General features: G+C 63.9%; 5 protein-coding genes and 4 long non-coding RNA genes across 20 annotated transcripts; 5 read left to right on the top strand and 4 right to left on the bottom strand.

Moving 5' to 3' along the window:
• The first annotated feature begins 31979 nt into the window (after positions 1 to 31979).
• ONECUT3 (one cut homeobox 3) lies at positions 31980 to 49332 on the top strand. The gene is made up of 2 exons (XM_025458395.2): positions 31980 to 33162; positions 48851 to 49332. Exons 1-2 carry the CDS (start codon positions 31980 to 31982, stop codon positions 49138 to 49140), a joined length of 1473 nt encoding a protein of 490 aa, XP_025314180.1. The 3' UTR covers positions 49141 to 49332.
• Positions 49333 to 53435: 4103 nt separating this feature from the next.
• On the bottom strand, positions 53436 to 69457 carry ATP8B3 (ATPase phospholipid transporting 8B3). Of its 3 annotated transcripts, none has more exons than XM_049097549.1 (28): positions 69385 to 69457; positions 68003 to 68061; positions 67466 to 67557; positions 66958 to 67071; positions 65887 to 65985; positions 65726 to 65787; positions 65538 to 65610; positions 65401 to 65471; positions 65188 to 65270; positions 64047 to 64205; positions 63866 to 63954; positions 62957 to 63147; positions 62682 to 62890; positions 61916 to 61947; positions 61675 to 61831; positions 61256 to 61444; positions 61067 to 61179; positions 59700 to 59864; positions 59513 to 59624; positions 58885 to 58960; positions 58680 to 58803; positions 58152 to 58536; positions 57860 to 58083; positions 55899 to 55982; positions 55513 to 55752; positions 55201 to 55339; positions 54881 to 55008; positions 53436 to 53990 (listed from the first exon to the last, which is right to left on the bottom strand). In XM_049097549.1, exons 2-28 carry the CDS (start codon positions 68049 to 68051, stop codon positions 53451 to 53453), a joined length of 3999 nt encoding a protein of 1332 aa, XP_048953506.1. In that variant the 5' UTR covers positions 68052 to 68061; positions 69385 to 69457; the 3' UTR covers positions 53436 to 53450. The 3 variants fall into 3 exon arrangements, with proteins under 3 accessions (XP_048953506.1, XP_048953505.1, XP_048953507.1); XM_049097548.1 differs by lacking the exon at positions 69385 to 69457 and adding an exon at positions 69169 to 69320; XM_049097550.1 differs by lacking the exon at positions 69385 to 69457 and adding an exon at positions 68802 to 68867.
• Positions 69458 to 69870: 413 nt separating this feature from the next.
• LOC125753081 (uncharacterized) lies at positions 69871 to 72531 on the top strand. Its single transcript, XR_007404060.1, has 2 exons — positions 69871 to 70139; positions 70410 to 72531. It is a non-coding gene; the product is annotated as an uncharacterized LOC125753081 (long non-coding RNA).
• REXO1 (RNA exonuclease 1 homolog) lies at positions 71998 to 95641 on the bottom strand. Of its 3 annotated transcripts, XM_049097551.1 has the most exons (18): positions 94129 to 94891; positions 93692 to 93762; positions 93295 to 93349; positions 81098 to 82821; positions 80196 to 80300; positions 79170 to 79380; positions 76966 to 77129; positions 76498 to 76629; positions 76264 to 76387; positions 75465 to 75578; positions 75231 to 75368; positions 74998 to 75111; positions 74402 to 74475; positions 74082 to 74192; positions 73519 to 73634; positions 73280 to 73418; positions 73015 to 73135; positions 71998 to 72923 (listed from the first exon to the last, which is right to left on the bottom strand). In XM_049097551.1, exons 1-18 carry the CDS (start codon positions 94190 to 94192, stop codon positions 72835 to 72837), a joined length of 3666 nt encoding a protein of 1221 aa, XP_048953508.1. In that variant the 5' UTR covers positions 94193 to 94891; the 3' UTR covers positions 71998 to 72834. The 3 variants fall into 3 exon arrangements, with proteins under 3 accessions (XP_048953508.1, XP_025312557.1, XP_048953509.1); XM_025456772.3 differs by lacking the exons at positions 93295 to 93349; positions 93692 to 93762; positions 94129 to 94891 and adding an exon at positions 95395 to 95641; XM_049097552.1 differs by lacking the exons at positions 93295 to 93349; positions 93692 to 93762 and having other exon boundaries at positions 94129 to 94888.
• Positions 77591 to 92190, top strand: LOC112666207 (uncharacterized). 7 transcript variants are annotated; one of them, XR_004807315.2, is made up of 7 exons: positions 77591 to 77981; positions 80297 to 80520; positions 83035 to 83287; positions 83481 to 83565; positions 84708 to 88912; positions 89109 to 89439; positions 89593 to 92190. It is a non-coding gene; the product is annotated as an uncharacterized LOC112666207 (long non-coding RNA). The 7 variants fall into 7 exon arrangements; XR_007404059.1 differs by having other exon boundaries at positions 84708 to 89439; positions 89593 to 90022; positions 91747 to 91762; XR_003140778.3 differs by having other exon boundaries at positions 83035 to 83190; positions 84708 to 89439.
• A 5954-nt stretch (positions 95642 to 101595) lies between the features above and the next one.
• KLF16 (KLF transcription factor 16) lies at positions 101596 to 111594 on the bottom strand. 2 transcript variants are annotated; one of them, XM_025456775.3, is made up of 2 exons: positions 110969 to 111594; positions 101596 to 103751 (listed from the first exon to the last, which is right to left on the bottom strand). In XM_025456775.3, the coding sequence occupies exons 1-2, from the start codon at positions 111432 to 111434 to the stop codon at positions 103450 to 103452; spliced, it is 768 nt and encodes a 255-aa protein (XP_025312560.1). In that variant the 5' UTR covers positions 111435 to 111594; the 3' UTR covers positions 101596 to 103449. The 2 variants fall into 2 exon arrangements, with proteins under 2 accessions (XP_025312560.1, XP_048953622.1); XM_049097665.1 differs by lacking the exon at positions 110969 to 111594 and adding an exon at positions 105361 to 106731.
• A 7973-nt stretch (positions 111595 to 119567) lies between these two features.
• Positions 119568 to 120405, top strand: LOC125753096 (uncharacterized). The gene is made up of 2 exons (XR_007404113.1): positions 119568 to 119849; positions 120260 to 120405. It is a non-coding gene; the product is annotated as an uncharacterized LOC125753096 (long non-coding RNA).
• ABHD17A (abhydrolase domain containing 17A, depalmitoylase) lies at positions 120387 to 129077 on the bottom strand. Its single transcript, XM_025456776.3, has 5 exons — positions 128937 to 129077; positions 125081 to 125617; positions 123650 to 123844; positions 120960 to 121139; positions 120387 to 120861 (listed from the first exon to the last, which is right to left on the bottom strand). Exons 2-5 carry the CDS (start codon positions 125410 to 125412, stop codon positions 120636 to 120638), a joined length of 933 nt encoding a protein of 310 aa, XP_025312561.1. The 5' UTR covers positions 125413 to 125617; positions 128937 to 129077; the 3' UTR covers positions 120387 to 120635.
• Positions 129078 to 130481: 1404 nt separating this feature from the next.
• On the top strand, positions 130482 to 133034 carry LOC125753132 (uncharacterized). Its single transcript, XR_007404202.1, has 3 exons — positions 130482 to 131761; positions 132446 to 132682; positions 132872 to 133034. It is a non-coding gene; the product is annotated as an uncharacterized LOC125753132 (long non-coding RNA).
• The last annotated feature ends 2414 nt before the right edge of the window (positions 133035 to 135448 follow it).

Genomic DNA, 135448 nt, shown 5'->3' with positions numbered 1-135448 from the left:
AGTGTCGGGGGGACTTGTTTCCGCGGAAAAGAAAAAGCAAGGGGGAAAGGATTGTGAAATTAGAATAATCAAGGAGTTACAATAATCACGAAGCTCCCCTGTCAGTGGCCTGAGAAGCACATGTCTCGCTAGTGTCGCGAGGATCGAGGTGTCTTCACTTGCAGTCGGGGGCTGCTGTTGGCCCAGCAGGTAGAGTGAGGGGGCTGCTTCCTTCGTGACTCGTGACTCGGAAGAAAACCCGCTCCCGAGGGCCTGGAATCTCTCCCAACCGCAGAGATCGTTGTAGGATGATCTTTGCAGCATATTCTTTGACTCATTTTTTTTTCTTTTATTGGAAAGAATATAAATGTCTGCATCAATCAGGGTCTCCACCACAGCAGATTGATCGCAAAACAGGCTCAATCTTCAGACTTTCTTTCGAGAGCTCTGCCTCGGCGGGGAGGGCCAGCCCCCCCCCTCCCCCCATGCCAGCTGCGCTGGGAGGTCGTGAGCCCAGCGGCTGCATCAGCCTTAGCGTCGCGGGGGGACGGTGTCGTCACTGTGCTTGGGTGTGTGAGGAGGCCACCCCCACGCAACGGAGGACAGCGGCATGAGGGCCCCAGACGACCCCCACCGGGGACCTCGCAGTTTCCTGGGTGGGATTCTGGGCCCCGCCAGAGCTGCAGTGGCCTGGTCACCCGGCCGCGCTCCTTCTGCAGCCCAGAGGCTTCCTCCAGGCCCCTGCTTGTTGGCAGGCGCCAGATCCTCACGGCGGGGGCTGCGGGGGCCGTGGGCTTCCTCAAACCAGCAACCGGGACAGGGACAGTCCCAGCCGCAGGACTGGCCATAAGGAACACCCGGCCCCCTTTGCATGAGGGCCCCGGATTAGGTGAGGCCCACCCCGGGTCACCTCCTGGTCACAGGTAACGGGCCAGGTGGGTGTTCAATGGGAGGGGTCTAGACGAGGCTGTGACTCCTGGGGGGGTCACCGCTGGTCTCCGGAGGGCGCTGCACGCCCCGAGTCACCCCGGCCATCCCGTCAGCCTCGGCAGCGCAGACAAGACCGGCAAACCCACCGTCCTGACCGAGTCAGCGGCGCGCCGGCCCGTGTGTCGGTGTAAGTGCAGGTGTCGTGCAGCATCTCTGAGACGCCTGGGGACTGACAGACCCGCCGAGGAGCCTGTGCCGGGGAGAGACGGCGCATGCACACGAGGAAACTGAGGCACGTCGCTACCCACCACCGTGGTTCAGTTTTCATGTCTGCTTTTACGGAGGCTGGACGACTTGGGAAGCCACGGGGACGGTGCCTCCCTGCGCGTCTCCTCGCCCCTCCCATCGCCCGCGAGAGCTCCTTGGTGGCCGAGCCCAGATGGGAACCAGGCAGCACAAAGCCCCGGGGGCCGGCCTCCCAGGGCGCCGAGCAGGCTGGCGAGGGGTCCCCGAGCGGGGAGACAGGTTTGTCCAGTGTGACGTCCGTCATACAGCAGTGGCTGCGTCCCCGACAAGGCCTGCACACGCACACGCAGGCACGCGGGACGGTATGGGGCCGCGGAGCCAGATGGCGCTGCCTCCCTACCTACACAGGACGGACGCACCTGCCCAGCATCTCCCGCGAAGGGACGAAGCCGGGGACGTGAGGCGGGCGGTGTGTGTGTGAGGCTCCTGCTTGTATGAAGTCACACACACCCACATCCTCTCCTTATCTGGGGGGTAGGAGTGAACGTGGACGGACGGACAGCCGGCCTGGGGTCAAAGCCGGGCCCACCGCGGGCCAGCTGTGTGACCTTCAGCAGGTGGCTTGAGCTCTCTGTGCCTCGGCTTCCCAACCGGGATGCTGGCTAGTGAGCCCAGGCCACGGGTTCCTGTGAGGATTGCGCGTCCCTCTGAGTGAGCACTCGGGGCAGCCGCGGCACCGAAGCGAGCACTGCGGGAGCACGGGTCTCCCTCCTACTGAGGGCACTTCTGCGCTGTTTGGGCTCCTTTGTGAGGAACATGCAAGACCATGAAAGGGGATAGATCCCCATAACTAAGGACAGTACGTCCAGCCACACTGAAGGAGGCGTGGCGATCTGGGGATAATTGAAAGTCCATACCTCGGGGGTGGAGGGAGACTTTTACAGCGAGAGACCCCAAGGCAGATGGTATAAGGCAGAAAATGGTAAGTCCTGTGACAGAACATTTAGGCAAAAATGGCAGCAAATGATAAACCTACGAAAGTGTTTAAGAGTGAACGTCAGGGGCGCCTGGCAGGCTCTGTCGGTGAGGCATCTGCCTACGGGTCAAGTCATGATCTCGGGGTCCTGGGATTGAGTCCCGTGTCAGGATCCCCACTTGGCAGCGAGTCTGCTCCTTCCTGTCCTGCCCCCCCTGCTTGTGCTCTCTCTGTCAAATTAATTTTAAAAAATCTTAAAACTGAATGGCAAAGTTAATGTCCTCAATTTACAAAGAGATTCTCTACATTGTTAAGAAAAAAATATAGGCTCCCCGAATGAAAAATGGGCAAAACATCAGAACAAGCAACTCACAAAGGCAGTGACAATGGCCAGAACCGGACGAGACGATGAAGATAAGATCAGCAGAACTGAACAGAGTGACAATCCCTACTGTCCCGGTGGAGGTGGGTGTCACCGGCGCTCTGGTGAGAGCGTGGGGCGCACAGCCCTTCACAGGCCCATGTAGCGATCGTGCTCAGAAGACCTCCTCTCACTCGGCGGCACTTCAGTTTGCGAGGCCATCAGAGAAGATGCAGCACAAGGATGCTCATCACGGTATCACAGCGCTGCTCTTAATGAGAGAAAACTGTAGAGGCTCAAATGATAGGTGGCTGAGGAAGTGAACCATAGGGTCACCGTCTGACCCTCCAAGCCCACGCAGAGGTGTAGACCCCAAGAAATTGAAAACAGGTGCCCAAGCATGTATGCGTACACACGGGCCCACAGGAGCAGGACTCACAAGTCGAAAAGTGGAAATGAGCCAAGTTCCCATGCACACCTGGATGGATACACACGATGTGGTCCATGTGCCCACAGGGGTGTCCCTGGGCCACCAACCGGAGTAAGGCCCCCACGTGCCACCCCTGGGGATGGACCCCAAGCCCACGATGGTCGGGGAGGGAACTAGACACAGGAGGCCCCGCGGGGTGTGAGTCCACGTGTGTGACACGTCCAGGACGGGCTCGTCCACACGTAAGGAGGGGGCTGGGGGCCTGGGGGAAGGGAAGGGTGGGAGGTGATTATTGATGGGGATGGGGCTTCTTTCTGGAGTTTGATAGCAGACGTGATTGCATGACTGTCACTATGATAGAAACCATTTAATCGTACACTTTAAGATGTTTAATTTTATGATATGTGAATTTCACCTCAATCTTTAGAAGAAGGAAAAGGGAGATAAATAAACTCGGTTATATTGGCAGACACGATACAGCTACCGAAAGCTGTGAAAAAGATGTTTATCTACTGGCCGAAAAATGTTCACAATATTACACTAATTGGGAAAAAAAAAAAAAAAAAAGAAGTCGCAAAGCAGCGTTTCGATTGCCTATTTATAAGACAGGTGTATTCACATCCCTGAGTATATCTGCGTGAGAAAAGCCCTAATGAACATGGATCAAAACGCGATGTGGAATCCTACACGGGATTCTGAAAAACCTGGCAAAATCCGAGTCAAGTCCGAAAGCTGTAACACGGAGCTCGCTTCTCACTCGTAACACACACACGGTGGGAGTGTAAGATGCTCCCGCGGGGGGAAGCTGGGGCCGCGGGGGCTGTCTTATCTTTGCAACTTCTCTGTGCATCTAAAATTATTGCAAAATATAAATAAAGTTCATTAAAAAAACAGAAAAAAAATCAGAAAAAAATAAAAAAATAAAAAAACAGAACAAACTGAATTTAAATTTTTAAAATGTAAAACTAAAGAAAGAAAAAAGGGAAAAAATAACATAAATTTTAAAAAACAGAAACAGCAGTTCTCAGAAATGAAATTATCAATGATCACGTTTCCTCCATGAAATTTATAGCATTTGCCAATCGTTTGTGACCCTGGTGACATGTTTTTTTTTTTTTTATCAGGAAGAACGGCTAACCTCTTGGTCGCGACGTTTGAAGCCATATTTGTAAACTACTTTAATATTCAAGTACGATTATTTTTACACAAACACGTATAGGGTTGTGTCTGAGAAGTCTCAAGGTTTCTCCCCGGAATGGCAGCACAGCTCTTTTTTCACGGTGGTGGATGCTTCTCGTCATTTTACTACAATTGTGCCACCGTACACAGGCGGTGTTTATGTAATAAAAACTAATAACGAGATTTATTTTTTTTCTACCCCTGAAACTTCCCCCATGGCCTCGTGGGAATTTGCCCAATGACCTTTCCCGATACCCGCAATAATTGATCCTTAATCAAATATTCAAATGGGTGCTTCGGGGAAAGACACAGTGATTCGGCAACTTTGATGATAAATACTATTTCCCTGCCTTGCTCCCCGCCCCGCCCCCGCCACTCGCTCCCCCAGCCCCCACCCCGAAGTCTGGCCCCAATGTTGCCCCCCGCCCCACTGGAGTCCTGCAAATATCTTTTGGTTTTAAGAGTTCCCCGGGGAAGCCTTGTTCTAAATGAGGTGTAAAAATCTAAGCGGCACAAAAAAAATAGCGCGAGGTTGGAATCAATATTCTCTTCACAGCTCCATCGATTAACAACCATATTCTTCATTTATTAATTATGAAGGGGGTTTCAGAGCCGCTGCCTCCTTCTTTCGCTGTGACATGGCAGCTTTCCCCATCCCTGCTCCCTGCGGCTGCCTCCCCGGCTCCGGGCCGCGGTGCTGGGGGTTCAGCCTCCCCAGGGCCCGGAGAGGCAGGCAGGCACCCGTCCCCAGGGCCCGGCCAGCCACGAGCGGAGGGCTTTGGAATCAGCCTCGCAGCAAATGATTCTGCTTCTTTGCTGGTTTTTGTTCCGTTTTGTTTTTTTTTTTTTTTACTCTGTCTCCCCAAGTAAAACATAAGCTCCATGTGGGGCCTCACCTGCTTCCCCCACCTCCTGTTGTGTTTCAGTAAAGATTTCGGGGCGGGGGGTGCAGGCGGAGAGAGAAGAGGGACAGCAGCCCCGGGTGAGGGCAGCCAGGAGGAGCAGAGTCAGAGAGCGAGCTTCAGCCATGGTCAATTCTTGTGGGGTGGCCACAGAAGTCCCGCTCTGACCGCCACAAAGGCGACAGCTGGCCGCCCCTCTCCCCAACTGTGCAGGTTTCAATTTGCTCTTTTGTACAACAGCACCTCCTTCACATGAGGGGATACCTCACGTCAGCCCTTGTCTGGGCTGGACCTAGTTCTTCGTGCGTGGGTGCCATGTCCTTGGTCTTGGACTCATGGCATAGAACCCGGGCGGACTCACCCTTATCCCCAGACTGCAGCATCAGGATGGCCCAGAAATGACCACAGAAAATGCATGTGGTAGACATGAGGGGACAAGTCGATTGGTAAATCAATGAGTGGGTAGGTGGGTAGATGGGCGAGTGGATAGGCAAGTGGATGGACAGGTGGACAAGAGGGTGCATGAATCATTGGATGTATAAGACGGTGGTTGAATGGGTGGTTGAGTGGAAGGGATGATAAGTAAGTGCGTGTGTAGGTGAGTGGGTACATAGGTAGGTACGTGAATGTGTAGAAGGGTGGATGGATGGGAGAAAGGATGGTGGACGAATGAGTGAATGGTGGATGAATTGGCGAATGCATGGCTCAGTGGGTGAGTGGTTTGGTGGATGGATGGATGCAGGGATGAACCATTGGGTGTGTTGGTGAACATATGGCTTGTTGACTGTGTGGGTAGACGGCTAGAAGGATCACTATACGGATGCATGAATGGACGGATGAGTTGGTGAACGCAAGGGTAGCTAGATGAGTGGTTTGGTGGTGGGTGGGTGGATGGTTGGCTAGACGGCTGAGTGGATCGGCGGATGAATGAACAGGTGCGTGAGTGTGGAAGACTGGACGTACAAATTGGTGAGCGTGTGGGTGGGTGGACGGATGGATGGTTAAAAGGATAGATAAATGAATGGATGATGGGCAGGAGGATGGATGGGCGAATCGGTGAGTGGGTGAGTGATGGACGGAAGGGCGAGCCGCCGGTACAGTGGTGAGTGTGCGCTTTGTTGGCTTGCGTGGGCGGATGGTGGCTGGTTAAATAGATGCACCTTGGTGAAAAGGCAGGTGCACAGGTGGGCTGGTGAGTGAATCAGTGGGCAGGTGGATGCTCGAACACATGCGTGGGCATGCTGGGAAGGGGGTGGACGAGTGGGCATATAGATGGATGAACAAAGCCGCTTTAGTGGGATTGTTTTGCGCAGGTTACCTGTGCAGCCTCTGTGCTTTGTGGGAATCCCTTGCTAAGTATTAGGTGCCGTGGGAGCAAATCTCATGCTGGCTCAGGAGCGACCAGCGTGGTCTGTGGAGCACGACACCCGGGCCCCGGGGGAAGGGGGGATCTGTAGGGAGCAGCCCAAGAAGCAGACACAGCCACTGAGTTAGGAGCTGGGATCCGGCCTAGGCCCGGGGACAGGCAGCAGGAGATGGCTGGAGCGCAGGAGCCTAGAGCCCCAGCCTCTGCCCTCCCCCCTGCCCGGCCTCCTTCCCGGGGGAGCTTCTAACACCCCGCGGCCACTCCCCCCGCCCCCGCCTTCCAGGGCTCCGGTGGCCTCTCCCCCTGCAGGCGGACACCTCCTCCCCGTGGCCTGTCTGTGCCCCCCACCCCCAGTCCTTCATCCGGGCAGGGTGCTGGGGCGCAGAGCCAGGCAGCAGGAGCTGTCAGCGCCGGATCGTGGGGAGGGGCGCCTCCGCCCGAGGTCGATGGGAGCGGGGGCCCAGGCTGCGGTTTACACTGAATCCACGAAAATCACCGAAGCTTGAAAAGTGCTCAATACGCCATCGATCGCTCTCTGCTGATCGGCGCCGCAGCGAGCTGGGAGGGAGGGCGGGCGGCCCCTGGCAGCCCCACGCGGGACCGCGGCCACGCACCTGCCCCGCACAGCCTGGGCTCCGGCCCCACTGTGCGCCCGCAGAACCCGGCTGGCTCCAGCTCCCGGGGTGGCTGCAGGTGTGCGGACCAGGCCCAGCGCCCCCTCCCGCTGCCCTCAGACCGCTCCCACCCGCGCCCTGGCCGGCCCAGGGAGCTGTGTGGCCTCGTCACCAAACGCTTCTCTAGGGGTTTTGGGTGACATGGAAGTGACACAGAAAGCCTGACTCCTCCACTGCCTGGCTGTGTGACTTCCAGGGCGTTTCTCGACCTCTCTGGGCCTCAGTGGCGTTCTCTGTAAAATGGGTATTGCGGCACATGCTCCGTGGGGAATTCGGGCTTCCCCAGGGTTGACGGTTCTGCATCTCCCTCATCTTTCCGGGGCGAGCGTCCCCTTTCCCTCCCGTCCCTCTGAGCCGCGGGAAAGGTTTTCAGGCAGAGGCAAAGGGCAGAGGCTGGCAGGCTGGACACGATCTGGGGCCCTCGGGAGACCCAGAGGCCGCGGGGCCTGACCTGTCCTGGGAAGGAGGGTGAGTGGGAGCAAGGTTGGTGCAGTGTTGGGTGCAGCTCCGGTTTTCGGTCCCCAGGTGGGGGTGGGGGTGGGGGGACAGCGAGCCTCGGGATTCTGAGGGACAGGAGCAGGTCAGCATCTTTCCCTCCCAGCTCTGCCCGGTCCAGGCCCGACCTGGCCTCCTCTGCCCCAGCGACAGCGCCCACTGGCCCTTCCTCCTCAGGACTCCCTCCCCGGCTGATGCCACCCTGGCTCCCCAGGGACCTTTCTTTCTCTTTCCCCCCCCGGGACCTTTCGAGTCCAATCTGGACCACCTCTCCGCTGCTGAGTCCTCCCATATCTCCCCATGTCCCACAGCCCATCGAGCTGCACATCTAGCCACCGCCAGCCGCCCGGCTGAGCTCTGCCCATGCTCTAGCACAGCCCAGCTGTTCTCACTGGTGCAGTCACCCCAGCTGGACTTTGTCCTCCTGCCTGATTTCTGTCCCCACCCAACACACCGGAACCCCTCCCAGCCCCCAAGCTTCTGCCCCCCAGGGCCCTCCAGGGCACAGTCTCCCGGAGACTCCAGCGCTGGGGCTCCTTCAGGCTGTGTGGGTGTGTGTCCCCCAGGCCAGGACTGGGGGCTCCCAGGGGCCTGGGCACGTCAGCTGCGGCTGGTGAAGGAGAAGGTAGGAGGTGGAAGAGTGAGACATTGTGGCAGAGACTTGGGGGGGGCACGTTCTAGGGGACACAGAGCCAGAGCCTGCCTCCCACGGGTGGGAGATTAAAGCCCAGCTTGGGGGTCCTGGCCCCCAACCCCTCATACCTTGGTGCCCAGCCCTCATCCAGCCTGACCTGCACCCACAGCCGCCCCTGAGAGGGAGGGAGAAAAGGGAAATAGGCCAGTGGCTTCCCTCTCCAACTGGCTTCATCAGGCCCCCTCTCCAGACTCCCAACTCCTGGGACTCCTCCCTCACCCGCCCTGGTGTCTCAGCCCTCGCCCCAGAACCCCCACGGGGCCTCTGCTGGCGCAGGGGCCGCCCCCTCCCCACCCCCGTGTCCTTCTCCCCAAAGGTCAGGGAGCTAATTTCATTCCTCTGTATCTCTCACACCTCGATGATTAATAATTGAAGAAAATGTATTTCTTCGGGGGCCCGGGATAAATCAGAAATAACTACAGCATTCGTATGCCGCTGGCGGGCTGGGGATGCCCGGGAGGGGGGAGAGCCGGGAGAGGGGCTGGCGGCTTCTGAGGGGCTGGCGGTCGGAATACCACAGGAGAATCATTTCAAAACCATCATAATAGCCGCAGCAAGAATCATTCGCTGAGGACTTGCTCTGAGTGGCCGAGGCACTGTGCTGAGGCTTTTGTGGTAAAGGATCTCACTGCTTCCATTTTACGGATGAGGAAACTGAGGCCCAGATCAAGGGAACTGATCTGCCCAAGGCCATGGGGCTGGGATTCAGACTCGGGGGGTCCCGCCCCACACCTAGGACTCTGCCCAGGACCCCTCTTGGCATCTTCCCTGTAGTTGGGACCTCCAGGCTCAGTCTTGTGTGGGGTGGGGTGGTGGCCCCGCATGGGACCTGTTCACTGCCCCAGGTCCTGATAAGATCACAAGTCACTGAGGCACATCCATGTTCACAGCAGCAGGCTCCACATGGCTAAGTGGTGAAAACACCCCAAGCGTCCATCAGTGGTTGAAGGATACACACAGGGTGGTCCGTCCACACCCAGATATGACCCAGCCCCAGGAAGGAAGGGACCCTGGCACCTGTCCCCACGTGGACAGGACCCCGAGGACACCGGGCTCAGGGAGGGGACCCAGACCCAGAAGGACACCTCCTATAGGTCCCCACTCCCAGGAGGTCCCCAGAGGAGGCCCGTCCACAGAGACAGAGAGGAGGTGGTGGGAGCTGGGGGTGGGGCAGGGAGCGGGGTGTGGGGATATGGAAGGTTCTAGAAACGGTGGTGGGGGTGGGTGTGCTTCATGCCGCTGAGCTGTGTACCTAGAGACAGTCACAATGGTGAATTTTATATATATCTTACCACAATTAAAAAATAAATTCTTTTTTAAAAGATTTTATTTTTAAGTAATCTCCACATTCAGTGTGGGGCTCGAACCCGCAACCCTGAGATCCATCGACTGAGCCAGCCAGGTGCTCCCAAAGGGATGCATTTCTGACACGTGCCACGACGTGGACGAACCATGAAAACACGGACGTTCGGGGAAGGAACCAGGCACATGAGGCCACGTAGCGTGTGATTCCCTGTGTGTGAAATGTCCAGAACCGGCTCCTCCTGGCAGAAAGTGGGGCAGTGATGCCAGAGGCCGGGGCCCAGTGGTGGGGAGCGGCTCGTGCGGGGACAGTGTTCCGTTCTGGGGAGATGGAAACGTTGGGAAGTAGGTAATGAGGGACAGTGGCGCCCTGTGAACATCCTAAGCCCCTCTGAATGGTACCTTTTAAAATGTCAAATTTTATGTGCTATGTTTTTGCCTGAACTAAAAAAAATAGACAAGGCTGAAGCAGCACATCCTCCTCACGGGGAGCCTGCCTGGTTTGGGGGTGCTGGCTCCCGATGGGGCAACACGCTTCAATTACTTTGGCTCCAGTTCGAGGTGCACAGATGCGGGCTCTCTAGTCCCCACAAGCTCATCCCTAAGTGATGCCATCCTGCTCCACTCCCCAGACACCATTTTGCTGTTTCCCAGAATGAAGCGCGCTGGGACCAGCCCTGCTGCCCCAGTGGGGGGGTGGGGGGTGACAGGCAGCCACGCCTCTTCCGTGGGTGGGATGCTGGGTGCCTATTTTTTTTTTAATTTATTTATGATAGTCACACACAGAGAGAGAGAGAGAGAGAGAGAGGCAGAGACATAGGCAGAGGGAGAAGCAGGCTCCATGCACCGGGAGCCCGACGTGGGACTCGATCCCAGGTCTCCAGGATCGCGCCCTGGGCCAAAGGCAGGCACTAAACCGCTGCGCCATCCAGGGATCCCGCTGGGTGCCTATTAAAGGTGATGGGGGAGGAGAAAATTCAAAGACATGAGAATATGCTCACACGATAAAGTGAAAGACCCAGACCACGTGACAGCTGGAGGTCACACGAACCATCTTGTCAAAGCCTCAGGCCTCTGTCCACATCTTCTCAGGGTCCAAGCCCAGAGCCAGTTGTACCCGACAATTCCTGGGACCCTGGAGAAGACCTCTGTGCCCACCTGTAGCGAATTGAATAGTGTCCCCACCCCCCCGAATCACATCCACCCAGAACCTCGGAATATGGATTTCTTTGGAAACATAGTCTGCACGTGTAATCCAGTTAGGATGAGGTCACCCTGCATCACGGTGACCCCTAAGTCCCATGACTGGTGTCATTATAAGAAGAGGAGAGACCTACAAAGACACAGAGACAGTCACGGGATGATAAAGGGATCTGGGCGATGCATCTACAAGCCAAGGGATGCTAAGAGCTGCTAAGGGCCCCCAGAAGCCGGAAGAGGCTGGAAGGACCCTTTCCTGGAGCCTCTGGGGGGAGCACAGCCCCGGGACCCCTTGGTCTCGGAGTTCAGGCTCCAGAACAAGAGACTGTAAATCTGTTGGTTAAGCCACTCCGTTTGCGATACCGCATCGCAGCTGCCCCCCAGAAAACACCACCAGTCCTTGGGCAGGGTGGAGGAGGGCAGGGAGGTGCAGGCGGACACCGTGGCCTGCTGGCTGCTGGGTGCGCGGGGCTCTGTTCCCCATGTTCGTGCCTCCCGCGACTCTTCGTTCCCACACACCCACTGGCTCTGCTTATAAAGAGGGAGGACAAACGGTGGTTTGGAAGGGACAGGCCAGCAGCTGGAAGCCACACAGCAGGGCTGTGGGCCAGGTTGGAGGGCCCCTGTCATGGGAGGGGACGGCGAGGGGTGGCTCCAGGCGCCCCAGCTGACCCTGTGCTCCTCCCCGGCCGCGGCCCTCACCCATGTGGGGCTAAGCAGAGGCTGGCCCGGGACTCAAAGACCTTTCTCACGTCAGCACCCAGAGAACCTCTGGGCTTTAAAACCAAAGACCTCAGAGGATGAGGAGGTGAAGGGGTGGGGGGGAGGGGTGCAGTGAGGAGGGAAAGGCGGAGAAGAGGAGACAGTGGAGGAGGACGTGAAAGGAAGGGGACCACAGGGGCCTCGTGTAGGGACGCTCTGGCTTTGCTTTTCCTGTTTCCTCATCTGCTAAGCGGAGACACCTTGTCCAGCGCCCGGGATCTGCCGGAACCGATGCCTTCCACCCGCGAAGCACTTAGCACAGTGCCCGGCTCCCTGCGATGCTCAGTGACTATTATGCAGGAGACGAATCCCAGGCCCCCAGGCCGAGGGGAGGCAGGAGGCTGGGGAGAGGCTGTGCTGTGGCCTCGCCGTGCCTGAGCCGGGGTCTTCCCTCCCCGGGCCTCGGCCTCCCACCTGATGCCCACCGAGAAACAAAAGAAAGCGCTGCAAGTCACAGCTCCGAGTCCCCACGCCCCCTCCTCCGCAGGCACCGTCTTTACCCCCAGGTTACAGGTGTGACCCGCTGGAGGGGTGGGGAGCGGGGGCGGGGAACAGGATGCGAGCTCGGGCGGTCCGGCCCAACGCACACCTCCCACCTCCGGGACGAAGCCGGGCGCCGAGCGACCCCTTGACGGGATGCGGGGGGACGCCGGGCGCGGTGGTCCAGCAGGCGGGAGGCGCTGGAGGAGGGCGGGCCGCCCTTGCTGTTGTTGTTATTATTACCGACGGGAGCGGGAGGGCAGGCGGCGGCGGGGGCGGGGGGGGGCTCCCGGGCCCCTCCCTGAAGCCCTTCTCCGAGCTTATTAAGCGCCTCGGGCCGCGGCGATCGATGGCCACTGGGCGCCGGCTGCAGCATCCCTCCCGGCCGCGGGCGGCGCATGCGCGCGGGCGCCCGATTGATCGCGGCCGCCTCGGCTCCCCGGCCGCGCCGGCCCCGCCCCTCCTCCCGCCGCGTTGCCCGGCAACCGCGGCTCGGCGCGCTCCCATTGGCCGGCGGCGCGCGGGGCTCGGGGCCGCGTGGTCAGTCGGTCAGCGCGGCGGGCGCGTGGCCGGGGGCCGGGCTGCGGGCGCGGGTCGATGCCGCCTCCCGTCTGACCTTTCCCGGCGCGCGGAGGGGGCTGCGGGCGGGAAGGGGCCGGGAGGATGCAGCGGCCCGGGCCGCCTCGGAAAAAAGTTTATTGACCCGTTTCTTATCTCGGGGCCGCACGGCTTCCCGCGGTGGGGGCGGCGGCGAGGACCCCGGCCCGGCCCTCCCCGCGCCCCCAGCCCGCCCGGGGCCCGGTCCCCGCTCGCTGCCCGGAGCTGCGAAGAGCCAGACGACCCAGGGGTTCGCCCCGGGTCACCCCGGGTCACGGGGACAAGGGGCCGGAGGTGGCCCAGGGGCTTGGGGGGGCCCCCCCGCTCCTCCCCCCCCCCCAGCAAGGAGGCCAACACTGCATCCACTGCTCCCACTGCTCGGGGCTCTGGCCCCCACACCCTCACCGCCCCTCGCCCACCGCCCTGCAAGGAGGCACCGCGGACCTAAAGTGAAATGTGATGTTGCACAGGGCCGGGATGCTGTGTGACCTGGGGCCTGAGCAGCAGCCCCTCTCTCTCACGGAGGGCCAGGGAGGGCCAGGCCCTGGCTCAAGGCTGCAGACCTCACAACAGACACTGGTTATTGGGGGTGGGGGTGGGGGTGGGGGTGTGTGTGCCCTAAACCTTCCAGCGCAGTGAGAAAACAAAATCCCAAAGTCGCCGACAACTAACTGTGTTTGTTCAAATGAACAAGTGGAAATAAATAAAATTAAAAATAAATAAATAAATAAATAAAAGGGCAGCCCGGGTGGCTCAGCGGTTTAAGCACCGCCTTCCGCCCAGGGTGGGATCCTGGAGACCCAGGATGGAGTCCCGCGTTGGGCTCCCAGCATGGAGCCTGCCTCTCCCTCTGCCTGTGTCTGTGCCTCTCTCTCTCTCTCTCTGGGTCTCTTCGTGAATAAATAAATAAAATTTAAAAAAATATAAAAGTTTAAAAAAATGAACAAGTGGATTTGGTCAAAGGAAACTTTATTGTAAAGATAAAGATGCTGTTTATAACATGCTAGGGTTCCCTGGATGGGGGCAAAAAAAAAAAAAAAACATTTCTTCCTTCTTCAGGGGGTGAAAAACAAGACTGGATCGCTAGCTGGGAATGGGTGGGTTTTTTCTTAATTTAGTGTACACAACGGTTTTGATATGCATGGCGTGCCAGGTCCGGTGCTGAGAGGTTTGTTTAAATGATCCCAGTTAACTCCCACCCCCACACCGGCTGTATCAGTGTGGTTTTACCAACGGGGAAACTCTGAATGCATTGCTAGTACCGCTTTGGAGGAAGTGGAAGAGGACAGATCTGTTGGCCACTACCTCGCCCACCTAAAATCAGCTGCGGTCACTTTGCGGGGTGGGGGGCCTGGCTGGTGCCGCTCACAGACATACCGTACAGGGCTGCTGGCTTGATGTTGCCCCCACCTACAGTTTGCATTTATGTTATTTTATTTTTCACATAATGCTGCACCTGAGGAGTGTCCAGCCCCTTCCGCGGCCTTTGCATTTCTAATTCTTAACAGCTGAGGAAGGCTGCATTGACCGGTGGATTGTGTGGGGGTTATTTTTGAAAGCAGATGCTGGAATTCAATTTTTATTTTAACCTGGTTATTGAGTGGGGAGGGGGAGGGAGGCGGCGGTTAGCCAATTCGTGTGCAAGATGAAAAAGCTGGATTTTATCAAAGGATGAGCTGTTTTGAAAATGGCTGCTTGGGTCTATAACACGTGAATGGCTCAACAGCAGCTCTGAACGAGTGTGTGTGAGTGTGTCCGAGTGGGAGTGCGAGTGTGACTCCATGTGCCTTTTAGTGTAGGATCGTGCAAGCAGATGTGCAAGAGTGGGGTTGTGTGTGTGTGCATGCATGAGTGTGAGCAGGTGCCTGTGCATGCCTGTGTCAAGGGGCACGAGTGGGTGTGTGTGCACTGCATGAGGGAGGGCAGGAAGGAAGGGAAGTGGAAGCTGTATGCAAACATGTGTGTGCCTGTGTGTGTGTAAGTGTGCACATTCATAAGTGTAAGGGGTGAGTGGGTGCGTGTGTGTGGTGTGGGTGCCTGAGTGCATTTGAGTGTATGGGTGCCTACATATGAGTGCATGCCAGTGTATAACTGTGTGAGCGTGTATGCATGTGAGGTGTGGGGGTTGATTGTAGGTTACTTGTGAGTGTGCATACGCACGTGCCTGTGTACATGCATGTGCATGTGAGGGTGTGTGCAATATGGGAGAACCTGTGTGTGTGTCTGCATGTGTCGGGGGCGTGTGGGAGCACGTAGGTGGTGTGCACGTTGGTGTGTGTGTGTAGGCGTGTGTGAGTGTGCCTTGGCCCTCCCCCCCCACCTCCCCCCCCCCCCCCCCCCCCCCCCGCTTTCTGCAGCTGCTCGCCCCTGCCTGGCTCTGCCTTCTCTCCTGCTGTCCCCACCTCAGGGTCTCTGGTCTGTCCCCGCCCTCTGCTCACCTGCTCATCCTCCCTCCTGGGTCCGCCAGCCCCAGGTGCCTTGCCCGGGGAACCTTCCACGGTTCTACTTACGGGCTCATTTGGTAAATGCTGGCGCTCTCTGAGGGCGGGGGCCTGCACTGGAGCCCAGGACGGGCCGGCTGGACAGTCATCGCTGGGCCACGACACTGCCGGCCCTGGCTGTGCGCGCCCAGCACCCGGCACCACCGCCAGGGTGGGGGCCCCCTTGATAGTGGAGAAGCTGAGGCCCAGACAGCAGGTCTCCCACCCCAGGGGGTGCCTCCTGGCCCACCCACATGCCAGGCCTGACGGGTGTCGGCTCCTAGAATGCTGTCCCCGTTGGACATGCCCGGGCGCATGGATTTCCGAAGTCATCTCCCCATCTGGCTGCTTTATTAACCCAATTCGACTGATCGAATGATTGACATGTTTGCTGATTGGCTTCTCCCGCCCCTCCAGGGACCTGGGCCAGGTGCCCCCTACCTCCATCTCCACGAGTCCAGGAGGAAAGGGGAGGGAACCAGGACCCCCTCCCAGCCCTGTGTCACACACACACTCACAATTACGATGATACACGTCTGGTGATTGGGTCAATGTATGTGATCTTTCTGGAAGGCAATGCGCCAACATCTAACAAAATTAAAGGGGCAAATTCAAGGTGCAAGGGTGGTGAGGACAAGAACGTTTATCCATCATGTTCCCTGCTGGGTCCTGTAGGTGCTCCCTAACAGGTAACTGAATTTCCCCGGCCCGCGTGTTCCACTAGAAATTCGTCCCATGGTACAGGCACAGACGTGTGCCAGGATTGACGGAAGGGTATGCCCCCCGCGGCCCTCCCCGTGCCAGCGCCAGTGTGGAGCCGGCAGCAGGTGGCTGGTGGGAAGCAGCACAGGGCGCTCCTCGGCTGCACCCAAAGGACGGTGCTGACTTGGCGAAAGGCCGCCCCGCCCCGGAGGGGTTGGCAGCTCACGTCCACGCAAAAACCTGCACGCGGACGCTCACAGCGGCTTGGTAGTTCGCCCAGGCTCGGGCGGACAGGACGCTGCCACGAGGGTGGACACGCAGACCGTGCTCCACGCAGATGTGGGAACATCGTTCAGCCCCGAAAGAAGCGAGCCGTGGAGCCAGGCGGAGCGCAGACCAGAAGCCCCACACGCGTGGCTCCAGGTCTACGACCTTCTGGAAACAGCGACGGGATCCGCGGCGGCCGGGGTGGGGGCGCAGGGGGATGAACGCAGCCCGGGTCCCGAGGGCGGTGAAACCCTCCCTGCGAGGCCCTAACGGCGGGCGCGGCGTCACGTGCAATGAAAACCGTGGGAAAAAATAAAAGAAAACCGTGGAAAGTACGAGGAGGGGTGGGGACCCTAATGTTCCACGTTAGTTCACGTGCGAGCCTTCCTGTGGCGGCCCTAACACAGCCGTGACTTAGGCAACAGACATTTTTTTTAATTTTTTAAAAATTTGTATTTATTTATGATAGTCACACAGAGAGAGCGAGAGGCAGAGACACAGGCAGAGGGAGAAGCAGGCTCCATGCACCGGGAGCCCGATGTGGGACTCGATCCCGGGTCTCCAGGATCGCGCCCTGGGCCAAAGGCAGGCGCTAAACCGCTGCGCCAGCCAGGGATCCCCAGACATTTTTTTAAAAGATTTTATTTATTTATTTGACAGAGAGAAGGAGAAGGGGCGAAGCAGACTCTCCACTGAGCAGGGAGCCCGGCGCGGGGCTCGATCCCAGGACCCCGGGATCACGACCCTCCCACCGCCGCAGCTCCGGGCGCCCCTAAGCAACAGGAAGGTATTGTCCCTGAGCCCCGGAGGCCATAGCGCAAGGGGGGCTCTGGCGGTTGGGGGGGATCTGGTGCTTGGAGTCCCTCGGCCTGTGGAAGCCTCGCCCCACCTCCGCCCTCACGTCCACCTGGCTTCTCCCCGTGTGTGTCTGTGTCCAAACGTCCCCTTCTGACACGGACACCCGTCCTGCCGATGAGGACCCACCGCGGGCCCCCTCTCCACCTGCCCCCCGAGCGAGCCCCCGCGCCTCAGTGAGGCCACGTGCACAGGCCCTGGCGGTTAGGACGTCCCCACCTTCTGCGGGGGCCACGATTGAAGCCACGGCCATTCCTAATGATGTGGAATATCGCTTCGTTAATTATGACACGCGCGGCCCGCGGTTGACAGCGGAGGAAAGGGGGTGGGGTGTGAGGCCCCGCACGCGCTGCTCAGCTCTTCTGCAAATCTTTTTTTTTTTTAATATTTTATTTATTTATTCATGATAGTCACACAGAGAGAGACAGAGAGGCAGAGACACAGGCAGAAGGAGAAGCAGGCTCCATGCACCGGGAGCCCGATATGGGATTCGATCCCGGGTCTCCAGGATCACGCCCTGGGCCAAAGGCAGGCGCCAAATAACCTTTTTTTTTTTTTTCTCTTCTGCAAATCTAAAGCTATTCTGGGGGCGCCTGGGCCGCTCGGTCGGTGAAGCTCCTCGGGCTCAGGTCACGATCCCGGGGTCCTGCGTGGGGCTCCCCGCTCAGCGGGAGCTCTGCTTCTCCATCCGCCCCCCTCCTCAAATGAATAAATAAAATCTTTCTTTAAAAACATTTTTTAAGGGGCGGCCCGGGTGGCACAGCGGTTTAGCGCCGCCTTCAGCCCAGGGCGCCATCCTGGAGACCCGGGATCGTGTCCCACGTCGGGCTCCCTGCACGGAGCCTGCTTCTCCCTCTGCCTGGGTCTCTGCTTCTCCCTCTCTCTGTGTCTCTCATGAATAAATAATAAATAAAATCTTAAAATAAAATAAAAACATTTTTTAAGAAAGAAAGAAAGAAAGAAAGAAAGAAAGAAAGAAAGAAAGAAAGAAAGAAGAAAGAAAGAAAGAAAATGTAGCAAAAAAACGTGAAGATCCCTCAGGCCCCTCTGCTCTTCAGGCGACTCTATGGGAGGCTGTCTTGTGCCCTGAGACCCCTGAGACCCCCGAGACCGCCCCTCTGTCCTCCTAGCTCAAGAGCTTTGAGTGGGAAGGGGGCGCAGCGCGTATCTATGACTCCGTTGCTCTTCTATACACGAAGATAACGTCGCCAGCCTAACTGAAAACAGCGCTTATTGTCACTAAGAAAATAATAGTAACTGAACCCCATCCCACCCCGTCTTCAGCCCCTGTCCCGGCAGCCCCTCATTCTCAGGGCAGGGATGCACCCCTCATAACCCCAAGCTCCTCCGACTCCTGGGCCTTAGCATACGCTGTTCCCACCGCCGGGAAGGCTGTTCCCGTTTGTCTTCTGAATTAATGCCCGCTCGGCCTACGGCTCTCAGGGCAAACAGTTCCCTTCTCAAGAAGCCTCCGGGGCCCCTGCCCGGCCCCCTGTCCGGCCCCCAGCCCCTGCCCTCAGCCCCTGTTGTGCTGTAAGATCTGCACGCCCCCCCCCCAGGAGCTCCCCAGCTCCCTGCGCGCACAGTAGGTGCAGGAAAGATGCTTCCAGCAATCACAGGCCAGATGAAGCGAAGCAGAGAACCCGTGGCTGCAGGCAGGGCCCTTCACAGCCGTCTGGAGCCCCCTCCCTGAGCCCCCAAGCCCAGGGGAGGGGGAGCAGAGGCCCCTTTAAGGGCCCAGCGCCACCTTCTTTTCTCAGCCCCAGGCACCCACCCACCTGAGCGAGCCTCAAGCAGCCCATTAAGCGATTTTTTTCCTCCACTTACAGCTACCGGCATCGACAGGGATACTCAATATCTGAGGGGCCGCTGGCCTTGGAAGAGAGATCGCAGCCGCCTCGATAAAATATTCTCTCTTGTCAGTGGCTCCCCCACCCCCGCGACGCCGCGTGCCTCATCCCCTCCTCTAATGAGCTCCGCTCTCCCCTCTCTCCCTCCCCGGCCCCTCCTCAGCCCTCCAAGCTCAGCTCCACGCTTGGGGGGTGGCGGTGCGGTGGAAGGAGAATCATTCCCACTTCCTACCTGTCCAGGTCCTGGTGGGACCACTTTCCCCAGGAAGTCCTCCGGGATCGCTGCAGCCCAGGCTCCAATGCCCGCAGCCCTGATGATCTCAGGCTGTGAGGTTGCGGGGGCGGCGGGTACACAGAGTGACTGGGGTCCACGTCGGGTCGCACAGAGGGTCCAGGTGCTGAGATCCTCCCCTGTCCATTGGCCCAAGAGGGAGAGGCAGAGGTGGGCTCCGGGGATTCCCAGCCCTGGGGGGCCAGGGCTGAGCCCAGGCAGAGCCAGGCAGGAGAGGGTGAGGGCGGGGGGGGGGGGGGGGGGTGGCGGCCGAGACTGCATGCAGGGGGCAGCAGTGATGACCTGGGGGGGCAGACAGGCCCAGTAATAGGGGTGAGCCATCCACCTGCCAGGGATGGGGAGGGGACCGTGGGGCCTGAGCCCCGGGGCAGTGGGGGACTCAGACGGCAGCCCCTCCCAGGTCCCCCTCCCCAGGCCCGAGCCACCCGTTCAGCTTCAGCACCAAGAACAGCTCCTATACCCCGCCCCACCCCCTGCCCGGAGGGCCCCTCACCGCACGACCCCTAGATGGACCCCACTGCCTCCTGGCCGGTCTGCGGGGCCTCCAGGGACCCCCTTGGGCCTCAGTGTCCTCATTAAAGTCAAAACAGTGCCTCGTCCTCAGGAAGCAGGGAGGATGGGGGCAGCAGGGGTCAGCATTGTTCGCAAACTAGGGTTCCTGGTTGCGGGCCGTGGTTTTCCTCAGCACCTAGAGCACCCAAAAGTCTTCACAGGGAAGGGACTCAGCGCACATGAATGTCTCCAGGATTTCTTTTCTTTTTTTAAGATTTTATTTATTTATTCATGAGACACACAGAGAGGGGCAGAGACCCAGGCAGAGGGAGAACCAGGCTCCATGCAGGGAGCCCAATGCGGGACTCGATCCTGGGTCTCCAGGATCACGCCCTGGGCCGAAGGCAGCGCTAAACTGCTGAGCCACCCGGGCTGCCGGTCTCCAGGATTTCAAATCGGATCCCGACCCCTTGTTTATAAAAGGGGAAACTGAGAGTGCTGAAGGATGGGGCTCAGCCCCTCCTTCCCGGCCAGATCCCAGAATCTTCTCTCCAGGCCTACAGGCCTACTGCACAGGGGGAGATGGGGAGGGACAGAGGCCTCTGGGGGGTGGGTGGGAGCACTGTCACCCAAGTACTGATCCAACATGTGGGGCGATGCCAAGGTTCCCGAGGGCCAGCTCCAGCCCTGCTCTCAGGAAGCACGCAGGCCTGGCGGGAGCCAGAGGGAAAGCTCCAGGGTGGGGGGGCTCGGGGGGGGCATGAACCCCGCTGGGGCTGGGGTTCTACCTGGGAAGGGAGCGGAAGGTGGAGAGAGGAGGAGACATTGGAGCTGGGCTCTGCAGGTAGAGTAGGAGTTTCCTAGGGCAAGCAGAGGGACAAGGGAAGAGCACGAGGCTGGGCAGGAAGGTGGGAGGACACGGCCCACTGGGGAGGAGTCGGGGGGAGCTTCCCGCTCCTGGGGAGGACGGAGGTGGACTGAGGGCCGGGCTTGCAGCTGAAGCCTGCAGGGGCTCAGCCTAGAGGAGGAGGAGCTGGGGGGTGGCGGGGGGCGGGGGGCTGGGGTCGAGCTGCACGGAGGGACCCAGGCACCCACGGGGGCTGGGGGTGGGGGGAGACGGGACCAAAGCCTCACTCTCCCGCCATTCACCAGACATCAAACCCAGCGTCTCCCCCTTCCAGGATATTAATTTTTCAGAGAAGAAAATGCTTTTTATATTTTTTTCGAGGCAAAATATTGATAATGGGCTTAATGTGCCTTTCCTGCTTTTGTGTGTTGAGAGGGCTTTTCCGTCCTGGTTGCTACAGAGGCTGCACACCGTGCCCCCCCGCCCCGCCCCAGCCCCCATCCGCAGCCCCTCACTTGGCCGCCCGTGTCGGGGAGGGGGTGTCGATCGCTGCTGAAGGCTGGCGCAGCCGCCTCCCGCCCCGAGCCCCCCACCTCCGCCTCCACAAAGCCAGACACTCGCCGCCCCACGGTGGGTCGATGCGCCCCGCCAGGGGAGCTGGTGTTTCTGGCGGCTCCAGGCTGAGATACATTTCAGGTTGTTTGAAATCGGCCTTCCTTTCTCTCGTGGCCACGGGGAAGCAGGAAGGTGGGGAGGTCCATTCATCCACGCACCCCCTCGGCCATCACCCCTCACCGTGCACCTACTGTGTACCGGCCGGGTGTGGGGCCACAGCCAGCACTTGGGCAGACCCCAGCCCCTGGCTCCCTGGAGGTGGAGTCTGGGAGGGACAGGAGGGCGCTAAGCAAAACATTCCAGGAAAAAAAAAGAAAAAAAAACACTAAATCATAACAAGACCCTTGTAAGAGAGACATGAAGTGTGAGATCATGAAACGGCAAGGGGCTGATTTGAGTTTGGGGCCCGGAGGCCTTTCCTAAGGGGGGGTGACACTAAGTGGGACCTTGAAGAGCAGGAAGAGTGGCCCCTGCTAAGCAGGACGGTGAGGAGCTCAGCCTTCCTCTGCAGGGAGCAGCCTGTGCCAAGGTCCTGAGGCGTGAGATAGCAGAATCTGCTCCCTCAGTGGTTCTCAAGCGTAAGCATGCACCAGGATCCCCCGGGAGGCCCCCCGAAGCCCAGCCAGCCAGCCCCCCACACCTGGGGATACCCTACAAGTAATTCAGCAGGTGGGATCCTCAGCCGCTGCACCAGTGGAAGAGCACCAGTAGCTTATGAGACGCAGGCCTCAGCCAAACCCCGGGGTGGGCCAAGGGGGCCCTGGAGCCAAACGACCTCTGTGTGTGTGTGTGCTCTGGGGGGTGCTCACGGAAGCCTCCCGGCCTCCACCTCTCCATCCCCAAAATGAACACCATGAGCACCCCAGTTCCCTGCAACCGGAGGAAGGACGGACCAAGAAGCTTGGTGCAGAGCCCGGCACACAGCACGTGCTCAATTAACGTAAGTGCCAGCAACGAATGTCTGTGTGATTTTTTTTTTAAGATTTTATTTATTTATTCATGAGAGACACAGAGAGAGAGAGATACAGGCAGAGGGAGAAGCAGGCTCCCTGCGGGGGGCCCGATGCGGGACTTGATCCCGGGACCCCAGGGTCACGCCCCGGGCCGAAGGCGGCACCAAACCGCTGAGCCACTGAGGCTTCCCTGTCTGTGATTGACGACGGAGCAGGAGGCCTTTGCTGAGCCAGGTGCCCGCTCAGGATGCAGGAAGCAAGAGCATGTCACCCACGTACTCGGTAGCCATTGCTGCGTAATAAAGACGCAGGACCCCCAGCGCCAAGCGAGGCGCATCTATTACGTCTCGGGTTGCAGGCATCACCAGGCTGTGCGTGGCTTAACTGGGCCCACAGGCAACACTCAGAATTCAAGTCCTTGTGGCTGTAGGACTGGCGTCCGTGGTTGCTTCCGGGCTGTTGTCTGGGAGCTGGGCTGCTCTGAGTGACCAGAGTCCGTCTCCCGACACGTGGCTCCCTCTGCGGACCCCAAATAACATGGCAGCTCGTTTCTTCGAGGCCAGCAGGAGAGTGTCTGCTAGCACGGGGTCCTGTATCACATGACACGGTCACGGGAGAGAGATCCATCACCTCTGCCCTATTTCACTGGCTCTAAGCACGTCAAGGTAAGGGGTGGGGGCTCTGCAGGAGGCCACACCAGTCGGTGGAGGTGACAGGGACCGAGCCAGCTTGCTGCTCACCGCCCAGGGCCCCGGCCATGCCTCCCGGTGGCCACAAAACTATGAATGGCCATAGATACGGGCCTCTGTGCAAGTGCTTCTCTTTTTGCGTCGCCTGCTGGGGAGCTCAGAGCCAACCCTGAGGCCCGCCAGGGGCAAGAGAACCCCCTGACGCGGGTTTAGTGAATGAATTTGTCTTCCAGCTATAGCTTCTCTCAATGACATGTCTGATCCCCCTACACCCGGCTGCCTTGGCCGACTGCCACCCCTCCACCTCAACTTTCTGGACCCCGAGCGGACCCCTAAGGACGGCATTTGGGCCCTGATGTCTCAGCTCAGTCATGCAGCCCCCCTCCCTGGTGCAATGCTGCGCAGGGCAGTGTGAGAAGCGGCCCGAGAGCCCAGCAAGGAAGTGGGTTAGGGAATCGGGACAGAAGCGGGGTCGGTTCTGGGGCGTCAGGTCTGAGAGCTGGGGCTTCGGGCACCACACGCCTTCAGTCAGAAAGTGCACAGAGACGAAGGGACCTCCGGCAGGTTGGAACAACCAGGAGGGTGACGGCTCGGCAGCGACCTCCTGCCCGGGTCCTGCACCCAGGCCTGGGATGGGGGGCGGGGGCTGCCCTCGGCATAATCACGTACCCGCGTGCCTGCACCCACACGTCATGCATCTGCCGGCAGGAGAGTCAGGCCGCCTCAGGGACACATGGCGGCTGGGGACCCACACCAGGCCTGCCCAGGACCCCTCTAGCCACCGAGCCCCCCAGATGGGGGGGGAGGGCCCAGCACCGTGGTGTGTGCTTCCTCACGCTGAGTGTTCAGCTGCCCTCGTGAACTGGACAAGCCCTGACCCCACACTCCGGGTGCAGTAGGGCCGACCCCCCACCCCATGCACATGCTCCTAGTGTGTGCCACATGGCCTGAGCAGGGCCCGGGACACCAGGGCTCTCTGCGTGCCTTCCCAGGACTCCCAGGCTGGGGAAAGAGACAACAGGCAACGGGCAGGGGGCCCGGCGGTGCGGGGAGCAGAGGAGATCCCACAGGACAGGGTGGGATCAGCTTAGGGCCCCTGTGAGGTGCTGTCTTCGGAAATCCTTCCCCTCCCCAGCCATCCTCTTCCTTGAGCCACCTGCCTCTTTTCTGCCTGGCCTGGCCCGCCCCCCCCCACCCGAACCCAGGGCCAAGTCTGCATGAGGACCACGGCTAATGCGGGTGAGCGCTTCCCACGCACCAGGGCCTGCTCCGACGCGCACCTAACTTGTATCAACTCACTACAATTCAATGTGATCCCGTTTTCCAGATGCGGAAACCGAGGCACAACACATTGGGCGCCTCACTCAGAGTTCGTGAGCAGGGCCCTGAGTCCGCACCGCAGTTCTGGAACTGTCAGGTAGCCAGAGAGCCGAGGCGTGAAACGGGACCCATTGCCCTGGCCTTGCCCACCTGCCGGGGGCGGGGGGGCACCTAAACTGAGGCTGACGGACTCTCCAATGGTGCCCAGGGATGCTGAATCCAGGACCGCCGCCCCACTCTGAGCGACCCCCAGGACACCCGACTCTGGCCTCTGGCCTGCTTGCCCCACTCTCAGCCCCCTCATCTGCGCCCCAGCGAGAGGAGTCGGACGACGAGGGGGGTTTGTGCACAGAACACACCCGTGAGGCGAAGGCGGGTCAGCCTGAGGCCGCCTGCCCCACTTGCTGCGGCCCTGCTGCTGCCCAGGGGGGTCCCCTGCTGTCCCGTGGGGGTCCCCACGGGCTGTGGCTCGGCCGCACAGACTGGAGGGACAAGGAGCAGCCCCCCTGCCTGCCCAGCCCCTCCCCACCCCCCACCCTCTTCTCCTCCCTCCTCCCAGGCCCAGCTGGAAGCCCAGGCTCGGGCCCTGGTCCTCTGGGTCCCTCTGGCCTCACCGCCCACCTGTTTTCGCTCCCTGAGCCTGGGGCAAGGACACAGCTGGGTGGCCGCACCTGCCACGCGCGGTTTCTGAGCCTCTGCCAGGTGCACTCGAGTTTGCCCTGCGTGTGTGGTTTGTGTCCATTCCACGGCTAAGCCAGCGATGGGGGTGAGGGGGTGCTGGGCTGGCCCCGGATCGTGCGTGGGCACCAGAAGGCCCTCAGTCATGTTCCCCATCATCGCTGGGCACCACGGCACCCACGGGACGATGGCACCCCACACGCTAGGGCTCAGTTGCCCCACAAAGCAGCCAGGGTGGGACTCAGTCTCTCCACGCAGGAAATGGGTGAGTGCAGGAAGCCGCCCCTGGGGGGCTGAATCAGCCACAGCCCCACGTAGCGAGGTGGGGGGCTAGGGGCTGGGCCTACACACACCTGCCTGCACCCCATCTTCCTTTCTGCATCTGGGGTCCTCAGGTCTTTGATCTTCCCAGGCAGCTGAGAGGTACCTGCTCTGGGAGGTGGTCTCACCTGGGACACAAGCAGGGGTGGACCAGGTGACCCTCCATCCTTCTGACCCCTCCCGACAGGGGGCCCTCCCCACCAGCCTGTGCCCTATGGACGCCCCCACTGTCTGTGTCTCCCCAGCTCCAGGCAGGGGTGAGGGGAGGCAGGGGCTCGAGGACACCAAGTCGCCCAGCCAAGTCCCAGGAGAGGCCCCGAGAGGGGCCGGCCCCAGCCTCCCAGGCGCAGGGACTTCAATAATAGAAATGTGTTGTTTGTTTTTTAAAAAATGAGGGAGGAAGAGAGGGAAGCCCAGCGATTCCTCTCGCAGTCGCAGAAGTGCAGGGATTTATTACGGAGGCAATGACAGAGGGAACGTGGGGATGTGGGGGCTGCTCCGAGGGGCTGGGTGGGGTGCTCGGGAGGGAGGTGGGCTAACCCGCAGTTACAGCGTTAGCGGCGGGTGGGGGGAAGGGGGGAGGACAGAGGAGGGAGGAGGCCTGAGAGGAAGAGAGTGGGGGAGGGGAGGGGCAAGAGCGGGGTGAGAGGAGCCGCAGGACTCCCCTTCCTTATGCGGCGGGGAAACCGAGGTGGCCCTCAGCGCCCCAGGTCCCAGGGCTCTGCTTCTCCGCCGCCTAGGCTTCCCCAAGGGTCAGCTCCTGCGGTCCAGGTGGGGCGGCCGTGTCCTTCTGGGGGGAGCCCGTTGACCCTTCCCCTCTGGGTCCCTCTCATGTTTAACCGGCTGCTGGGCTGCGTGGGAGGGTCCAGGAGCACCCCCACCCTCGTCCAGGCTGTGAGCAGCCCAGCACCCGGCTGCTGGTTCCCAGGCCCCAGATGTGGGCGGTGGGCGGGCTGTCTCTCCCCGTCCCTCCCACAAACCTGCAGTGGGGAGGGGGCATGGGTCCCTGGGATTGTCACATGACTGGTCAGAGGAACGTTCTGTGCACCTGAAACCCCTGCCTCCCAAGGTCACCGGGACACAGCGCTGCCAGCTGGACACACCCACGTGTCCACGCAACACGTGCAGACTGCAAGTCCCTGAGGGCGCGGAGCCAGGCCACCCAGCCCTGCAGGCCCGGCGGTCGCAGGCCGCCAACCTACCTCCCGGTGCCTGTTTCCTCATCTAGAAGGGGGTATAACCAGAGCGGCTGCCCCGCGGTCCCACCTCCAGCAGCTCACAGGAGGCACGCGGGGGAGGGGCAGGCAGTAGAAGGGGGGCTCTGCTGGGCGTCTGACTCCCCGGGGGAATCTGGGACCCCTCACCCCTGGGCAGGGCGGAGTGACGCAGGGGAACAGCGCCCACCCCCCAGCAGGGACTCACCTGCCAGGCTCAGCTAAAATCTCTGCCCCCCACACACATGTGCCATGGGCTCGGTCCGTCCCCACCACATCCGTCCTGAGCCCCACTCCTGCACACCGAGTCTGGGAACAGTTGTTCTAGAGGCTGCCTGGCCTTCTCCCTCTTGGCATCGGGACTGGCACTCAAGGCTTGGCCCTGACACCGCCCCCACTCGGTCCGCTTTATCTCATTGACTCATTCAACATGTATTTCCTTAATGAAGGCCTGTGAGGAGCCCAGGGACCCGAACGACAATCTCTGGGGCCCTGGCCCTCCCCTGCCCCTGCCCCCGCCCCCCTCCCCGATCCTAAGGGGTCTTTCATCCCTTGCACCCACCCCATGCAACTCCTACACATCCCACAGGACTCAGCCTCAAGGTCCTCTGCAGGGAAGGCCCCTGCCCTGCCCCTGGTCCTTACCAGGAGGAAGAAGGACCAGAAGGACGGTGTCCATCCCTCCTCCCCCTCATCCCTCCTCCCCCAGCCCAGGAGCCCCGGGAGGGGCAGAGAGGCCTCAGCTCTGGGGAGGGGCTGCACGGGGAGCTTTGCTCAAATCCAGGGAGCGGCCCAGTCTCGCCCCCCCACCTGTAGGGCCTGCACCCGGACCCCAGCGCCCCTCCGAGAGGGCCCCCCACACCCAGGGAGGCAGCGAGGGGGTGGGGGCCGTCTGCCCTGCGGGATGGACGCGGAGTCTCTGCCTCCCCCTACTTCCTGGCCGGGCGGAAAGGGTGCCATGTGTTCAGATAAATGGCGCGTTAATGGGGCGCCAGGTCGGGGCGAGGCTGCGCAGCCGGATGCGCCCGGTTACCTGGCGCGGGGCGCCCGACCCTCCCCGAGCAGGAGCGCGGCGTCCTCCGCCCGGCTGGGGCCTCGGGCTCCCGGGCCTGTGCCCCCCGCCTCGGCGCGGCGCCCCGGGGTCCTTGGCCCTGCGCTCGGGGTGTCCCAGCCGGGGGGCCGGGCTCCGCAGGCCAGCGCCGCGCCCCGGGAGAGGCGCCCCGACAGCGCCCAGGGCCGCCGGCCTCCGCAAGGCCCCGCCGCGCCCCCGCGCCCGCTCCGGGGGTGCGCGCCCCTTTCCGCCCGGCGCGGAGCTCCCCGGATTAGATAGAGACGTTTACGTGTTTAATTGTTGCAGGAACCTGCCTTCCGGGAAGGGCGGGGGCGCTCGGGCTGCGCGGGGGCGGGGGTCTCGCTGGGCCGCGGGGGCCGCAGCTCCGCGGGGGGCGGCGGGGGCGCGGGGGCGGCGGGGGCCCCTCCGGAGCCGCGCGCCTGACGCGGGTTTCGCTGCGCCCGGGAACCTCCGCCCTCCGCGCCCGGCCCCCAGCGGCGAGCGGAGCTGGGCAGTGGGGCGGCTCCAGCGGCTCCCGCCCCCTCCCTCAACCCCAGGAGCCCGCGACCCGCGTCCGGCCGACCTGGCCTCAGTTTCCCCGACTGCTCGCCGCTGGGCAGACTCGTAGTGTCCTCTCCAGCTCGCGAAGGAGGAGGGGTGCTCTCGACCAAGCCCAGACGAGACGGTCGGGGCCTGGCGAGGGGGGGACGATCGTGCCCCCGGGCCGCTGGCTGCGCCTCCCCCACCCCACCGGGCCTCACCTTTCACTACCTGGGCGTCGCAGGCTCGCCCCGCCCGGCTCCGGACCGCGCCGCGCTGGCCTGGCGCAGAGGAAGGGGAAGCAGGTGGAGGAGGAGGGAGGAGAGGGAGCCGACCTCGGGCGCCCCGGGGGGTCACTCTCCAGATGGGGAGACTGAGGCAGGGACGGGGGGGGGGGTGTCCGGGCGCCCTCCCCTTCCTCCGGCCTCCACCGCCCTCCCCGGAGGACAGAGGGGCGCGGCGGGGGAGGGATCCCCTCTAACTGCGTCCCTGCCACTCCCGGCCTGCGGGGCCGCGTCGCCAGGAAGGGGACAGCACCCGGGGCCCCAGGGTCACACACAACCCCGCGCCCCGCAGACGCCCGGCCCCGGTGCCCCCGCGCAAACAAGAGCCGTGTTTGCCGAGAGCGCGACGGGCGGCGCGGCCCGGGAGCGATGAGGATTCGATGGAGCCACGCGGCGGGGGCAACGGAGCCCGGGCGGGCGCGGGGATCGATCGGGCGCAGCTGTCGCCGACCCGCCCGCGGGAGCATCCGCCCCAGGCCCAGCGCCCCCGGGCACGGCGGACAGCGGGCGGGCAGCTTCGGTCTCCAGCCCGCCAGGGGCGAAGCCCCAATGTCGTGGCGCCCCAGGTCCGGCCCTCGGGCGGTACCCCGCCCAGCCTCCGAGGTGGAACCTCTGCGCGCCCAGCCCAGCCCGGCCCGACCAGGATCCCCACGGGGCCTGAAAAGCCTCGCACCCTCCCCCCAAATCTGAATCAAGTCCTCCGACCCCGCCTGAACGAAGGCGCAGAAGTCTGGCGGGAGGCTGAGGGCCTACCGAGCCCCGGCCAGGATTTGGGGGCGTGGGCAGGTTCCGGGGACTGGAAGTGGGCCGGTGCGAGGCCAGGCTGCGGGGCAGCTGGAAGGGGACACCCACCCGCACTATTTATTAAAACCTTCCTCTAATAAAGACCCGGGTGCACAGAGGCCGGTGACTTTCATTTCGGTGGGGAAGAATCGAATCACAAAATCAGCCACGGGGGCGGAGGGACCTGGGGGAGGCCCCAAAGGGAAAACCTGGGGTCTGTCCCCCTACTCTGCTCAGCTGCGCCACCGCAGGGGCCAGAACCAGACGGGAGGGGCTGGACCGCAGTTGGTTACGGAGAGTTTCCAGCTTGGGAGGGAGACCAGCTTGAAGCCCCGGAGGCGGCTGGGCTCCCGGGGTGGGGAGGAGGCCGGAGCCGGGCACAGAGAGGGTGGGCGGCAGCCCGAGGCAGCCCAGCGCGCACTGACACGGCCCGGAGTTAAACTCGTTTTCCTGTGGGGGATACTGAGGCTGGAGAGCTTCGGCGAGGTGGCCAAGGTCCCCCTAGGAGGGAGGATGGGGGTTTCCCTGCCCCCATCCAGCCCACCCCCCACCGCAATTTGCCTAATGACCTAAGATCGATCAGGGCCCGAGCCTCCCGCCTGCCCCGGAGCCGGCTCAATTCTATTTTACTAATTACTAAAAGGCCGCTGGTGGGGGAAGCCGGTTCAGGGGTTCCAGGGGCCTCCTTCCTCGCTGGATGCTGGCAAATTTTTGTTCAACCTCCCAGTGGGAGCGCAGCCCCTCTGGGGAGCAAGATCCCTGTTCCCCGAGGGAGTCCCAGGCCAGGCCGGCGGCGGGGTGGGGGCCTGCTGGCGGGGGGCCAGCCGCCCTGCGCTGCGGGTCTCGGCCCAGGTGGGGGGGGCCTGAGGCCGGGGGCTCCGCCTCCAAGCCACTGGCTGGCATCTTTTTTTTCTCAAAATGGACGCTTTCTTCTTGAGAAGAGCCCTACACGCTTGTGATATAAATGAAGTGATAATGGAGCTGGGGGAAATACATAAAGAAGGAAGCAAAAGCCTGCATGATGTGGGCCCCCGTGGGGCACCCTGAGTCCGCACTTGGGGGTACTTTCTTCCGCCTTGGTTTTCCCGCCCCGGCTCCTCCACCCTGCCTGAGCTGCACTTCCTGGGCCTGGGATGTGATCATTTTATGGAGCCTGATTGATTTTTAGATCCCACGATTATTTTTAATTATCTGTGATTGTTGGAGGGTAGAAATGGGGGGCTCAGGCTGGGGCTCAGCACTATCGAACCCGCCTCCCAGACCCAGTCTGCATGGGGAGGGGGATAGTCAGTGATCTGGACTCCCGCTCTCCATCTCTGTCTTCCCACCTGGAAAATGGGTGTAAGAATGGAAAATGTGGAATCACATACAATCCCCAGAATGGAAAAGCCCGGGGGCCGGACCTGGGCAGTGTGAACACTTGGACAGAACCCAGGGACCAAGGGGAAGGCCAGCCCTGGCACCACCAGGACTGAGGCGGCGAATGGTGGCTTGACCCCTTCTTGGGACTACGTGAGGAGAGGGTGCGTGGCTGGAAAACAGGAGGCAGCTACTAAAAGCTGAGTCGTGAGCATGAGGCACCGACCCACTGACCGGTCTGCTTTAGCCCTATCCTCCCCAGGACTTGGACCAGGCTGTTCTCCTGTGTGATCCCTCCAAGCAGGAGTCCTGCTCATCCAGGCCCCCCAACTCCCTTGTGCTTAGAGACAGCACCCCTCCCCCAGCTGGCTCAAAGGTAGCGGGCAGGAAAGCAGCCCCCCCATCATGGAGGGGAAGGCAGACTCAGAACGGGCCCTGGCACAGGGGCCAAGCTCAGCCCTGTTCCACATCCACAGGGGAGGGGAGAGGTGGTGAAGGGGGGTGGAGGGGGGTGAGGGGTTTGCATGGAGTGGGGGCTGGCTCCCTGCCAGGGTCTTCCATCCCCCCACATTCCCCCCACCCCCCAGCAGCAGCTTACAGCCCAGGTCGTCCCTGCTGAGATGGGCCTGCCTGGGGGGGGTGGGGGCTCCAGCAGAGGCCTCACTGGCTTTCCCCCCAAAGGTTAAAGGGTGGGGTTGATTTGGGGATGCCCTCCCCACTCTGGCCTTGAGACAGAGGCAGTCTTTGGTGGCAGGCCTGGTCACGGGGGTTTCCCCTCTGTGATCCGCCTCTTACCCCACTGGAGGGATCCCGGAAGGGGTCGTCTTTCTGAGGGCAGGAGCCTCCCTGTGTCTCCCAGTTCTCAGGTGTCCCTGGGCCTCAACTGTCTCCAGGTGGGGAAAGGAGCACCTTCACTCCCCCACCCAAAAGAGCAACCTTGGCCTTGGACACGGAGGCTTCTTAGGAAGGAGAGAAGACATGTTCTCTGCCCCACTGCGCTGGAAAAGGACAGGGGCCTTTAAGGGTCACCCCGAGCTGCTCCCACGCTGGAGATGGAGGAAACTAGGAGAGCTTGTACGTGGGAGGTGCCTTCGGCACCCTGGAGGTCCGGTGCTGCAGTGTACAGCTAGGGAGACTGAGGCCCAGGAGCAGCTCCAGACACTTGGGGCAGAGAGCCCCTGAGGACCCGGCTTTTCAGCAGCACCCCCTGGAGAGGTGGGAGGGGCAGGGACTCCCTGTCGAGTGCCGGTTAGGAGGACCCTGCCTCCCCGGCCTGTGTGCGCCCCTGGAAGCGGGGGACGGCTGGATGGCGGCCCCCACCCAGCCACATTGCTGCGCACTCCCTGGAGGCGGACCTGGGGGGCGTCGGGCGGGACGTAGCCCCCTGACCCTCTGCGAAGAGGCGCAGACAAGAGCGCCGCAGCCGCACCTGGGGCACAGTGCGCCCTGGGAACCCCTCCCCAGGTGCGCGGTCCGGCCGCCCCCGGGGCGCGGCGGGCGCAGGCCGGGGACCCCGGAGCCCGAGCCTGGCCCGGTCGGCGCGCCCGGCGCTCGAGGGGGCCGGGGCGGGCGGAGAGCGAGGCGGGAGGCGGCGGCCGGGGAGCGGTGGGCGGGGGTGCTGACGTCAGACCCGGGCCCGGGCGCCGGCGGCCGCTCCCCCGCCACATCCTGGTGGCCGCGCTCGCAGCCGGGCCGGGCGGTGCGCCGCGCAGCCGGGCAGCCTCGCGCAGCCACCGGGGAGCGGGCGGGGGCCATGCGGCGGCCTTGAGCGCGCCGGCCGGCGCCGAGGAGCGCGCGGCGGGCGGCGGCCGAGCATGGAGCTGAGCCTGGAGAGCCTGGGGGGCCTGCACGGCGTGGCCCACGCGCAGGCGGGCGAGCTGCTGAGCCCGGGCCACGCGCGCTCGGCGGCGGCGCAGCACCGCGGCCTGGTGGCGCCCGGGCGCCCGGGCCTGGTGGCCGGCATGGCGAGCCTGCTGGACGGCGGGGGCGGCGGCGGGGGCGCCGGGGGCGCGGGCGGCGCGGGCGGCGCGAGCGGCGGCGCCGACTTCCGCGGGGAGCTGGCGGGCCCGCTGCACCCCGCCATGGGCATGGCCTGCGAGGCGCCCGGCCTGGGCGGCACCTACACGACGCTCACGCCCCTGCAGCACCTGCCGCCGCTCGCGGCCGTGGCCGACAAGTTCCACCAGCACGCGGCGGCCGCGGCGGTGGCCGGGGCGCACGGCGGCCACCCGCACGCACACCCGCACCCCGCGGCCGCGCCGCCCCCGCCGCCCCCGCCGCAGCGCCTGGCGGCCAGCGTGAGCGGCAGCTTCACCCTCATGCGCGACGAGCGCGCGGCGCTGGCCTCCGTGGGCCACCTCTACGGGCCCTACGGCAAGGAGCTGCCCGCCATGGGGTCGCCGCTGTCGCCCCTGCCCAACGCGCTGCCGCCCGCGCTGCACGGCGCCCCGCAGCCCCCGCCGCCGCCGCCGCCGCCGCCCCTGGCCGCCTACGGCGCGCCGGGCCACCTGGCCGGGGACAAGCTGCTGCCGCCCGCCGCCTTCGAGCCGCACGCCGCGCTGCTGGGGCGCGCCGAGGACGCGCTGGCTCGCGGGCTGCCCGGAGGCGGCGGCGGCGGCGGCGGCGGCGCGGGCGGCGGGGGCACCGCGGGGCTGCTGGCGCCGCTGGGCGGGCTGGCGGCCGCCGGGGCGCACGGGTCCCACGCGGGCGGCGGCGGCCCGGGCGCGGGCGGCGGCGGCCCCGGGGCGGGCGCGGCGGCCGAGGAGATCAACACCAAGGAGGTGGCGCAGCGCATCACCGCGGAGCTGAAGCGCTACAGCATCCCGCAGGCCATCTTCGCGCAGCGCATCCTGTGCCGCTCGCAGGGCACGCTCTCCGACCTGCTGCGCAACCCCAAGCCCTGGAGCAAGCTCAAGTCGGGCCGGGAGACCTTCCGCAGGATGTGGAAGTGGCTGCAGGAGCCCGAGTTCCAGCGCATGTCGGCGCTGCGCCTGGCAGGTAGGAGCGCGGCGCGCCCCGGCGGGGCTGGCTCGGCCTCCCCAGCACCGAGCAGGGTGGCCCGGGGCACCCCAGCCCCTTCTCCCGCGGGCCCAGGACTCCCCGGCAGGAGGCCGGAGTGCGATCTGTCCCCTGCCCGTCCGTACTGTCGCCGCCGAAAGGGAGAAAGGGCTTGCGCCGCCTCGCCCCGCGGCAGCCCGGCGGCCCTCCCGGCTGGGGAGGGGTCCCCGGCTCCCTCCACGCTGTGGGGAGGGTCCCCGAGGCCGCCTGCAGGGTGGCCCATTGTGTGTGTGCTGTGTGCAGGGGGCGGCTGGAGGCGCCGCCGCAGCCCCGCGGCCACTCCCCTCCTCCCGCAAGGCCCGGCTGCGCTTCCCGCTCGGGGAGAGCCGGACCCCACCGGCCGCGGCGCCAGGAGGCCAGGCCCGCCCGCGCTCAGCCCTCGGCCCAGAGCGCGCTTCTTTGTAGCTCGGCCTGGGCGATCGATAGCCCCCTCCCCCTCTCCGGCCGCTGGCAAAGGTCACCGGAGCGGCGGGGGAGGGGCGGCCCCGGGGACCCTCGCCCGGAGGCCCGGAGGCCCGGAGGCCTTCACACCCCGGCCGCCTGCCCCCCGAGCGCGGGTGCCAGGGCTGGGGTGCGCGCCCCCGCGGCCGGCTTTCCCCTTGTTTCCCTCATCTCCACCTCTGTCGGGGCAAACCGGCGTCTATTTATTTTTCACTTGCTCTGGCTGTGCTCCCGCTCCTCGTCCGTCTCCCACTCTCCGTCCCCTCTCGGTCCCTCTCTCTGGCTGACTCTCAGCCCCCGGCCCTTGGGGACCAAGCTCCCTCCCCCCTCCCAGCTGGCAGCAGCTGTGTCCACACCTGCCCCTGGCGAGGCGGCCTGGCCGGGCTCCCTTCTCCTGGGTGCCTGTGGGGTGCAGGAGAGCCCCTGCCACTGTCACCAGGATGGGCCTGCCCCGGAGGGGGTGTCTATCCTTGGCGGCAGGGGGAGGGGGCTGCGGCCGCCCCTGCCTTGGGGACAATAGCCGGCTCGGGCTCTGGATCGATCGCTTCTCTGCACACAGGGGCAAGTGGCGCTGGAGTGGCTGCCTCTCAAACTAGGCGCCCCTGTAGCAGGGAGGGGGGAAGGATTTGTGTCGCGAGTCCACCCGGCGAGGGAGGGGGCTTGGAGGGGGGCGTAGGTTGAGGGATGGAGAGGGGTCTGTGTTCGTTCCCCCCCTCCCCCGGCATACTGGGCAACCCCAGGGAGCCTGCACTCACACCCGGCCTCAGTTTCCCCTTCTGCGGAGTGAGGTGACAAGCTGAGCCTCCCATAGGCTTCTTAGATTCTCCACTTGAGGGAACGGGAAAATAAATTCTCCTTCCTCTGTGGCAGGTGACCCAGCGTGCAGGGAGGTCGCTGTGACATGTTAGAAATGGCGTTAGGAACCTAGGCGGGTTTTGTGGAAGGGCAAAGCCTGCTCCCCGTCACCCGTGCAAGGACGTGGGTGTGCTCACGGAGCACACTAGTCACACCAACACACAGCCACAGCCTGCTGTGCCACGGAGGTGACAGTGGTAGCCTAAAGGACACCCGCATGCCCCACAGGGCTCTAAGGTGTTAGACACTAAGTGACATCCTCCAGACCTGGCCGACCGGGGCATTGGATGTGTGGCCATGGCAGCCACCTTCTACCTCCCCCCCTCCCAGCGCATGTATTTTGGGGGACATGGTGTCTGGCTTGGGTGCACCCCCAAAGAATGGAGGTCACTTTCCATTTTTCTCACAGACACGTATGGGGCCACACAATTCAGGGCTCCCCGGAAGGTGCGCCAGGGTCCCCCAAGCCACAGACCCACAGATCGCGGGTCGGGCGACCCCGCAGAGGCCCATGTGCACTTGGGGCATCCTTTCCGGCTGCTGTTAGCACTGCAAGAGGGGAAACTGAGTCCTTGTTGGCGTCCTGGCCGGGTCTCCTGGGCTCTTGTGGCTGTGGCAGCAGGCTCACCTCCGCGCCTCAGTTTCCCCTTCTAAAGAAGGAAAATCGAATCCGTGGTGGGGTCAGGAGCGCCTGAGGGGTGAGGGGGAGCGCAGGGGTCGCGCCCGGGGCGGGGTGCTCGGCCTGGGACTCTGCTCCTCCCGCCGCTGCCCACGCGGTGACTGCACCCACCCGCGGGCTCGCAACCCGCACGCTCCGACCCGTCTACACTGCGGGGCTCGGCCTGCCTGCGAGTTAGAGGTGGCGGCGGCCCAGGGCGAGGGGTAATTAGGCGCCGGCGGCTCAGAGGCCTTTAGTTCCGGTCGCTGCGCAAATGAAAAGCGGTTAAGTGGCGGCAAATCGCCCCGGTTAGGGGGAGGCAGCGGGGCGTCCCCTCCCCGGCCCGCGCCCGGCTCCCGGCCTGGAGGGCTCTTGCCCGCGCCTCCCCCTGCACACTCCCCGCCCCCGCCCCCTGCACACTCCCGGGCCCCCCTCACCCCCTGCACACTCCTGGGCCCCCCTCACCCCCCTGCACACTCCCTGCCCCCACCACCACCCTGCACACTCCCAGGCCCCCCACCACCCTGAACACTCCCGGGCCCCCCTCATCCCCCTGCACACTCCGCCCCTCCAACACTCCCGGCCCCCCCACCCCCCTGCACACTCCTCCCCCCCACCCCCCTGCACACTCCCGCCCCCCACCCCCAGGACTCGCAGCCCCACGGCCCAGCCCGGTGCTCAGCTCTCCTGCCTCCGGCGGGGCCACTCGGTGGCCGTGGGCACAGGCACAGGGGCCACGAGACAGACAGGGCCCACGAGGGAGGAGGACACCTGCGGAGAGATGGACTCGCGGAGGCAGAGACGGGTCGGGAGAGACAGAGACAAAACAGAGAGAGAGAGAAGATAAAACTGGAGAGACGGAGAGACGGAGAAGCAGAAACAAAGATGGGGACGGAAGAGAAACCGACGCAGAAAGAGAAAGACAAAGAGAAAGGGAGAGAGACAGAGGCAGAGACGGGAAAGCTCCGAGGAGGGGGGGCCGCAAGGGCGGTCGCGCGGGGCCCCCCCAGCCCCGTGGGTCCCCACCGCCCCCCAGCTTCCCACCTCCCTCCTTCCCAGATCTGGGCCCCGGGCAAAGGGCTGGTGGCTTTGCTTCTGTAAGGCACCTGAGGAATCCGGCCAGGGGGCCTCAGGGCCCCCCTGCTCTGTGCGCCTCAGTCTACCCATCTGTAAAATGTGTGTGCGGGGGCAGGGGCGGGGGCGGGGGAGCCAGGTTCTGGGTCCGAGATTCTGGGACGGGACCTCGAGTCCGGAAGGCCCATCCTGCAGCCCCCTAACCGCTGGGGGCCTCATCTGCCCACCCCACCCCAGGGTCCTCACAGAAGCCTCCCTGGCTCCAGCTCAAGCAGTGATTCTGGGGGGGCCTGGGGGAGGGGGCTCTCGGCTCTCGGGGCGGGGTGGTCGATGAATTCGAATTACCGTCTCTAATTCATCACCGCCGCGGGTCGATAGCTTTGGCCGTCTTCAAATATTGTTTAAATTGCAACTCTGGAGGAAAAGTATGTTTTGTAACTGATCAGAAAAAATATATATAAAATAAATATCGGATGGAGGCGATTGGCCTCCTTCTTTCCTCGCTGGTGAGTCAGGTGCCCACAGCCCTGAGGGGTGGTGGAGACCAGCAAGGGGAAACTGAGGCAGGGAGGGGACCATGTCTGGAACCAAGTTCCTGAGGGGGGGTGGCGGCGTGGGGCCGGGCTGCGGGTCTGGGGGGGAGGGTAATGGACAGGAAAAGGCAAAGGGGCTCCTCCACCAGGGTAAGGCCGCAGTGCCCCCCAGCCTCCCCCTGCACCCACCCAGCTTCCACTCTGCAGCTCTACCCAGACTGAGGGGCGGGGGTGTCTTGAACAAGAAGGGACCCAGCCCACAAAGTCCAACAGCGTCCCCCTGGGGGGGCTGGCTGTGCAGCCTCCGTGAGCACCCCCAGGACCCTATACCTCTGTAAAAACCTCCGCGTGAGCAGCACGGGGTCTACGCCTCTTACACATCCCGCCAGACCTCCCAGCGGGGGCCTTGAAAACCTGGGACCCCTGGGCTCCCTCACTGACAGGTGGGGTGAGGGTCCGAGGCTCAGTTTCCTCATCTGAGAAGTGGATGGAATAAGATGCCACCTCGTGGGTGCTTGTTGAGGTTTTTCTCCCTGTGACGGCCCTGGGGGTGCCCCCACAGGCTCTGCACCCTGAGGTCACCTTGCTTAACTGCTCCCCACACGCACAGGTCTCCTCATCTTCAGGGGGGCCCAGGGCAGCCCGGGATCTGGAGATGCAGAGAGTGGACAGGGAGATGGGTCTGCAGGGGACCCCTCGAGCCCCCACAGGGGTGCATGGGGTTATGGGGACTGCGTCTCGGATTGTGTGAGCTCTGCAACATGCCCAGGGTGACCCTGGGTCCCCACCACACACACCAGGCCCTCCTCCAAACCACAGGACCCCGTCTGGGACTCGGTAGGACCTTGCCCCCATTCAGTGCTTCTGTGTCCCTGCCACACAGACAGGGGGGCAGAGGGGAGGGCAGGCTCTCAGATGGGGAGGGGGCTGGCTGGGGGGCCTGAGGCCCTCCCCCTCTCCTTGGCTCAGCCACCAGGGATGAGAGATGGAATCATCTGGAATGACCACTTAAGCTGGATGTGATTGTCGTGCCCACTCTGCAGACCAGCAGGCCGAGGCGGAGGCGGCGAGAAAGGAAGGCAGTTGCCCAACCCCCCCCCACCCCCCCCCACCCCCCCCCCGCACACCCTGTGAGAGGGAGTCCGTTTCCCGTGGGGGCTGAGTCCAGAGGGGCTACCTCAGGGCTTGAGAGGCCCGGGCTCCCACCTCCTGCATATGGGGGGACGCTCCAGGTGGGTGGTCCAGCGGGGACAAAGGCTAGCAGAGGCCTCAGTGCCCTGACGCCAAGGACAGTGGGCATCTGCCAAGGTCACGGCAAGTTCTGGTCTGTAAGCGTCTCCGAGGACCGCAGGTGGGCGGTGGGGTGGCTGCTCCAGCCTGAGGCTTCACCTCGGGCCCCTCCGCCGCGGGTGACGGAACCCACGTGGGCCCCCACGGACCAGGTGTGGGGCCCAGGCCCCAGCTCCCTCGCATCCGCCCACAGCCACCCCTGGATCCCTGCCTCTGCTTCTCCCTGAAGCCTGGGCCCACCCTCGGCTTTACAGCCCTGCTGGAGCCCGATGCCCCTCCCCGCCTGCAGGACAGGGGTGGTCACCCCCACATCAACACCCCCCCACACCACACTTAAGCACATTGACAAGCCTGCAGCGTGCGGGGGTGAAGCTGGTTTCTTACTCCTTTACTCTGAAATCCCCTTCGCCTAAAATCCCCGAACGGGCACTCTCCTCCCTAACTTCTCTCCCTTTCCTATGCTGCTTCCCCATCAGCCATCACCACTCTAGTCTGAGCGACCCACCCAGCTCCGGGCGGCCCACTCCCATCCCCGGTGCCGCTCCTTCAAAGCCGGAGGGGGCTCCTTACGGTCACTTTGGGGCTCATCACACGCCTGCTCAGCGTCCTGCCACGCGGCCCCTTGCGGCCGCCGGGATGTAGGGGAAGCTCCCTGCCCGCGGCCCCGGCCCCGGGGCGCCCTAACTCCGGCTGCTGGACCCTTGAGGACAAAGGACGCGGCGGGGAGGCCGGGCAGCTGCGCGGCCTGGGCTGCTGGCCCTGCGGCTGCCCTGCCTGCGCCTTTGTATGGAGCAGCAAGCCCAGCTACCCGGGCAGCTCAGGCTGGTCTGAATCAAGTTTTTAATTAAATGCGGCCCCTGATCAATAAGGACGGCAGCGCTGTGGGGGAGGGGACAGGCGAGCCGGGAGCCAGGGGCTGCCTGGAGGCCCCCCGGGACCTCGGGCGGCGCAGGGCACCTGCGGCCTCAGTTTCCCCTCTGCCCAGCGGGTGTAGGTGTGGGTGCGCTTGAGAAGCGAAACCCTCCTGCCCGTGGACTCTTGCCTTGTGCGCAGACGTGGAGAGGGGTCCCCTTAGACCCAACAAGTCACAGATTCCCAGCACATGGACACAGGGCCAAGGAGAGGCGCTGGTGACCAGCACAGACTGCGGAAGGGAGGTGCGGGCCGCAGATGGAGGTGCGGCGGAGGCTGGTGTAGACCTGCCCACGTTCACAGCGGGACAACCGGGCGCAGACTCAGGCTCAGGAACCCGACCCTCTCCGTGCTCGGATCCGGATCTGGCCTGTTCGAGGAGGCCTGCGGCGCTGGACCGCGGGAAGGGTCCCCGTCTCTCCTGGGACCTGTGTCGCCACCGGGAGCCGTCCATGCGCGCCAGCTGGGCTCGCTGGAGCACCTGTCTCTCCTGCATCTATGCAGTCGCTGGACTCACTCCGCAGTGCGTGGGTGTTGAGAGGGGGTCGCGTCCACCTACAGTGACAGGGAGGGTGAAAACGGGGCAGCAGGGGCCCCGGCTCCGTGTTGGGGGAGATGTCAGTGCCTCAATGTCCCCCGCGAGGCGACCGCCACCGGGAGCTGTGCCGCCTTCTGCACGACTGTCCTCTGCTGGGTGGGGGGGTCCCCTAAAGCGGAGAGGAGCCTGGAGGGCCCTTGCCTTCCGCAGCCTGGCGGGGTGCGCGCAGCCCCACAGAGGCCCAGAGCCCTGCAGGGCACACACGCCAGGGCGGCAGGGAGCGCAGGGCACGGGACCCGGCCGGTGGCGGCCTGCGACGCTGGTGACGCCAGTGGCCGTGGACAGTCGCTTCCCCCTGTGCACTTCCCAAATGAAGACTGGAGTCCCCAGGCCCAGCAGTGGCACCTCCACAAAGCCTGCCGCCACCCCCCCCCCCCGCCTCCCCTGTTTTATTATTTCCAACCCTGGACACATTCGTCTGGCTCCAAATTTATAGAGCAGGACGGCTCCTCCGTCACCCTCCTTCCTGCGAGCCAGAGTCCGCTTCTCCCGGAGGCTGCCCTTACTCCCGCCGCTCCCAGGGCGCCTTCCTCCGGTTTTCCTTTTCCTCTTTTTGGACAGAAAGCCCGGTTCTGTTTTGCTTCCGTCTCCTCGACACCCAGAACTTTCCACAGCAGGAGAGAGAGCCTCCAGGGTCATTTGTGCTGGCTACTCTTCTCGTGGGCCATCCCCCTGTCCCCCCGACCACCCCGGCCACCCCCTTTCCGGAGGACAGTCAGGCCGGTCCAGAGGGTTCTCCCCACCCGCGCAGGTGAACGCAAGGGCGCAGGGAACCCGGTTCTGGGAGTTGATCTGTTGACTAGTGTCCTAATCACTGACGTGCCGGGTCACGCCCCCCTTTCTGGGTTGGCCTCTCTGTTCTTTTCTTTCTTATCACTGCTTCCTTTCCGGTCATCTTTTTCAAATCTATTTTCAACCGCTGCCCTCGGTGACTTCTTAATAGGTTTTTAAAAATCCAAGCCGTGTGCAAGCTGGGTACGGGTGTGTCCGTGCACCAGCGGGTCTGCCCCTGAGCGAGGGTGTCTGAATGGGGGGGGGGGACTCTCCGTGGCCGACCGTCTAAGTGTGAGCTGCCCCTAGACACCCCAGGCCCCCACCCCGGTGGGGGGGGGCGGCCCAAAGTCCTTCATTTGCCTGATTAGTCTTTGAAAGGCTCAGAACTCCCCTGCAAAGGTGGCCGTTAAAGCCCCGTCTGGCGGAGCAGTGGGGAGGCCTCCCCTAGGCTGGGCGCTGGCCCAGGTGCGCTCAGGAGGCCTGGGAGGGGGAGGGAGGGGGAGGGAGGGAGGGGCAGAGTGGGCGCCGGGGAAGGCAGATGAGGACGGGCTGCCAAGGTCTCTGAGGGTCCTGGCCTGAGGGCAGGGCCTGCTGTGCACCTGTCTCCTTGGAGATGACTCCGCCCGCAGCAGGCGCCCCTTTCTGGCTCCCTCCGGGGTACAGTGTAGATAATCAGGGTCAGTGTCCCTACTCCAGGCCTCTCCTGGGACTCACTGTGTGACCTTGGGCAAGTCATCCACCGTCTCTGGGCTGGGGAGGCCTTGGCGGATGCCCAGGGCAGCTCAGCCCAGTGGGGACAAGCCGTCAGGGTGGGGGCATCCGTGCTCCCCACATCTGGGGCCGGGGCAGCTGGCGGCTGGGGCGGGACGCGTCGCCAAGGAAACCGGTCATCATCCCAGCCGGAGACCAGGCTCCGTATTGAATTGTCTGCTCTGAGAAGCCTAAGCTGAGCACAGGAGGTGGCCAGAGGGGAGGGGACAGCCCTCGGCTCCTGCTCCACACCCCTGCACACCCGAGCCTGTGCCCAGGTGGACTGCGGTGGGGGAGGGACAGGCCCTCGGTGCAGGCGGGGCACACGGGAGCGCCCGCTGCACACGGTGTCCCAGCTGAATTCTGGTGCCCTGGTCTAGCTGCTGTCCTTCCCTGGCAAGCCCAGCCCTCCCGGTGGCCCTCTGGCTCTTCCCTGTCGTCCCTGTCGTCGTGGGGCTTCACGAGATGCCCTCCCCCCAACCCGAGACCCGGGCTGGGTCCCCAGGCCCGCAGTGCTGCATCCCCAGCTCCACCCCACCTGGAGGCCTCCTAGAACCCCGGGCTCAAACCTTCCCCCTCCCCCGAGCCCTGGTGCCACCCCACCCTCACCGCTCCGAGGGGGAGCCTGCACCCTGTCTGGGAACAAAGTCAGCCCTGGCTTTCCACGTCTCCGTGTCTGTGGGATTACTAGCGTGACCCCTCTTACCCATGAGACCGTGGCTGCGCGAGGGGAGGGGGCGTCCTGCCCCAGCTGTCCCCAGCAGCACCTGGCACACAGTAGGCGCTTGATAAATGCATGAAGCAGGCAAGGAGGGAAGGAATGGGCCGGTCCAGCTCGGGGGCACATTGAGAGTGTGCCTGAGCCTCACGACGGCCGCAGGGTGGGACTGACCCGCAAGGACGGCAGGATCACGGGGTCGCTGCCTTCATTGGCCTGGTGAACCAGGAGACCCACGTCCGCAGAACGTGTGTGCAAGCCCGGGTGTCCCCACCTACCGGGCTGGTGAAGGGGGTGGGCGGGGCCGGGCAGGTGGACGGAGCGTCCTGAGGGCCTAGGCGCTTCCCCTGGGGCACCATCCGCCTTGGCTGTCACCCGCCGCGTCACCTCACCACACCATGTCCCCTACACCCCCGTGGCCAGCTGCAGGCAAGCGTCAGGCTGCTGTCCGCTGGTCCCGGGCCTCCCCCACTGCCCAGCGACCCAGCCACGCCCTGGGGCCTCTCCCCACCCAGCAACCTCCAGATCCCACACCCCTGCCTGTCACGTGCAGACTTGCTGGGTCACAGGAGGTCCCGGGGCTCACGCCCCTGTGGTTTGTTTACCTGTGGACACCCGCAATGGTAGTGAAGTGCACTGCACACACCTCAATGACACGTAGCCCCTCACCCGGCCGGGCACTCGTGGCGGCTCCACGTGGACACCCCAACACGATGGGGCGACAGACAGATGCCCGAATGGTCAGCCCAGGGATGGCCCAGGACAGGCACAGCAGCAGCACTACCCTGCCCCCAGGCACCGACCACCCCACCGAGCACCTCTGGGGGAGGGGAGGGGAGGAGGGGGAGGAGAGGAGCAGTAAGAGGAGGAGGGAGAAGGAGGAAGGGGAGGAGGATTGGATGGGAGGAGGGAGAGGGGGAGGAGAGGAGGGGGAGCAGGGAGAGAAGGAATAGCGCATCTGCGAGAAGAAGATGGGGGTGACCAACCAACGACCCCGCTCCCTGCCCTGCAGACCCCATTGCCAATTGTCCCCCACCCGCCGCCACGGGCAGGGGCGGGGGAGGCTCCGCCTCAGCCGCCCCAGCTGCTCCCTCCCTGACTGCGGATGGGTGCCCACTGCGGAGGGTGCCCAGGGGTCGCCCTGGGGGGTCCCACAGGGGGCCATGAGGGGTATAAGTCGTCTCCCATCGGGGAGGGAACTCAAGCTCAGGACTGGGGACCCAGGCTCTTCTGGGATCCAGAGAAGGGTTTCCTGGGGGAAGGTCACCACTGCAGGGCCTCCTCCGGGTGGCCGAATCCCTACTCCCTACCTCAGTTTCTCCATCTGAGCTCTCTCCCAGAAGATTTGGGAGACACAGAAGTCTGAGGCTGAGCCTGAGGTGGGGGGGACCTTATGGCCATTCTCCTCCCAAGACCCCCTAGATGGACCCCGTCCAGGGTCCAGGACGTTTCTGGCTAAATCCCTTCTCCTCGCTGGGCGCTGGGTGAGGCAGGGACCAGGATTAAGAGCGTTCAGTTGAGGAAACGGAGGCACAGAGGGCGGACGCAGCGCGGTACTGCAGGGGGGCAGGGCCTGACCGCCCTCCTGGCCTTGGGGGGACCTGAGGGACCAGATGGTCTGCAAGCCCCAGCACTTTCCAGGAAGGCAAAACAGAGAGGCTATGGGGGAATGGTCCAGGGGGTCTGAGGTGGCACTTGAGGGTCCCCCCATTCACCCACCCTGGCTCCCACCTGGATGAGGACCAGGGAGCCCACCCCTCCTCCCTGGAGCCCCGCCCTGGGCCAGGCCAGGCCCTCCTTGGCTCGGGGGCTGGGTACCCCGTGAGCAGCTCAGACTTGGGAGTAGGCCCGTGGTCCCTCCTGAGCCACCTGTAGTCTCTTCCCAGGGCCTTGGGGACCCCCCAGGACCCAGCCGCAGCCCAGCATCATCCCTGGATCATCCCTGGACTCCAAAAAGACAGAGGGAGGTGGGATGGGGGAGACACCAGTCGCTCTAAGATCAGAGCATCTCCGAATTGGTGTTCTTATTATCAGTTTCTGAGTCCCTGGAGGCATGGAGAGGGGCCCCAAACCCACATTTGAGGGGGGCCCTGGATAGAGTGGAGGCATCACTGTAATGCTATGAAGAAAATAAAGGAAAGGAAAAGGGGGCTGTGGAGATGAGAGCAGAGAGGCGGCGGGGTGGGGGTGGTGGGAGGAGGAGGAGCGGTGACGGTGCGCTGAGGGTGCGCTGAGGGTGCGCTGAGGGACGTGTGACGGGTGTGACTTAGGCGGAGGGTCCTGGTTTTGCAAATGAGGAGCCTGAGGCCCTGTTGGGGGACCGGCTGGCCCAGGGTCCCTGAGCAGGTCTGGTGGCCAGCTGGTTCCTCCCCCAGCTGCCATGGCAACCGTGGTTGGTGGTGAGGGTCTGTGCCTGGGGCCACTCCCTGTCCCCTAAGCACAGGCCCCGGGGTTGAGTCCTCCTGTGATGGGCTCTGCCTTGAGGAGAAGGGCGTCGGAGGAGGTGCTGGTGCAGGTGGGGTAACAGGAGGTGGGATGGAGGGAGAACTCTAAAGAGAAAGGTGGTGTGGGAGCGACTGCAGGGGAGGCCATGAGGGTGGGGCAAGTAGAGGAGGTGAGAGGTCAGAGGTGCCATAGGTGTGGTGATGGAAGTCCAGGTGACAGAGGTGATGGTGTTGGAAGATGTGGTGGTGCTGGTGATGGTGGAGGTGGAGGTGACAGGGGTGCAGGTGGAGGTGGCACTGATGGTGGAGGAGGCGATGATGATAGGATTGGCACAGGTGGTGGAGGAGGCCATGGAAGTGGAAGTGACAGTAGAGGAAGCAATGCAGGTGGAGGTGATGGTGGTAAAGGTGATGCGGAGGAGGAGGTGATGGGGGAGGTGACGGGAGGTTATGGGGGAGGCGATGGGGAGCAGGTGATGGGGGAGGCGATGGGGAGGATGGGGGAAGCAATGTTGGTGAAAGGGATGCAGGTGGAGACAATGGTGGAGGAGGGGATGATGGTAGGATTGGTGCATGTGGCAGCGGCGGAGGTGATGCAGGAGGAGGTGATGGAGGTGGAAGGGACGCAGGTGGAGGTGGTGACGGTGGCGAAGGTGGTGATGGCAGAAGGGCTGCAGGTGGTGGAGGAGGTGATGGGGAAGGTGATGGTGGCGGAGGTGATGGAGGTGGAAGCCACAGTGGCGGTGCCCGGTGGAGCCCATCACGGAAGAGGTGGCCATAGCGGTGGCATCGCTGTAGGAAGCCGGTGGTTGGCGCTGTGGGTAAGTCCGGGTCCCCCAGGCGCCCTCCCCGCCCCACCGTGGGCACGCGCGTCCGCCAAGGGGCTCCCGCCACAGCCTGTCCTCCGCTTGGGGCGCCGGTGGGGGCATCTGGGTGCCGGGCGGGTGCCGCCCAGGGGAGGGTGGTGATGGCGACAGTGCCCCCCCACCTCCGGGCTGGCCTCGGGCTGGGCTCCGGGCCTGTGGGGGATGGACGCAGGACAAAAGCGGCTCCCGGTAAACAGCTCTGACTGGAGCCCAGATCGATCGGGCTGTGAGGAGCTGTAATTAGATTGAACACTGGGAAGGGGGAGAGGGGAGCCTCTTTTTGCTGCGATCGACAAAACACGAAGTTTTTTTCATGACTCTGCTTGGCCCAGCCCCTCCCCCTGCCCTGGCCTCTGGGGCCCCCATTAGGACTTGATTGGAGAAGGGGAGAGCGCTGGGTGGGGAAGAGGGGAACCCCGAACCCGAGTCTTACCTCCCTCCCCTTCTGGGCTCCGGTCCTGCCCCTGCTGGGACCTTGAGCACGTGGCTCCCCTTCTCTGAGTAAATCAGGAGAAGGATCCCTGCCTCCTGGAATTATCATAAGAGTAAAAGATAAGAGACGTGCAGGGTTCTTGACGTGTAAAGCTCTTTTTTTAAAAGACGTTATTTATTTATTCATGAGAGACACACACGGAGAGAGGCAGACACACAGGCAGAGGGAGACGCAGGCTCCTCACTAACCAATGTGGGACTCGATCCGACCCCTGGATCGCGCCCTGAGCCAAAGGCAGATGCTCAACCAATGAGCCCCCCAGGTGCCCCCTGGGGTTTCTTTATGCAGACAAAATAGGAGCATATGTTCCTGCTCCCCAAGGGCTGCCTGGTGCACTCTTCACCTGCCACGGTTCGCCTCCGTCTTTGCACATCCGTACCACACCCCTTCCCTCTGCCAGCTTTGCACTACACATACAGTCTTTTGCCTAAATCGATATTCAGAATTGCATCGTTATGCTTTCGGTGAATATTGTCCACAGCTGAGCCACACAGAGCACTAGGATTGCATTTTTCAATTCTTATCTGACTGTTTGTTTTTCCAGGAGTTAGTAGTTGCCGATCACAAGTTCTTCCCACAGTCCCCACACAAAATGCAAACCAACTCAGGATTTTTCCATACATCTTAGGTCATGTCCCCTTTCCACTTGCCTTGGTGCTAGATGGGGCTGCACCCCATGACCTGGGTGCCTCTGTTCCACAGTCTTCTAGGCTCTGCCCTCCTTGTCATCTAGAGGACTCTTCCCTTTTCCTGAAGGTTGAGTCTCACCTCCTGGATCCCACTTTTTTTTTTTGGATTCCACTTTTTTAAAATAAAGATTTTATTTATTTATTCATGAGAGACGCAGAGGTACAGGCAGAGGGAGAAGCAGGCTCCATGCCAGGATCCCAGGATCACATCCTGAGCTGAAGGCAGATGCTCAACCACTGAGCCACCCAGGTGCCCCTGCACACTTTTGTTTTTTAATTTCCCTCCTCATTTTGGTGAAACACATCCTCCAGGAGCTTCCTGAGAAAGGGTACACAGAAGTCGATTTTTGGAGGCCTTGATTTGGCTGAATAGGTCTTCACTCTACCCTTCTGCTTGATGTTTGGCTGCGTATCCAATTCTAGAATTTCTGTCAGAATTTTGAAGGCATTGCCTCACCATCTCCTAGTTTTTGAGAAGCCCAAAGCCACTTGACTCTCATCCCTCCCAGAACATCCGGCTTTCCTCTCCCAGGAGCTTTTACGCCTTCTCCTCTCTCTGGGTCTCAGAGAAGTCACAGGGATGAGCCTCAGGTCATATCTTTATTCACCCATTGAGTTGAGCACTTCCTGGGCTCACTTATTTATCTATTTATTTATTTTTAAGTATTTTATTGTGCACTTGTTTGAGCAAGAGAGAGAGAGGGAGAGTGCATGAGTGGGGGAGGGGCAGAGGCAGAGGGAGAAGCAGACCCCCCCTCTGAGTAGGGAGCCTAGGGGACTCCATCCCAAGACCCCGGGACCAGGACCCTAGCCAAAGGTAGATGCTTAACCAATCAAGCCACCCAGGTGTTCGTGGGCTCTCTTACACGGGGACTCTTGTGTCCTCCAAACATGGATCTTTTTCATTATTTACTTGGCAGTCTTTTCTTTTTTTTCTTTCTTTCTTTTTCTTTCTTTCTTTCTTTCTTTCTTTCTTTCTTTCTTTCTTTTTTTTTTTTTACTTGGCAGTCTTTTCATCCAGTTTTCGGTTGCCTCTGAATCAGACGGCCGGCCTGCTCCATCCACCCTGTATTATGCCCTTTCTCCCATTTCCCATCTCCATGTAGGCCCTGTACTATTTCTGGTGGGGGGTGGGGGGGTTTCCTGGCACTGGCTTCCAGTCCTGATGTTGATTCCTTCCAGCTCTTACAGGTTTCTTCCTAAGAGCACAGTCTTCCCTCTTCGTTGCCCTTTGTGTTGAATAGCAGCCTGTTCTTGTTTCGTGGATACAGTACTTTTACCCTCCGAGCTTTGCCTCTTCTGACAGCGTCCTCCCCCTCTCCTCCTACCATTTTTTTCTCATTTGTCTACTCTGTTTCTCCTCCCTCTTCCCTCCCCTTTCTCTCTCCCTCCCTCCTCTCCCTCCTCCCCCTCCCCTCCCGCTTCCTGTCCCCTCTCCTCTTCCCCTCCTATCTCTCTTCTCTCTCCTCCTCCCTCTCCCCCTTAGAGGCTTTTCTAAACTGCCCAGTAATCTCCAAACACAACCTTTATTCAACCATAAAACCTGAAGGAGCTGTTGGGAGCTTGTGTTTCAGGTCAGAGGGAGGCGGAGTGAAGGGGGTGTCAGATCTCAGGGGAGAACCCGTTGTCTCTGAGAAATGAGCCACCACTACAGGGACGATTTATCTACTTTTGCAGACGTGTGTGGACATTGATCTGGCCCGCCATCTGGTTCTGACTCTTCCAGAACCAAAATAAGCCAGTGTGGTGTGTGGTCCCTGTGGTCATGGGGGCTGGTGGCGGGCATCTCCTAGGGTGGCCTGCACCACCAGCATGTGTGGGGGTGAGAGCGGCTGGGTGAGAGTTGTGGGGAGGCTTAATGGGGCAGGCTCTGTGCCTTGTGCAGCCCCTGGCCATGCATGGCAGGGAACCAGAGCCTCTGACAGTTTGGTGCCTGAGCCTCCCCCCCACCCCTGCCCTGGAGGGAGGTGGCCACCCCAGCGCTGGCTGGCCCCGCCGCATTGAGGGGAGGGCTCCACTGTGGAGCTGGGGCCCAGAGGAGCCTGGGATCCTGCTTGGGGCCCTGAGGGGGGTGCCACCTCCTATAGGCAAACATCCATCAGCCGGCAGAATTCTCTGTGCCACAGAGGGGGAGCTGGGTCCTACGTGCCCCCCACCCCTCCTTAGATCCCCCACCTCCAGGGGATCCCTTGGGCACTTGAGGGAGGCCAAGCCCGGGCCTCAGCCTCCAGGGGTGGGGGCAGGGGTGGGGGCTCAGCTGTGCCAAGCAGGGCTGCGGCACTGTGGGCCTGATGACCGGCCCCTGCGCGCATCATGCCGGGGAACACAGCCGGGGAAGGAGGCACAGACTGGTCCCCGGGTCACCGGGCGGGCGCGCCCCCAGGACCCAGTAAGGCGCGCTTCTCCGGCGGGGTCTACACCGAGCCTCCCCGCAGGGAGGAAGCAGGGGAAGCGGGGCCTGAGCGCCGGCGGCGGTGGGGCTGCGCTGACGCTGTCCCGTCTCTGTGTCCCCCGCCCCCCCCCCCCCCCGCAGCCTGCAAGCGCAAGGAGCAGGAGCAGCAGAAGGAGCGCGCGCTGCAGCCCAAGAAGCAGCGCCTGGTGTTCACCGACCTGCAGCGGCGCACGCTCATCGCCATCTTCAAGGAGAACAAGCGGCCGTCCAAGGAGATGCAGGTCACCATCTCGCAGCAGCTCGGCCTGGAGCTCAACACCGTCAGCAACTTCTTCATGAACGCGCGGCGCCGCTGCATGAACCGCTGGGCCGAGGAGCCGGGCGCCGCGCCCCCGGGCCCCGCCGGCAGCGCCGCCTTCTCCAAGGCCTGAGCCCCGCCGCGCCGCCCAGTGCACAAGAAGGGCCCCCTCCCCTCCAGGCCAAAGGGAGCCCTGCGCCCCCCGGAGGGGAGGGGCGGCAGGAGGGGCTCCCCAGCCCCCTCCTTCAGGACGCAGAGGGCCTGCGAAAGCCAGGGCTCCCCCGTGTCCCCGAAAGCGGGTCAAGAAGCACATACTAGAAATATAAACCGGGTATTTAACAGAAGGAATTTTGAGAATCACCCCCCTCCTCGGCCGGGCCCCCCCCCCCCCAGGCCGGAGGAGCCCTCCTCCCCAGCGGCCCTCCCCTGCCAAAGTCGCCAAACCCCGGGGGCTGGGTCCCTCCAGCGCCCCGCCCCCCGCCCCAAGACCAGCCCCTCCGCCGGCAGCACCGCCCACAGCCGAGACCCCACCCCACCCGCCCCACCCCCGCCCCGGCGGCCAGGGTTCCTCGTGCCAAGAATCGCCTGCCTTAACGTCTGGGGAGGGGGCGCCGCGGAGCCGAGGGCGCACGGCGGGCCCCCCCCCCGGAGCGGACGGCCAGCGCACACATGCGGGTACAGTCCAGACGCCTCCCCCGCGCCCCCGGACCCGTCAGGTCACTTTACCTTCAGGCACCTTGATGACACAGGGAGACACGGATCGGGAAACAGAAACAGAAAACCCACCCGCCCGCCCGCGCCGCCCCAGCCAGACTCCACGGGGGACGAGGCGCACGGACGGAGCGCGGGGGCCCACCCGGAATCCGCGCGCGCGCCCCGCGTGGAACCTTCCAGAAGCCCGGCGCTGGGGGGGGGGGGGGGTACCGCGCTGGGCCCGAAGAGGGGGCAGGGGCGAGCCGCGCTGAGACTCTCTCTCCCAGGGGACAGGACGGAAGACGCTGGAGACGGTGGAATCCGCTTGCCCTTTTCTTTTTTTTTTTTTTTTTTTTGGCCAAAAAAATTGAGGAGGGGGAAGCAAGTGTGAGAAGGGACGCCGGGCGGCACCCCGAGCCCGGCGCCTCCCCTCCGGGTGACCCAGGGCTGGCCGGCAGCCGGATCCCGAGAGCCCCGCCCCCCACCGTTCAACATCTGGAGGCGAGAAGGAACCTCACCCCCGAGCCCCCGCGCGCCCGCTGCCTCCCAGGGAGGTAGTCAGCCCCTCCCCCCGAGAATGCAAAAGACATTTCTAGAGAAATGCCCTCCCCCTCCCCCAGGTAAAGGCTACCTCACTCTAACGTTCTTGTCTGTGATTGGATAAATCACGCCTGATACCAAAGATTCCCCCCAAGGACCTGTGCTGGATGCTGGAATTCCCGCGCCTGGGACCAGGGGCGCCCCGCAGGTGCGCCCCGCTCCCCCGCCTCGACGGGGGGAGAGAGAGACAGAGAGAGAGAGAGAGAGAGAGAGGACGGAGAGAAGGAGGGGAGGGGAGAGAGAGAGGGAGAGAGGATACTGAGGTCGATGAGTGCCTTTTTCTGGAACCAAAGATGTGTGTGACATGTTCTCTTGTCCTTATCGACTCGCTATTCTCCCAGCTTTTTAAGCAACCGATCTGAGTGATGCTTCTAGAACCTCTGGGTGTTGGGGAAGAATCCTAAGCGTCCCTGTCCCCGCTCAGCAACCACACACGCACACGCACACACGCACACGCGCCGCTGCCCTGCAGTCTGGCCGCCGGGACCCCTCCTTGCACCTCCGCTGTCCCCGGGGCTCCGGGTCGGCGCACCTGCTGGCGGGGGACAGGGCTGGGTAAGGCGCTGCTCCCCCAGCATTTAAGATCCGAGGCTCACACGCCACAGGTGTCTGTTGTGGCCTCTGTTGGAAAGTTAGGAATTGGGGGGGCCCTGCTGCTGGTGGAACTCTTGAGCTCTGGTGACCTGTGGTCAGGGCGGTCACGCCCCACCAGCTCCGGGCACAGAGGCATCCCTGGACTCCCGGGTCCCCATCAACCCCCCAAACGCTCACACGCATACACACACACACACACACACACACACACACACACACGCCTTCCCCCACCCACTCCCGAGCCCCCTTGGGCCCCACCCCACTGTCCCCAACACCCAGCTGGTTGTCACAATACCAAAGACCATTCTCCACGCAGGGAATGACACCTCCAGCACAGCTCCTTAGAGCCTTTGACAATTTTCTCTGAAATACCTCAAAATATTTAATGTATAGTTTATGTGATAAAAAAAAAAATCCTTAGCTAGTTTTTGGAATACGTGACTTGAAGCTTTATACCGTTAAATTATAATTTTGCAGACGATGGTATGTCATTTCTTTGAAGAGTTCCGTGGGAGACACATTGAATGTCAGGGCAGCGAGCCGGGTGGTGAGAGGCCGCGGGCGAGGCGGCGACAGCAGAGGCCGCGGGCGCGGGGACCGGCGTTTACAGATTTCTTACTCAAAACGAGTCCTTTTAGGAAAGACAGGAAGAGAGAGAGAGTGTACCTTTCTGTTCTCCGGCGTGTTCTGTTTCTCGTTTTTTGGAGTCGTGTCTGATAAGAGTATTTATTATTCTATGTGTTCTGTGTTCAAATGTAATTTAAGAAAAAAAAAAGTAAGAAAAACCCCAAAAAAAGACAATGGAATTTGATTTGCTGCATGACTAATGTACTCTTTCTTGACGCTGATGTGCTGGGGGGGCGGGGGGCGGGGCGGGGCCCCGGGGTCCGTGTCGCATGGTTGTGTTTCACGCTCCAGTTGGGTCGTGCTCCTTTGCGCTGCTCTGTGTTCGTGTCCCCCTGTCTGAGGGTCTGTGTCCAGCGGCGGGAGGGGGGCAAGGCCTCGGGTTGGGAGGCCGGGGAGTCGCAGGGCCTCGGCCCCGAGCCCCGTCTCCACCTCCCGGTACCCACGTGCCACCTGCCTGTGCCAACCAGGCGGGAGATCCTGGGTCTCCTGTTCCTGGTTCTTGGGGGGCCAGTGGGTGTGGCCGCCACCCCGGACCCCCTACCCCAACCCAGCTGGTTTCACGTGAGCATGAATTCCCAAGTGTCTTGTTCAGAGGAGAGAGACAATCAGCCAATTCGAGTCTTGTTGCCCAGGGTGGTGGGGGCCGGGGCGCACCCCGACTTCCCGAGATGCCGAGGGCCCTCCTGAGACAGCCCCCCACCCCCACCCCCGCCCCGGGCAGGCACCCAGGCTCCAGGCCCTGGGCTGGACCTGAGTTCACCTCTCTGTCTGGCCTGGGATGGGGGGAGGCCCGGCCCCGGAGCCCCCCTCCCGGCTCCTCCCAGAAAGATTCCCGAGAGGGGGCTCTGGGGCAGTGGCCCCGCCTCTGCTGAGCTCCCACGGGGAGGCCCCCTCGGCCAGGCCCCAGGAAGGGGGCTGGGGAAGGCGGGATCTCACTCTGAAGGTCAGGAGGCCCCCCTGGAGGCTGGGGTGGGGGGCAGGCTGCAGGGCCCCTCCCGTCCAGCCCAGCACCGCCTGGGATTTGGGCCATTCCACTCTGGAACCAGAGCAGCGTGAGCCCCCCCAGCACCCCCTCCTGGGCTTCCCCGCTGGGGCCCCCGCACCCCAAGGGCTGGTCTTTGGGGGGTTCTCTCCGGCAGGAGGGAGGGAGCGCCAGGAGCCCATGTGGCCCTGAGTGTTTAATCAACACTGGACACTAGGGCTGCTCCCAGGGGGCACCGGCTGGGTCACCCGAGTCCCCCCCCTGGGCTGGAGGGATCAGAAGCCCTCCCCCTCCCTCCCTCAGGTGACAGGCTGAAAAGTTAAAATCATCGTCATTGTTAACCATTGCTGTGCTGGATTTGTTGTTTTTCTCCAATAAATTATTTTCTACTCACTCCGCTGATTTGCGTGTTGGGGGACGGGGAGTGGTGGGGGGCGCGGGAGCCTGTGTCTCCCCGGGGGTGTCTGCCTCCCGCTTGGGGCCCAACGCGGTTGCTCTGAGGGGGCGCCTTGGGGCAGCCTGGTTGGGGACGACCTAGTCCCAGGAGAGTCTGCAGGGCGGAGCCGCGCTGGTGGGGAAGCTGCTCCCCTCCCCGCTCCCCTCTCCCCTCCCGGCTCCCCTCCCCGCTCCCCTCCCCGCTCCCCTCTCCCTTCCCCGCTCCCCTCCCCTCCCCGCTCCTCTCCCCTCCCCTCCCCGCTCCTCTCCCGGCTCCCCTCCCGGCTCCCCTCTCCGCTCCCCTCCCTTCCGCGCTCCCCTCCCCTCCCCTCCCCGCTCCCCTCCCGCCCTCCTCCGCGGTGCACCCCCAGGCCTCTTCCTGCAAATCGCCCCTCGGGCCAGCAGAGGGCGGTGTTGGGGGCGCCCGCGCGGGACGGAGCGAGCCGGAGGAGCCGGGAAAGGTGCATTATTGGTTTATTAGCAAAGGAAACGCGCGCGGAGCGAGCGCGCCGTCACTGCTCCCCGCGGGCCGGGCGCTCGGGGTCGGGCGGCCCCCGCCGGGCCGGCTGCGGCAGCCTCCGCCAGCTGGAGGGCCAGGTCCCCCGGGGCGGCGGCGGGACCCCCCACCGCGACGCCTTCCCCGGGGCCTCGGGCAGGGGCTGCGGCGAGCTCCCCGCGTCCTGGGCCGCGCCGGGCTGCCGGGCGGGCCGCTGGTCCACGGTGGCGCAGGAGCTCGCCGTGCGCGGCTCGTCCTCCGAGGACACCCTGCCCTGCCGCCGCCTCCCCAGGACCGACAGCGTCCGCGGCAGCCGGGGGGCCTCCGAGACGCCGGGCGGCGGCTCCCGCGGCGGGGGGGCCTCGTGCGCCAGCAGGTCGCTGTCGGGGCCCGGCGCCCTCCGCAGCATCGTGCCCCGCGTGATCAGGTCCGCGTAGCCCTCGCGGTGGGAGAAGGCGTAGCTGGAGCGCCGGCCGCGCGACTCCCGGCGGAGCTGGGGCCCCTCCGCCGCCGCCCCCGCCGCCGCCTCGCTCGCGGCCGCCTCCGCCTCCGCCTCCTGCGCGGCACAGCCCGGTCACCGACCTCCTCCCGGGCCCCGCCCCCGGGCCGCCCCCGCCCTGGGGGACCCGACCCTGGACCGACCCCCGGGTGCCGTGGGTGCCCCCTGGTGGCGATGCCCGGACAGGTGGGCGCGGGAGGCCGAGTGTGCAGCCTGAGGGCAGAAGGGGGCAGGTTCGGGGTCCCCTATTCCGCTCAGCCCTGGGGCCCCTCTAGGCGTCGGTCATGGGAGCCCCTAAGCTCCCACACACACTTCTTTTCTTTTTAGCAGAATACGTGTAACACAGAACCTACCACCGTAACCCCCTGTAGGTGCACAGCTCGGGGCTCGGAGCACGCTCACCCCCCGCACACCCACCCCCACCACCGTCTCCAGAACCTTCCATCTCCCCACACAGAGACCCCGTCCCCAGGAAGCACTGGCCCCGCCCCACCCACCCCTGGCTCCCACCTCCTCCTCTGTCTCTGTGGACCGGCCTCCTCTGGGGACCTCCTGGGAGTGGGGTCCTGCGGGAGGCGTCCTTCTGGGTCTGGGTCCCCTCCCTGAGCCCGGTGTCCTCGGGGTCCCTCCACGTGGGGGCAGGTGTTGGGGTCCCTTCCTTCCCGGGGCCGGGTCGTATCCCAGGTATGGATGGGCCACACAGTGGGTACCCGTTCCCATAGGGTGTCAACAGACCCCAAGTTGCTCTGTCCTGTGGATCCCCAAGCCTGACCATCTGGGGGTGACCCCAGGGCCTGTTACTTGGTGTCCCCCGCTCCAAGGGCACCAGATGTGTGCCCGGCTCTCCACTCCTCCCACCGCCCCCTGTGTCTTGGAGCTTCTGTCTTCCCGCACAGGCTGTGGCTGAGGGGTCCCAAGAGGGTGCAACAGGGACCCCAGGCTCTCACCTTGGGGCAAGGCTTCTTGAGGGCTTGGTAAATGACACGCAGGGCCAATGTGGGCAAGGTGTTTAGTGACACATTCAGCAGGATGACCAGCAGGATGGAGGGGTGGGACAGCACGTTTTGGTCAGCATCTAGTGACAGGGCAGGGTCACAGGGCAACCCCGGCTGGAGCCTCCACAGAGCCTCCTGACACCCCATGCCTTCCCCTCCTCCCATCCCCCTGCATGTATCCCTGGGGCAGCTGAGAAGACAGAGGCTCCGAGAGGGGCAAAGCGGGTCCCCCTCTCCAGGGCCCACCACCCCACCCCCTGCTGGGGGCTCACACAGAAACGGGAAGGTCTTGGGTGAGATTTGGAAGAGCCAGAAACTCTGGGTGACCCAAGTTACAACCACATAGAAGAAGAGGCTGAGGACGATGGCCAGCACGGACAGGACCGTCCAGTACTTGATGATGAGTATGACCTGAGTGGGGAGACAGGACGAAGCCAGGGTGGCACCAAGGGCTCCAGTGGGGGCCAGATCCCCGGGGCCCATGAGTGGCACCTGCTAGGGCCCCTGGCAGGGTCACTGCACCAGGAGACGGCGGTGCCTCATGTCCCAGGGCCCCGGGTGGGACCAGCTGGTGGCCCGCCTACCTCCATGGTGATGGATAGCAGGCCCGACAGGGCCACGACCACCGCGAAAGACTGGTAGTCGCTGAAGCTGATGGGCCCAGCCGAGTCGTGGGTGACCCACAGGGTCATGAAGAAGTTGACCAGGGAGGTGACCATGCCGTGGGCAAGGGCCTGGACAAAGACCCAGTAGTTAAAGAGCTCGTCCTTCTGGCCAGCGACGTACAGCTCGGGCAGCTCCAGGCTCCGCTCGGCACTCACGTCCTGGGGGTGGGGCGGGGGCGAGTGGCAGGCTCTTGGGACCGGTGGGGAGTGGGGTCGGCCCCACGCCCTCGCCCTCGCCAGGGAGGGTGGACACCGGAGCGTCTCCAGGGGAGGGGGAGGCAGCGGCGGGGCCGGGGGCTGCTCACCTGCTCGAACAGGCCGATGTAGAGGATGGGGAGTGTGCTGTAGAGCAGGTTGAAGAGCGCCAGGAACCAGCCTTCATACAGAGGCTGAAAAGTCAAGTTACAGACCTGCTGAGACCAGGGGCGGCCTACAGGAGGCTTGATGAAGGCTGGGAGAGGAAAGGCAGGGAGGAGAGGCGGGCGTCTAATTACTGCCCAACTGCCCCCTTTCTGTCCTGTTTTTTTTTTAAGATTTTATTTATTTATTCATGAGAGACACAGAGAGAGGCAGAGACACAGGCTGAGGGAAAGCAGGCTCCCTGTGGGGAGCCCGATGTGGGACTCGATCCGGGACCTCGGGGTCACACCCTGAGCCGAAGGCAGACGCTCAACCGCGGAGCCCCCCAGGCGTCCCTCCGTCCTTTTAATTTTTAAGGCGGGTGGCTTCAACGCAGAACCACAGGAGAAAAAATGACCTGAGGATATGGGGTATTTTGTCCTTTTAGGTTGCGGGAGATGACCATGCGGAGGAGCCCTTAGGGCGAGTAGCGCTCCTGAGGACGAATGCAACCCCGCTAGCGGAATATGGGCTTCGGCTCTAAAAACCCCGTACGTGGCTCTGGTATCGAGCAAACAAGGGACAATAAAAAATCTTACAAGAATCAGGTTTCTCACTGTTGAGAGAAGAGAATCACAAATGAGAACGTGGCAAAGGCTACGCGGAGCCTCGTCCCGCGGGACTGGAATCACGCGGATCGCTGTGAGCTCATAGTTCTTAATATTCAATAAAGATGGACGGACGGATGGATGGATGGATGGATAGACAGACACCGAGGGGACACAGGTGTAGACGTTCACCTCCACGGGGTTAATAGGACGCGGTTACACGGCAGGGCCGGCGAGCGCACAGCGCTGAGATCCCGGTGTCTCAGCACCGAGGGCCAGGGCTCCCCGTGGGCAGGGCTGACAGCAGCGCTGGGGCAGGAACGTACAAAATGAACACGGGGAGTCCTGCAGCCCCGGGAAGTGGGGAGAACGGCGGGCACGTGTCCGAAGGACAAATCAGGGACAATCTGAGCACAAAATACACAGTGAGTAATACCCCCGAGTGCACCCTGCTAGGAACGCACGCTGAATGGACAAGTAGAGGAGAAGCCGCGGCTCTTGCAGCTGACACGCGCGCACAGGAACCGCCGCTGTCCCGCCCGGGCCCGAGCACGCGCGACGCCTGCCTTCAACGCTGCGCTACGTCGCGCTGCGAGTCCTCGCCTGAGCCATCAGATAAGGAAAGGAAATAAGTGCTATTCAGGTAGAAAAGGAAGAAGCAAAGAGATCCCTGTTTGCAGAGGGCATCATCCTATACGCGGAAACTCCCAAAGGATCCACCAGGAAGCTGCTAGAGCCGATTAACAGACTCAGCAAAGTTGTGGGGCACAGACCAAAACTCAAAAAACCACTCATGCTTCTATACACCGGCAGCGAACAGTCCCAAATCAAAGCAAATCAAGCAAACAATTCCATTTATAGAAACATCTGAAAAACGGGGCAGCTGGGTGGCCCAGCGGTCGAGCATCCGCCTTCGGCCCAGGGTGTGACCTCGGGGTCCCCGGATCGAGTCCCACATCGGGCTCCCTGCAGGGAGCCTGCTGCTCCCTCTGCCGACGTCTCTGCCTCTGTGCGTGTGTGCGCATGTGTGCACGTGTGTGTGGGTGTGTCTCATGAATAAATAAATATTTTTTCAAAAAAGGAACACCTGAGGAATACCTATAAACAAGGAAGGAAAACAAACCCACACCACACGCTCGTGTCAGGGCCCTCTGGGCCACGGTTTCGGTGACGGGAGCTCATTCCCGCTGGCGCGGGCTCGGTGGCTCCGCCGCTGCCACCCCTTCCCAAGCTCGCGAGGGCGCGTGTCCCCTCTGCCGCGCCGCGGCCCAGAGCCCAGCGGTCAGGGACGCAGGCCCCGGCCCCCGGGGCCAGCGCACCTGCGCGGTGAAGCCGCTGTAGAAGGCGAACCAGATCTGCACCATCATGCTGGCCAGCGACTTGTAGACGAAGTAGCGCAGGAACTTGCAGACGCGCATGTAGGACCAGCGCCCGTGCACCAGCAGCAGGCGCCTCAGGAAGCTGAACTGCGCCAGCGCGTAGTCGCTGCTCTGCACCGCCTGCATGCCCTCCTGCCCCGCCAGCCCCACGCCGATGTCCGCAGCTGCGGGGACACGGCCGTCAGCCCCGCCGCGCCCACCGCGCCCGCCGCGCCCGCCGCCCGCTACCCACTCTTGATCATGTTGACGTCGTTGGCGCCGTCCCCGATGGCCAGGGTCACCACGCGCTGGTATTTCTTGACCAGCCCCACGATCAAAGCCTTCTGCTTGGGCGTCACCCGGCAGCAGATGACCGCTTGGCACTGCGAGGCCAGCTCCACGAAGGCGCGCTCCCGCTGCACGCACAGCATGTCGCTGCTGCTGGAGTCCGCGGCCTGCGGCGCCAGGCCGGTGCCCCGCAGGGGGATCCCCAGGGCGCGCCACATCAGGGACATGCGCCGGGCCCGCAGGAAGTCCGTCTTCTGCTCGTCCAGCTCCTGCCAGGGCTCGTCCACCTCCACGTTCCCGCTGTGGACCAGCGCCCGCGGCTCCCTGCGCAGAGACAACAGCACCTGGTCCTGGGGGGGGGCGGGGGGGCGGGGGCGTCACTGGCTGCAGCCTCGGCTCCGGGGCGCCCCCACCGGCCCCTCCTCCCGGGCCAGGCGATTAGAGGCCGCGCCCCGGTACCCGGGCCCTGCCGCGGCCCTGAGGGGACACTGACCAGGAACTCCCCGGTAATGACCATGGCCACCTTGACGTGTGGCAGGAACTGGTTCTTCCAATGGCCCTTGCCCTTGCCGTGCGGCTCGTTGTTGTTGCTCTCCCAGTAGGCCTCCAGGATCTGCCTGCGGACGGACGGACGGACGGACGGGGGGTCACCAGGCTCGCCGGGGCCCAGGCCCCCCCGCCGCCCCCCCACCTCTTACAGTATCTCCCTCTCCTCCAGGATGAGCATGCTCTCCGACAGCAGCTGGCAGGCAAAGCCGATGTTCACCGCCGTCTCTGCAAAGGAGCCGGCTCAGCGCCTGCAGCCCCTGGCTTGGGGCCACGCCCACCCCGGCCCCCCTCCCCGCCAATGACGGGCGGCCCTGAGAGGTCGGCGCGGGTCCCCACCGCGGTCCGCTGGCCCAGGCTAGGCCCCCGAGGAGGGGGGTCTGGGGGCCGTGGCCAAGGAAGGGCTCATTAGACGTAGCACGGCCACCCATGGGCGCTTCTTGGCACCCACGAAAATGACTTAATTTCTTTTAAAATCAGAAGAAAAAAAAGAACATAACCCACTTGGGTATCTGTGTTTATACTATCGCAGCCGCAGGACGTCAGTGCAGGTACCTTGCGGGTCGGCGCCCGCGGCCTAGGTCCTGATGCGGCCCTGCTGGCCCCCGAAGAGCCCGCGGCGGGGAGAGTCGGGGCGCCCGGGGCCTGAGGCTCCTTGCTGCTGTGGCCCCGAGTCCCTGGGCTGGCCCGCGTCACACAGGGGTGACGGGCCCACACTCTGTGCCAGCCCACCCGAAGGAGATGCCCCCCTGCGCTGGGCGTCGCCGCCCTGGGACCCACCTTGCTTATCACCTGTGAGGACCCACACCTTAATGTTCCCCTGCTTGAGACACTTGATGGTGTCGCACACGCCGTCCTGCAGTCTGTCCTCAATGGCTGTGGCTCCCAGCAGCTGGGGGCGGGGGGCGGGGACTCAGCTCCGGGGCAGGCGTGGGGGCTGCGGGCACCCCCTGCACACGCGGCCCACCTGCAGGTTCTGCTCCATCTCCTCATACACCTGGTGGAGGGCCTGCGCCCGGTTCTGCAGCAGGATGCTGGCCTCCTGGTGCCGCTGGCGCCAGCCCTCGAACACGGCCTCGTCCACCTCCTTGTAGGCCAGGCACAGGGTCCGCAGGGTCTGCTCTGCGAAGGACTGCGGGCCGGGCCGGTGGGCCTGGCACCACCCTCTCGCTGCCCCCCGGCCCCCTGCCCCGTGGACCCCCGCTCCCCGGCCCCCCAGACCCCTGCCTCCCCAGCCAGGAATGAGGCCATTCGTAACAGACCCTAAGACCCTCCCTCCTGCCGGGGCTGTGGGGTTAGGGATGTCTCTGCCCCACTCAGCCTCCCTCTTCAAGGGCCCTCTCGGGGTGGGGGGGCAGGAGAGAGGGATCCTGCCTCGGGGACATCCTTGCACATCAGAAGAAACAGATAGGCCTTTGCTGCTCTCGTGCCTCAGTTTACCTCTTTGTTCCCCAAGGCAGTTGAGCCGAGCCATGTTGCCGAGCTCCTGGGCTCTGTGTCATTACTCTGTGTGCGTGTCCCCAGCTCAGAGTCGGAGACCAGAGGCCGCCCCCAACCCCCCACAGAGCAGGGCACGGGGGGACCCCCGGGGGACGGACACAGGACAAGCTCTCCCCAAACACGCCCACGGCCCCTGCGCTAAGTGATGCTGGACACCCAGCAAAGCCCTGGGGGCCTCACAAGGTCCGGGCTGGGCCAGGGAGGACACCCGGCAGGACCCGACAGCCTGTGTCAGAGCTGAGGCAGGAAAACCTCCCTGGAGGTGGGGGCCTCGCATCTGAGGCTTGAGGACCAGGAGATCCTGAGTGACAGACAGGAAGGGGCACGCCAAGCGGAGGGACCAGTGTGTGCGAAGGCCCTGAGGCACCACCTGAGGTGGAGGCAAACTGCCACCTGGAAACTGGGGTCCCAGGAAACCCTCTGGGGACAAGAAGCCACAAAGCTAGAGAGGCCAGCAGGAGACAGGCAGACGGAGTCTCAACAGCCGGGCAGAGGACTTCGGGCGTCACCCACGGACCAGAAGACTGGAGGCCAGGAGGCCGAGCCTGTGTTCCAGGCTGGGAAGAGGCGGACGGTGTCCAGGGCCAACGTCCAACCACAGGGTGTCCTTGTGAGACTTAGAAGAGGTGCCCTCTGGACACACACAGCTTAGAGTTCAGCTCCTTCCCAGCCTGGGGCGGGGCTTGTGCAGTGCACAACCTGGACACCTGGACATGGCCAGCCGGGTGCCTGCCATTCCTTGGCACACTCTCCTCCTCGGCCTCCTCTCCCGGTCCCTGTGCCCTCACCCCCTGCCCCCTGCCCCCCACAGCCTCTCCTCCCACAAGGACTCACAGCCAAGGCCTCCTCGGTAGTCCACTCTTGCGTGCCTTTGTTGCGCAAGCGCTGAAAGATGACCGTGTCAGCGCCTTTGGTGTAGAGGTAGATGGAGCCCTCGGGGTTGCGGACTGCAGAGCGGAGGAGGCCTGGCTGCCCACACTGTCCCCTGCCCCCGCCTCCCCCCTCCGGGGCCCGGGCGCTCACCCAGCACCGACATGCGCTTGCGTATGCTGTTGAAGTCCATCATGGCCAGCACCTGGTACACCCGTTCCTCCCCCAGCTCCATCACCGTGATGCTGTCCTGCGTGCGGGCCACGAACACGTAGCCAAAATTCCGGGCCGCGGTGACCAGCGCCTCCTCGTCGGGGGACGCTGCCTGGTACACCAGCCGGTCTGGGGGAGGGAGGCACAGGGTGGGGCGGGCGCCCTCCCAATCCCTAGCGGTCCCGTCACAGCTGGGGGGCGGGCAGACCCGGGGGGGACATGGGGTGCCGGTGTCGGGCTGCTGGGGCCTCCGAGCCCAGCGGAGGGGGCGGGCGCTGGGCCTCCGGCCTGGTCGCCCCCAGGGCCAGGGAACGTCTGAGGGCCCGCGCCCCCGGGCGGGGAGGGGTCGGCGCACGCACTGTCCCTCTCCTGCGCCATCACGGTGTGGCAGATGGCCAGCAGGCGCCAGAACTCCCGCACCAGCCTGTCCTCTCCCGCCCGGACGGTGCGCAGCAGCCTCGAGTTCCGGTAGAGCAACTTCCCGTCGGCAAACTCGTTCCAGAGGTAGGGGTCCTCCTGCGGGCGCGGTGAGGCAGGCGGGGGCTCGGGCCTCTGCCGCCCGGGCCCCCAGCACCCCGGGGCAGGGCGGCCGGGGCTCACCTTAGCTGGGGTGTCCTCGTCCTCATCCGGGCCTGGGGAAAGACCCCGCGTCAGGCCTCGGCAACCCGGGACCCCCGTCGGGTGCGGCCGACCAGCTGGGCCCGGGGCTCTGCGCTGAGGAGGGCCAGGTGCAGCCACAGCTCCCGGGGTCCCCACCGCCTGTGGGGCCCTCCTGGGATCGGCTCACAACTGGACTTGGCTGCCTACTTTGAGAAACTGGGCGACTCCGCATAAAAACCTGGGTCCCCAGCCCTTCTAGACACATCCGAAGACCTGGCCTGGGGTCCACGCCGCTCGCCACAGGCCCCGCCGCCCCGTATCGCCCCCCGACCCTGGCTGAGGGTGGGTGGAGTTCACAGGAGGGCACGAGCCACCGGGTCCCACCCAGCGGGCCCTCTCTCGACCCGCGCCAGTCTACAAGGCCCGGGGCCCGCCCACCACAGCCCTGCGCCGAGAGCCAAGGAGGCCAACCAGGGGGAAAGCCGAAAGGAGAACGCGGTCTCGTGACACAGGGAAAGGTTTCCGTGTAAAAACTCAGAACCCCCCCCACGTGTGGGCAGATGCCTTCACGGTGGACACCCAGTGGCCCGGGGAGGCCGACACCCAGCACCCCGGAGGCCGACACCTAGAGCCCCGGAGGCCGACACCCGGCGCCCCAGAGGTGCACAGCCCGGCTCCGCGGCCCTCGACGGGACCCGAGACCACGCCGGCAGCTCGGGCAGGTCAGGCTGAGGGAGGCTGTGGGGGGGCTGCCGGGGGTCCCCACCATAGATGACGCCCCCGATGCAGCACTTCTTGAAGGTCATGATGTTCTGGGTGAGCGTGCCCGTCTTGTCGGAGAACACGTACTCCACCTGGCCCAGCTGGTCGTTGAGGCTGGTGCTGCGGGCCTTGGCGGGCTTGTCCTGCGGCTCGTAGTACATCTGCACGTCCCAGTTGATGAAGATGCTGTTCCCCAGGTAGATGAATTCCACCCTGAAAGGCAGCCACGGGGTCAGGCCCGGGCCCAGGAGTGGGGGAGGGCGGGGGGCGGGGACTCACATGATGAACATGGCCATGGGCACCATGACGCTGAGCAGGATGAGGAAGCCCCAGAAGATGACGAAAGTCTCGGAGGCCACACTGTGCATGTAACTGGACGACACGTAGTGGTGCTTGGCCTTGAACTCGCTCACCTTGAACCAGAAGCCGAAGCTCAGCCCCATGGAGATTAGCACCAGCGACAGGAAGATCTGCAGGGACAGAGGGGCCGCTGGAGCGTGGGGAGTCCTGGAGTGAGGACACCCGGGGATGCACCCGCGGCGGCGGGGGGGTGGGGGGGAGCACGGGGGGGGGGCTGTGGGGGGAGGGGGCTGCACGGGGGGCTGCGGGGGCTCCTGGGGCCAGGCAGGGGGGCTTCAGGGAGAGGGGCCCTGCAGTGGGGACCTGGGGGGGGCTGTGGGGGTGCCGCAGGGGGGCGGGCAGGGGCCAGGCAGTGGGGCAGGCAAGGGGCAGGCAAGGGAGCAGGCAGGGGCCAGGCAGTGGGGCAGGCAGGGGACAGGCAGGGAGACAGGTAGGGGGGCAGGCAGGGGGCAGGCAGTGGGGCAGGTAGGGGGGCAGGCAGGGGGGCAGGCATGGGGACACTCCTTCAGCAACAAGATTTCAAAAGAGATAAAACTAACGGGGCAAAAAATTAACTGCCAGTCAGGGGAGGCCGGCGGCTCACACCCTGCCGCTGCCCCTGCCCCTGCCCCTGCCCCCTGCCCCCTGCCCCTGCCCCCTCTGGGGCCTGGGAACCAGCAGCGTCAGAGTTCACCGTGGAAGGAGGAGACGTGACTGCCAGACGGCTGTCCTCCGGGATCCGTCCCAGGAGGCGGCCGCGCCATCCGCACGCAGGGACACTGAGGCCTGGAGGCGGCCGCGGGGACCTGGGGGACCCCTCCCGCCGCGGGCGCCAGGCCAGGCCCTCACCAGCACCACCAGCCGGTTCATCAGACGATCTATCTTGGTTCTCTTCAGGTGGACCTTGCCGCAGTTCTTCATGATCTTGGTGTCGAAACCTGAGGGGTTTGCACCTGCTCAGGCCCCCGCCCGCCGCGGGACAGGCACCGGCTCCCCGCAGACCCCCGCCCTGGGCACCGGGCGGCCCTACCCGCGTAGATGACCATCCCGTAGCACGTGTCCGTGTTGCGGACCTTGCAGCCGCGCAGCAGCAGGTTGCCGCTGTCCAGGGGGTGCTTCCTGCCCTTCCACTCCAAGCACCCCACGAAGTGGTGCAGCCGGCTGTTGGGCTCTTCACACACCACCTTGCCTGGGGGCAAGTGAGGTCGGGGCGCTGAGGGCCGGCCGCCTCCCCCGGGCACGCCCAGGCCGGCCCCTCCGCGCAGAAGCCCTCCCCCAGCCCCCTTGCTCGTGGATTCGGCCCTGGGGTGTCCCTAGGCATTGTTCGGGTGCTGGCGTCCCTGACGTCCGCCTTGGCCTCGCCAGCACCTGGCATCCAGCAGGTGCTCAACAAATGTTTGAGGAGGAGAGGAAGGGAAGCACACCGGCATCGGGCACCCTGAGACCACGGGGACAAATGCGGGGGGCACTGCGGGCTGTTCCAGCAGGTGGCGGGAGAGGCCCTTCCCCCACCGCGTGGCAGGCATGTCCAGCCCGCCTCTGTCTGAGAAAATCGGGGGTCACGGGCTGGCCCGGGGCAGGGTGAGGATGACGACGAGGTGGGGGCTGGGGCCCGGGGGGACCGAGAGCCAGCGTTCCTCCTGGAAGTGGACACGGGGGCTGCCCACGGCTGGACCGGCCGGAGAGCCAGGGGCCGGCCTGCGTCTCCTGTCGCCTCTGTGACCCGCTCCCCCCTCTGGAACCCGGGGCCTTGCCCTGTGGGACCTGGGGCGGCCGGGGCAGGTCGGGCCCAGAGGGAGGCGGCCGCCCCCCACACCAGGGAGGCTTTCCCCCGGGGTAGCGTGACAGACGGGCACCCGTCCGTGGGTGTCGGGAGGGGGGCTGTGGCTCAGGGCAAACTGCTCTGGAACCCTCTAGACTGACTGCCCCTCGCAGTGGGCCAGGAGAACGTCGGGCCTCCCCCTGCGGACAGAGGGACACTAGGGCGCCCACGGGTGCCCCACACGGCTCTCCCGCCCGCGGCGCAGGCGCCTTTTCAATCAAACTTCCAGCATCTTATACGTGGAACGTGTGCCTGATAATACGCAGCCCTGGGAGGGTGACCGCGGGCGACGGAGGGCCGTGGAACAGGCCGGGGCCAGCCGCCTCCCCCAGCAGGTGGGAGCTGGCACCTTGGAACGATGCCATCTTCCGGGGGCTGGTCAGCTCGTGGTGCGTGATGGGTGGCGCCTGCCTGAACTTCAGGTTGGTCTCCCTGGTGGCGGAGGGGGAGCGCGGGAGCCTGTGAGCGGCCGGGGGTGGGGGGTGGGGGGGCCTCCGGGCTCTGGCCCAACCTCCCGCCCGCCCGCTGGCAGGGGCAGGGGGACGCTCCAGGACGCGCTCACCCGTCGATGTCCGCGGTCTCCACGTAGCACAGGCTGCTGGGCTCGGTGCTGGCGAGCAGGAGCAGGTCGGCCTGGGGGGGGAAACGGCGTTGGGGGCGGGGAGCGGGGGGCCGCCCCCCAGCCAGCCGCCAGCTCACCGGGACCACGCTGTCTCTGTGCAGGCACACCAGGTCTCCCGCGCGCAGGTTCGCCCATTTCTTCCACAGGAAGCTGGGGGGGACGGGCCGAGAGGGTCCTTTGTGCAGGGGGCCGGCCCTCGCTGACCCCCCCCTCCAGCCCCCGCCCCTCGCCGAGCCCCTGCGCCCCCGCCCCGCCGGCGCCTCACCTCTTCCCCACCAGGATCTGGCAGGGCCTGTTGTTGACGATCCTGTCGCTCCTGTGTCGCCCCTGGGCCGACAGGGGGCGGGTCAGAGGGACGGCCCCGCCCCGCCCTGCCCGGGCCCCCAGGTAAGGGCCAGGCCCCGTCCGCGCCCGCCCCCCACTTACGATGTCATCCACCAGGTCCCGGGCCGCCCGGATGATGAGGAGGCACAGCAGCGGCGCAAACAGAGTGAACCAGGGCAGCGTGGAGATCTCGGGGAAGCCCTGGGGGGCCGCGGGGCTCAGGGGCCGCCGGACGGCCCCGCCCCCGCCCTCACCTGGCCCCGCCCCTCGCCCCGCCCCTGACCTCGCCCCGCCCCGGCCCCGGCCCCGCGCCCAGGCTGAAAGGTCCACGTGCTGCCCACCTCGACGCGGGCCCAGCCCCCTCTCCGCCAGACCTGGGGACAACCACCCCTGTCCCTCTGGTCCCTCTGGTCCCCTCTATCCCTGTCCCCTCTAGTCCCTTTGTCCCTCTATCCCTCTGGTCCCTCTGTCCTTCTGTCCCTCTGGTTCCCCTCACTGCCCAAAACTTCTCCCCAGCACACTCTTCCCTTCCCCGCCCAGCTCCATGTCACCTCCTCCAGGAAGCCCTCCCAGCCCAAGTCCATTCCCTCCTCGGGCTGTCCCTTGTCCCTCTCACAGAGCACCCCCCCCAGCCCCACTCCTTCCAGTCATCCCTCAGGTCTGAGCACCACCACCTAGCACGGGACCTGCACACAGTAGGTGCTCAGTAAGCATTCAGTGGATCTTTACTCAGAACAGAGGGCGACGCTGGGTGAGGGTCGGGGTGCTCTGGAAACCGCCCAGGGCTGGACCTCGGCACCGCTGCCCCGCCCACCCCACCCAGGCCACCCAGGCAGTTCGGAGACCACCCTTGACCCCCGCTCCCTCCTCGCCCTGGGGTCAGCACCGCGAGGGCTGGGGCCACGGGTCCTGTGTCCCAAACTGTCTCCCCCGGGGGTGGGGGGACCGTGCCCTGCTGGCGCATAACGGAGCCACCCTTGCACCTTCGTCATTCAACAAACACTGAGCCCCTCCTGTGTGCCAGGCCCTGGGCCGAGCCGTCGGGCCCCAGCCACGGACCCACTGACCGTGCGCACCGCAGCCCAGGGAAACTGCCCTGGGTCTACACGGCGCTGGGGCAGGGATGGTCAGGGCGGGCTCCCTGGAGGAGGCGCTGCCCCCAGCCCGCCACACCTGGAGAACGATGATGAAGAGGAAGTAGAGATTGGACGTGCGGTGGAACTGCTCGTACAGGTTCAAGGGCAGGAAGGAAAAGACGTTGTACTTGGCCGTGCAGATGACGTTGCTCTGGAACGGAAGCCAGCACGAGATCGCCCGCGGGCCCGGGCCCACCGCCACCCGGCCCCGCCCTCCGGCTGCCACCTGCACTGACTGAGCGCCCACTGAGTGCAAGGTCTGGAGCCAGAGTCCACCGAGTGCCCGCTGAAGGCCGAGCCGTAGCCATCATTTCTGAGCCCCCTCGGGGTGTGAAGACTCAGGGGGCGGAGCCGTGACTCGGACCCCCCAGGATGACACACGCAAGGGGTTGGAGGTAGAGCCCCGAGGCCGCCCCGCGCTCTCCAGGGCCGGTACTAACTCATCCTAACGGAAACGGGTGCGGGGTGGGGTGGGGGGAGCTGAGCCCGAGGCCGCGGTCCTGGGGTGAAGGCGGGGAGCACGGCCGCGGGCCCGGGGCGCCCACCTGATGCTTCTTCTTCTGCCAGCACAGGAAGCTCTTCTTCTTGAACTGGCTGTTGTAGGACCTGCTGTTGGCCTGCACCTCCCAGGTGAACGCTGCGGCGGACACAGCGGGCATCGCGCACGGCCGCGGGCACACTCGGGCTAACGACGCCCCAGAGGACGGCAGGCGGCCCAGGGGACCCAGCGCTGGAGACGCTCGGCTCGCGGCCAGGCAGCCGGTAAACAAGAGGCACGGCCCCCCCCCCGGCCTCCCCGCAGGGAGCCCGCCGGAATCTGTGGGGTGGCCCCTCGCCCGCCACCCCGGGCCCATCCCTGGGCTAAGAGAACAGGCTCTAGGAGATCCACTCTCACCTGTGCCCTCCACAGAGGCATAAACTGAGGCCCAGCGATGGGCTCCAAGGGGATGGGCTCCAGGCCCCGAATCCTGACCTAGCGTCCAGCCATCAGCTCCGGGGACACGTGTAACCCGACAGGAGCCCACACTGGGCCCGTTGCATGGGGTCCCCTTCGCCCCCCTGCCCGGACCCAGGACACACACCTGAGTTCTTCTCCTCCTCGAAGTCCTCTTGGTAGCGGAGACTGCCCATGCTGGTGGGGCTGGGGTGGGGGGGCAAGGTCACATGGGGGCCCAGCCCTTGCTGGTCCCCATCGTCCAATTCTCTGCCCTCCGGGAACTCACACCTGAGAGTAGACCCTCTAAAATGTCACCTCCCGTGTCTGTCAGCGGCCCCATCCCAGGGCTCAAGTTCCCACCACTGGCTGGGTCCTCTGGGTGTCCTCAGGCCCAGGGGGGCCCAGGCTGACCCCCGAGCCCACAAGGGGCTCACATCAGCAGCCCCGGAGGTAGCAACTGAAGGTTGCCTTGTCTTCCCCATTAAAGCCCAACCCCTGGATGAAGGCTCTTCTCAGGCCACTACTCCCACCCCGCCCCCTCCCCTGGGATGCCCACACCCACCTCCTCCGGGTGGTCCTCCGGGGTGGTCCTGCCACCATCTCCCGCCCCAATCCCCAATGCCAGACCCACTTAGGGGCTTGATGCGTGTTTGCTGACTAAGGGGGGCCCCCAGGTTCTATGTGGGATCTGGAGGGTGTGTGGGAGGGCTGAGCATGGTCTTGGGGCAGCCAACCACAGCTGGGGGGCCAGGGGGCAGACACCACACCTTCTCTGGAGCCTGGAACCTCCCACCATCCAGCTCAGGCCGGACTCTGGCGGTGGGCGCAGGAACCTGAGCCTCCCGCAGCAGCTCCCCCGGGGCCGCGGCCCCCACCCCGAGCCCCTGACCCGCGGTGCCCTCCACCCGGAGCAGCCTCGCCGCAGCGGGTGGGCGCCTCCTCACCCTTCTGCTCTCAGCTCATACTTCTCAGACCGGGCACGCGGGTCCCCGTGCCTCCTCCGGGCTCCCCCTCCCCCTGCGGCGTCCCCCATCCCAGCTCGGATCCCCCCTCTCCGCTCTGCTTCTCTCCCTGTCTGAGCTGCGAGCTGGAGTCCGGAGCGCGCGGCGCGGAGATGGCAGGCGTCTCAGGGCACCGAGTCCCCAGGCCCCGAGGGGGCGGGCCTGGCTCAGCGCCCATTCGCCAGACGAGGACAGGCGAGGCTCGGGTGAGCCCCGCGGGGCAGATGGTCGGGGAACGCCCAGTGGCCAGGGTCCACCGCAAGTTCAGGTGGGGCAGGAGGACGTCCCCTTCCTCCCGCTCTCGGCTCACCACAAGTCTCGAGCATCCCGCGGCGGCGGCGGCCCAGACGGTTCCCCCGGGACCCCGGGACCCCGGGGCGGCGGCGCTCCGCGGACTGCGCCCCGCGCAAACCTCCGGCGACGCCCCACCGAGGCCGCCGCGACCTCACGCCCTCAGGCTGGGCGGAGTCCAGAGAGGGTGCGCGGGCGCCGGGGGACGCACAGCAGCGGGAGCGCCGCCGCTCACCTGCGCGGGCCGGGGCGGGGGTCCGCGGGCGGCGGGGCTGTGCGCGAGGCGCAGCTGTTGGCCCCGAGCCAACCGGCCTGAAACGGGCGGCGCGGGGCGGGGCCGGGGGCGGGGCCAGGAGGGTGGGGGCGGGGCCTCTTCGAGACGGGCGGGGCCTGCGTGGGGCGGGGCTGCCTGTGGGCGGGGCCTGTGCCGTGACGCGCCCGAGGGGCGGGGCCGGGGCCAGAAGGCGGGATGTGGGTGGGGCCAGGGCAGCTCCGGGGGTGGGGTCTTGTGAATTGAAACAGGCGGGTCCGGAGTGGTCGGGGGGGCGGGACCCCCAGGGTGGGCAGGCCGGGGCTGCGCTAGGGGCAGGTTCTGTAAATAGTACCCAAGGGGCGGGGCCTTCCGGAGAAGGCCGGGGTGGGGGCGAGGCAGAGGTGGAGCCTGGGGAGGAGGTCTCTGCAGAGGTGTGCCCAGCCGAGGGTGGGCCCGGATCTAGGGTGGGCGCTTCGCACGGAGCGGAGGGGTGTCGAGGTGGGGGCAGGCTGGGGCTGGGGACGGTCAGTGGGCGGGCCGGATGAGAGGGCCTCTGTCCGGGCCAGAGGACTAAGGGGACCATGATTTAGGAGCAGGGCCTCGGTAGGGCGGGTTGGATCTAGCCAGGGTTGCGGAGGGCCAGAGTGGGGCTGGGAACGCGGGAAGGACGCACAGGCATCACAAGTGCAAGCTGCGTGCCGTCCTGTACCTGCTTAGGGAGCACCTTCTATGCGCAGGTGTAGTGTTGGGCGCAGCGTGGAAGCCCAGGGGGTGCCGGCCGGGTGTGTGTCCACCCAGCGGGCGGCCAGGGCTCTGGGAGTCTCCCTGAAGGTGACAGGGGTGGGAGACAGCCGTGCAGCGGGGCCATGGCCGAGGAGGGAGCCGGGGCGGGGGTATGTGGGAGCGGCTGCTGAAGCTAGGGCCCCCGGAGTGGGGTTCAAGGGGAGGGGCAAACTTGGCGGAGAGAAGTGGTGATTGAGCGCTGCCTTTCATATTTTCACTTTTAGACACGGTCTGAAGTGTGGAAATCAGGAAGGTGGTTGGTTCTGGGCTTCCCCACCCTCACCACCCTTCCCTCTGGGCCCTGGGACCCCTCCCTCTAGCCTGTTTCTAAGCCAGCAGACCTGGTACCTGCGCCTGATGCCAAGCCCCAGACGCCCGGCTGCCTGGCGACACCTGTGAGCAAATGCTGGGTGAATGAACGAATCAGTGAGTGCTGGTGTGGTGAGGGCGGCACACAGGATGTGACCCCCCCCATCAGGGCAGCCACCTCCCACTCCACACACCCTCCTGGGCCTGGGGAAGAGGGGGGCAGGTAGGCCTCTTATTCAATCACCGAGCACACATCCAGCGCCTATCCAGGGGTGTCCCGGATGACAGAGGAGGGCTTGCACAAATTGTTCTAATTTTGCCGGGACTGGCCCTGAGGAGGGGCCTGCAGACCCCATCCCGTCCCCAGGATGTGCAAAGGCCCTGCAGCCTCCAAGAGTCAGCATCTCTGGCCAGCTAGAAGCTGGCACCCATCCTCGGGGCCTCCCTGGGGGCTCGTTAAGCTCTGGGGAGGAAGGAGACACCACCAGGGTCACGGAAACCGGGGGCGCCTGGGTCAGTGAAGCACCCGACTCTTGATTTCAGCTCGGGACAGGATCTCAGGGGCGTGGGATCAGTCCTGTGTCGCGCTCCACGCGGGTCATGGAGCCTGCTTGAGATTCTCTCCCTCTCGCTCTGGTCCCTCTCTCTAAAAAGAAACAGAAACCCCACAGAAACAGGCCTGCACCATTTATTTAGGAAACTACTACTTGTTTTCAGAAGAGGTGGGAGAAACTCCAATGGTCACAAGAGCACAACAGTGGTTGGTCGACACTTGCCCCCCGGGACCCCCAGGATCCAGAGGGCAACCAGTCCTCTGCAGTGCTGGCCCAGGACACCTCGGGGGTAGAGGCTGCTGTGTCCTCAGCTTAGGACCCTGCTCTCCAGGCCTTCGGCAGAAGCCTACAGGGGCCTCCTCCGGGCAGCCCTCCTGCCAGCACCTTTGCGTTCCTGCCTCCAGACCCAGGGACTCCAGCGCCAGCCCCTCCCTCCGCGAGGTTATTTCTGGCTTCACTTTGCATTTTAAATGAACCCAAGGTGGACAGATGAACAGCCCTGGCCCCTCCACCCCCGAGAGGCACATTCACAAGGCAGCCGATTCCGAGGCGCCCAGGCTGGGCGCGATGCACAGCAGCACCTCCTGGGAGCTGCAGGCCGGGGCACGGTGGGCGGGGGCCACCCTTCCCTTTCTGTGGTAGCTTCTCAGACGTGCATGGCACAGGTGTGGCTCTCCGGGCCTCCTCACCCCCACCCCGCCGGGCGCAAACCCCCTGCCTCACAGGACTTGGCTACTGCCCCCACCATCACTGCACCCCACGGGGGCCAGAGCGTGACACGCCCCACACCCAGACCGCCCAGAGTTCTAGGGCCCAGAGCACCCCCGGGCCAGGGTGGCAGGTCCTGGCACTGCTCAGGCACCGACGGAGGTCAGGGCACGTCCTGACCACAGGGACAGCCTGCATGGGGCCTCGTCTGGCACAAGAACACCACCGGACGCCAGGGAGCTAAAATCCATACAAACATTTATTCCGTCCCTGCCTCGGGTTGGGGCTCGGGGCTCAGGGCCCTAGGGGGGCTGCAGGCCTTTACAGACAGCCCCTGGGGGAGGGCGGGGCTCTGGCAGGAAGACAGGGTCCAGAGGCTGATGGGCCCTGGAGGGGTCCGGAAGGCGAGGCCCTGGGGGTGGGGGGGCAGGGGGACTGGCTTGGTTCCCAGAGGTCACGGAGTCCAGGTGGGTTTGGGGAGGCCAGTTCCCACCCGTCCGGCCCAGGCCGGGCTGGACTCTCGGTCCTGGTGGCTGCCAAGGTGCCAGCTGTCGGCTCCCGGCCCCCCAACTCCTCCCCCTGCCCCGCCCCCCACAGGGAAGGCAGCACCAGGGCTTCTCCAGCTGGGGAAAGACAACTGTGCGAGTAGTCGTCAGATTTAAATTACAAATAATAAAAATAACAATACAAAATAAAAAAAAAGAAACCCCTGTCTCAAACACACCCACGAAAAGCCTGCCCGGCAGAGGGGCCGGAGCGGGAGGCCTGGCTGCCGGGGACTCAGCAGGGCCCACTGGGTGCCGGGTGGGGTCTGGCCCAGCCTCATGGGGCGTCAGCAGCAGTCTCGGAGGACAGAAGTCGGGGGCAGAGAGGCGGGGCGGCGCAGGGGGCCGGGTGGGGTCAGGGCTCCAGGTGGTCTCGGCGTGGGCACTCGGCCGCCAGCTCCTCCCGCTCTCTCTGTTTCCATGTCTCGGCGACGTGGACAGGGTTAGCTCTCGAGATTTATTGCACTGTTTTGGAAGAGGCCTGGGGTAGAGGCCGGGCCGGGGCTGCGGGGAAGGCGGGCAGGCGGCAGCGGTCACCGCTTGGTCTTGGCGTCTTCTCGGATCTTCCAGATCACCAGGTGCATGCAGGCGCTGGCGTCCTCACTGGAGCTGTGCCCGTCCACTGTGGGGCAGAGCGGGTGGGGGATGCGTTGGCGTGGGTGCGCCCCGCCCCCGGGCCCCGCTGCCCCTGCTCACCACCGCCCCCTGCTCACCGTTGTCCTGGATGATCTGTCTGAGGTAGTCAGCCATGAGGTTCCGCAGGGAGCGCTTGTAGGGGAGGCCCAGGCGGTGCGGGAAGAGCACGGACGTGTCCACCACGGTGCTGTGGATGACCTGTGGGCGAGAGGCTGGGCAGAGACCGCGGGAGCCAGGGCCCCAGGGGGCGGGGGTAGGAAGGTGCCCGGGGCTCAGCCCGCCCAGCTCCCAGCATCCTCCCTCCGAGGACCCCGGGCAAGCAGAGCCTGGGGACGGCAGTACCTTCAAGGCCAGCAGGTCACTCTCCAGGCTGTGTCCGATGAGGACGGTGTCGGCGCTGAACATGCTCAGCAGGACAGCCTGGACGTCCCGGAGCGAGATGCTCGTGTCGGCGAGGTCAGCCTCAGTCACCCCTGAAAACCTGGGGCGGGTAGAGCAGGGGCCCTGAGGGTAGCTAAGGAGGCAAATCTCGGGTTCCCACCCTGGGAGCTGGGGCAGGGAGTGGGGGGTCGGGGCCATACCTGGTGTTGTAGTCAACAATTTCATTGTCCGGCTTGACGAAGGTGTCGTAAACCACCTGCATGTCCGTGTCCACCACCGTGACACGCGTCAGCTCCAGGCCATACGTGGTGTAGGACTGCAGGCCAGGAGGGGTCACGTGACCACATGCCCCCCCGCCCCCCACCGGCCCCCAGGACCACGGGCCAGACACTCTGCACCCCGAGCCCCAGGGAGCTCCAGGCCTTCTGTGGGAGCGGGGGTGGGGACGAACCTGCAGTGCCCTCACAAAGCCCCAACAGCCCCCTGGTTTACAAGCCAGTCCCGAGGACCTTGGCTGTGTCGCACGGTGCGCCTGGTGTGCCAAGGGGTGAGACGAGAGCTTCTACTCGGCGGTGGGAGAAAAGCTCGCTTTCAGAAGACGCCGGCATGGCAGCCAGACACAACCTGAGGCACGAGGGAGGCCAGCACCCCGCCGTGGTCCGCGGCTCTTCCCCTCACCTGCTCTATCCTGAGACCCACGCCGGCTCCAAGCTGCAGGTGCAGGTGCCTGGCCGCCATTGAGTGCACACGGTGCTCAACTCACCATTTCACAGTCAAGGGCGTAAATCCCCGGGTGGGCGTCTTCTGAAAGTTCTTTATCGAAAGTCTTCACAAAGCCTTCGAGGTTTTCCTTCCGGCCGTCCTGCACGTGTTGCTGCGAGCAGAGCGGTGAAGGCCCGTGAGGCTGGCGGGCGGGGGGCGGGTGGTTTCTGGGGGACGCCCCACTGTTCCTAAGGCCACCGTCAGAGGCACACGGATCAAAGGACAGGAAAGGGGGATGTGGGCTCTGGCCCAGGCTGCACCTCGTTTCCAGCCAGGCCGGGGGTGCTCCCCAGGTGGGGGAGCAGGGCCCCAGAGACCTACCTTGGCGACCTGACAGCCAGTGGAGCCGATGGCAGCCGAGCAGCACGTGTACTGAGTCTCCCAGCCGCCAGCCACTGAAAGGGAGGAGGAGGTCAGGGCCCGGCCCCCAGCAGCCCAGTCCCACGCCTCCCGCGCACAATCGTGGCACCTGATGTGCTGGGGCAGGGGCTTCTCAGCAGAGGAGGGGTGGCCCCTGTGAGGCGGGCATCTACAGCCTCCTCTCCTCCTCTCCTGGGGGGCACCAGGGCCCCTGAGGGAATGAGGATTCGGGACCCCGGAGGAGGGGCCCTCCCCCGGTGTGGCAGCAAGGACACATGTGTCTTGGGGATGGGGGGGGACCCTGGCACACCCACCAGTGGGCAGCAGGCGGCCTGCAAGAGGGAGCACACCACGTGGGGTGCTGAGGGTGGGAGCCAGGGTGCGTGGGGGCTGGGGGTTGTGGGGGGCCTCGCCACCATCCACACTGGGACACGGCTCAGGAAGGGAGAGGACACGCAGAAAGAAAACTGACCAGTGTTGGTGCAAAGGGACAGCCTCAGCCTGACCAGGAGTCGGCGGGGAGGTTGTGGGGTGTGGTGTCTGCAGAGAGGGCTCACCTCGGTTCCGGCGGAGCCGCCCCCAGTGGTAGTAGCACTCCTCCTCGCGCACACAGCGGCCCGACGCGGACACGAGGTACTCACTGCCACACCGGCAGCAGATTCTGCAGGAGGCTGTGGGGCGGCGCGGGAGCATCAGGCCCTGAACCCCCACCCTGGGGTGCGCCCCGGCTCACGGCACACTCCCCCTGCCCAGACGGCCCTCCGCAAGCAGGGGGGCACAGTCCACTCACAGTCCTTGGGCTTCTTCTCCTCAGCCGTGAAGATGACGGCGCCCCCTGGCCGCTCGGGGTGTGGGAAGGGGTACCCGTTCTCCTTGAGCTGGTCCTCCGTGAGCAGGTACTCCTTGAGGCGGCCGTACAGGGCGGCCCCTGGGGACAACCGGGCACGTAGTAAGCCCGCAGCAAGGCCACGGACGGCTAAGCAGGGGGAGGGCCTGGCTGGACGGCTGCAGGGACCAGGCTCACCTTTCAGATCTTCCACCCGGGGGCTGCTCGGGCGGCTGAGCGAGAAGCTGGTTTTGGTGGCCAACTTGCCCCCCAGCACCATCTCATGGGACACGACCCTCCGGCCGCTGGTTTCTGGAAGTGGGGGGACGGTAAGCCATGCTCAGACTCCTTCGTCCCTCCCGAGTGCACTCCCACCCTCCATGGTGACCTGTCCCCCGGCCAGCTCCTCACCACCCTGTCAGACAGGCGAGACTGCCCCCGCCTAAACTCTTTAGGGACTGGCTGCTGGTTGCCAGAAGCCCCAGGGCACGTAGATCAAGGGGCCTTCCAGGGGCACTGTGGAAGCCTCCCAGGAGGAGCTGTGGGGGCCGAGGCGGGAGCAGGAGAGCAGGGAAGTGTGCGCACTGGCGGCTTAATGTGCCTTCAAGAGGCAGTAATGACGCGTCCTCCCGGAGCTGAATGCACGCAGCAGGCCGGGTGAGCTTCGCCTTTGAAGAGGCCTCCCCATTAGCAGGCGGCCCCCGGCTCGGGAGAGCAAGCTCGCTAAGGAGGGCAGTGAAGAGCGAGAAGATGCAGGAGTGAGGGTGTGGGGCGGACGCCACCTTCCATGGAAGCCCGCCGACCAGGAGCCAGCACCCACCTTTTTGTCTGAGAGCCTCCCCGCGCTCCGAGCGGCAGAAAGCCGGCTGGCCAGGGCCCCACGGCCTGGGGGAGAGTGGTCCCCAGCCACCAGCGCAGCCCTGGGCCCCCTGCTAGAGGCACAAACCCGACTCTTCCAGACATTAACGCCCCGGCCACCCCTCCTAGCCTGACTTACTGTTGAGACCAGGCACGGAGCTGGGGACCAGGCCCCGCAGCTTCTTGAGGGTGTTCACAGCGACGTTCAAGTAGATGTTCTTGCTGGGACTGCGGTCATAGGCCACCTTCTCCTCGTTCAGCGCCTGAGGACGGCACACTGCTCAGCCTGGGGGCCCCGGGCCTGGCCACCCCCGAACTTGGGCCAGCCGTGGCCCCCTCAGCTGACCAGCAGCCACCCGCCAGGGTCACGCACCTTCTCTATGGCTTCCTGGTTTGAAGAGCTGAACTTGAGGCATTCCTCAATGAACAAGTTCAGATACCGCTGGCGGATGACCGTGGGGACTTTGCCCCCAAACTCTTTCGGAATAATGGGCTTCTTTAAACTCTAGGGATGACACAGAGCCATCGGAGGTGGCACAGCCCTGCCCGGTCCTCTGATGCATTTCTCAGAACACACAGGCTACGGCACACACAGGGCGGACCCCGCTGGAAACTCTGGGCTTCGGTGCCCGTGAGGGCTGCTACTGGCGCATCGGGGCCAACAGACCAGCACAGCGGTGTCGACCAGCGGGGAACCGAGGGCAGGCAGGGTGGCGTACGTGGCACCTGTGCCCTCTGCTCTCTCCGAACAGACACTGCCCCAGGGATGTATTCCTTAATGAACAGAAGAGTGGAGGGAGCGGGGAGGGTGCCAGCGAGCCGCAGGGAGGGGGATGCTCACCTGTAAAGATGGGCTGTGGGCAACGCGCTTGGGGGTGACGGTGGTGGTGGTCTTGGACGCCATGCCTGACAACGTGCGGGCCTTCAGGGGCTGGCTGCCTGGCTCGGGGCCATTGGGAGGCTGGCTGCTGCTGGCGGCGAGGGTCCTCTTGGCACCTGTGGGGGCTGGTGGGGCACAGGGCACATGAGTGCAGGAGGAGAGCACGCCCATCACTGAGCTGCAGAGCACCAAGCAGCCGCGGTCATTGAGCGTCAGCAGGACGTGCATCTCGGAGCACAGGGGGAAGGGCTGGGCTGGGGGGCACGGGCTATGGAATGACATTAGGCTCTATCTGCTTTCGGGCAAGTCCATCGAGAAGGGGAAAACACAAATGGGGCTCCGGAGGCCGGCTCAGGCAACGTTGCCGCCGGGGTGGTCCGGCGAGTGGCAGGGCACATGTGGAGCCTTTGCCACATGTTCCGGCCCCCAACTCCGAAGCATTGACGCAGGAGGGAGGAAAAGGCCCTGGCTCCTGGGCTGAGGACCAGAGGGTATAGGATGCCCCCCGGCCCGGTCATTGTGACCAGCCGGCCTGCCTGCTGCTGCCTGTGTTCCCTTTGATGAGGTCACAAACCAAACAGTCTCCCGCCCCCCAGGGAGGAGGGTGCCCGCCTGTGGGGCCGTTTCCGAGGGCTCCGGGGCAGGCGAAGGGGACTAGGGGAGGCGGTGGGGGGGCGCACGCCTGCTTGAGCTTGGGGCTTCTGGCCGGCCCCGCGCCTGGGCCCCACCCTGCCCAAAGAAGGCGAACAGATGGAGAGCAGAGGGCCCCGACCCCGGCCTCCCGGGAGGACGACGGCACGCAGGCTGGCGCGGCTTAGCCCACACCGGGGCAGCCTCTGCTGATGGGGCAGACACGTGAGCTTTTCAGTAAGGAGAGACACCTTTTAGATTCATTCAGACACTTTCCACACAGCACTCGGGGCACACGTGGAAAGGAAAGCCAGTATGAGCTTCGGACGGGACTGCCCAGACCTCAGGTGAGTCCCCCTCGCTTGGGGAGGCCGCCACAGTGCCTATGGATACTGGACCACCTGCGGCTGACGCCACCCGCCTTGGGCACAGCGAGCAGTGTGCCAGGGTTGCCCCAGGCCATCGACGACCCGCGAGACCCGATTGCAGGCAGAAGCTGTGGGTTTGTGAGAGCCGTGTCCAAGGATCCACACGGTTCAGGGCCCTTTTCCCTTGGCCGCTGCTAAAGCCCCTCAGCCAACACCTCTCGCCATTGAGTTCTAAGGCAGGAGCTCCAGGGAGGGGAAGGTCAGATCGCAGACAGCTTATCCTGAAGAAGGTTCTTGGCACCAGGGAAAAGGGGGGTGGGGGAGTGGCTGCGGATGCCTGCATTTGTGGGACAGCCTTGTCGGGCCACACGCAGGCCCCGGTTACTCAAGGGAGTGTTTAAACCAACAGCAAGGGAGGCCCCTGGGAGCCGATAAGGAGGCAGGGACCTCTCCAAGTGAGGCTGACTCTACATGTGAACAAGCCCCCCCCCCCCCCCCCCCCGGCCAACATCTCCTCGCTTCCAGAGGCGGCTGCCTTAGAGACTCACCTGTCAGACAGCAGAGGCATGACCCGGCTTCCCTAGTGGGGGAAGGTGCCCCTCAGAGCAGTAGGGCATCATGATCTAGCCCAAGCCCCTCCCGATGAGCTGAAAGCCTCCCTGACACCAGCTTTGGGCAGGAGCCTGGTGCCTGTCCCCACACACCACCCGGAGGCCAGCTCCCTGTTCCTGGCATCACTGTCTAGAGCCCGGTGCCCACACTCAGACCGGCCCCCACCAGGCCACCCGCCTCCAATACCCCAGGAGCCCGGGGGAGGCAAGGACACAAAGACCAGGGACAGAGAGAGTCACAGGGAGGCTTCTGGGTCAGGGCCTCTGAGGGAGGCTCTGGGTCTGCCAGACAGACAAGGGATGGGAGGAAGACAGGAAGACATCCCCAGACTCTCAGCCAGCCGCCCACTCCCAGCACCAAAGCCAGGAAAGGCCCAGAGCCGCTGGGCACTGCACCAGGCCCGACTTGGCCTCCTGCTAACTGTCGGAGAGACCTTTATCCCCATGTCACAGACAAGCACACTAAGGGCCCGGCCAGGCCACCATTGCTGGCAGAAGCGGAGCCCGGCCTGGGGTCCCTCCTGTCACTCCCGAGCCCCTGTGCCCTGGGACTCACCTGCAGCCAAGCGGGGGTTGGGGACATGGGCGATCCTCCTCTTCTCACCAGGAGCTGAGATGTGGATGGAGGATGGCTTCTCTGTTGGCTGCTGGGCAGCCTGGAGCCAGGTGGCTGAGTCCCTCTGGGCCTGCTGGGCCCGCCGATAGCACACCTCCTGGGCAGTGGGAGGCCGGGCAGGGGGTGCTGGGCCTTTCCTCACCGGGTCTGCCTGAGTGATGACAAATTCCAGGCTGGGGTCGTATGTGGGGGGCACCCAGAGCAGACCACGTAGGCCCGAAGGCTGACAGAGCAGGCAGGAGGGCAGGGGCGCCGGAGCCGCGGTGGAGTGGGCTGCCCTGGCGCCCTCCTCTGAGTTCCTGGATACCCTGGCAGGAACCGAGCTCGGCAGGTTAGACCTCAAACTCATGTTGCCTCGCTGTCCCAGGGCACCTCCGTGGTCCTGCTCTCTTGGCTGCTGCCTTCAGAATGCTCAGGCCGTGCCCTTGGCCCTGATATAGGCACAGCCACTACGTGGGTGGGAATCCTTGGGCCCCCTGATTGGATTGGCACGTCAATCCAATCACGCTTGATTCAATCACATCCAGCCTCCAGCCTCACCAGGGGAGGGGTCTGGCGATTGGATCAAGCAGAGCTCCCAGGTGCTTGGCCAGGAGCCCGCCCTCTGCCCGTCTTCCCTATGCCTTCCCCTATGCTCGCTCGCCTCAGCCACCAACATCTGCTCCTGTCTTCAGGGTGGAAACCAGGGCTCAGAAAGGTTGGGACTGTGCCTGCAACCACACAGCACACCTCACAGCCAGTGCTGGGCCCGTCCCTTAGGGGGCCCTCCCTGCTCTGTGCCCCGCTTTCCCCCAGCAGGGAGCACAGCCCGAAGACCGGAGGTGGGCTCCACACACTTCAGTGCCAGGACACAGGAGTGCTGGGTGTACGTGTGCTCATGGGCAGAGGGACACAGGGATCTGATTCTGCAGACGGGGGCCTTCCCTGCCCTGCCAGCCTCCCCTGGGGACCCAAAGGCAGACTGACCTCCTTGCCTTGCTTGGAGAGATGAGAAATTCTCCTCTTCTGCCCAGGGAACAGAGTGGTCAGAGCAGAATGCCCCTTGTCTTCGTTCTTGTCTTCCTTAGGGGGCTGAAAAACATCCAACCCTCAACGAGGCTCCCTCCCTCTGGCCTCTCCTCCCACACCCGTCTCGGGCTCCTCTGGGCTGCTCCAACCACCAACCACCGAGAGCCTAGATTCGGTGAGGTGGAAAGGCAGGAATGCACTCAAGGAAGGGGCTCCCAGGTCTTGAAAGAGATGATGTGGGACCCTCAACTCCAGCCAGGGGGCGCACCCCGCACGCTCGCAGGTGAGGAGACAGGACCCCCTGCATCTCCTGCAGACACACCCCAGCCCCGAGGGCAACATGGTCTCATGCCCAGACCACTGCCTCGGGCTCCTCTCCCTCACCCGCTCACATGGGGCAGCTCAGAAACGCAGAATGGGAGAACAGGGTGCAGAGATCTGACCGGCCACACCTCAAAGGTCTGTGAATGGAGCAGGGCAGTAAAGGACAGAGCACCCCAGGCAGGACCTTGCGACCCTCACATGAGATGTGGGTTTCAGAGCAGGGACCAGCACGGCAGGCTCTGTCGAACACAAGCTCCCTCTGGTGGCCGACATGGGGGCACTGGACAGTGGGTGTGGGGGGGTGGAGGAGGGAGGAGAGAGAGAAGGGGGAGAGGTGGGAGACGCGCCGCACGACTTTGCCTGATCTCTGCAGAGCTCAGAACACCACTGCGGGACCCTGCTGGGTGGGCCTCAGGGTCCTGGCAGTGGACAAGGGTGGGAGGGGGGATGGCACACAGCATGCAGCCCCCAAGGGCTCCTGACCGCAGGAGGGGAGCACCCCCACAGAAGCCACAGGCCCTGGGCAGGGGGCTCACCTGCCGGGCTAGCCGGCCCCTGTCCTCTGTCTTGACGCTGGTGGACTCATTGAAGATGCGCAGACACTCCTCCATGGGGTCGGAGTCGAAGTCAACCTCCTTTTCCAGAGCCGAGTAGTCCACACTCTCACTGGCCTCAGAGGAGGAGGAGGAGGAGGAGGGTGAGGCGGGGGCGGGGGTGGGGGCGGGCTGGGCAGGCGGAGGGGCCTTGAGGCGCTTCCGGGGCCCCTGAGCCACTGAGCTGCCCAGGCTGCTGTCGGAGTCGGAGTCAGAGTCAGAGTCCGAGTCGGAGCTGAGGCGGGGCGGGGCGGGGGGTGCTGTGGGCCCGGGGCCCTCGTCTTCGCTCTCGTCCCCGAAGAGGTCTGCGTGGCTCAGGGCCCGCTTCTGCAGCTTAGGGGCATCCCGGGAGGCACCCTCGTCCAGCGAGCGGGCCTTCCGCTCGGCCAGCTTCCCAGATGGGGTCTTCCCACCCGTCCTGACTGGCAGCTGGTGGGCACCCCCGCGGTCGGGCCGGCTTTTCCCTGAGCTGGCCACTGGGGTGGCCGAAGATGGCTTTTTCTTGGTCCCTTCGGGCTGCTCAGCCCTATGCCGGGGGCTGCCGGCCTGCGGGCCCCTCCGGTCTGCCCCGGGCTTCCCGGCCGGCCTCCCGTGCTCTCCGTCTCTGCCCTTGTCCTTCTTCCGGGCGCTGTCCTTATGGGTGGTGACAGGCAGTGCCCCACTTTTCTTCTTCTTGGGTCTTCCCTGCTTGGGGCCACCAGGCTCCCGGGTGGCCTTGGCGGGCGAGCTGGGCTTGGCCACAGGCGCCCCAGCAGGAGCCTTGGGGGGCTGCCCGAGGTCCTCCACGTCGTACTGCACTGCCATCTCCTTGGTCTCCCGCAGGCCACCTTCCTCAGTGTCCTGGCCCTCCCTGGAGCCGGGCTGCCCAGGGGCCTTGGTCTCGGTGCCCAACTGGGCCCTGGGGGGGCTGGTGGTGATGGGCCCGTCCACTGGAGCCGTGGCGGCATCATCATCTGAGTCTGAGAACCTGGCGTCGCAGCCGGCGAAGGGGTCGCAGGGCTTCTTGAGGGCAGGCGTGTAGGGTTCGCTGCCTCGGGAGCCCCTGGGCCTCTTGGGGGCCCTGTCATCCTTAGAACTGGCTCTGCTGAGCAGCCGGGCAGAGAAGTTGGACAGAGGGTCATACTCCAGGTCTGTGGACGGCTTGGAGTCATCCAACACGTACTTGCTGCTGGGGATGGGGCGGCCATATCGCTGGGGCTGGCTCACAGCCTTAGGGACGTACTCCAGGGCACTGCCACCCCCCCCACCATGGCCCTGTGCCCGATCCAGGGAGGCCAGCGAGTACTTGCTGCCTGCCTCGGCAGCAGTGGCCAGAGGGGTGGGCTGGTAGCTGGCATCAGGGCTCGACAGGCCGGGGCGGCCGCCAGGGTTGTAATCGAAGGACAGCGGGAAGGCGTCCTCATCCAGGCCAGCGGCGGAACAAGCGGTGGGGTCTCGGGGTGCCACGGCGGGGGCTTCGGCTGAGCTGTGCTCACGGGTCGTCTCCAGGAGCTCCTGGTACCGCCGCTGCTCAAGCTCCACCTCAGAGCGCACGGCCTCGATGGCCTGATTGACCAGCTCCAGCTCCAGGATGTCCGAGCGGGGCTCGTCCCCTCTGCCCAGGGCTCCATTCTCCCTCTGCACGGGGGGCTTGGGCAGCTCGGGGTTGTACGGATCATAACCGAGCCCTGAAACGGGAAGCAGGAGAGAAGAGTGGTGAGCGGGCCCCTAAACAGCGACAAGTTGGCCACCCCCGACCTGGGCGTCAGCCCCGAGGCCCGAAGCTCAGAACCCACAGAGAACCAGAATCAATGGGGGGCTGGGCCTCCAGCAAAGCCCCAGGGAGGCTATGCCAGAAGGTGAAGTTTTCCACAGTGGGCTCCCCCTCTCTGCCCGCACAGGCCCCAGCCCACGCAGGCTGCCAGGCAGGCTGAGGAAGCACAACTGGGCCCCAGAGCCTTGGCCGTTTGGCCTGCACACCTCCTGGCACAGCACAGCTCGCGGTGCAGGTCGTGGCACTGGCACGATGGAGGAGGGACATTTCACCGGCTGGACAAGTGAAATCCAGGAGCTGGGGCCAGAATGGGATTCCCCGTGGGCCCAGCCCTCAGGGAAGCCGTAGCACGCTACTTCCTGCAGACAGGAGCTGGGCGGGTGTGCAGAGAGGGCCTGCCAGCCTGGCAGGGCACAGACACAGTGGGGCTGGCGGGGGGGGGGGGGGGGGGGGGGGGGTACATCCAAAGCTTTCCCTGGGTCAAGGCTTGGGTGGGAGGGGAGCAGAGGGCCGCCGCAGAGGTGTCACCTGTAGGGCTCTGTCACCACAAACACGCTCCCTGCCTCCCTGCAGTGAAGTCCATGGGGCTGTGCATATGCCAGGAGAAAGTGGAAGCCCACCACCGCTAGGGAGCCCGACAACACTTTTAAGGAAAAAGGTGAGGCAGGATGTTATCTGCTAAGGGTCTCACGGTGTAAAGAAGAAGAAAACATTGTACGTTCAAATTCCACTCTGAAAACACCAAGTGGGGTGGAGAGCAAAGCTGATGTCCTCATAACTTCTTAATTTTTTTTTTTTTTTAAGTAATCTTTACTCCCACCGTGGAGCTCAAGCTCAGGATCTTGTCCTTTTATTTTTTTGTTTTTAAAGATTTATTTATTCACGAGAGACACGGAGACACAGAGACACAGAGAGAGAGACAGAAACACAGGCAGAAGGAGAAGCAGGCTCCTCACAGGGAGCCCGATGCAGGACTCGATCCTGGATCCCAGGATCACGACCTGGGCCAAAGGCAGGTGCCCAACCACTGAGCCACCCAGGCGTCCCAGGACCCCGTCCTTTTAATGTTCATATCAACCTGAAGGGTCCCCACCCCTAGCAGCGACGGTGGGATAGATGACTCCGGTTATGTACCATCTTCCAGGGCTTATGCCATGAGCCCAGCACCCATGTCACCAATGTCTGCACAAAACTCCCAGAAGACTCTCACTTATGGACAGACCTATGGACACTTTAAATAAAACATAAGCAAAAGAAGCCCAACATTCCAAGAAAAGGATAACATGCCATACTCAAAACACCATGTTCAAACATTCCAGAATTGAACGAGTTCATCATTAGAAATCCTATCTAGGGATCCCTGGGTGGCACAGCGGTTTGGCGCCTGCCTTTGGCCCAGGGCGCGATCCTGGAGACCCGGGATCGAATCCCACATCGGGCTCCCGGTGCATGGAGCCTGCTTCTCCCTCTGCCTATGTCTCTGCCTCTCTCTCTCTCTCTGTGACTATCATAAATAAATAAAAAAAATTTAAAAAAAAAAATAAAAAAATACATTAAAAAAAAAATCCTATCTAAAATTTAACAACACAGGAGTCCAAGTCCCTGCTCCGCTGCGTCGGGTATACTTGGACCCAGTTTCGAGCTTGTAAATAAACCCTCGTGTGTTTGCATCCAAAAAAAAAAAAAAAATTTAACAACACATTTTATAAAGTGACATAATGACATTTTTGAAGCACTAAGTTGTACACCTGAAAGTAACATAACTTCGTGTATCAACTATATACTCAAATAACTTTTTAGGTCTCACCAGAGGTCACTCTGAAGCGTCTCAAGAGAAAACCTCCCTAGATCTCACGCCCTGCCCGCACCTGCAGGGAGCCCAGGGGGACCTATCCTGGACCTCCACCCTGCAGAACTGTGCGAGAAGGAGTCTTGATTTAAGGCCCCCCGTCCAACGTGACGAGCTACGGCAGCCCCAGGAAACTCCAGCACCACGGAGCGGGAAAGCCGGGGAAAGAAACCGGCACGGCTGGGCGCCAGCCTTCACCACAGGGAGCTTTGTAGGGCACAGTGGCTGGGCCTGGGGCCCCAGGGAGGGAAGGGGATCATTGTGGGCATGTTGTTTGGCTTTTACCCTGGAACCCAGGTTTAGATTATACTTAGAAGAAAGAAGCACGTAGCTTCACTTCTGACCACCGAGGACGAGCCAGGACCATGGGTCAGAGAGAGGGAGGCCGGTCCATCACCCACCACCACCGAGTGGGGCACTGGGGAGAGGTCATTTCCCCTCACTTGGGGCAGGATGCGTGGCCACCGCTGCTCAGAGGTGGAGGGACCAGCCAGATGGAAGGCCATCGTCCCAGCCCACGCTGACCCATCACCAGTCCAAATGCACGGATGGGAGGCCCACTCTGGGCCAAGTCCGCCGGAGTGAACAGAGAGGAGCCAATGCCTTCCCCTCGGAAGTCTGGGCTGCCAGCAAGGAGGAGGGGCCCACACCCAGCGAGGGGCTGGGTTGGCAGTTCTCAGGGGGCCTCCAATCCAGCCCAGCTCATTCCCCATCCTCCCTCCTGTGGCTAAGATTCCTGCCCCTGCTGTGGGGACGAGAGTGCAGCCTGCCTAGCGGGGATCCCCCTCCCCCAGGGGCTGTTTGGGATGAACGGAGGGTCCATCACTGGGCAGAAGGGCCACAAACAGTATGCACATCACCAGGAGCCCCTCAGCCGTTTCAGAGTGATGAGGTCCAAGTTCAGACCTCAGGCCACTTCACACTTTGAAAAGAAGGGTTCTCCCCCAAGTGCATCTGTGCTTAGGGGGGACCCCAAGGGAGGGAAGGAGGAGGGCCTACAAAAGAGGGGCCCTCAGGGGAGGGGACCTGAGGTAGGCCTGTCTTCCTACCCTGGAGCCTGTACTGACATTATAAAGGCAATCACACCTGCTCCACCTCCTCTAGCCTCCTGGCAGCCTGGCCTCTCAGATGGGAAGGGGCAACTGCACTCGGGGTCCCAGTGGCTCAGACCCTGAAGGGGGTGCAGCTCTTGGCTGAGCCCAGTCCAAGCACCCAGCCCCTGATAAGAGCATTCCCGAGCCTGCCAACATGGGGCATTTTCAGCCCCAGCTGGAGGCTGCCTCCCCCACCATAAGGCAAAAGAAACTGCCCTCGGTGTGCCTAAGAAGGTCAAAACCCTGCCCCACTGGGGCCTCAGGTCCTGTAAGACTTCATCAGCAGCCTAAGGGGCTCCAGACAGGTCAAGAAGCTTCGAGCATAGCTGCCAGGAGCTGCTACAAACCTGTGGCTTAAAGTGAGCACACGGAGCCCAGAGCTAGGTTACCTGAGGCTTCTGGGAGGGGGACCCTCGTGGGCTCTAGCCCCCTGCCCCACCCTGCTTCCAAGGGCCGGGACCGTGGGGAGCCTGTCAGGACTCAGTTGGTTTACGAGCTGCAGGTGCCCACGGGCCGTGCCCACCCACCTGACAGAGCCCACTGGAGGGCTCTGGGCGGGTGGCAGCCACAGAGGTTGGGAAGGGCCATGGGGCACCTTGGAAGGCATCTCCTAATTATCGCAGAATTAATCTGGATGGAAGCCAAGGGGCGGTTCCTTTGGGGGTTTGCACCTGGTAAGCATGCGTTTGGTAAACAAGATTAATTAGGCTGAGAAAGAAATCACGAACCCCTCTTCCCACACCCACTGCCCACCCCCAGCACACCTAGGCCCAGCCTTGCTTCCGTGCCCACAGAGGCCCCACACCCCCCAGGCCCTGCCCAAGGAGAGAGCTGCCCTTCCCTGGTTCCTGTGTCCCGACTCTCTGACCATTCGCTCCCGGGACAGGCTTCCAGCAAAGGGGGACGCCAGCACCCCGACCCCACAAGGAAAGGCCAACCCCCGCTTTCCAAGGCTGCAGATCCCTGAGTGCAAAAACTCACACAAGGCTGGGGCAAGGGTCACAGTGGAGACCACACGGGGCTGAGTGAGCAACAGACGGGGCAGTGGTGTAGCCGCCTCAAATCCCTCCCAACCTTACCTCTGCCGGGAAACCCCCGGGCCTGGGCCTCATCCGTGGCTCTGTGCCCCTGCTCCCACCGCACCCCACCTCCAGACAACACTACACACCCTCCCGTAAAGGCACGTGGAACTAACGACGGCCAAGCACAGAGGCCCCACTGGGGCGGGTCTGTGAGCCCCACCGTGAACCTCAGGAGCCACTCAGGCTTCCCCTCACATCGTCAGCCCCTCAGCCCATTCCACGGATAAGAAGGCCAAGTCTTGGCCAGCCAGGCCGCTCCCTAAGTTTCACCCAGCTGGTGAGAGGGCTGACCCCAGAGCCTAGGTCCTCTCCCACCTGGAAGGGAGACCTGGTGCTGCCAACGACCATCTCTGCCTTCCTAAGGGCTGGCTGTCGCCCCAGCCCTCCCACCACTCTGCCCAAGGTCCAAAGCCGATAAGCACACACTGCACAGTGGTCCCACCCCGGCTTCGTGCTCTGATAAAACATTAGTGGGACGGTCTTCCAACCCCGGTGGCGGCGGCCGTAGCCTGCTGACCCTGCATGGGGGTGTCAGGGACACAGGGAGGAGTCAGTCCCTCCAGCACTCGAGATAAGCAGGACACAAGGGCTCATCAGTGGAGAGACTAAACCCACCCAGGCTCCGGGAGCTGCGTAGGAGGCAGAGGCCTTACAAGGTGGTGGTGGTGGGAGGACGTACCCATAAGACCACACTGGTAGGTAGGGCACTGGCTCACAGCCAGCCCTGGCTTGGCTGGAATGCAGGGTAGGTGGCCAACTGGGGCTCAGAGGGTCCAAGCACCCAAGCACCCACCCCTCACTTTGGGCTCTTCTGGCCACTCCCCAAGTCCTCAGAGGCACTAGGAGCGTCACTACTTCCCTCCAGGCCCAAAGGCTCTATTCCTGAGGACCTTCCTTCTGTCCAGGCCCAAAGTCTCCCCTGGGTAGGACGCCCTTACACCTGGACATCCAAGTGCCCCACTCGACAGGGCAGGAGCCTGAAGCCCAGGATGAAAGTACCTGGCCATTCACCCATTCTGGAGCAGAGGGGAGAGTCCTGGGGCACGCAGGACCCATAGGAAGAGAACGGCGACAGCCAATGGATGTAGGTGCACACGGGGAGACACATGCTACGTGCCTGACAATGGGGCTGGGCTGTGCCTCGGGGAGCAGAGCCTGAGGTCCACCTTCACCTCCAGGACAGTCTGAGGACACCGGACAACCTCCCCTCGCTGCTCTCAGCTCTAAAGCCCACCCCCCAAGCAAGGACAAGGCCAGGGTTCCCAGGGAAAGAAAGAGGGCCCCTGCCAGGCCTGAGACCATCCCCCAGCTCGGCTCCCTCTGGGCATCACTGGCCACCCCGCTATGGGGCTGCCCCTCCCGAGGCTTGATCCCGGGAGGACCAGGACAAGAGTGCCCTGGAAGCAGCTACCGCCCGGCACACAGCCTGCTTGCCATCGTAAACACACCGGGGGCTCAGCTATGCTGCAAACATGCAGGGAAGCATGCGGGGCAGGATAAAAACCAAAGGAAACCCAGGAAGACACAGAAGAGCATGAAACAAAGAAGAAAAAAAAAAAAAAAGAAAACGCAGAAGAATGCCAGAGGGACCGGCTGCGGCGGCCACATGGGCCTCCCGGGGGGGGCCTGCTCTCTGCTGCCCTCATAACTGGGCTGGTTATGCCCCATGGGCTGTGGGGGGCACAAAATTGCTTTCACGGTCCCCAAACAGAACATTTTACGGATTCTCTCACTCCGGTCCTGGGACGCTTCCAACTCCCCAAACACGGGTGGCCAGTGGCTATCCTGGGGGTCACCTTCCTCCACACCACAGGCTCCTGGGAGGTGCCCCGGCCAGCGGGAGGCCCAATAACACTGCAGCATCCTCTTCCTGGAACATGGAGTCAAGACATGGGGGCAGCTAGCTGTGTCCCCCAGGAAAGAGCCCACACACCAAAGTAACACATGAGCATCAGTGCCTTTTATTATTTGACCACACAGGTAGGTGACGGGGAAGAGTGGTGAGGGTAGGCTTTCCAGGTGGGCCAGCCCCCTCCTCTCCTTCATACTTGGAACCAGCTTCCTGCCCAGAGCCTGATGGCCTCTACCTCAGCGACTCCTCCAGGCAGCCCTCCAAGATCCTCCCTGCAGAACTGGGAGGACTAAGCGGCTCAGGCAGGCCTGTGCTCTTCCCTAGGTACCCAGCACAATGCTGTAACAGTGGCGCCTGGGGAGGAGGCCCCAGGGCTTTCGGGTCCTGCCTCCTGGAATAGTACCCACATTCCTGCTCTTTGAGGGCTCTCTGGGCCACTCGGCTATAGAGAATCGGACACACGTCTCTCAGGACAAACAACTGTGATGTGTGACCAACTGGGTAGGGACGGATCTGGCCCCGAGGGACAAGCATGACCAGGATGTGCCTGGAGTGAATGCAGTCCCAGTGCTGCCCAGATGTGCCCTCCGTGTCCCCTGCTGTCCCGGAGCTCGACATGCTGACCACCTGGCTCCTGTCTACACCTCCGCCTCCGGTGAGCTGGCCGGCACAAATGTCTGCAAAGCTTTGTGGACGGAGGGAGGGAGTAAAAGAAATACTGGCCGAGGGTCACGGGCCCTCCATGCCTTGAGTGCATGCACTCCCGCGACACAGGCCCCTGTGGTGACTGGAGGACACGGTCCCACAGGACAGTTGGCCCCCAGCAGCCACACAGGAGATCCAGCGGCTCCGCGCACAGCCCCCTATTTCCGTCTTCCGGGGCTGAGTGGCCAGACAGCAGCAGCAGCAGCAGCAACAAGCTCCAGGACGACTGGGAGTCAGTGTGACAACAGTGACCCCTGCTGGACCCACTGGGGGCGGCAGCAATGCTGGGGAGCAAGTGCCCTTCCACTCCATCCCTCCAAACCACGCAAGAGAACATTCGGGCCTTCCACTGAGCTGCATCCCTGCCCCAATCCTGGATTACCATCCCCCCACTACCACCTCTGCTTCCAGCCATGAGGCAAACTTCTACTCATCCTTCAAAGCCCAGCTCAGTAACCATTTATTTGGGGAAACCTACCTGATGTCCCCGCAACCCCTATGCCAACTGCTCTGCCCTGGACCCCAGCCCACAGGTAGGTACTGAATTCAGACGCATCCAGAAGAGCCCTAGGAGGGTCCCAGGGCTAGCTCCCAATTTTGCAGAAGACCCCGAAGCCCAGGTACCCCTGTGTGTAAGCACGTGTCGGGCCCAAGCCCCACCACAGAGCACCCAGGTTCTGGGCCCCCCAGCAGCCTCCCACCCTGTTTTTGTCCAGTAAACTAAAGCACAAGCGGGCGTGCAGTTTCCCCCGGAAGTGCTCCGGGCTTTCCCTCCTGCCTGCCCCCCACCCAGCCTGCTGTGGCCAGGTGCTCACGCGGCTGTTTCCAGAAAACTTCAGTACCTGGGGAAGCCGCCAGACCAAAGGCCCTCAAATGGCAAGCACACACCTGCTTCCTAAAAAGACACTGGCCAACCACGGCAGAAAGTCTGAGGAAGGCTGCGATCGGGGAGGGGGAGAGCAAGCAGGCAGACACCACCCCCCCCCACGCCCTGCAGGCCCCAGATGGCTCCCGGGTCACTGGGGCCCCAGGGACCCGAGCACCTCCTTCCCCGTCTTCGCTTCCCTCTTAGCATCCGACTCTCGGGTGTGAATGAGACCACACCAGCCGGCCGCCCCGCTGCACACGCAGGCAGAGAGCTGAGACAATCCCACGCGCCCACCTCAGTGGCACCCAGTGTGACCCTGAAAGGGGGCCCTGAGTGCACAAGGGGTGGGTGGGGACGACGACGCAGGAGAGCATTCCCACGACACTGTCCCTGAGAGCCCAGGTCATCACCCGTTTTACAGAAGGCTAAGTGAGGCACAGGAGCCACCACCCGCAGCTGGAGGCCAGGCCAACCCCTCCCCCAAGACAGGCTCTTTGCACAACGGAGAGGGAGCCGGAGCCGGATGCCTGCATTTGGGGCTGCCCTCCACCTGCGAGGGCTGAAAGGCAGCCATGGTGCTCGCACCTCTCCTCTGGAGAACTTGGGGGGCACAGGTCTCCCAAGCTCCTCTCAGCTGCCCCAGGAGCTGGGTGCTCATCAGGTTCCTCCATCTCAGTTCAGGGCTGGACAAACCTGCGTGTGTTGGGAAAGGGGCACTCTGGGCACTGCAGGGGGCTGAGCAGCATCCCTGCCTCCGCCCAACCCCAGGGGCACCACTGAACTGACAACCACACACTTCCCCAGGCGCCACTCCTGGGGGCAGGTTTGCAGGGAGAGACCCAAGGCTCTGCTAACACTAAGCAGATACACTTTCAAATGACAAAAGCAGGGCAGCCCGGGTGGCTCAGCGGTTTAGCGCCGCCTTCAGCACAGAGTAAGATCCGGGAGACCCAGGATCGAGTCCCACGTCGGGCTCCCCACAGGGAGCCTGCTTCTCCCTCTGCCTGTGGCTCTGCCTCTCTATCTCACACGGATAAATAAATAAAAATCTTAAAATAATAATTAAAATAACAAAAGCAGCTTTCTGGGCAGACACAGCAACACGTGTGTGGCTCAAGCCTAGATCAGGGCAAGAAGGCTTTTTTTTTTTTTTTTTTTTTTTTAAGGCTCCCAGGCCATCCAGAGAGGCGGCCAGGTGTGGGAACCCGGGAGGTACAGTCCCAGGATGGCCTCTGGCCTCAGAAAACAGAATCCAACTTAATCAGTGCACAGGATCACGACTACAAAGGGCACAAAGCCTCTTCTATCGAAGGCGGGGAGGGAGCACAGCAAGCTGGCAGGGGCAGGACTCGGGGCGATTTACAAAACACGTTTCTTCTGACTTTTCAGTATCGTCCAACGTTTTAAGGGATCCCTGGGTGGCGCAGCGGTTTGGCGCTTGCCTTTGGCCCAGGGCGCGATCCTGGAGACCCGGGATCGAATCCCACATCGGGCTCCCGGCATGGAGCCTGCTTCTCCCTCTGCCTGTGTCTCTGCCTCTCTCTCTCTCTCTCTCTCTCTGTGACTATCATAAATAAAAAAAAAAAAAAAAAAAATGAACGTTACTCTAAGCCCTGAAGAAAAGCGCTATGAACAGAAGCAACGGGTGGGCCTCACCGGCTGGGACTCTGCCCAAAACCACAACTGTGACGCAGCCCGCGGTAAGCGGTGAATTCAGCGCTTTGAACACCCCAGCACCTCGCCTCTAATCCCATCCTTACGAAAGCCAAGAGCTACAAGACAATGGAAGCACCGACGGTGCTGCAGGCTTCTCCTCTGGGAGCCTGCACAGCTGGGTCCCTGGGGACTGTGGCTTCCTGGGGAAGCAGGGCGGGGGGGGGGGGGGGGTAACGCTTGAAAAGAAAGTAAAGGGGCCTCAGCAAGAAACAGCCTGTGACCAAGAGACGCCAGGCGATGCCTAGGGACATCTGTCATCATCGCAACCAGGGTAGGGGGCGCCACAACTGGGGGTGCTCCTGGCATTGAGCAGGCGAGGGCCAGGGATGCTGCCCACCCAGAGCAGGCCTGGCCCCAATGTCCAGTTCCCACTGCTCCTCCGAGCAGCTTCAGAGTTCCCACCCCAGACTAAGCAGGAGGCCCCAGTGGGCCGAACTCAAGGCCACGCTGCCCACCGGCTAGCAAAGACACTCCAGGTTCCTTGCAACCCCCCGCCGGGCCTCCAGGCACAACAGGCAACGCTGCTGGCTGCTGAGGTCCTCTCAGGATCCGTTCTCTCTTGGTATCAGGGGAGAGAAATCTCCCCAGCATTCACTGGCGCTGAGAAAGTGCCGGATGCAGGAGAGCACACTTCCACTGCATCTCTGAAGAAATCATCACGTGACAGTGAGAAGTCGCCCCCACATGAAACCCGCTGGCACCCTGCCAGAGGAGGGAGCAGCTGAGGGGCAGCGTGGCCTGCGGATCTGCTCAGGCGCAGCCATGCCCCGGGGACTGCCTGTTACTGTGGCTGTACCCCTCCTGCTCCAAGCCAGCTCACAGAGGAAAGAAATTCCACCCTCTGCTCGAAGCCTTAGTTCTCTGGCTCCATCCCCCTCTCTGCCTGACCTTCCGGGCTCGGAGCTTCCCTGAGAAACAAGGCTTGCTCTCCAGACCATAAGCTCCCCCCAACCATTGCCTAATAAGAGGCCCAGGGAGGGGGGGCTGCCCCCACCACGTAGTCATGACCACCCCTGTCCTCAAGTTTCAGCGCTCACGTCCTACTGCTCTCTTTCCCAGGTCTCACTGTTCCCAGCCAGCCCCAGGGCAGAGCATGGGCTGACACACACGGGGTGCTGGGGTGTGTGTGGGACTCATAGGTGCTCAGCAGCTGGCACTGGAAGGAAGAGGTGAGTGGGGCAAGGGCCTGACTGCCCAGACTCAATCCCATCCCCCACTTACCAGCCATGCACACACAGGAGAGTGGCTCCCCATCTCTGGGCCTCAGTGTGCTCATCTGTAAAATGGGGACAATCATCCCTACCATTGAGAGTCCTAGAGCCTACCCAAGGGTGTGCTGCCAACTGGACAATACCACGCACGAGACTGGATAGCCTGAAGCCCACATGGAGTGGGCTGGGGGCAGGGCTGGAAGGGACAGGATCCCGGCCCAGCCCCCTCACTGGCCTCAGACTCCACTGCAAGGCTCAGGTGCCCACTGGCCCAAGACTGGAGGTGCTGGGCCTCACAGGGACCCCCACAGCCCACCTGCAGGCAGCTCCCACCCAGCACTTTAGCAACTTTGTTGCTTAAAAATGAGTTCAAGCAAACCGGGCCCAGCCCACCCTTGCCAGAGCACCTCTGCTTGGGCCTGCACATCTGGACTGCTGCAGCCTCTTCCAGCTGAGAGGAAACGGGGCCTGTCAAAATCTGGAGCAGGGGAATCAGAAAGGGAGGGAAAGGACGAGGCACACCCGCTCCCCTGGCCTCCCAAGAGGGCAGCGACCCTGTGAGCATGCCACAGAGAAGGAAACAGAGAGGCTCCCCAGCAAGAAACAGGCTGAGCTGGGAACTGACCCTGCCCCTCTGCAGGGGGACGCAGGGTTCTACCAGAAAGCAGACCCCCTTCCTTTCCTTTCCTGCAAAAGGAACACGCAGATGGGTAGGCGGCTGCATTTTTCCCCCACGGCAAGCGGGGCAGACAGGACCACATCACTAAACAGGTTCCCCAAAATGATCCTTCGGGAAACAAACTGGCCATCTGTGAGGCCGGAAGAAATGTAAAATGTGACTTACCGTGGGAAGAACGCATGAGGCGAGAAATCAACACCCCAGAGTTTGGGAGGCTGGAAGGCAACATGTGAACTTGGGGCCGAGTCACCGTGTCAGAGGCCTAAGGGTGTGGTCCTGCCCTCTTTGGACTCACCGAGAGGACCCCAGAAATCAGGGGGCTCTCTGCAAAGCGCTACATACACCACCAGGCGGTAAATAAACTGCGCTTCAGCGGGAGAGCTGGGCGCCGACTCCCCGCCCTCCCTGGCCCGCACCGGAGCCGGGAGTACCATGATCCGGCGTCCAGGCACCAGCGGGCACACGTGTCCTTTCTCCCCGACACCAGGTTCCCCAGGGGCCACACCCGTCGCTCACGCAGCTCTCAAGGCCCCGGCCCCCCGCACAGCTGCAGAGGCAGACAGGGAGGGACTGCTCCCATCGGGCTGGCTGCAGACAGCTGCAGGTGCCAGGGGGCCGAGCATATTCCCGTGAGATTAGAAAATCCTACTTTTCTTTTCCTGGCCACACGGGGCAACAGGCCTCTGGGTTGAGGCTAGCCGTCGCACTCCCCTAGGGAAGAAGGTTCTGAGACGATGATCGCTTTTTTGGGGAGAAAATTCGAAGCTGAGACAGGATGAGGAGGTCTGGGTCCGAGGGAAAGGGGAAGTGGTCCTGGAGGGCAGAGGTCACCCGAGGGAGCACGAGCCTCCCCCAGAAGGGAGGGGCATGGCAGCACTTAATCCTCCCCGTCACACCTCCTCCAAGGAGCCCACCGCACCCCCGGCCTTCCGCAAAGTGCCATGACGGTGACAGCCGGCGCGAAGGGACGACGCGCAGTCCACCAACGTCCTCTGCGCAAACCCAGGGAGGCCTGGAAGCCCGCGCCCCGCCCGCCCAGCCGCTCGGCTGCGGCCGCCTCCCGGTCCAGCCGCGTCGACTCGCAGCAGGTGCTCCTACGCCCGCCGGACACGGCAGCGGCCGCCGCGGGGGGCGGGGGGCGGGGGGCGCCGGAGTCCGGCCGCGCTCGCCGTTCGGCCTGCGTTAGTGCCTGCGCCCTCGCGACGGCCCAGGACGGCTCCCCGCCCGCCGTTCACGCCGTGCGCCCAGGGGCACCGAGGCTCCCGACACCCCGCGCCGGCCCCGGGCTCCCGGGGGGGGGGGCGGTCCCGGCCGCGGAGACGACGCCCGCCAGCGCGTGGGGAGGCGGCTGGGCCGAGGCGGCGGCGCCGGGAAGGCCGCGGCCGTGGAGTCCAGGCCGGGGCCGGGGAGCCGAGCCGGCTCGGGCGTTACCTGCTGCGGGGGGCGCCGCTCCGCCGCCGACCAGCGCGCCGGGGCCCCGGGCCCCGCGGTGCCGGAAGTGGCAGTAGGGCCGCCGGCAGGGCCCCCCGGGCGCCCCAGCCCAGTAGGGGCAGTCGATGGCCCGGAAGAAGCCGGTGGAGCGTAGCATGGTCCGTCCCGAAGCCGGACCCCGGCCCGGAGCCGCCCGGGCCCCCGGGCCGCTCACTGGCGCCGCGGTCGCCGCCGCCCGCGCCTCACGGACCCCGCCGCCGCCATCTTGCTCCGAGGCCCCCGCAGGCCCCCGGGACGCCGCCGCAAGGGACCTCGGGAGCGGCTGCCCGCGGCGCGCCTGCCCGGGAACGCGGGCCCGCGAGGGACCGAGGCGCGTCGCGCACCCCTGGGCCGGGACAGGCGGCCGCGGGAGCGGGGATGGGGGCCGCGCGCGGCCTCCGGGAGCTTCGCCGGCGCCGCCGCCCGGCCCTCCGAGGCGGCCGCACAGCCATCTTCGGCCCGAGGCCCCGACAGCGCCGGGGCTGTCCACCGCGCGCCTGACCAGAAAGAAAAAAAAAAAAACTCCCTCAGGACCCAGCTGTCATTCACTTGCTTCTAATTTGCGTTTTATTAGTGCTGCCCTGAAGTGCCCCCTGCTGGAGGAGGCGAGTCCTGCGGGCACATCTCCCTGAGTTCCCCCCAAATCCCACCCCGGCCCTGCTGTACAGTTGGCTGTCAGGGAGGGCGTCGTGCCTCCCACCTGCACGCCCCCTGCACGCCCACCTGGGCTCCCACGTGCACGCCTACATTCACGCCCACCTGGGCTCCCACGTGCACGCCTACATTCATGTCCACCTGGGTTCCCACCTGCACGCCTACATTCACGCCCACCTGCACGCCCACCTGGGCTCCCACGTGCACGCCCACCTGCACGCCCACCTGGGCTCCCACGTGCACGCCTCCATTCACGCCCACCTGGGCTCCCACGTGCACGCCTACATTCACGCCCACCTGGGCTCCCACGTGCACGCCTACATTCATGCCCACCTGCACGCCCACCTGGGCTCCCACGTGCACGCCTCCATTCACGCCCACCTGGGCTCCCACGTGCACGCCTCCATTCACGCCCACCTGCACGCCCACCTGGGCTCCCACGTGCACGCCTACATTCACATCCACCTGGGCTCCCACGTGCACGCCTACATTTACATCCACCTGAGCTCCCACGTGTACGCCTCCATTCACGCCCACCTGGGCTCCCACATGCACGCCTACATTCACATCCACCTGAGCTCCCACGTGCACGCCTCCATTCACGCCCACCTGGGCTCCCACGTGCACGCCTACATTCACGCCCACCTGCACGCCCACCTGGGCTCCCACGTGCACACCTCCATTCACGCCCACCTGGGCTCCCACGTGCACGCCTACATTCATGCCCACCTGCATGCCCACCTGGGCTCCCACGTGCACGCCTACATTCACGTCCAACTGGGCTCCCACGTGCACACCTCCATTCACACCCACCTGGGCTCCCACGTGCACGCCTACATTCACGCCCCCCTGGGCTCCCACGTGCACACCTACATTCACGCCCACCGGCACGCCCACAGGAATCCTGCTCTCACTCATTTGCTCACAAGAAACCGAGTGCTTGCTGTATGTGAGCCTCTGCCCTAGATGCTCCCTTGAAACAGACAAACCAGGGACAAGGTGGGCCGAGGGCAGGCTCACAGCCTGGTGGGGAAGGCCAACATCCTAACGAAATATTGAGAATGGGGTGTCAGGTGGGCTCAGTCCACGGGCCCTGTGACTCTTGATCTCAGGATGGTGAGTTCGAGCCCCGGGTTGGCCATAGCATTTACTTAAAAATTTTTTGAGACTGACCCATTGCTTGATGGTGGGATTACAAAATGCTGCAGCCAGTCTGCAACACAGGATGGAGGGTCCTCAAAAAGTCCAAAGCTAGAACTACCATATGACACAGCAATCCCACTTCTGGGTGCATATTGGAGAGCATGGAAAGCAGGGTCCCGAAGAGTTATGTGCGCACCCCTGTTCACAGCAGCAGGATTCACAGTAGCCAAGGAGGGGGAACAGCCGTATCTATCAACGGGTGACTGGATGCACAGAATGTAGATCCAGCTAATGGACTGTTACTATTCACCGAAGAAGAAAGGAAGGGGCCCGGACACCTGTCCCCACGTGGACGGACCCCAAGGACATCGGGCTCAGGGAGGGGACCCAGAACCAGAAGGACGCCTCCTGCAGGACCCCACTCCCAGGAGGTCCCCAGAAGAGGCCCGTCCACAGAGACAGAGAGGAGGTGGTGGGAGCTGGGGGCGGGGTGTCAGTGCTTCCTGGGAAGGGGCCTCCGTGTGGGGAGATGGAAGGTTCTGGAGATGGGGGTGGGTGGGGGGTGCACGGCGGGGTGAGTGCTCCGTGCCCTGAACTGCCCTCAGAGACGGTTACAATGAACATTTTATGTGACGTATTTTTACCACAATTACAAAATAACTAAGCGGTACAGTGATGGAGGGCAGGTGGGATGGAGAGGGTCAGAGATGACTGCTCCAGAGGACACAATCTAATTTTTTGTCCAAAATCTGTCTTCTGGGGACCCCTGGGAGGCTCAGCGGTTTAGCGCCGCCTTCAGCCCAGGGCGTGATCCTGGAGACCCTGGACCGAGTCCCACGTCGGGCTCCCTGCATGGAGCCTGCTTCTCCCTCTGCCTGTGTCTCTGCCTCTCCATGTGTCTCTCATGAATAAATAAATGAAATCTTTAACAAAAACAAAACAAAACAAAACAAAAACAAAAAACAAAAATGTCTTCTGGCTAGCCAGTGAGCCCTGGGGCAGAGACCTCTTGCCTCGACGGGCCTATCAGCAAGAGTCCCTGGTTTGCAATGCAGTGAGTGTTGACAGTGGAAGGCTGCGTGCAGTATTGCGGGGGGTGTGGGGGGGTTGTGGGGGGGTTCTAGGCATGAGACTTTCTTTTGTTTAAAGATTTTATTTAGTTAGTAGAGAGAAAGCGCAAGACAGAGCCTGAGCTGAGGGGGAGCAGCAGAGGCAGACGGAGAAGCAGGCTCCCCCCTGAGCAGGGTGCCCGACGTGGGGCTCGACCCAGGACCCCGGGATTATGACCTGGGACTAAGGCTCAACCAAATGAGTCCCCCAGGCCCCCCTGCCTAGGACTCTCTTGCACAGGCACCCAGGCAGGAGAGCTTGGGGCTGTGACTGCGTGAAGGTCCTTGTCCGAGGCAGGAGGGCGTGGGGAGCCACACGGGTCGCAGTGAAGGACGCAGGTGGATTTCTTCCCGCGACACTCCCCTGGCTCCCCGGGACGCGCACCGGCACCCCACAGCCCCGCAGGCCCCGCTTTCGACCACGTGGGGATTTCATTCTCACCTGCCAGCGGTGCACTCACCGACCCGGGACCTCAGGGTCGGCACCCAGCCGGACACGGGGGCTACGACGCGTCTCTGTAAAATGGGTCAATGACTGTGATGCAATGAGCATGGCCTCTACTCTAAGGGGGATGCAGAGGACTGCATGTGACACATGCCCCCTGGGCTTAGACTCTGGTGGGGACAACAAGAACCGCAGGCAGAGGCGGATGGAAGGCAGGGTCCCCCCGGGCTTTATTCCACTCAGTGGATTGTTCCTTTGTTTTATTTAGAGGAAGTTCACATTAACAAAATTAATTACTTTATTATTTTTTTAAATATTTTATTTATTTATTCATGATAGACCTAGAGAGGGAGAGAGAGAGAGAGAGAGAGAGAGAGAGAGGCAGAGACACAGGCAGAGGGAGAAGCAGGCTCCATGCTGGGAGCCCAATGCGGGATTCGATCCTGGGACTCCAGGATCACGCCCTGGACCAAAGGCAGGCACCAAACCACTGCGCCACCCGGGGATCCCCTAAAAGATTTTATTTTTAAGTAATCTCTACAGCCCCTGTGCGGCATGAACTCACGGCCCTGAGATCAGGCGTCACGTGCTCCGAGCCAGCCTTGCGCCTCCAAAGGTAACCATTCTAGAAGTGAAAATTCAGCGGCATTTGGTACATTTGCTATTCTGCGCAACTGTCACCTCTATGTCATTCCAGAATATTTTGAAACCAAAAAGAAACCCCGTCCCCATCAGTGGTCACTGCTCCATCACCCCCCAGCCCCTTCCCCGTGCGTGGACGAGCCCGTCCTGGACGTGTCACACACGTGGACTCCCACCCCATGGGGCCTCCTGTGTCTGGTGCCCTCCCTGAGCATCGGGAACTTGGGGTCCGTCCCTGGGGCGTGTGGGGGCCTCGCTCCTGCTTGGAGGCCGGGGACGTGCCCATGGGAACATGGCCCACGTCCTGCGTGTCCGTTCATCTGTCGAAGGGCACCTGAGCTGTCACACCTCCAGGCATTGTGCAGCTGCGGACGTGCGTGCGTGTGTTTTCAGTGTGTGTCTGGGCACCAGGAGTTTTTTTTTTTTGAGAACGAGTTTTTCAAACGACGCAGATTTGTTGGTCGCCCAGGTTTAAGACCCGGGGAGATGTCGCATAAACAAGGCAAGTCCCAGCCGTTCTGTGAACAGTTGGCCCCTGGGGCCACCGGCGGTTGATTGCCTTGGGCCCCCACACAGGGGTCCCCCAACACCCATCAACACCGGCGACAGGGAGGCAGGCCCCGGGGCGTGTGGGGCGAAGCCAGGTGCCCCTGCGAGCCCACCTAGTCTCCATCCATGCTCCCTGGCCGTGGCCATCCACGGGGCAAATACTCACCGAGTACCCACACGTGCCAGACCCGCTGCTGGAAACGTGGGCGAACCAGGGAAAGATCCCCACCCTGGTGGAGGTGGCTCTAGGCCGCGGAGGCAGACAGCTGGAAATGCCTGAGGTAGCGTGACCCCAGTGCTGGGGAGGAGAGTGTCCGGTACAGGGCATAGACTGAGAAGAGGCGGCCCACCTAGCAGTCTGGGCAGGGAGGGTGCGATATGAGCAGTTCTGAAGAAGGTCAAGAGGGGGAGGGCAGCCCAGGCAGCGGCACAGCCTGTGCAAAGGCCCTGGGGCAGCACCGGGGCTGCGTGGTGGAGGAACAGAGAGGAGATCCGCGTGGCTGGAGCAGAGAGAGCACGTGGGAGAGGAGGAGTGCAGGGCGGGGGATGGGGGCAGGCCGCACAGGGCCTCGGGGACGCTGGTGGGCCCCGGGCTTTCCCCCAGGCAGGCGGTAGGGGAGGGGGGCGGGACCTGAAGGGCGCCCCCCGGTGGCCGCCGCGGGAAGAGCGGACTGGGCGGGGACGGCGGGGACGCGCGCCCAGAGGGACCAGGGGGAGGACACTGCCCGGCCCGGGTGGGCAGAGCGGCGGCGCAGGACGGGGTGCAAGTGGGCCGATTGGGGAGACGTACAGGAGGAATGGCTGTGGGGGGCCAGCCGGGGTCAAGGTCGGGTGACCCCAAGGATTTGGGCCTGCGCGCCTGGTAGGGCGGAGGTGCCAGTGGCAGCCTGGAGCCGATGGTGAGGCCTCGCGGGTGTCGTGGGCACCACCGGAGGTGTGCGCCTGCTAGGGGGGCCGGAGCCCGCGGTTGGGGGGACCCGGGAGAGTCAGGGGTCCCGAGGCCGCGTGACCGGGGAGCGCCCAGACGGTAGGAGGGGACCCCCTCGGGCTGTTCGGAGCCCGTGGGACCGTGTCCGAGAGGCGGGAGGGGGGGCTGCGTGCGTGCGCCCCGAATTCCAGGGACTCTCCCCAAGGGGCGGAAAAGGCAGCTGGAGAGGGAGGGGGCCAGTAGGACAGGGGCCCGAGGAGCAATGTCCGCGGGCCTGCGGGGCGCAAAGGGGGAGAAGTGAAGCACGGGTTAGGGGGGTGCGACTAGGCGGCCTCCGGAGCAGGGGCGAGGGCCCTGCCGGCCTGTGGGCCCCCTGCGGTCACCGCCCCCCCCCCCCCCCGTGCAGCCCCCTCCAGGGACAGGCGGAGGGCGGGGTCCCAGGCCCTGGGGAGGCGCGGCTCCCCAGCTCGGGCGGGGGCGGGGTGCGGGAGGGGGCGGGCGCAGTGTCACCGCGGTTGCCGGGTAACGAGCGGGAGGGGGCGCAGCTGCGAGGGCGTGGGTGGCGCGGGGCGGCAGCCCCCTCCCGCGGGGCCTTAGGGCCGCGGGGGCTACGCGCGTCCCCAGGAGGGGGCCGGTGACCCGGGCCACAGGGACTCCAGGCAGAGGAGGCAAAAACGACGCAGACACCAGAGTCGGGTTTAAAAAAGGGTTTAATTAAATACAAGGAAGAGGCCAGGCAGGGGGGGGGGGTCACCTGAAAGCACGAGTCCCTGGGAGCCCCTCCCCCTCCCCCCTCGCGATGCCACAGCTCAGAGGCTGCAACCAGGTCCCAGTGGCCCCGAGCTCCTTGGGGGAGGAGGGGCACGGGTCTCTCCAGGCCCCTGGACGCGTCCTCAGCCTCCTGGGCCCCCGGACCCACGGTCCCCCTTCTGTGAGAGGCACCAGCCAGGGATGGGACGATCCAGAGGACGTCCATAAGACACAGGGGGAAAGGGGACCCCAGCCTGCCCCCGCAGACTAAGGCATCTCGCCGGGCGCTGGGAAGGAAGGTGTGGGCACAGACGGGCCCGCCGGGCAAGGATCCCCCCCCCCCAAGACTGGCCAACGAGACCCTTCCCAGCGCTGCTGCAAAACGGGGGCCTTCCCTGGCCCCCTCCCCAGGACCCCAGGCACCCATCCCTGGATCCTGCCAGGCCGGGTCCAGTCTACACCAACGCCACCAGCCCTCAAAGGGGAGACAGAAAGGTCCTGGAACCCGCGTCGGGACCACAAAGCTCCGGCAGCCAAGAGCAGGACACAGCCCAGGGACGGGGAGGGGTCCTCCCCCTTCTAGGGCGGGGGGTCCTCAGTCCCTGTCCAGAGTGAAATACAACCAGAGCCACAGCGGGAAGACCCCAGGAGAGGCCACGGGGCTCACCCCTGCACACCCCGTTCAGGTCCCGCAGACCTTCCCCCAACACCCACACCCCCTGAGGACAACGGACCACCCACGGGGCCCAGATCAAGAAAGGGATTGGGGCCTGAAAAAATATTTTACCCGGTCCAAAAAAACGAGCTATCCCACGGGGTTCAGGGGTCAGCCCTCGCGCTTCCTGCCCTGCAGGCAGGCCCTCGACCTCCGTCCAGGGGCACCCGCCAGGAAGAAGGGCTGGTGGCAGGATGGAGCCGGCCCCGGGCCTCCACCTGCCGGGAAGGGGCGCCTGATGCTCGATGGCTGTCCTGGTCCCAACGGAGGGACTGATTGTCACGCGATGCTGTGGAAGGCCAAAGTTGGGGACTGTGCCCTGCCAGGAGCGGGCCTCACTCACACTCACATCCACCCACCCACGGGGGCCGCTCGCTGACGCCCCCTCCTACCAGCAGAGACAGAGGAAAATAAATAAGTAGGCATTTGCTGCAGCGCAGCCCGGTATCCACCTCCCCTCCGTGTGAGTCACATGCTCTTTGGAAGAACCCGTCTCTCCCCCTCCCTACCCCTGTCTTAGGAGCAAAACCTGGACCCTCCTGCCTCCCCCCCTCCCTGCCTCCCAGCTGCCCTCCCGCCCCCTGCCGGGGAGCTGGGTGGCAGGGGAGAACCTGTGGACACCTGAGATTGAGTACCCGGATGGGGGCGGCCGGAGCCACACCCCGGATCCCTGAACATCTCCAATGGCTTTCAGTGGGGTGGGGGTGGGGGGCCGCGGTGACCCCTGGTTCACCTATGGCTCTTTGAACACGTCGTCCCTACCTGGAGAGGGGGGCTAGGGGGCCAAGTCTGAGCACTGCTTAGGTGCACCCCTCCTGGGCCGCGCCCCCCCACACCCACCCTCTCCGAGGCTGGGCGGTGGCGGCGGGGGGAGGGGAGCGCCTGCTGGCCGCCCCGGGGTTCCTGGTTAACACAGAGGAAGAGTTATCCAACACGGCTATTTACAGACCGGCGCCCCCCTCCCGGGCCACCTGCGGTCCAGTGCGCCGTGGCCGGCCCCTGGCTGTGGCCAGCGGGCGTTTTGCTGGTGCTCGGGGCCCAGGCCCAGCAGGGGTGCGGCAGGGAGGGCTGGGCCAGGGCCCTACAGGCCGGAGGGCGCGGGGCTGGGCGCGGGGCTGGGCGCGGGGCTGCCGGCCAGGCTGCAGGGCAGCGAGTCGCTGGGCGAGGTGCTGCGGGCGCCGGGGCGGCGGAGCAGGTCGGGCCGGAAGCCGGGGTGGCGGCGCGCGTGCTTGGTCAGGTGGTCGCTGCGGGTGAAGCGCTTGGAGCAGAGCGGGCAGGGGAAGCGCTTCTCGCCGGTGTGGGTCCGGTGGTGGCGCGCCAGCTCGTCGGAGCGCGCGAACTTCTTGTCGCAGCCCGGCCAGTCGCAGGCAAAGGGCCGTTCGCCTGGGCAGAGAGAGGGGAGACAGACAGACAGACAGGAGCCGTCAGCGCACGGCGGTCTCGGCAGATCCCTGGGGTCCTGGGCATTGTCCCCCCCCCCCCCCACCGTGCTGGGGGCTGCGCTCTGGGCGAGAACTGAAAACGTGTCACTGTGCAAAGAAAAGCCCCTACGAGCGGCCCTGCCCCCTGCCGCCTCGGAACCTGCAGGAAGCCCACGGCGAGCGGGCGCACCCCCAGGGCACAGGTGCCGCTCAGCGGGGCTTCTCCCCATGCAAATGGGTCCTGCTGTCCCCACCCCCGCTGTCCCGCGGGGCATGCAGGAGGCTCTGGGGGTTCGCCACCCCAGCAACCCTCTCCTTGTGAAAATGACCACCTCGGTGCAAGGGCGGGTGGAGGGGGGTGTCTGGGCAGATTCCCACGCCGGATCCGCCCACGGACCCTTGGGCCCCTCTATAGCTGCAGGGACACGTGAAGGGCCCCGGGGCCACCTGCAGCCCCACAGACCGGCGCGGGGGTGGGGGAAAATGACACAAGACCCCGGCAGAGGCTGTCCCCGGCATGTCACAGCGGGGCCAGGAAGGGGAGGGCCTGCACGGCGCCACCGGCCTCACCCCGCCCCCACGGAACAGACAGCGGGGAGGGGCGGGCGGGCGGGGCGGGCCTTCACCCAGCGACTTCCTCCGCAGACCCCTCCCACCTCCCAGGCCGGCCTCGCCCATCCTGCCCCGAGCTGCCTCCGCCAGCCCCGAGTGTCTGTCCCCCCACTGCTTCCCCCCCTCCGCCCCCCCCCCGTCTGGGCCCCAAAGGGTTCAGCCCGACCCAGCGAGCGCTGTCAGCACCTTCCCGGCGGACCCGGGGGCGCCCAGGGCCCACCTTCAGGCTGGGTGCACCGAGGGCCCCCCCCAGGGCCCAGGACCAGAGGCCGCGAGGATCCCGCAGCTTGCACCCCTGGGACCCTGGACTCCCCAGCCGCCCTTCACCCAGGAGTTGGGAGGGGGTGTGGTGGGGGGGTGGGCAGAACGTGGCCCCGAGAGTCGCGGCGCCCACCGCCCCGTGCAACACCCTTGGTGGCACTGGACGGGGCCGGACAAAGGCAGCGGGCGGGCTCCGGGGCAGCCACGCGCTCAGGCTGGGCACCCGCGGGTTACACACTGGGCCGCGCTGGGCGCTGTGGGGACTCAGGGCGACCCTGGGAGCGTTCCCAGAGGGGTGCTCCGCCTGGGACCTGAGCAAGGCCCCCCCCACACACACAGGCCCCAGGGGGGCCTAGAGGTAACCAGGCCTGGCAGGCAGGACAGCGCCGCGGGGGCGGGGCCTGGACCCCCAGGGTGACGCAGTGACACCCCTGCTCGAAAGCTAAGGGGCTGCCCCGCGGTGACGGGCGGGAGAGGCAGGGCGCTCCTGCCCCCCAGGGCCCAGGGAAGAGCTGCACCGAGCGCTCCCTGCCCCTCCCTGCTGCCGCCACCCCCAGCACCCCCAGCACCACGGCAGGAGCGGGGCTCCCGGCCGCCAGTGCCCCCCTGCGGGCGCCCTGCCAGGAGGCTGTGACCCGTGTGCCAGTGTCACCTGCGGGGGGAGGGGGCAGGGGCGCTCACACGACTGTGCGCCAGACCTCGGGAGCGCGCGCCTTCCCTGGAACAATCCTGGGGGCGGGGGACAGGTCCAGGGAAGGGCCCGGCTGGCGGCCCGGGTCGCGGCGGTGGCGGGCGCTGTCGCCATCTTGCAGGGCGCAGGGGACCGGCAGGGCCGCGGGCTCCCTCCCCCGCCGCCCCTCCTCCCCTCCGCCGCCAGCAGGTTGCAGGAGCTGCAGGAGCGGGCGCACGCGGCGCCGGAACACAGCTGCCGCACGTAGCCCGGGGACAGCGGCCGGCTGGCTCACGTGGCCCCTCCGCTGGGGGGGCGACTCCCGGCCCCGCCCCACGCCCTCCCGGGAGCTCACGTGCGCACGTGGGTGGCCCCGGTGCAGGCCCAGCCCGCGGACACCCGCCTCCCCTCCCACGGTGGGGGGCGCCCAGGAGGCTCAGAGGCCACAGCCGAGGACGTGACCTTTTGACTCGGGCTGGGCTGGGGTGACCCGGGGGGCAGCTGGCGTCACCGCGGTGCCAAGCAGGCTCCGAGACATACAGGCCAAGAGGTCCTGGGGACCTGATGCGGGTAACACGAGGGAGCCACCTGGGCCAGGACCGCTTGGCCGCCCCGGGGGTGCGGGCCCTCCAGCCTGGCTGGACAGCCAGCCTTCCCCGCGACCTCCTGAGGTCATCCTGACGGGGACAGAGAAACATGTGACCGCAGCTGACCTCCACGAATGCCCCCTACCAGGTGGCCCGAGGAGCACGGGGAGGCTGCTGCGGAGGGCAGGGAGCGCCAGGGGCTCCAGGAAGAGGCCCGAGGAGTCCCGAGAACGCCCAAGGAGCAGTTGAGGGGTGCAGCAGACAGGCTGGAAAGCTGCGGAGGTCCGAAGAGCAGGGCACGGTCCACCCGCAGGTGCTCGGGTGCCCGAAGTCCTCCCCACACCCACCGCGGGCCGGAACTCGTCACCCTGAGACCAGGAGTCTGATGCTGCAGCCCCGAGCCAGCCCCTGGCCCCGGCCTGCCCCCTCCCCCGCACACCCAGGGCTTTCCACCTCCCCCACCTTCTCCTTTCAATCGCTGTGCTGTTGCCATGGCAACCTGAGGCGGGCACCTCCTGGCCCACCTGAAGCCCTGGTCTTGGCCTGCATGGTCCCTGGCAGCGAACCCCACCAGTAGCCCCTTCCCGCCACCGCCAGCCCCCACGGCAGCTTGGGACTCCGGCCCTCTCGCCCGGACTCACGCAGTGGCCGTCAGCTGTGGCTGAGCCACCCAGCGTGTGCTGTGCCCCAAAACCTCCCAGGGCGACTCCCTGAGCCGAGATCAAAGCCAAAAGGATTACCTGGGTCCCCTCACCGTCCCTGGGCTTCTCGGCAGCCCCACCACCATCCCTCTCCCCAGCACCTCCTCTCCCACCCCAGGTGCTGCACCCCACTGTCTCCTTTCTCAGCTTCTCTGACCTTGTGCGTGGCCTCTCCTAGGTACCCGCCCCCTCACCTGGCGGCACAGGCCGCACATGCCATGGGCACCCCCGGGGTCTCCGGGCAGAGTCCGGCCGCAGCAGCGGTCGTCCATCATCTTGCTCCCCCCACCCCATGAGCTGCTGTCCCCTCCGATTCTTCAGAAGCCCGGCCCCTGCAGCCCGTCCCCTCCAAGGCCCACACTGCCTCGGCCCGCCGCCCACCCAGACTGGCGTCTGGCACAGGGGCTCGCCGAGCCTGCGGTGAGGGGTGACGACTGCCACAGCCCCCTCCCCGCCCCCCAGCACGTGTGACAGGAGACCTGCTGCCCTGGAACAGCCCGGGGCCGCGGTTAAAGGCCGCCCCCCACCCCCCACCCCCCTCACGCCCAGGGAAGCCAGCTCCTCGCACTGGTATCATCCGCCAGCTTCCAGGCCATCTGGGCCAGCTTTATCAGGGAGCCTGGGTGGGGGGTGGTTATCGCCCCCCACAATGTTGGGGGCCCTCCCCCACTCCCCAGTTCCAGCTGCACTCTGCCTGCTGGAGGTTAGGTGGAGCTCACAGGCCACTCCCACCCCCCAGGCCTGGCACTGCCCTTCCCTGCCCCCCCTCCAGGCCACCAGTGCCCTGGGCCCACCTGTCCCTAAAGGAGCTCCCTGCGCTGCCGGGGGCAGGAGGGGAGGGTCTGCTGCCCACTCAGCCCTCGGAGGGCTGTGGCTATCGCCCCATTGGGCCTCAGTTTCCCCATCTGCCTCTCCCCTGGGGCTCTCTTCAGCCAAGAACACTGCCGCTGCCGCCTTGCCCCTCTCAGGCTGCTCAGAAACACTAGGGTTTGCCCAGGCCGCCTCCCACCCTCCGTGCCCTGGGGCTTCTTCCTTGCACCCAAGTCTGTGGGCTGGCCCACCCTCTCCCTCCCAGGCCGACAGCCTGCCCTCCTCAACTCCTCTCCAGGGACCCTAATCCCTGCTCCATAAACGGATTTTCCTCTGCAAAGCCGGGCCTGCCTTCCTGCCCACCCTCCACCCTGCCCTGGGATTAAATGGAACCCTTCACCTGCTCTGACCCTCCCCACCTCACACCTCATCCTCAAAACTCAGGCCCCAGGGCCCTTACCACCAGCCCCTGCAGCCAGGGTACATACAGTCCCCTGTCCCGGGACACACCCCTTCCCGCCCCACAGGACCCCTCGGCATCACCAGGAGAGGCCTCTTCTCCATCCCTGCTGTTGTCACCTCCTTCCGTAGGCCCAGCCCTGGGGCCCAAGGGCTGCCTTGTCCCCACAGTACCCTGCACACACTACGTGCTCACCTAATGGTCCTCAAACTTCAGAAGACAAGGTTTTAGAGGAAAACCGGGGGTCTCGCCTGGCAGTGAGCCTGCAACTCCCTCAGGGGGCACTTGTCACTGTCACAACTGGGGAGGTTTCTGCACCGAGTGGGTGTGGCCAGCGATGCTGCTGAAGCCCCCACGTGCCTGGACGCCCGCAGAGAAGGCTGGGCCCTGGGGATCAGACCTTGGCCTAGAAGCTCCACGTCCACATCCGAGCTCCCTCGGGCCTGGAAGGAGCCTGAGACCCCGGGAGGCACACGGCTTGCCGCCTGCTCGGCACCGGCACTGGCACCGGCGGGGGCTCCAGGGCAGGACAGGGATGTGGAGGTTGGGAGAGCAGGGAGTAGACAGGCAGCCTCTCCTCCGCCCCCGCCCCATCTCTCCTCTCTCCGTCTCCATAGCTACAGCGTCAACTTTTCCTGAAGCTTCTAAAGTCCCGCCCCACCCCGCACAGGAGAGCTCCACACTGGGGCTGCAGGCCAGACCTGGGGGACCACACGGCAGCCCTGCCCCTGCAGCTGGTGGCCCCGCCGAAGGGCCCATGGCCCACCCGGCCTCACCACCCCCCCGGTGCCACACGGAGCGGGGACACGGGGTGCCACACTCGGCTCTGGCCAGGCCCTGCTCCACGCCTCGGTCTGCTCCTCTGTAGAACGGGGCGAGGCTGGACAGGTTCCCTTCACAAAGAGGGGTCCTCAGGCAAGAAGGGAAGGCAGGGCGCTCTCCCCAGGGCCCTCTGCGGGTGACCCAGCTGACCTCAGGTCACCGTTCCTCATCAATCTGTCGCCAGGCCCGTCCCTGGCAGTGGGCTGCACCACGCTGGCCTTGGGACGTGGCGCCCAGCCGGGCAGAAGGGCACCGTCCCCTCTACCAGGACCAAAAACGCCGAAAAGGGCCTTTAGGCCTCATAGCCCTGGGGGTGGCGGAGACGCTGAGCGCACGGTCTCAAGAACACGGGTGCCTGGAACCCTCGGGAAAGAGCGCCCAGGGCGCCCACGTCAGGACTTCCAACCTCCCTGGCAGCAGCCGGCCGGGAGCTGCGCCCTCTGGGTTCCCCCGCCACAGCACAAAGGGGGCTCACACACAGGACCCCAGAGCCACGGCTCCCCGGGGACTAGGGACCCAGCAGGGATGGCGCCCCCCCGGACACCCCCGGCCCGGCTGAAGAACCTCAATTCCTCATTTAAAACATGAGCGGCAACGTGGAGAGAGGCGCCCCCACTGCTGGACCCACAAGGGTCCGCAGGATTCAGGGACACCCCGCAGAAACGCCTCCCGGGATTCGAGCTGGGAGGTGGCCTGGCCGCCCCCTTCTGCCCACCAGAAACTTGGACAGGACCCAGAAGAGGGAAAAACAAATCATGACACCGGGGGTGGGGTGGGGGGTGGTGGTGGTGGGGGTCGGGGGGGTGGCTCACCATCCGACAACTAGCGAGGACTGGTGACAGGACAGATGCGGGACGACAGGAGGGTTGCGGTCCCTCTCCGGCCAGCCTCCCACCGCGGCACCCCTGCACTCAGACGGGCCAGCGGGGCCCTGCTCAGACCCCAGTGCCCCCCCTCCCAGGAAGGAATATCTCCCCCGAGCCCCAGAGAGAGCCCCCCCCCATCTCAGGGACTCCAGACATCCTTCCCACAGACACACACACCTCACTGCGGCTCAGGGAAGACGGGGGCTCCAGGAGGACACGGTGATGCCACCCCACGTCGGCCCTGGCTGTGCTGCCCTCTCGTGTGTCCACAAGTGGGGCAGAGCATCTAGGCCCCGTGGACAGGGATGAGGGTAGCCCAGGAGACAGGCGCGCAGCCCGAGGTTGCCTGCCTGGCATGGGAGGCCGTGCAAGGGGCCTGGGGCTGCCCAGGCTGCGTCCCCACCACACCCTAGGGCCAGCCTGCTTTCTTGAACCCTCTATACAACTGGAGCATCCACAGCACCAGGGCTGCTCACGACCCCCGCAGCCACCCTCGGAAGGCAGAGCCCACACACCCTTTACACAGATGAAAACACTGAGGCCCGCAGTTGGTCACGGGCCTGGAAGCGGCAGAGCTGGAACCCGAGTGCATCCTCCCAGCCCGTGCCCAGACGCCCACCCCTGCTCCCCTGCCCTTCCCGGAGGGCAGGACCCCCCTCAATCCTCGCGCCCTGGCCAGGCACCGAGGCCCACCTTCCCCGAGCCCCCACCCAAACCCTCAGGGTGCACGATGGGGCACCCGCAGGAGAACAAGGAGGATGACAAGGGTCGCTGAATCCTCCCTGCCACCTACCGCGAGGACCTGACTCCCTGGAGGCCGCCCCCCCCCCCGCCCCGGCGCGCACTCCCAGCCCCGCCCCCCGCCTTATTAAAAACAAGAATCGCGGGGAGCGCCCCCAGCCCGGCCCCCGCTCCAGGCGCTCTGCTGCCTGCCGGGGCGGATCCTCGCTGCCACCCCGGAGGCGGCCTCGCGGCTCCTCCCCCGCTCCACGGACGGGGAAACCGAGGCAGGGGCCGGGAGACGGCGCAACCCGCGAGCTGCGCGCCCCCGCCGCGGTGTCCCCTCCGCAGACACGAACGCGCCAGGACAGAAGAGAGAAACGGGGCCGCGGGGGAGGGGACGGCCCGGCGCCCCGGGGCCGCCCACGGACCCCGCCGCGCCGCGCGCCCCGCGGCCCCACCGTCCCGCCCGCCAACCGCGCGCCGCCCGACCGCGTGGCCGCCACGCCCCCTGCGCGCGCCCCACCCACCGAGGCCCCGCCCTCCCGGCGGCGCGGCGGCGGCCCGGGCGCGCCCCCCTCCCCGCCCCCCACGCGCCACGCAGTTTGGGGGTCCCGGAGGGGGCGGGGCGCGGGGGGCCGCGCGCGCGGGCCGGGGCGCCGGGGCTCACCTGTGTGCGTCCGCAGGTGCGACTTGAGGTGCGAGGACTTGTAGTACGCCTTGGCGCAGCCCGGGAAGGGGCAGCGGTGGCTCTTGGCGGCGGCGGGCGCGGCGCCGGGGGCGCGGCCAGAGGACGGGGACGAGGCGGCCGAGGACGAGGAGGCGGGCGAGGCGCCCCCCGGGGCGGCGCCGGGCCCGCTGCGCAGGTCGGCCAGGATGCTGGCGGCCAGCAGGTGGGGCGCGGCGGCGGCGGCGGCGGCGGCGGCGGGGCCCGGGCCGGAGGCGGCGGGGGGCGGCGGCGGCGGGCCCGGGGGCCCGGGCGGGGCAGCCTCGCGGCGCGGCGCGCGCACCTCCAAGCCGGCGGCGGGGCCCGCGCCCTCGGGGCCCGGCCGCCCGCGGTGCACCACGGCGCCCGAGGAGATGGCCATGAGCACGTCGGCAGCGAAGTAATCCACGCACGCCACGGCCGCCGACATGCCGGGCAAGGGCGCGCGGCGCGGGCGAGCGGGCAGAGAGGAGGCGGCGGGAGCGGTGCCCGTCCGGCCGGCGGCGGCTGCTCGAGTGCGGGAGGCGGAGGAGGAGGAGGAGGAGGAGGAGGCCGGCGCGCGCCGCCGCCGCCGCCGCCCGCGCTCGGCCCGCCCCGCCCCGCCTGACGCGCCCTGACGCACCGGAGCCCGCGGGGGCGGCCGCGGCCCGCCCCGCCCGGAGGACGCCCCCTCGGGGCGCACGGCCACGCCCCCCGCCCGGCGCGCCCTCCGCCGCCCTGCCCGCCGCGCGCGGCCGCCGAGGGCGGGGTCTGGGCCGCAGGAGCCGCCCCCGTCGCGCCCACTCCGCCCGGAGCGCGTCCCCGCCTGCTTCCCGGAGCGCGCCCTCCCCACGCGGGGCCCCCAGCCCGAGACCCCGCCTTTGGGGCCTGCGGCGCGCGCCCCCGTGGGCTCCTCGGAGCACCCCCTCCCCACGCCGGCAAGCTCCGCCCGTGCCCGGTGCGCCCCTCCCTCCCGGGCGCGCCCCGCCCCTCCCGGCACGCCCCTCCCCCCCTCCCGGCGCGGCCCTCCCTTCTCGGCGCCGCCCCGCCCCCTCGCGGGCGCGCCCACCCCACGCCAGGGCGCGCGGCCGGCGGGAGCCCGCCCCTTCCCCGGACGCTTCCACCCTGGCCCGGGGCGCGCCCCCGCTCTGGATGGGGGAGGGCTCCGCGCCCCACGTGGCCGGGTGGGGGTGCGGAAGCGGCCAGCCCCGCCCCCCGGCCACGTGCGCGACCCTTCCCCCTCTCCTCTCCCCGGCCCCGGGCCCTGCCTGGCCGCGCGCCCCTTGCCCCCTCGCCCCCTCGCCCCCGTCTGCGGGAGCCCCGTGCGCCTCCCCGGAGCCCGCGGCTGGGCCCGAGAGGACTGGGGCGCCCCGCCCAGCCGGCGCCGGAGAACCTGCGCTCGTTCCTCTTCCTGCGCCCCCTTGGGGGTCATTTGTGCGCACCCCCCGAGGAGTAGGGGGGGCCGGTGTCGGCCGGAGGCGGAGCGGGGCCCGGGGGTCGGGGCGAGGAGCGGGTGGGGTCGGGGCGCCTCGGCGAGGCGGAGCCTTCCGGCCCTGCCCAGGACCCGGCGCTGGGGACATCGCGCCCCGCCGCCTGGACTCGGGAGGCCCTGGGGACGTCCGGGCCGGGTGGTTCAGTGGCGAGGGCGCCGACGGCCGGGGCGGCCAAGCCCGCCGTGGGGGGCGGGGGTCACGCGGAAGTGGGACGACAGAGTGGCCCTCTCCGCGGCGACCGCGGCCCCGCCCCTTCCTAGGCCGCCGGTGGGGGCCGGGCGGTGGCGGGCGGCCTCCCGGGAGGGGAGCGGGAGCGGAGCTGCCTCTGCGTGCCTGCGGACGGCGCCGGGACCCTGGCCCCATCCCGGACTCCCGGCCGGCTCTGCCCAGCGCGCCCCCCCCCCCGCCCCCATCCCCGGCTTTCCCCCGCGTGCCCCCCCCCCCGCCCCGCACGTGGCTGAGCGGAGGAGACCCGCAGTGTCTAGAGGCTGCCCAGAGCAGGAACAGCCTCTTTGGCAGGCCGGTCCCTTTTTCCAGGCGGTGGGCTTCCTAGGTGGGCGCTGGTAGTCGTCCTTCCTGCCGGCCTGGGGTGGGGGGCACCCCCTGTGCCTTTGAAGGCCTAGGTGAGCCGCCGGGGCCAGTCCCCAGCACCCCAGCACCCCTGCCCAGTCCACGCAGCAGAGGCTCCCCCTGCCCACAGCCCGCACCAGGCACCAGGCGCGGGGCAAGCAGCGAGACAGGAAGGAGGCCAGGACCCATTCGTTCCCTTCCAGGGATGTTTACTGTGCACGCAGGGGCCAAGGCGTAGGGCAGGGCAGCGGGGAGTCAGGACAGGGCCCCGGTGGGCGCAGGAAGGGGCTGGGGGCAGCCCCACTGGGAGCTGAAGCGCAAGGAACCTCCAGCAAGCGGGCAGAGGGCTGCGGGAAGTGGGGTGATGGCTGAGGCGGTGCCTTCCCACCCGTGGGTGTGGAGACAGGTCAGGGCTGCGGGCCTGGGCGTCCCCGGCAGGCTGTGTGGCCTGGGACAAGGCTTCACTCCGGCGATAACCAGGATCTCAGACGTGTGGGCCATGCCGGCCCCTCTGCAGGCAGCAGTCCCCGTCGGGGGCCCATGCTCCAGCCAGGGCCCGTGCGCTCGCACCCTGGGCAGCACCCCGGGCAGCCAGCGTGTGTAACAGCCCTGGTGCCCCAAGATCCCCACCCACTCGGACTCCACGCTCTGCCCTGCTGTGTTACTCTGTTCCCGCCAAGACGCTTCAAGGGACCAGGGCTGGTAGAAGCCAGAGCTGAGGCAGCGGAGGGTCTGAGGAAAGTACGCAGGGGGCCCCCCCACCGAAGCCAATCCCTTCTTCCCGCCCCTAACCTGCCCTGGTGGCACCGGCGGGGTCAGGGGGCACTCACCCAGCTGCAAGGCCAGGGCAGAGCAGGGGCAGTGGCTGGCTACGGAGGGAACGCACAGGTGAGTGGAGGTACCGGTGGCCCAGGGATGCCCCAGCCTCTGTGCCCCCAGGGAAGGTGCCCCACACGGGGCAGGGTCAGAAGCCAGGCTGCAGCGTGTGTATATGTATGTGAACGTATGTGAACATGCGTGTGCCTGTAAACTCGCCGGGCTAGCCCTGTCTTAAGACAGTAAAGACTTTTACTTTTTGTTTTAGTACTTTTAATAATATTTTCTTTGCCGTTCAACTCTTTTTTGAATCCATGCGTATTTTATTCCTTTTTTTAAATTATTTTTAAAAGATTTTATTTATTGGGGGATCCCTGGGTGGCTCAGCGGTTTAGCACCTGCCTTTGGCCCAGGGCGTGATCCTGGGGTCCCGGGATCAAGTCCTACTTCTGGCCAGGACACTCTGTGTGTGTGTCTCTAATGAGTAAATAAATAAAATCTTTTAAAAAAATAAAAAAAATAAAAGATTTTATTTATTTATGAGAAACACAGAGAGAGAGAGAGAGGCAGAGACACAGGCAGAGGGAGAAGCAGGCTCCATGCAGGGAGCCCGATGTGGGACTCAATCCCAGGACCCCAGGATCACGCCCTGAGCCAACAGCAGGCGCTAAACCACTGAGCCACCCGGGCTGCCCTTTTTTTTTTTAATTTTTAAAAGTAGGCTCCATACCCAGCACGAAGCCCAACGCAGGGTTTGAACTCAGGACCCTGAGATCGAGAGCTGAGTGGAGATGCAGTAGGAGGCTTAATGGACTAAGCCACCCACCCAGGCAACGCTCTCCACACCTTTTGTTCTCTTTAAATACCAGCAGATTCAAAGCAGTGTAATTACAGGCCATGTGTCCATTTCTAGGCTTTTCTATATGAAAAATTATTTTCTAAATAAATCTCCCCCCCCTTAAATGTAAGTTGGACTCAGGGACTCGCTTCCAAAGAACAGAGCAGTAGGGGCACCTGGGGAGCTCAGGGGTTGGGCATCTGCCTTTGGCTCAGGGCGTGATCCCGGGTCAAGGAGATTGGGTCCCGCATCGGGCTCCCTGCAGGGAGCCTGCTTCTCCCTCTGCCTGTGTCTCTGCCTTTCTGTGTCTTTTGGGAATAAACAAATAAAATATTAAACAAAAACAAACAACAGAGCAGCCAGGGGGAGGCCCAGCTGACCCCACCTTAGCCCAGTGGTCAAGACCAAGGTCAACCTTAGGGTGACACGGGGAAGCATCAGGGACCCTTGATGGCAGGTGACAACGAGACTCAGCTCAACTCCACGTTCTTCCCCAACACCCATAACCCCTGTCTAGCTCCGCCGGGGTAGGGGACATCTTACAGGATATCTGACCACTCCCCAAAACTGTCAAGGTCATGAAAAACACGGAATAACTGAACAAGTGTCCTAGATTTTGAGAGACTAAGGAGATAAAATGGTGACATGTGCGCGGGCTGTTGGGACAGAGAAGGACATTCGTGGAAGAGCCCAGGTGATTGGATGAGGGGCTGGGGTGCACTTAACCTGGATGCACACGAGGAACCTGGCGTTTCTTGCTTCTGACACGAAGTTGACCAGAAGGGCAGTGAGTGAACGTGGCTGGACTCTGGACTCTTTCCTGTAAACCCCAAAGTACTGCAAGATGAAAATGTTAATTTTAAATAATCCCTGTGCCCAATGCGGGACTCGCACTCACAACCCTGAGATCAAGAGTCACACGCTCCCTGGACTGAGCCGACTGGGCACCCGCAAGATAAAAATTTTAAAGCAAACATGAAGGCGGCTGCCTGGGTGGCTCAGTGGGAGGAGTGTCTGATCCTTGATCTCAGCTCAGGACTTGATCTGATCCCAGGGTCATGAGATCGAGCCCCACGTCGGGCTCCGTGCTGGGTGTGGAGCCTACTTAAAAAATAAATAAATAAATGTTTAAAACAAACCTGAAGAGTGGTTTGTCTCTCTGAGGACCACAGGGGTTGGTCCTATTTAGTGGTAAGAGCTGCGCTGAGGTGTTAGCTCACTTTGGAGGCACCTCAGAGGTTTTTTTTTTAACCCCCCTGTCCTGTCGAACTGTCAGTGTTGTGCCTTGTGACCCACCGATTCCACTCCTAAGAAGGAACCCCAAAAATACTCCAAGAGGATCAAGCGTGTCTGTATATTGTTGCAGGGTTTTGTTTTTTTATTTTATTTATTTGACAAGGAAAGCCCGGGGGGGTGGGGTGTGCACACAAGCAGGGGGAAAGCCAGGCAGAGGCAGCAGCTGATTGCCTGCCGAGCAGGGAGCCCGACACTTGGGGTTCCATCTGAGGACCCTGTGGGGTCACGACCTGGCCTAAGGCCAGCGCCTCATGGACCCACCCACTTGGGCGCCCCTTGTGGCAACTGTTTCTAATGGGAAGAAGGAAGACACCCGAGGACAGTTACTAGGGTGGGAGGTCGGGGCTGTGGGAGAACCGGGGTGCAGAGCGTCTGGCAGGCCTGCTCCCCTGGTGGCCACCTGACCTGCGGAGGGAGAGCAAGACCTTCCTTCCACCCATCTCCTCTCACGGGGTGGGGAGGTGCGGGCCGGGGGTGGCCCCAGGCACAGCCCCTCTGAGCCGAGTGACGGCAGCCAGGCCCCGAGCCCCCAGGCCTCAACAGCACTGCTGCGCGCACTCACGTGGCTCGGTCTGCGTTCGGCCTGGTGCCAGGCACGGGGGTCTGGCAGCACAGAGCTCGCGGTCCCGCAGGGCACAGCCGTGTCCAGAGGTGGTGTGAGCACCATGGGAGCCCAGGACCCCTCTTGTTAAGTGGGGACCATGGGGACAGCAAGCCCTGGGGCCCCGTGTCATCATGGAGATTGTGCTTGAGACGGGAGCTCGGAGATGTAAGGGGAGGGGATCCTGATGCTGGGCTGGCACCCCCACCTGCCAAGCCCCACAGCCCCCAGGTCGGTTCCGCACCCCGTTACCCGGCCCTGGGGGAGCACCCGGGCCTTGGATCAGGGTGCCCAGGGCCTCTCAGGGGAGGCTCCCACCAGAGGCCCCATCTCACGTCTGGCCCCTCCAGAACATCGGGGCCCTGTAGTTCAGGTGGACACGGGCACAGACCGTGGAGTGGGTCCCACCAGCCCAGGGGGCCGGGGCGATGGGAGAAGCGGGGTCGTCAGGGGCAGGGAGAGGCGCGTGGACGGCCTGGCTCTGGGGGGCTGGGGAGCCTGGGGACGTCCAGTGTGGGCTCCCGGGCCCCGGGGGGGCAGCGTCCACATGGTCCAGACCTGACCCTCGGAGGGGCCAGGCGGGGCTGAGGCAGGTGCACATGTCTCCCCCACGCAGGCTGTGTCCCCCCAGGTCTCCGGGTGCTTCGGGGCCTTGGGGGCCTGGTCTCCGCTGAGCCGGATCAGGCGTCCGGGAGCCGGGGGCGCCCTGCCCGGTGCGTGTGCTCAGGCGCCTGCTGGGCAGCAGGACAATGCTGCTGCCGGGTGTGAACACATGTGTTGTGGAAAATCCACAAAATGGAGAACCGAAAGTTGGCCCTTCTCCCAGGCAGCCTGGCCCATGGGCCATACCAAGCAGAGAGGAAGGGGGGCGCATCCTGGAACGTACCACTGGCTTCCCCCGTCACGGCTCCCGTGTGGCCCGACCCCCACCCCAGAGGCTGAGGGTGAGCCCCAGACCCGGGCCCCACGGGCCGCAGCTGCTGGCCTTAGTTTATCCCTTACGTGCAATGGGTGGGCACTATGGACACGGCAGCCCCAGCCCGGGTGACCCCCCAGGGGCAGGGGAGGGACAAGTACTGGAGCTTTCAGAATCCTCTGTCACGCAGTGTCGTGAAACTAGGATGACATGCGACCCGTCAGCTGTGGGTTCTGAGGGGACAACATTCCCGACTTTAACGAGGGGAGATGGGGTCTGAGCAGGGTCAGGAAAGAAGGCAGTGGACTTCCGGCGGGCCGGGACAACACGGAGTCACACGCACTCGCACTCGGGAGCCCAGCAGGTGCTAAAGACAGCGCGTCAGCAAAGGGAAAGGGAAATGGGGTCGTCGGGGGGCAACCGATTTGGGAAGAAAAGCAGCTTGGGTTCCCTCCGCACTGCTTCCCAGAAGCACTTTCCAGATTTAGACCAAACCTTTAAATATATATTTTAAAAAGAAACCATTACGTTCCCAGAAAAATACATCAAATGTTTTTATAGTCTTGAAATAGAGAAAATATTTCTGAGCGTGACACAAAATGCAGAAAGCCGTAAGTGAAAAAAAAAAAAAAAAAGAAAAAACTAATAGTGACTAATAATGATCTTAAACGCTTAGCAGAAATAATATGACTTTCTTAGAGACCAAAGGGAAAAAAACACAGTCCAAGTCAAAAACCAAATTATAGATCCAGGGGTAGGAGGGAAAACGCCTTTAACGGGAATTGGGCTAATTTCCTTAATATGTCAAGCGCTCCTAGAAAACAATAACTCCCAACAACTCAATGGAAAAACGGCTGAAGAATACGAATGGCAAATGGCTTTTAAACCTGTGCGTGTTTACAGCAAATACAGACTTGCCCCGTCTCGAAAGGGTTATATGAGTGGCAAAAATAACCGATGTAGAGATAAATCCGACAAAACTACTGATGTGTTCGATTTCACTTGTAGGAAACTCGAGCAAAGCTACAATGAAATATTATTTCACGCCTGCCGGGTCTGCAAAATCAAGCGTCGGGGCTGGGGGCCATGGGCCCCTCCTCGTCGCGCGGGCTCGAGGCTAGGACCTGTGCTAGGGACCTGGGGAAAGGGCCCTTTGACCTAGCAGCCCTGCACTGAAGAATTCGGTGTCCGGGAATATTCCTCCTTGTGTGTCCTTGGGCGTCGAGGGGACAAGGCTGTCCCTGTGCGAGGATCGTCCGCGGGGCATCGCGTGCTACAAACACGCTGGAAAGAACCTGACTTCCCACCGACAGGAGACGGCCCGGCAATCAGGACCCGGGCCCGCACCTGCGCGGCGAGAAGGCGCCACTGCCACGCCGCGTGCACACTCCGGAGGTCCCCGCGCACACGGGACAGGTGAGGACTGCCCGGGCCGGGCGCCCTGGGGTCGGGCTGGCGGGGATGCCAGGTGTTCACCCGACGCGCCAGGTCTTGCTCTGTGCGTCTGAAAACATGTTTGTTCCGATTCTAAACCAGGTGTTTTCAACGTCGTGCGCCTGCGGAGCGCTTGATCTCGGGGGCTTGGGGTCTGGTGGGGCCAAGACGACACGCTCTGCGGCAAGGGGCGGGGCTGGAGGCAGAGCAGCCGAGAAACACCAGCACAGGGCCCCGTCGGCGCGTCGGCCGCCAAGCCAAGCTGTGCAAAGGCCCTGTGGCGGAGGGCAGAGGAGCGCGGGGCCCACGGCCCCCTCTCCGGCGAGTTCACTTCCCGGCCCCACTCGGGCCCGCGGCGCCGCCCATTGCCGGGACCGGCCCGTGGGGCTCGGAGGGGGCGGGCGAGGCCCCGTCGAGCAGGCGGCGCCCCGGGCCCGAGAGCGGCCGCACGCCCCGGCCACGCCGCCCCACGGGAGGCCGAGGCGCGCAGGGGCACGCGGGCCGGGCTGCGGGGTCCGAGCCGCCGCCACTTACCGCCGCGGCCGCCACCTCCTCCCGGGTCGGGTCGGTCGCCTCAGCCGCCGCGGCGCGCGGAGCCCGCCACTTCCGCTTCCGCCCTGGCCGCGCCCCCTCGGCGGCGACCCCGCCCCCAGAGCGAAGCCCCGCCCCCTCTTAAGGGGGCCGCGGCCCCCAGGAAGCCTGGGGCGGGGCGGGTGGAAGCGGCCCCTCTGGGTGTCCGCCTGGCCACCGCCTGCTGCCGCAACACACGCAGAGTCGCCTCGGAGGACAGGCCACTTCTCACCCTGGAGCGGCGCAGAGGGCTCCCCGGGGGCTGGGGGAAGTCCAGGGAGACCCCGGCTCAGCCCTGTCTTCAACGGCATCCCCGGAGGACACGCTGTCGGGTGACTCCCTCGGCGCTCCCCGAATCCCAGCCCCAGCCCCCTTTCCTGGGGAGGCCCCGCTGGGCCCCTGAACCTGTCTGGTCCAGGGTGGGCTCTCTTGGCTCCTGTGCCGGGAGGCGGGGGGTCAGGAGGGGCAGCTAGGGCAGCCTGGCAACCACACGGCACGCACTGCGCCACCCAGACCTCAGCATCCTTGCCTACCACGCGGGAGGGGAAGGGGCCCTGGCCACCCCAGAGCAGAGGGAGCCCACCCCCCACCCCACCCCCATCCCCCCGCCAGGACGCACATGGCACCAGGCAGGCGAGGGTCCTGGGTCTGAATGCTGCCTACCGCTCCATCACCACCCACACTACCAGTAGTCTCCAGGTGTACTCCGAATGGGGCCCTGACCCCATCTCCTCTGCCACAGGGACAGTGACTTGACCTCTTCATTTCTGCCAAAGGGTCCTGGGAGTTTGAGAGTGAAGCCCAGCCTCTTCATCCAACTCGCTGTGCCCTGGGAGAGTGTGCATGAGCCACAAAAGGGAGAGGAACCCTAAAATTTTAAATCTTTAATTCGTTTTCACGTTTTTCCTTCTTTTTGCTTCCAAAAGGAAAGGAGAGCATAGCTCCGCGCCTGTACATCGTCCACGGCCCCTGGGCTGGGGCAGGTCCCGACCCCCTACCCTCCAGCTGCCTCGGAGGACTGGGGTGCCCGGGGGGTTCACATGCAGCCCCGGGGCGGGGCGGGGGCGAGGTCCAGGCGCCGCCTTATTGCTGAAGTCCCGGCACGGCTCAGGGCTAGGCTAGGCGCGCTGGCTGGGCAGCTCCTGGGAGATGAAGCGGCGCAGGCGCTCCAAGTACTGGCTGTAGAGCTCGATGTCGTTGTGCCCGGCGCCCTCCACCCACAGCGGCTCCACGGCCTTGGGGCAGCGCTCATAGAGCGCCAGCCCGTGGGAGAAGTCGATGACTTCGTCCTCCGTGCCGTGGATGATGAGCACCGGTGACGTGATCTTGGACACCTTCTCGATGCTGTAGGGCAGGGCACGGCAAGGCTCAGAGCAGCGCCCCGCCCTGCTGAAGCCCCGCCCCTGACCTCCCGCCCCCGCCCCCATGCACCCCTCTCTCACTTGGGGAACGCATCGAAGCAGTAGGTCTTCTTGGTGTCAGGGAAGGCAACGCGCATGCCTGAGGTGAGCGGAGAGTGCAGCACCACGGCAGCGCACTCATAGCGAGAGGCCAGGTCCACGGTGGGCACCGTGCCGATGCTCTGCCCATACAGGACGATGCTGTCCGGGCTGATGCCGTACCTGGCAGTGAAGCAGGATCAGCCACAGCCAGCAGCAGCCATGGCAAGCTGCGCACACACCCCTCCTACCCCCTGCCCTCCTAGGGCAGTCCCCCACCATCCCTGCACTGCCTCCAGGCAGCAGGGTGGAGTCCAGAGACAATCCTCCCTACTCCCCACCCCTGTCCCCCAACAACTCACAAGTCGGCTCAGTAGGGAGGCAGGGCCTGGGCAGATGTGCAGACAGCTGCACCAGCTGCAGCCCCACCTGGCCCTAACCCTGTTTCACCAACAGTACCAACGTGGATCACACATGCAATGGCCCTGCTGAGGGCCCCAAGACCATGGTCAGGCTTCTGGGGGGCAGGGCAGGCCCTGAGGCCCCCCCCCCCCCCCCCCCCCCCCGTCCCCTACACACACTTGACCAGGGACACACCCAGCTCCTGGTACCACACACAGGGGGCTTGTCTTCCTCCAGTTGTCCCTCACCCATCCCCTTGGCCATGGGTAACCACGGTAGCTGTGTCCCCGATCTGATCAGCCAGTTTGCAGCCCCTCGGTGTCTGGCATGCCCAGGTAAGCGCTTAGTACAACACAGGTGAGCAGGAATGCGGGCTCCTGCAGGGTGGACGCCACCTCCTCCTTGGGCACCTTCTCTACATGGTGGCCATGTCCTGAACTGCCTCCTCGACACCAACTCCCACATCCAGGCCCTAGCCCTTTCCCTCACCATCTACGTCCCCCCACACCTCCCCTAGCACCCCACCCTACCCCCAGCACAGTTGATCCAGCCCCAAGCCAGCTTCACAGCCTCCAACCGCCCAATCCCATCTGCATGGGGACCCTCTAGCCACCTTCCCCACGGAAGAGGCCTCCATGATTCTCCTCCCACAAACCTGGACCCTGATACACCAAGAGGACACCCTCCTGCATCTCACCTGTACAGCCTACCCAGGCGGCAAGATTCCACCTCCCTGTCTACCGAGGGGCCACCCACACCTGTCTCTGTCCTGGCAGCACTCCAGGTTAACAACTGCCTGGCCTGGGGCTTCAGGGACACCACCTGGCCTTGGTCTACCACCCTGGCCACTCCTCAGCCTGCTCCCTGGACCAGGGCAGCCACCATGGCACCGAGCACCAGTCCAGCCCTAACACCTGGACATCTCCGACTGGAAAAACACAATAGGTACCACATGGCAATCCCTCCCCAGACCTCCCCAGCCCCTGGTCACCACTTGGGCCCAAGCCTCCTGCCTCCTGCCCTCCCACTGATCTTCCCTAAGGGATCAGGTCTCTGGAACACAGCGTGGGCAGCAGGACAGATGGTTGGATGGACAGAGCTCAGACCCCTTACCCTAGAGTGGGGTGCCAGTCTGCCAGCCACCCCCAGCCAGCAGGAACAGCAGGAAGGGCTAGGGATGCCCCGGGGGGGGTGGGGGGCTCAGGCTCAGCAGTTTAGCGCTGCCTTCAGCCCAGGGCGGGATCCTGGAGTCCCGGGATAGGGATCGAGTCCCCCATTGGGCTCCCTGCATGGAGCCTGCTTCTCCCTCTGCTTGTGTCTCTGCCTTTCTGTCTCTCTGCTTCTCATGAATAAATAAATAAAATCTTTAAAAAAAAAAAAGGAAGGGCTGAGGAAGCCAAGAGCAGCACGTACCTGCACCGTGCCGCCCAGGATGGGTCCCCAGTGCCAGGGTGGTGCCAGGGGACCCCACTCCTGGGGCCTGCAGCAGGGACTGCCTGGTGCATCACTTGGGCAACCAGGGTCCCCACATCCCCAGGGGAAGCTGACTTTGGTCCCTATAGGCACGGGTGGGGCAGGTCAGCCAGGCAGGGCTGAGATGGGGCAGCCCCAAGGAGGCAGTGGGCAGGGCCCCACTACTTCCAGGAGGGTCAGAGTCAGGGTGGCCTCCTTCCAAAGGATTCTCTGGGCTCAGACGCCAAGTTAGTACGCTTCAGTGAATAAGCAATAAGGTGGGGAGGGGGCTGCCCAGGAACTGGATGAGGAGCATGATGGGGGCTCCAGGGAGGGAGGTGGGCCCAGACCCTGGTGGCCCTAAGGCAAGCACACAGGTATGTCCTGGGGACCCTAACCCAAAGAGGACCTAGCCTCTGCTCCTAGCCTCCCACTGGCCCCAAGGCTGTGCTAGACACCAAGCTTCCTGACAGAGCCCTCTAGAACCTTCCAGAATCCTCCAGGGCCCAAAGGAGCCCTACCTCAAGAGGAGACCACAGTGAGTGGCTACTCATGCCTCGCAGGCCAGCTCTGAGACTATGACAAAGCAGCCCCACTCTACCGTGCACACCAAATGCTCCCTCGCTGCCGAGACTCTCAGAGTCTTTTTACACAGTCCGCATCCTCCAACCACCCACCTCCAGACAGAACCTCTACTCCCCTAGGGACAGCCCCGGCCCATCCACAGCCCTGCCAGGCAAGGGGTTCCCAGGAGGGGAGAGGTGCCTGCCCCACCCAGACGTAGCCTAGGCTTCCCCCTTGCCCCCTTGCCTTCACCCCCACCCCAACATAAAGCCCACCTGGTACGCAGCGCCTGCCAGGCAGCATCGATGTCAGCATAGAGGTTCTTCTCAGAGGGCTTGCCAGAGCTGACGCCGTAGCCAGAGTAGTCGTAGGAGAAGATGTTGCAGTTGATGCGCGTGCCCAGGCCAATGTAGAAGCTGCTCATCTGGCCCAGGTCCACCGCGTTGCCGTGGGAGAAGAGAACCGTGTACCTGGGGCAGGGACGGAGGGAGGACAGGTCAGAAAGCATGGGGATAGGACACCCCCTGGGCCCCCAACCACCACAGACAAGAATATTAATGAGGGAGACTCCCTCCTGGCTGTGAGGTCTTGGGCAGGGGACAGCAGCAGAACCTTAGATGTCCCCTCTGTGAGAGGAAGGGAACCCTGGGACCACTGGGCAGGGTCTCAGCGCAGGGTGGACCCACAGTGTGAGCTCAGCAAGCTCAGTGACCGCCACGTTCGTTCCCTCTGGGCCATGGCTGTCCTCTGGAATCACTCCTTTTAGAGGGACTCTGAGAGCTCAAGGATGGCACACACGTATGCCTGCTGCTTGGAACCTTCCAGAGAATGAGACAGCGGCTTCTCCTCTTGATAGCCAGCACCCACCCTTACCCCACAATAAGACCAATCCCTGTTCGCAGCGTCTCTTCCCACTCCTACAGACCCCAACCCTGGCACTCGTTTCTGCCCTGCAAGGCTGCTGGCAGATCAGGACCCGCCCCAGGTCACACCGACAGGCTGGATCCTGGCCAATGGACTCCAAGTGGCTTCTTCCTCCAGCACCCCTGGGCCCCAGCCTCGCTAAAAGGCAAAAACTTGCCCTTTGTACTCAGATGTGGAGTCAGAACCCTGTCTGGTCTAAAGGCAGAAACACCTAGAAGGCCCCACCTCTTTCCTGCTCTGGTGCTTAAGGGAGAGCCCCAAGGACACCCTGTTAATGAGGAGTCAGACTTGGCCCGAGCCACCTGCCAGGCCTCGGGTGCCCTGGTCCCAAAGCGAATGGCGAGGCCTCACTGAGCACCCAGCACCCAGAAGCCCTTCCCAGGGCAGGTGAGTGCGGAGACCCTGAAGCGGGCCGCACCTCAGCAGGCAGGGGTGACGGCCACTGCAATCGGCCTCCCTGAGCCTTGGCACTCATCCGTGTGACGGGGCTGCGTCTGGAAGGGCACCGGCATGAGGGGCCTGGGGCGGTCCCACGGGGCCATGGGTGGAGTGGGGCCTGCTCTTGGAGAATCTCATCAGCCACCCTCTTTGGCAAGAACCCCCAGGGTGCCTGCGCCGCCAGATGGGCCTTCACCCGGGCCCTGGCCATCTGGGAGCTGCCTCTGGCAGGAAACGAAAGGCCCGAGCATGGAGCATGTCCCGTACCGGGCACCCCCCACCCTGACTAGGTCCATCTACCCCTCCACGCGCGTCTGGGTCCTGCCCCGGTTCCGTGGGCTCACCTGGCGCCGGGCACACAGCGCACGTACATGCAGGAGATGCGGTTGCCCCGGCTGCTCTTGGTCAGGAAGACCTCGATGGTGTCCAGCTCACGCTGGCTGTACTGGAAATCAGCACGCTCCATCAGGTGCAGCTTCCAGCGCCCGGGGGTGCCAGCAGAGGCCCGCAGGGTCCCCGAAGGGGCGGCCCCAGCTCCACCAGGCCCCGGCTCGGGCTCCGGCACCAGCGAGTAGGTAGGCTCCGGCGGCAGGAAGGCGAGCTTGGCAGCAATGCGGCCGGGGCAGGGTGGGCAGCAGAAAAGGCAGCAGAGCTCGCTCACTGACAGGCCGTTCATGGCGGGCGCCAGGCCCCAGGGTGGGCCTCGCTTGGCAGGGGAGGGGTGGGGGTGCTCTGAGACGCGGGCAGGGGGGAGGGCAACCCCCAGCCACCGCCCCAGACAGGAGCCCCCTTAGGAGGCCGCAGCCCAGCCCCATCGTGGTCCAAGCCGAGCCCTCGGGAGCCTCGCAGCCTTGCATCTCCACGTCGTGCAGAGGGAAACCCTGCAGGGGAAGAGCGAGAGGTGGGGTTCCCTCGGGTTCCACGGGGAGGTCTCTTGGCCCTCCTCACGGCCCAGTCCACTCTTGCCCGAACTGCTCCCCCTCCACCCCATGGACCTGTGGGCCCAGTTCGTCATCCACAGGATGGGTCCCTCTGTGGGTGGACCCAAAGCTACCAGACCAGCACCTGCTGCACCCTCCCTCGGCGTGCAGTCACCAACTCTTGCCACGTCTGCCACCTGTCAGCCCAGCCTCGGCCTGCAGGCTGTGCTGGGCGATGAGACCCCTGGCTCACCCCAGCAATCCCCCACACAGCCCCCTGCTCTGTGCCCACACATACCCTGTCACCCTCCCCAGGCCCCTGTCCACACGGCTGGCCCAGACTCTCCCCCCAGCCCATCTCCATGCCATCTGTCTAGGATTCATCTGCCACCCCCAGGGGCCACAGAGCAGCCAAGGCCAGGACAGACTGCTGCCTGGAGGGACCTGAGCGCGCGCTCCCGGGGGCCAGCGCTGCAGCGTCCAGAGGCAGGGGACATACAACAAACAAAGGCTCTGGTAACAAAAGCAGGATACATCTAGAGGCTTGGAAGGCAGGCTGTCCTGCGCGGGACAATGGCTCTCCCCTGTGCTTGGGGCCAGGCTGGGGGAGGGGGCCTGGCGCCTGAGGAGCTCCTGCGCCCGCTCCCCCGACTCGGGCTCTGTGCCCTCCGGCTCCTCACCTACCCGGCTCCTCACCGACCTGGGAGTAAGCCGGGCCAGGTAGTGGACGGGGGCGTGGCTGCGAGACGCGCCCAGGAAGTCAGGCTACAGCTAAAGCGCTAGGGCAGCTACCATCCCCCACGGAGCTGCCAACGCAGGCTCTGAACGAAACCCCAGGTTTGGGAAAGACCTAAGCACTTAACTTAGGAGGCTCTTCCTTACAGGCTGGGACGGGGGAGACACACTCGCAGCTCCGTTTCAGCCGCGGAGCACCTTGGCGCAGGCAGCTCTGGGCCACGGCCACACAGTCCGCGCACACAGCAGGCTGAGGCCCGGGGACACACCTGCTCCGGTGGACCCGCCGTGTGCCACTGAGGGCTGGAGAGGGGCCACAGCCAGCATCTGCCCAGATTCAGGGCATCCGGGGGGAGTAGGAGGGAGTGTGAAAGCCAAGGCATCCCTGAACCCCAGGCGGGCTGCGCACCGTACCCGCAGGTAGTTTCCAGAGGACGGGGTCTATCGGCCCCGTTCTCAGAGGCAGGAGAGTTTGTCCCCCAGGACACTTGCCGACATGCGGGGACATTTTCAGTTGTGACAAATGGGGAGGGATGCTCCTGGCACTGAATGGGCGGTGCTGATGGGACACTCTACAGGGCACAGGATGCCCTCCCTTTGCCCAAAACATAATTATCGGACCCCAAGCGTCAGTCAACCAAGCCCAGGCTGCTTCAACATACTCTCGGAGACCCAGACCCAAACAGGAACCCTGCGCTGGTGCCAGGGAGGCTTAGAGGGGCTGGAGTTTGCACAGCTCGGTGAAGACTGGTTTCCGGACGAAGGCCAGGCTGAGAGCCAAGGGGGCAGGTAGGAGCCCCCCAGCCCCAGGGAAGTGAAGGGGCACACCCAGGTGGACAAGCCCTACTGCCCAAGCCGGAAACACAGATGTCATCCAGGACTCCTCCCTCCATGGGGGTCTGATGCGTCTTCCCCCACCAGCACCTGATCCATACCACTTCTCGCCTAGCTCTGTGCTGCCCACCCCCACCCCCACTCTCCCCTGCAGCCACACTCGTCTCAGCACAAACCCTAGCAGACTACCTTTCTTCTGGATGCCCCTGGCCTCCCACTACTGTCAGGCTAGAAACTGGACCCTTGCCACAGCCTGCCAAAGGTCAACCCCTGCAGCCTCACTCACCACGTACCCCACCCCCTTGCTCTCCCCGGACAAGCCAGAGCCCTGCCAGGGACCCCCTCCCCCAATCTCACCAGATGGCCCTTGCCCCGTCCTGTCCACCCTTTGGATCTCCCTTCCAGCGCCCCGGAAAGGCCTCCCAAACCAGGTCGAAACACCCCATGCTGACACTTCCACGTCCGTCTCCACAGCACTCACCACAGCTTGCCTTTACCTGTTTAACCACCTCCTACCCCCACGGCAACCAAAGAGAAACTCCATGAGGGCAGGACAGCTCTGTCTGCTCTTGCTCAATAAACGCGGGCGGAACAACGGAGCAAATGACAGGAAGTAAAGAGAAAAGAGGGAAGCTAGAGTTCGCCACGTTGACAGGGAAGGAGGACAGCCTTTCCTCGGGCCACACACACCTGGGACCTCCTGCGTGTCATCTGGGAGCGTCACTGAGGGAGCCTTGAGAGCGGGGCCTCGGACGGGGCCGTGCACACCCCACTGCTTCACTCGCTGGACACAAACCCCTGGCACCCGGAGCCCCCGTGGTGGCGTCCACACCCGCACCCTGGACACTCCCGCCGCCACCACCACCCCCACCCCGGTCAGGCCCCATGAAGGCTGCTGGTGTTCTCAGGACCAAGGAGAAAGCAAGCAACTGCAATACTCTAGGATGACCTAAATACGAAGGACTGTGACAGCACCTCACCCAGCCAGTCCAGGTGGGAAAGCCGCCTGAAGAAGTTGCAGTCTGAAACGTGCAAAGTGTCCGGGGGACAGAGGTCAGGGGTCAGGGCAGAGCAAAACCGCAGGGGTGACGGCGGGTTCCAGGAACTACAGGTCTCCCGTTTGGGCGGACACAGGGGTCCCAGAGGGCGCCAGGGGTGGGTCAGGCGGCGCCCCAGCGCCCTGCTGCGGAGTCTGGACTCCATGCTGGAGGAGTCCTGGGCCGAGCATGCACACCACGGGTCAGGGGCTGCGGCACGTCCCCCGCTGTAACCTGGAGATGCAGCGGGCGCGGACATGGGGGACCCCCCCGCCCGGGCGTCCCTGGGTCCCAGGCGGCCGCAGGGCGCCCGCGAAGGGGCAGAGGCGTCCGGGAGACGTTCAGGAAGCAGGGCTCGGCCAGGGGACGCTGCGGCGGGTCCGGGTGTCGCGCTGGGGCGGGGAGGCGGGTGCTCCGGGGGTGGGCAGAGTCCGGGGGCCGCGTCCCCAGCAGGGTGGGCGCCCGCCCCACGCCGGGGAGCCCAGAGGAGCGGGGACGGGGCTCTGCGGGGTCGGCACGCTGCCCCGCGGGGCCCTACAGCCCGGACGCGGCCTCCCGGGGGTGCGGGGTCTCGGGGGCGTCCCGGCCTCGCGGGCGGGCCCAGCTCCCCAAACGGCCGCGGGCGGCAGCGAGGGCGCCCCGCGCCGCCGCGCTCGCCCCTGCTCGGCACTCACCGCCGCGGCCCGCGCCCCCCGGCCCCGGGGCCGCGCTCCATGGCTCCCGGCCGCCCGCCCGTGCGTCCGTCGGTCCCTCGGCGCCCCGGCCCGGCCTCCTGCGCCGCCGCCGCCGCCGCCGCACCCCCACGGGCGGAAACGAGCCTCGATCCCGCCGCCGCCCCGGAAGTGACGCGAGACGCGCGCGGGGGCCGAGGGCTGCGGACAGGCGCTGGCGCGGCGTGCGTCCGGGGCCCCGGGGCGGGGTTGTGGGCGGGGCCTGGGGCACGGTGGGCGGGGCCTGGCTGTGGTTGGCGGAGCCGGGCTTGGGGGAGGAGCCGAATCTCTGGCGGGGCGGGGCGTAGCGGGGGTGGGCGGGGCCTGTTGCCGTGGTGGGCGTGGCGAGGTGAGCGGGCCCGAGCTCCGGGTCTCAGCCCTGGTTTTCCGCAGAGACACGGCCATTCATTCGTTCTTCCGCTCATTCCGGGGCCAGAGCTTGGGGGAGGCGAGTGGGGCACTCGCTTCGGAAGCGGAATTTACAGAGGCGCCGCAAAACTCAGTCATCCGGATAAAAATGTTAATGCACCATCAAAAAAACAAAATTTTACTGGAACGGGGAGGGGGGGTGCTGACAGGGTGATGAGAGTGAGGCAAGGTCATAGCAGAGCAGGGTCGGATCCTACCTTTTTCAAAATCTTGTTATGCTGTTCATCGTGGATGATTTTGCATTCATCTCAGCTTTTTAAATGTTGCATTAAAATTCTATGAATCTTTGCAGCTGAGCTTTTCGGTGTCCCTTACTTACGTTTTCTGCCTTTGGGGAGTGCCCCACACTGCTCACCCTTCTCCTCTGTCTCTCTCTCTCTCTCTCAGCTCCCACTGCAGGGAGGGAGCCGATCACACAAGGAAGGAACAGGAGACAGATAAGGATGAGGGTTGGCAGCCCAATGGGACTTGAGCAGAAATTTGCCGATGATCCTCTGTTGGGACGGTGGTCAGGACAGGCCTTCAGAAGAGGTGACGGGCAGAGAGTCTGCAGAGGACACAGGGCCCAGCCTGGAAATAGTTGGACAGCCTTGTCCTTCCAGGCCTCCACCCAGCAAGGCTTTTCCAGTTTAGAACTGCTCCCACCCCTTGCCAGCGGCCCCTGCCCCCTCTCCTGCCCTGGGGACTCTGATCTTCAGTTTTATTTACAGAGATAAGCCTGAAGCTCTGGGTTTCCCAGACAGCCCTGCCCCAGGGCCCCAGTCCCTCCAATGGCAGGGGCCAGGAGAGGTCCTGGGCTCAGGAGTGGAGGCTGCCCAGGGGTGGTTTCCCGGTGGTTTCCTCCTACTCCCTCCCCCAGCTTCCTTCCCCAGGGGCTGCCCAGGGGGGTGCTCCAGAGCCCCTCTGCCCAGCTGAGTCCCTCAAAGCTCCCAGTGTTAGCTGAAGTGCTTCTGAGCTCCAAAGGTCACAACCATGGCAGGCTCCTGCCAGTGTCCTTGATTTCCTGGTGACTTTTTTGATTTTGAGCAGGAAGAGGCCTGTCCACAAGCTCCTTTCCCAGCCCTCCTTCCCCTCCAGCTGTCACCCTTGGGGCGGTACCCGCTCTGCCCCCAGGGGAACACTGGCAGATACCAGTGAAGGGGGGGGGGGTAGGCCCAGGAGGTTGGGGATGAGGCTCGCTCCCCACCCAGGTGCCGTCCGCCCTGCCCACACTGAGCTCCCCGCACTGACCAGAGCGAACTCTACCAAGATAAAAGCACTACTGTGAAACTCCCAATGTTTCAGGACAATCACTTGCATTTTCCTCCCTTTCCAAAGGTCCTGGGGGGGTCCAGCCACTGGCCCATGTTTCCTACTCCTTCTCCCCTTGCTTTCTCCGCCCCATCCATGGTGGCCTCCCAACTAGGGCCTTTGCACCCGCCACACCTCCAGTTTGCAGTGCCCTGTCTCCAGATAGCCCCAACGGCCAGCGCCTTCTCTTGTCAGGCCCCTGCTCAAACGTCACCTCCTCAGAGAGCCCCACCTCACGACCATCCCCAGCCAGAGTCCCTGCCACATGCACCCCCATCCCGTCACCCTATTTATTGCCATCATAGGACTCTCCATCTCTAATCATCGTATGGGGTTGTTTCCTTGTTTATCATCTGTCTTCCCCATGTCCCATGAGCTCCTTAGGGCTGGGACCCAGGCTTTCATCCACCATGTTCACAAACAGCCCCCATGACGTCTGACAAATGGCTGTATGCATGACACATGGGATGAGGATGATTCCCCAAACCACAGGACAGCTTTTGTGATGGTGGATGGTGGCTCCATGATCCCAGGTGGTCCTGACCCTATTCTTCTCCCTCCCCTGACTTGAGACACTCAGCCTCAGTGCAAGATAACATGCCTGGGGAGTCAACAGTCTTAAAGATGCTCCCACCTTGGAGCAGTGAATTTTAGCCATGTGTTGTCCATTATGGAAACCATAAGGCCCGCATGGCTACTTAAATTTAAATGAATTGATTAAGAGCAAATAAAATTTAAAATTCAGTTTTTTAGGGGCATCTGGGTGGCTCAGTTGGTTAAGTGTCTGCCTTCAACTTAGGTCATGATCCTGGGATCCTGGGATGGAGCCTTAGGATCCTCAGGCTCCCTGCTCAGCGGGGAGCTTTCTCCCTCTGCCCCTCCCCCCTTTGTGTTCTCCCTCACTCTGCCCTCTCTCTCAGATAAATATATATATATATTTTTTTTAATTCACTTCTTTAGGGACGCCTGGGTGGCTCAGCGGTTGAATGTCTGCCTTCGATTCGGTGCATGATCCTCAACAGGAGACCAAATAAAGAGACTCTTGACAAAAAACAAAACACAGCCCGGTGGTAGGAGACCAGTACAAGGCCCTTTGGGTTTTGGTTCCTGTTTGTTTGCTTATCTTTTTTTTTTTTTTTAAAGACCTTGGGTTTTGTTTTCTTTTGTTTTAAGTTATCTCTATACTCAATGTGGGGCTCGAACTCATGACCCCAAGATCAAGAGTCACACATTCTACAGACTGAGCTGGCCAGGCGCCCCTGTTTGTTTGTTACTTTTATTTCTGTTTTTATAGGAAATATACTTGTGTGGCTCAAAATTCAAAGGGTCTGAAAGAGTGCATAACCTGCTTCCAGTCCTGTTCCCCAGGAAATGGAAGAGCCCATCCCAAGGCAGCCATGATTCCCAGTTGCTCCTGTTTCTATGCTGAGAAATCCATGCATCTGTGTGCACCTGTGAACAGGTGCAAAGAAGTCCCCCCACCTTTTAAAGATGTTTAAACACACAGCAGCTTTTAACAAACACTGCACAGGTGCTCACTTCTGCATGGGCCCAGTGGTAATCCTCTCACGGAACCCCCAGGCTGGCCCATCACTTACAGACTCCATTCCCTCTTGATGGACACTTCGGTTGGTTCTGGCTACAGCCAGCATCTGGGGCATTTCATGCTCATGGGCAGGGACCTGCAGGGAAGGTTCCTGGAAGCAGAGGATTCTTTTTTTCTTTTTTTAAGATTTTATTTATTTATTCATTAGAGACACACAGAGAGAGAGAGGCAGAGACCCAGGCAGAGGGAGAAGCAGGCTCCGTGCAGGGAGCCCGATGTGGGACTCCATCCCGGGACTCCAGGATCACACCCTGGGTGGAAGGCGGCGCTAAACCGCTGAGCCACCCAGGGATCCCGAAGCAGAGGATTCTAATGAAAGGGTCTACACTGCTGCGTCCAGGAAATGAAGGACCCGGGGGTCCCCCTGTGAGCAAAACACGCCACGGTGAGAATGGGCAGCAGCGCAGGGCGGGTGAGATTGTCGGCGACTGTTTTCTTCCTTTACCCTTTGATGTGTCTTCTGAGTTCCTCTGGGGCTTGTTTGGCAGAGGATGTGCTTCTGTCAGGATCATGCAGAGGCTGAAATAAAACCAAGTGGCTTCAGGAAGACCTAAAATTAATGTTTAATTAACAGGTGCACCTGCTACAAAAGGGGCCCGACACCTGCCCCCACGTGGACAGACCCTGAGAACGCCGGGCTCAGGGAGGGGACCCAGACCCAGAAGGACACCTCCTGCAGGACCCCACTCCCAGGACGTCCCCAGAGGAGGCCCGTCCACAGAGACAGAGAGGAGGTGGTGGGAGCCGGGGAGGGGGGAGGGGGGTGGTCCCTGTGGAGAGATGGAAGGTTCTGGAGACGGTGGGGGGGATGCACGGCGGGGTGAGTGTGCTTCGTGCTCTGAGCTGTGCGCTTAGAAACAACTAAGTGGTAAATTTTATGTGATGTGTACTTTACCACAATAAAATAGATAAATGCAAGTTTATGAAGCCATAAGGGTTGGGGACAGCACGGGCTTCGGGGATGAGACCTGTGCAGTCACCCAGAGCCTCAGGCTCCAAAGAGCCCCTCCCATGGTTTATTGCTGGGGGGGGGGGCAGTCGTCCTGAATTCCTAATAATTTTTGAACAAGGGGCGCCGTATTTGCGTATTTTCCATTTAAACTGGGATCTGTAAATTGCATGGCCACTCGTGGTTCACGGAATGGACAGGGAAACGCCAAGTTCAGGGTCCAGGGCACTGGGGTTGCTGAGAACTTGCCAGTCTGTCTGGACCCCACCCTGAGCGGAGAGAGTGAGACGCAGTCAGGAAGTGGGCTCCTGAGAGCCTGAGGAAGGAAGTGGGGGGCACTTGACATGAAAATAGCACCACTGGCCCAGCTGATGGGGTAGGGGGGCAGGGAGGACCTGGGGAGGGAGCCTGGAGCCCCAGCCCTCTGCTTGCCCCTAGCCCACCCGCCCCTCCTGCCCCTCCTGCCCCTCCACCCCCCCCCGCCCCCCCCCCCCCCCGCCCTCCTCCCTCCTGCCCCACCGCAGCAGTGGGGCTTAGAAGCAGAAAGACAAGTGCTGGGAGGCGCACCTGGGGCTGGTGTCCCTCGGGCTCTTGGAGCAACAGGACCACAGGACACCTAAGACAGGAGGACGGGTAAACAGACGGAGGGACAGACGGATTTCTTATGAGGAATTGGCCCCTGCAGCTGCGGAGGCTGAGCGTTCCTATCTGCCACCTGCAGCTGACAGGGTCCGGGCGGGCCCAGCCCCAGGGCTCAGGCGGAGGGGGCACCTGCTCTTCCCAGGCTAACCAAGTCGTATCCTAATGGCATCCAGACGTACCCAAAAATAATAGTTAAAAATGCAAATCCCACTCACTCACTGCAGGGTGTGAACATCTGACACCCCCACCCCCCACCCCCCGCTCAGGGGGAGTGAAGCTGCGGAGGCCAATGAAGATCCGTGCTTGTGGGGTGTGGGGGGCAGGGGGAACGGGGAGTAGAATTTTCTGGCAGGGAACAGGTCTGTGTGATACCGTGATGGTGGGTCCACGTCCTCACACGCATGGCCAAAACCACAGAAGCTACAACACGAAGAGTGACCCTAGTGTCAACTGTGGGCTTCGGGTGATGATGATGGGCAGTGTAGGTTTGTCCTTGTCACATGTCCCACTCTGGTGAGGGAAGTTGATAATGGGGAAGGCCATGCATGGGTGGGGCCAGGGGTAGGTATAAGGGTTTTCAAAAAGAAAACCTTGTTAAAAAGTTGCTTATAGGGCAGCCCAGGTGGCTCAGCAGTTTAGCGCCGCCTTCGGTCCAGGGTGTGATCCTGGAGATCAGGGATCGAGTCCCACATTGGGCTCCCCGCATGGAACCTGTGTCTCTGCCTCTCTCTGTGTTTCTCATGAATAAATAAAATCTTAAAAAAAAAAGTTGCTTATAGGGGGAGCTGGGGGGCTCAGCGGTGGAGCGGCTGCCTTCGGCTCAGGGCGTGATCCCGGGGTCCTGGGATGGAGTCAGAGCGTCCCTCCCTCCCTGGGCCTGGCCCTCCCCTCCCAGCAGTACCACAGCTTGACTTCCCTCACCATTAATTTGTTTCACTTGGTTTTGCTCTTCCCGTGGACGGAAACCCAGGGCGTGCTCCTCCACTGCTCGCCGGGCCCGAGTCCGTAGCAGGTGTGCACCTTTCCACTGCTGCATAGTATTCCGTTGTGCAGACGCAGCACAATTTCTTGACCCATTCCCCGGCAGGTGGACCCTTGGGTTGTTTCCAGTTTGGGGTTATTATGAATAAAGCTGCTATGCATGTTCATACAAGTCTTTTCCTGGCCATACGTGCTCATTTTATTGGGTGCCGTATGAGTTTGCTGGGGCTGCCATAGCACGGTGACACGGAACAGGGGTTCGGCCTAAATGACAAGCCCCCCCCTCTACTCCCCGCTAAAGGCAGGAGGTCTGAGATCAGGGTGTTAGCCGGTTCCTCCAGGGTTTGTCAACACTGTCATCTCCCTGTGTCCTCGCAGGAGTACGTGTCTCTGTCCTGATCTCCTCTTCTTTTTTTTTTAATTTATTTTTTATTGGTGTTCAATTTACTAACATACAGAATAACCCCCAGTGCCCGTCACCCACTCACCCCCACCCCCCGCCCTCCTCCCCTTCTACCACCCCTAGTTCGTTTCCCAGAGTCAGCAGTCTTTACGTTCTGTCTCCCTTTCTGATATTTC

This window comes from Canis lupus, chromosome 20 (assembly GCF_003254725.2).
Source record: "Canis lupus dingo isolate Sandy chromosome 20, ASM325472v2, whole genome shotgun sequence".
Classification (NCBI taxonomy): domain Eukaryota; kingdom Metazoa; phylum Chordata; class Mammalia; order Carnivora; family Canidae; genus Canis; species Canis lupus.
This window is presented reverse-complemented; position numbering and strand designations above follow the sequence as displayed.

Bases quoted from the DNA above. Each gene is read 5' to 3' on its own strand.
- ONECUT3 (XM_025458395.2), top strand. From the start codon at position 31,980: ATGGAGCTGAGCCTGGAGAGCCTGGGGGGCCTGCACGGCGTGGCCCAC. The intron at 33,163-48,850 runs GTAGGAGCGCGG...CCCCCCCCGCAG, and splicing joins GTCGGCGCTGCGCCTGGCAG to CCTGCAAGCGCAAGGAGCAG.
- ATP8B3 (XM_049097549.1), bottom strand. From the start codon at position 68,051: ATGGGCAGTCTCCGCTACCAAGAGGACTTCGAGGAGGAGAAGAACTCA. The intron at 65,271-65,400 runs GTGAGCGCGTCC...CTCCGCCACCAG, and splicing joins GAGACCGCGGACATCGACGG to GGAGACCAACCTGAAGTTCA. The intron at 55,753-55,898 runs GTGAGCAGCCCC...CCCCACCCCCAG, and splicing joins ACATCGGCCTGTTCGAGCAG to GACGTGAGTGCCGAGCGGAG.
- REXO1 (XM_049097551.1), bottom strand. From the start codon at position 94,192: ATGTTGCCTTCCAGCCTCCCAAACTCTGGGGTGTTGATTTCTCGCCTC. The intron at 93,763-94,128 runs GTAAGTCACATT...CCCCTGCTCCAG, and splicing joins CCTCATGCGTTCTTCCCACG to ATTTTGACAGGCCCCGTTTC. The intron at 75,112-75,230 runs GTGAGTGGACTG...GCCGCCCCACAG, and splicing joins GGAGAAGAAGCCCAAGGACT to CCTCCTGCAGAATCTGCTGC.
- KLF16 (XM_049097665.1), bottom strand. From the start codon at position 106,030: ATGTTTCTCTGTCCCCGTCAGGATGACCTCAGGAGGTCGCGGGGAAGG. The intron at 103,752-105,360 runs GTCTGGCGCACA...CTCTCTGCCCAG, and splicing joins GGAAGGCGCGCGCTCCCGAG to GCGAACGGCCCTTTGCCTGC.
- ABHD17A (XM_025456776.3), bottom strand. From the start codon at position 125,412: ATGAACGGCCTGTCAGTGAGCGAGCTCTGCTGCCTTTTCTGCTGCCCA. The intron at 123,845-125,080 runs GTGAGCCCACGG...TCCCTGCCCCAG, and splicing joins CGCTGTGTGCCCGGCGCCAG to GTACACGGTTCTCTTCTCCC. The intron at 120,862-120,959 runs GTGAGAGAGGGG...CCTGCCCTACAG, and splicing joins TGCTTCGATGCGTTCCCCAA to CATCGAGAAGGTGTCCAAGA.